The sequence below is a fragment of the Thamnophis sirtalis genome, unplaced genomic scaffold, assembly GCF_051295495.1.
Source record: "Thamnophis sirtalis isolate CommonGarterSnake01/CBP01778 unplaced genomic scaffold, rThaSir2_p1.2 scaffold_1, whole genome shotgun sequence".
Taxonomy (NCBI): domain Eukaryota; kingdom Metazoa; phylum Chordata; class Lepidosauria; order Squamata; family Natricidae; genus Thamnophis; species Thamnophis sirtalis.
Window position 1 is genome coordinate 163,371,572 of NW_028261381.1, and position 127,313 is coordinate 163,498,884.

The 127,313-nt window shown below is 43.1% G+C and overlaps 3 protein-coding genes across 4 annotated transcripts; 2 read left to right on the forward strand and 1 right to left on the reverse strand.

The window, feature by feature from the left end:
* Nucleotides 1-211: 211 nt before the first annotated feature.
* Nucleotides 212-39,151, forward strand: PTBP1 (polypyrimidine tract binding protein 1). Of its 2 annotated transcripts, XM_014072766.2 has the most exons (15): nucleotides 212-331; nucleotides 6,434-6,464; nucleotides 13,571-13,646; nucleotides 15,990-16,162; nucleotides 16,364-16,510; nucleotides 17,599-17,769; nucleotides 18,959-19,069; nucleotides 19,769-19,943; nucleotides 23,237-23,311; nucleotides 24,783-24,931; nucleotides 28,407-28,440; nucleotides 28,889-28,981; nucleotides 32,387-32,603; nucleotides 34,722-34,799; nucleotides 35,759-39,151. In XM_014072766.2, exons 1-15 carry the CDS (start codon nucleotides 324-326, stop codon nucleotides 35,889-35,891), a joined length of 1,671 nt encoding a protein of 556 aa, XP_013928241.1. In that variant the 5' UTR covers nucleotides 212-323; the 3' UTR covers nucleotides 35,892-39,151. The 2 variants fall into 2 exon arrangements, with proteins under 2 accessions (XP_013928241.1, XP_087558520.1); XM_087702394.1 differs by lacking the exon at nucleotides 13,571-13,646 and having other exon boundaries at nucleotides 273-331.
* Nucleotides 39,152-58,442: 19,291 nt separating this feature from the next.
* PLPPR3 (phospholipid phosphatase related 3) lies at nucleotides 58,443-79,582 on the reverse strand. Its single transcript, XM_087702402.1, has 8 exons — nucleotides 79,444-79,582; nucleotides 72,736-72,877; nucleotides 71,400-71,585; nucleotides 67,706-67,835; nucleotides 66,896-67,091; nucleotides 64,877-64,934; nucleotides 62,313-62,486; nucleotides 58,443-60,031 (listed from the first exon to the last, which is right to left on the reverse strand). The coding sequence occupies exons 2-8, from the start codon at nucleotides 72,808-72,810 to the stop codon at nucleotides 58,724-58,726; spliced, it is 2,127 nt and encodes a 708-aa protein (XP_087558528.1). The 5' UTR covers nucleotides 72,811-72,877; nucleotides 79,444-79,582; the 3' UTR covers nucleotides 58,443-58,723.
* Nucleotides 79,583-110,560: 30,978 nt separating this feature from the next.
* CFD (complement factor D) lies at nucleotides 110,561-122,254 on the forward strand. The gene is made up of 5 exons (XM_087702414.1): nucleotides 110,561-110,701; nucleotides 115,296-115,452; nucleotides 119,571-119,715; nucleotides 120,331-120,588; nucleotides 121,692-122,254. Exons 1-5 carry the CDS (start codon nucleotides 110,650-110,652, stop codon nucleotides 121,845-121,847), a joined length of 768 nt encoding a protein of 255 aa, XP_087558540.1. The 5' UTR covers nucleotides 110,561-110,649; the 3' UTR covers nucleotides 121,848-122,254.
* The last annotated feature ends 5,059 nt before the right edge of the window (nucleotides 122,255-127,313 follow it).

Sequence of the window (127,313 nt, forward strand, 5' to 3'; positions counted from 1 at the left end):
ATCGCCAGAGCTCAAGAGGGCCCCGTGAATCGCACGGCGGACAATCCAGCCGAGAGCCGGAGTCCAACTTCGCCTCCGTCGCTTAGTTTCCACCAATGAGAAATCCCAGTCGGCTCGCGCTGGGCCGAAACGGCGAGATTCCGTTGCCTGCCACGTCCAAGCGACAGGCCAAGCAGCCAATCAGTGTTCAGCGTCGGGAAGGAGTCGAGGGCGGACCCTTTCCGAGCCGCCATTTTGTGAGTCTATATAACACGTAGCCGTTGGATCCGCTCCTGCTACTCCAGCGCCTGCACTCGCTTCCCTTCGGGTTGCCTTCGTGTGCCATGGACGGGTAAGCGATAACGAGGAGGGGGGGGGGAGGACGGCGTAACTTGTGAGGTGATATTGTTTCCCGAAGGGCTCACAGCTCGCCTGCCCGTGTCGCATAAACTGAGGCGAGGGAGCGGCCGCTCTCCGTCCGGCGTGAGAGAAATCGCCGGACGCGAGTATAGGGCGTGCAGGGGAGGCGGAAACTAGGCCACTCGCACCATGGCAAAAAGTTTGGCCAAGTTCTGGGAAGAGAATTGAAGAGACCCGGGGGATTCGCGTACAGCCGTCCCAGGATAGCCCCCCTCCCCGTCTCTTCCCTCTACCGGAATTTGCCCTCCTCCCCCCCCCTTAAAGTTATGCGCCGCCATCGTTTCCCCCCCACACCTTTTTTCCGCTCTCGCGGGCTGCGCGCGCACGCTCCCTGGACTTTCTACAAATCCTCCAACCCCCCGCGCCCCTCTTCCCGCGCGCGTCCCCTAAATCCGGCTGCCCCATATTCTGCGCCTCGAGTTCTTGTCTTGCTGCAGCCCTTTTCCGCCTACCATTTCCGGCACATGGTTCGTGGTTTCCCCCCCCAACCTGGTCTCCCCTCCTCCCCACTCCGGTTGCTCTATAATTCAGGAATGTGCTCGGTTGGGGAGGAAACTCGTGTAGTTTTCGACGTGGGATGCGCCGGGTTGGAGTAATAATACAAGAGCAAACAACAGATAACAAACTAAAGGTGAACCGCTCCAATCCAAGATTGCAGAGTTCAGCAGAGACTTCAGCAACAGAGTGGTCAATGCCTGGAATGCACTGCCTAACTCTGTTGTTACATCCTCAAACCCCCATAACTGTAATCTTAAACTGTCTAGCATGGACCTCACCCCCTTCATAAGAGGTCTGTAAGACGCGTGCATAAGCGCACCGGCGTGCCTGTCCTACTGTCCCCATTTATTGTTACCCATTTCATTCATACTCACGTTTATTCTTATACCTATTATCTTGTAAACGATTGGTAAATATTTTTTTAATATTTTTTGCTCCCATCTCCTGCGTTTTTTACTCAAAAGTCCCCTAATGCGTGTCTTGCTCAACATTCCGGATATGAACGCGCCCGGGCGTCCTCGCCCCTTTTCCTCGCTTCTCCATTTTTTTTAAAAAAAATAACTCAAGGTAGTTCCTGCTGGGTTTGGCTGCCTCGTGTTCGTTTCTGGCCACGCCCCCTTTCCACATTTGGCCTCCTTCCGTCGCCCGGATATTAATTAGCCTAAAGGGCTTTTCTTTTCTGCCTCGCCCTAATCCCACTCTTGCTTCTCTGCGTCTTAAAAAGACAAAATAATTTCGGAGAGGGGAAGAGACTTAAACACGTGCACTAAAGAAAATAAAAGGTATAGTCTTTTTTACGCGGTTTATATAGTGACCGATGACCCAGAAAAAGTTGGAGGCATCTAAGAAGAGTTAAAATACGTTTGAGTGGGAATTTTTTTAAAGAAATGGTGGAATGGTTTGAGATGGATTTAGTTGGGATATCCATTTAGCCTAAAGGAGTAAGAGTTGTGGAGAAGATAAATGATGGAGAGATAGAGAAATTTAATAAGCCTTTCTAGTTACCTCTGAATGTTCAGTTGTAATGCAATTCCTGATGATGTGATGTTCTGTATTCAGAGTAGGTTCTTTCATCTAATTGGTTTTAATTCCATGACACCCATCTTTTAAAAGTCAAAGTTACACTAGAATCCTAGGTCCCTTGCTTTCATTTGTCATGTTTCAAATATTTTCTAATCTGAGTGAAACCTAGTAGTGTCCTTTTCCCATCAATGCAGTTGCCTATTCAAAGAATTTAATTTTGCTCATTAAGACAAAAGGCTTAAGAGCAATTAATGATAGTTTGTAATATGACAGATCTGCAGTGCAAATCTTCAAGTTTATAGTTCATTTTAAAAATGAAACTCTTGTAAGTAAGAAAAGCAGGAAAGCAAGTTCACATATACCGGTAGTTTGTACTATTAAGACAAGCTCAGGTATAAATAACTAATGAATCATTATCCACCAGGTAACAGCTGCAGAAAACCAAAAGCAAATTGTATGAGCAAATACTGGATTTTTAAAAAAACTCAAATATGAAATTTCTGACCCCATAACCAATTATTTTAAAGAGGCCTGTAGGACACCTGGAAAACTAAGTTCGGTAGCTCTAAGGCTAAGTAAGCTGTTAGTAATGAAAAATATAACTAAACACATGGTGAACAAACATTTCTAAAAGAATTATTAATTCCATAAGGATAAATTTTGTTCCATTATTTGAATGTCACAAATTGTTTTCAATATGCTGTACTTGGATTTTCACAAAGTCTTTGATGAAGTTCTTCATTAAGGGCTCTTGAGTAAACAGTAGTCATGAGATAAAGGAGCCTGTTGTGTGTGTTGATTGTGGCAAGCAAAAAGGGATCAGTGTTGAGACTGGTGCTTTTTAACTTGTTCATAAATTATCTTAATATAAGAGCAAGCTATCAACCCAAATTCACAAATAATTCTAAATAATGTGGATGATAAAAACCAATTTTTATTGTAAGGATCTTTTTTGGTGAATTTTCAACCAAATGGCAGAGATGATTTAAGTATTTAAGGGTAAAATTTAGAGGGTAAAATAATGTGCATTGAGAAAAAAATCACATATAAATGAATTGTCTGTAAGAATTATGGTAGATAGCACAATAACTAAAACTGGCAGCTGAAATAAAAAAAATGTCAACATTGTAGTGTCTTTATAAGTTTAGTTCTCCTTTGTTTTTATTGTTAAAAAAGCAGGAAAACATAGAACACAACTACAATAATTGATCAATGGGTTTGAATATGTTTCCTATAAGGAAAAAAATACTTGCATACAGCTAAGAGGAAAAACAAGTTAGTGGAAACATGATCGAGGTTTTTAAAAGCAGGGATAGTATAGAAGTTTTTCTTTTTATTCTCTAAAATTAGAACTAATTGAAAAAAGATTTGGAATAGATAAATGATTATCACCTCAATGATGGTTGTTGCCTTGGAATGGTTGAAAGGGGATAAGATAAATTATACAGGCTTGTTCAAGGGATATTAATCTTGATACTTCAAGTTACTTTGTTACCATGTTATCTTAGATGCAACTTACTTCTAAATCAAATTTCAGGGAAACAACAATTGGATGGAAATATGTCTCATCTCCTAATGTGAATGTTTCTTTGGCTACATTGTAAAATAAAAGGACTAAAATGGACCTTGGCCTAATCCATCAAGACTATTCTGATATTCTTGCAAATACTCTGGTTCTGCTTCTGTTCTTTATTTACTCTGTACTGGTAACTGAGTTCAAAATCTAGATTTGAAATATATTTAAAAATTGTGATCATCTTTGCTGCTGATATCTTTAAACAAGGTCTTTAAAGCTATTTCATAGAATAATCATATTTCCTCCTTTCTTGATTATTATATTTTTTATACTTGAAGTTGTAGCCTTTCACCTACCTTTTTGTGGATGTGGTCAGAACTGTATCTTAAGAAATACATTTTCATGTCATCAACCTTCAGAAGAGAGGGCAAATGATAAAATGCAGATCACTGCAAAAATCCATTTACCAACTTAAGATATTGAGATGCAGTTTTAAAAGGGTGAACTTTTGTTTTGATGTCATACCATATGTTTTGTCATTTTAGTGTTATCTTCACATTGCAGAAACTGCTCTACATCCATCCCATTTTTCATATATCAGGCATTTGTTACTTTTATCTGTTCATTGTGAACCTGGTCAAGTTTTTAAATACAGTTGAATGTTTTTGTTGGTGACTGACAAGCTGGACAAAAGTTAAAACTGAATGATATTATGTGTGGATAATTGGACAAGTACTGTACTTTATTTCTTCATTTGCAAAGCATAGTTACAGGAAAAGTTCCCTATAACTTTTCTCAATTCATTTTTGGAATCAAGTCTGGCCAGTCTTCTTTCCTTAAAAAAAGTTTAGTATGGCCAGTGTATTGTAATTCTTGCTTTATGGTCCTTTTAGAATGGTTTTATTATGCCAAGAAAGGTTTTCACTTCTTTTTAGTTAATTGTAGATGTTCTTGGTGGGAACTGCATCATTTCTTCCTTCTGAAAACCTAGAAGAATAAAAATTACATTTTACATGAGAATGAAGAATTTACCTGCAGGCTTTTTTTATGGATGGGACTTTTATTATCTCGACGTGGAGATGAGAGGAAGCTTTGCTTTTTATCTAAGTTGTTTAAAGGTGATTTTGGAACAATAAAAAATATCAGGCATTATAATGTTTGCATGGACCTCAAGAAAGGCAAATGATGTCATCTTATATAATGGCATTTGTGTTATAATGTCACAGCATAAGAGTCACCATTTTGGTATCACTGCATTATTACAGATACCACTATATGTTCAAATTTGGGTCTTGTTTCAGAATAACAGAACAAAATAACAGTTGGAAGGGATCTTGGAGGTCTTCTAGTCCAAACCTTTGCTCATGCAGAGGAGACCCAATACCATTTTAGACAAATGGTTGTCCAACATGTAACACTACATATTCTTTATTTTAGATAATCTATCAGACCAATCAATATTATTGTCTCTGAAAGTATAAAAAATAATTTTTGCCATAATAAATTAGATGGTATCTACATTGCCAGATTGGCTTTTTATCTTTTGGCAGCTTCTGGAGCTAAGTTGTAAACTGATACAGTAAACATTTTGATAACTTAATACAGGGGTCCCCAACCTTGGGTCTCTGGACTGGCCCTGGGCCATGCATGCCAGAAACCAGGCCAGGCAGACAAGCAAGTTGCATCCACTGGATGCAGGCAACACACAAAACCTGCACCCCCTCAGAGTCTACGGAAAAACCTCCACGAAACCAATCCCTGGTGCCAAAAAGTTGAGGGCCGCTACCTTGTTTTTTACATTATTACACCATATCTCACTTTACACTTTATTTTTCAAGAAAAGCTGTAGAAAAATGCACCGATGATATGCAGTAGCTTGCAGGTTTTGGTGGTTTTTCTGATGTGATTCATCAGTCATGAAAAGACTACATTTGTCGGACACCATTGAATAATGGCTGACGGTGGTTTATGTCCTGGTTTATTGGACATTCCCATCATCCATCTAACCTAAATAAGAGCAACAACTGTGGGAGATGAAAATCAAACATCTGTCAGATTATACAGAGGGATAACAATTGTGTAGCATATATTACTGAGTTTAGTATCAAGCTGATTAAAGCAAATAAACAGAGCAGTAAGAACAATCAACATTTCTTGAAAGAACTTAAACCCTTTTATGCAGCCTTTGTTCTTTTCCCATGCATTTCTTTGTCCTTGTGACTACTACTTCAGCTTTATTCACGGAAATTCTTATATGCAGTGCTAATGCTGGGAAAGGGGTGTGTAATATGTGCATGCAGGGGCAGTGTCCTCTCCCTTAGGGCTGCCTTAGCTGCTGAGAGAACATAGGATGTGTTGAAACTGTTGTAGGCTCCAGAGTGAGGGCTGATGAATTCATTAAATCCAGGATTAAAAAAAACCTTACTTGATGCATAAAATTTAAAACAAAGGGTGCAACCTTGTTATTTAGTCTTGACAGTCAGGTTTTAGATGTAGTTATAAGTCTGCAGGAACAATTAAACTTGTACTGTCATAAAACTTAATTTGATGTGGGAGGTATTATCATATTCAAAAGCCTACTTGCTCTAAACTATATAGAGTTGGGTGGAGTGCCTTTTTTCAAGTTTAATATATTTTGTTTCATTCGGTTTCTCCTCTAACTTGTTTTAAGCATATGGAGATAAATGTCATGTGGCTTTTACATATTGAAATGTATATGCAATAGTGTATATTTGGCTTGAATATAGTCTGAAGTCTAATTGTATTGCATTCTTAGGAAGAGCAGTTTTTGTGGTATCTGCAGTTGTCTTACTGGGAGATATATATCTTCCTATGAATTAAATTTCTGATTACTTTTTGGTTCCAGCACTATTTTAAGCATGCAGTGTCTGCTAGGAATTTCACTTTTTAACCTTCATTCTGCTTTGTTTTATTTCACATATCTTTGATGTGTAAATGTAAATCGGCTAACTATGTAATCTTTTTCTTTTTTTACAGCATTGTCCAAGATATAACAGTTGGAACAAAGGTAGGTGCTTTTATTCCTCTCATTGTTTCAGCAACTACATGTTGTAAAACCATTCTCACAAAACCAGGCTATTTTAAGACTTAGGCTTCTGAATGACTTTGTTAATGAAATGAGATTTCCATTGTAATAATCACATTGATATTGTGTGATGCTTTTTTTGGGAGGGGGTTGCTATATTCCAGGGGGACATGTTTCATGAAGACATCTTTGGAAGATTGCTAATACCACACAGACTTCTTTGGAAAGCAACTCCCCTCTCATCCAATCTTCTACTTATAGATTGAAAAATTCCAAAAGAAAATATTGCATTCTTTGCAGTTTATGCAGAGTAATAGTGAAATTGTAGAGGAACATGCCAGAATTGTGTGAACTCTAGAATGCTTCAGGGATATTTGATGATATGCAAGAGATCTTTGATAGATTAGTGCAAAGAAAGTAACTCAGTTTGATATTCTAAACAATATTAAATCAGTTCTGTTTGTGGGAAATATTTTTTTTAACTTTCAGGTTTCCTCAATGCTTATTGGGAAGTCTTTGTTGAAAGGCTGGTTCTTAATTAAAAACTAGTCAAACATCTTTGAATACAACAAAACATGACTATTCAGTCTGGATATTTTGGCCCTAGATTTATCACCATTAATTATAGAACTGACGATGAGTAAACACATATCAGCAAGCGTAATGAGAAATAGGTGTTCAGAGAATGCATCCCATCTCTTCGCTGTGAAACATCATAGTCTTAATGTGTTGCTATCTATGAAATGTGAATCTTCTAGTCAGCAAGATTTTCAGTCAATTAATTTTATCAGAATTACATTCAGACTGGTAAGCGGGAAGGGAAGGGTGGTGTGATTAAAATCTGAATTGTGCAGGAAAAGAACTAATTTTGAAAATTATGCTATACTGGTTATGTTGAAGGCTGCTTGAAATCTGAAATAGTTGAAATATTTGCTATGCCTCAGTTTTTTTGTATTTGAAACAGCTGGTTTTTTTAGCTGTTAAAAGACTTGTTTTACCAAAAAAAGGAGTATTTAAGTGCTATTGTTATTACAGTATTGCTAATCCAAGAAGTGAAATAGAAAATCCAAGAAGTGAAATAATAAACAACTTTGATTGCAGAGAAGAGCAGCAAAGATAAGCAATCTGAAGACTAAACCATATAATGATCGACTAGGATCTACATATGTTTAGCCTAATGAAGAAACTGTTTAGGGATGACATGACAGCCCTCTTCCAATACTTGGAAGAGTTGTCACAGGAAAGAGGGGCTGATTTATTCTCCAAAGCAGCTAAGGGCAGGACAAGGATCAATGGGTGGAAGCTCCTCAGAGGACGATCCAACCTGGAACTAAGGAGAAATTTCCTGATTGAACAATCATAGGCCCAGATCTCCTCCAGAGTGTTCCATTGCTGAAGATTTTCAAGAAAAGATTGGTCAACCATCTGAGATAGAATAAGGACTCCTGGCTTGGGCAAGGAGATTGGACTAAAAGACCTTCTAGTCTTATGTTTCTTTGGTTCTCACTTAAGATTTTGATAAAGTATATTATCATAACGTAGTGCCTCATATCAGCTTTAACTGTGGAAAATATAGTTTGCTGACTTGGCATGAAATTCATGCCCTCATCACATAAACAGACTTTGAATATCTGTGTATTACTACAGAAGGGGTGCAAGCTCTGTAAATATGCTTCATTATGCTCTGCCTTGACCTTGTTAGAGAGCATTCACTCTGTTAGGCTAGCTAGACCTACTGTTGTACAGAGACTAGGATCTTTGCCATGGAAACAGGAAATATAGCTTCAGGCCACAAGCCAAGAATGTCAGTGGAGACATTCCAGGCCTTAATGTGCATCTTCAGTTCTATTACAAGCTTGCTCTTGGTGGGCTTGCTGTAACAGGCTTTTATCACATATGTGAGCCACATGTGTTGACATAAAGAATTATTAACTAATGCTTCTCAGTTTGAAAATATGGAAAGCATGTGGAGTACGCAGTTTTCTGCAAACGTTAACTCTTTAATTCATGAAATTCTTGTAGGAAGTACATTATTGTCCTTGCTTAAAAATGGTTATTTAATTTTAAAATGATAAATGAGGTGATGGGGGAAAGACAATATTTTTATGTTTTAGATTCTGAAAAATGAAAATCATAACTATTCTGGCAGGAAATATTGATGGTTATCAGTGTGGAGAAGACAGTTTCTGGAAAGCTGTTCTAATAGGTTTAAATCAGCAGTATATGTTAAATCAGGTACAGGTGGTCCTCATTTCACAGTTGCCCCAGAGAGTGAATTTTTGCATTTACAGATATGATGAAAAATTACAAACTCCACATGTCTGTAAAGCAAAGGAATGATAAGTAAAGATCAAAAGAATAGTTGGGGTTTAACTTAGCAATTGCTTCACTTAACCACTGAGTTACCAGTCTCAAGGACTGCCGGTATCTTGTTTTAAATACAACAGTTAGGACCATATTTTCTGATAATTTAGCCTTCAAATCCCTGAAGATTAACAAGGATTAGAAAACAGTTTCTATTTGGAACCCTGACAGTGTCTTTGTCTCAATAAGTGGCTAGGAAGTAGATAAATAGGTATCAAGTAAAGGAATGCTGTAGTCAACAGTAGTTCTGATACTCCTGAAAAATTATTTGTTTTTAAATGGAGCAAGCTTTTTCGGGGGGGTGGGGTGCTGCCATAATTGAACCAATTTGAGGCTGAAATTAATGTTCATAGTTTAATTTGTAATTGCCAATCTTTTGATTCAAAGGTTCAGTGAGATAAGAGTTATCTCCACATCTATCTTTGTCTATTCTATATCATATCAAAACAGACATCCTGTTTGGTCCTTAGCAGCACAATGCTTCCATTTCCAACATTATCCAGTGGAACAGCTGGACATTTCCACTGAGAGACTTAACTAGACTAGATGAATTTACACACTGCTATTGCAGTTTATTTTGCCATAGTTGGTTGAATATTTTGTAGTCTGATTTGTACAAACTAAGTAAACATTTAACTGTATAAATGTGCAGGAATATGTAAGCAAATATAGGCATGGGAGTCTGTGTTCCCTGTAATGAAATAAAATCATTAAAACTTGGTTTGGATGAGAATCTTACAGTGCAATGCGCTTGTAAATGTTGGCAGCTGTAAACCTGGGTGTGGAGCTCTGTATCAGACAAGAAAGACTGCATAACTTTGATTATTCTGAGTTCAAGAACTCTGAGCCGTTTGACAGCCGCACCCTTCAGATCCATTCAGAGTAGAGGTTTATTTTGTGACTTGTTTCTATAGTAACTGGAAGTCAGAGAAGACTAAGGAGGGCAATACAGCAGAAAAGAGCTGTGCTTTTGAGCAGTCATGAGACCTTTATGAAAGATAAGACAAAAATTGATTAACGGTTTTTACAGAGGACCCAACAGGACCAACAGTTGAAGAGGTGGGGAAGGACCCCTACTGTCTTCTAAATTTGCTGAACAAAATCTGAGGAAAAAAATAGTTTTGAATAATAAAAGAGAGGTCCTTTCTGGTTTAAAAAGTGGTTAAGGCTTAAGCCCAGGATGGCGAACCTATGGCACGCGTGCCACAGGTGGCACATGGAGTCATTTGTCAGGGCACACAAGGTGTTGCCCTGTCAGCTGGCCAGCGTGCATGCATGCGCTGGCCAGCTGACTTCAGCCTTTTTTTTTTTTTGAGGCCATTTTCCGCCCTCCCCAGGCTCCAGAGGCTTTATAGGAACCTGGGGAGGGCGAAAACAGCATCCCCGCTCCCCCCAGAGGCCCTCCGGAGGCTTCAGGAACTTCTCTGAAGCCTCCGGAGCGCAAAAAAACATCCCTATTGGCAAACCAGAAGTTCAGGAATGGACTTCTGGTTTGCTTGTAGGGCCTGTTTTAGCGCACCGGAGCCTTCAGCGGCCTTCCGGAGGCTTCCCTGAAGGCTCTGGAGGGCAAAAAGCGACCATACAAGCAACCTGGAAGTCACTTCTGGTTTGTCCGTAAGGCCATTTTTTGCCCTCCAGAGCCTTCAGGGAAGCCTCTGGAAGGCCCCTGAAGGCTCCGGTGAGCCTCTGGGAAGTGGGGGAGGATATTTTTGCCCTCCCCAGGCTCCTATAAAGCCTTTGGAGCCTTGGGAGGGATAAAAAAGCATACAAAAAAGAGTGGGAGCGCTGGTCATGTGCGCTGGGGTCGTGCATTGCATTATGGGTGTGGCATGCCCGTGCATGACCCCCTGCACTCCCCCTGTTTTGGCATGCAAGCCAGAAAGGTTTCGCCATCACTGGCTTAAGCCATCTTGTTCCTCATAGCCAATGTGGCTGATTAAAAAACAGCTTCATTGGGCATAGTTAGTACTGGAATTGGGAACCAAGAAATGGCAAGGATACAGGCTTAGAGAGGAAATGGGGAGAGGGGAAACATGTGGGAAGAAGGCAGTAAATGGCTTCTGAATTTTTAACCCAGCAAACCACATGATGTGTCCATGAAGTTGGGTTAAAGGAGCTTTCTTGCGTTCTTAAGTTGAAGAGGAAAGTTGTCATAAAATTCATAATAGATTTGTTGGCATTTCTGTTATAATAGAATTCTTTTTCTTTTGATTTTTTGTTTTAAAAACAAAATTATACTAATATAAGTTTATATAAAAATAACAGCCTAGGTTTTTATTAATATGTGAAATATTTTTCTTTCTCACTGCAATATGGACTTATAATCTCAGGTCAATAAATGGTATCTACATGAACAGGTGCTCCTACTGTAGCTTATTTGTCCAGCTGTTCTGAAATGTTTTAAACTATCACAAGCATTTAATAAATGTGTAAATCAGCACTTTTCTGTAATAACTAGGGGTATTCATGGAATGGAAACATTACTTTGTTTCAAACTTGGAACAAATCACTGCATTCCATAAGTTCTGCTGGGGTCAGCCCTAGCTTGGCAGAACTGAATCCTGGATTATTTTCAGGAGTTAGATAAAACAAAATTCAGACACTGGTAGGTCAAGGCTGGCGTGCCTTGCACCCTTCCTCATCTGATTTGCTTTGTGCATAGCCCAGGCTGGTGGCTCATCTATCCCCACATTTTCCTAACACTTACTCTTTGTTTCCTTTTTTTCACCCAATGGTAGTATTTCATTGCTGCATATGCTGCTAGCCTCACCTTCAATCTTCCCAGCACCTTCCCTGCCTCTCCTCAGCTGCCACCAGCCAACAAAGATAACCCATTTTAACTGTTTTCCTTTTAGCGATATAGGTAGTCTTGACTTACAACCATTTGTTTAGTGACCATTCGAAGTTACAATAGCATTGAGAAGAGTGACTTACATTTTTTCACAAATGGCCATTGCAGCATTCCTGTGGTCATGTGATCAAAATTTGGCCGTTGGGCAGTTGGCATGTGTTTATGATAGTTGCGGTGTCCCTGGGTCATGGGATCACCTTTGCAACCTTCTGACAAGCAAAATCAGTGGGGAAGCTAGAGTCACTTTAATAAGCATGTAACTAACAACAATTGTGGCAAGAAAGGTTGTAAAATGGAGGCAAAACTCATAAGTGTCTTATGTTACAATCTGGAAACTTCATGTTTTTTTTCTTTTTGAGGCAGCAATAGAAAATACGTATTGGCAATGCCCTCTATTATTGCCATGACTAACTGCAAACTCCTGCATGTTGCAGGAGATTCCAAGCTACTTTTCTTCAGCAGCTGAAGCCACCTTTTCAATATAAATTCCAGATTTTCTGTGTGTGGGGGGGGCAGGATATTACCATGCTGGGACATGTGATGGCTGAGCAAAAGAAACTTACTTGAGCCTGCTGAATGAAAAGTGATGTGACAGACTTCACTCTGGTTTTTCACACACATCCTTCAGTTGTTGCCAAAGTCCTTGTACTTTTCACCTTCGTCAGATCATAATATTCAGCTCCCAATTTGGATAAACATCTGTTTTGATTTGTTATGGACATGGGGCAAACTGGTTGACATAAAAGACTTTCAATGTTGTTTTTTTTAAATCCAATGTTTTACAGAGCTTGGTTATGTAGGCATTACTAAATCGCTATTACTGAGAAAGCAGATGGGAATTAGTAAGGACGGACAGAATCCTGCAAATTTACTCATTCAACATGCTCATCCAAAAATGCTATGATTAGACCACTCCAATATATCTAGTAATTTGCAGATCCTATTAGTCAAGAATTTTCCCTAGTTCCCCTTATCTGTCTTCTAACTACAATGCTTTCTCAAATAAAGAAATAATACTATTTTTGCAAACTTGCAGCATGTATTCTTTAAGCTTCTGCTGCAATTTAAATATCTCACCCATCTGATTGACTTTATCAAACTTTGTCCAAATTTCTGCTAAATATTCCTCTTAAAATAAGAGGTGGGCTGTCTGCCTGAGAAAATGCTTGAACTCAAAAATGTTGCCAGACTCATTTGCACCTGAAGATTTTAACCCCCTAGCCTTCATATTGATAGAGCAAGTAGATGTGATTTGCTAATTTTATAGTGCAGCTTGAGTCACCGTGCCCCATAAATGCCTTCCCCTTTTTCTGTCACCTTTGGGGCAAAAGATGCTGCTTTTGAAAAACACATTTTGAGAACAAACTCAATTTCACATGCTTTAATTGGTTTGCTGTCCATCTAAGAATCTATTTCCTTTTTCATATGCGAGTAGTATCTCACTTTTTCACTAATGTTTCACTCAAATAAAACAAAATTGTTTCAAAGTGGATTGAAATGCAAATCTTGACTTTACCTTCATGTTGCAAAGCCAAGCTATGGCTCTTTGTTGTTCCCTTGCTTTAAGAGAGGAAGGCTGCAGCCTAAACAATCATTCAAATAAATTGTTTCTTTTCTTATATTTTCAGAATATAAATCTTACTCTTGGTTATGGGCACTGTTGGAGTTGCTCTGTTCCTTGCTTGTATGGTTCTTAACATGTCGTTGCTGATTCCATTATATCTAGGGTTGAGTAGAATATCAAGCTTTCCCTTTACTTTCTCCACCCATCTCGGTTTCTCTACCACTTTTAATTCTTGTTTTCATAGCACCTGAATAGAAATTAGCAAAGTGCTGTCAACTTACTTTTTTTCCCTTTCTGTTTCTCTTTCAGCGGGGATCTGACGAACTTTTTTCTACTTGTGTCACTAACGGACCCTTTATCATGAGCAGCAACTCTGCTTCTGCAGGTAACACTGATAGCCCCAAGAATTTAACATTTCTTTAACATTTACTTGCCAGGGGAAATTGACCTCTAAGGCAACCTGAATACTTAATATTCCAGTCACTTAGTAGCAACTGGCTCCAAAGGAGCTTTTGCTGCCATTTATTAAAGGGTTTCAGCAGTCTTAAGTTCCCTAGTGCTGATACCTGAAATTGTGTCTCAAGTTTTATATAGGTGATTAATGCAGATGAAATATTTTGCATAGCTTAGAAGAGCAAGTAACAAACATTTGCAGAAAAAAAGGAAATGATTGCAAAATGGACTTGTCTTCGTGAAAGGGTTATTTTCTGAATATGTGACACACACACTGGTAAGATCACTGTATAGAGGCTATTTTCTGATGTCTGCAACTGAATAGTATTTGTTTGAAGTGTACTGGAGGTTTTTATTTTGGTCTTGTTCTTACCTTCACTGTTGTGCCTACAGTCTTGTTTCATCAGAGTTCCCTCTTAAGACTAGCTTTTGGGCATTCTGTAGAAAATTATTGCTGAAGAATGATTTTATTCTGAATATTTAACCATGTTTTACAAAGCCAGTCAATATTTTCTGGTCTGGTGTTTGTTTGTTTATTTAAAGAGATTGCTCAACACTGGGCAGCTTAAAAGGATAGAGAACAAAAAAAACATGTCCGGACACAGCACACACCAAATAATACAAAATACAACCAATAGCAGTTCTATAACCTCCTTACCCCAAGACCAAGTTTTGAAAGACATTTGAAAAAATAGGGAGATGGTTACAGAAATTTTGGGAAGGGATATTGTTCCAGAAGGCAGGTTTCATGACAGAACACCCTTTCCAGATCCTGATGGATGGCATCAAGCTCACCAACTCTGCCTGATATTGCTAGTTAGGCAGAAACTATGGGAGTAGATGGTCTTTCAAGTAATCCAATGCCTGTATCCTGAAGGGCTTTAAAAGTGATAACCAGACCTTGAACTGTACTTGGAAACCACCTGATAACCAGTGACGTAGTGGTGCAACATGGACATACTGGGGCATGCCATCACTATTGGCATGATTGCATTCTGGATCAGCTTATTAAGTTATAAATTGCTTATTTTTGCTTGTTTGCTTGCCTTGTACTTTATATTGCTGGTATTAGTCTCTAGAACTAGGCGACTGAATTAAAAGTAAAATGAAATTGTAAAGTTGCTCTCACTGTCTCTAGATCATGATATCTTTGTATTGAAACATATGCTTAAGTGCCTCATGCCCAACTCTGTTGGAGTATAAAAATGCTATTGTATTGATCAACTGTGATTATGGAAGCATTATGAAATTGCTGTTATTAGGGCTAGGTGATTAGCTAGTGAACATGTTCTTAAGCTGTATGTAATAGTTTTAAAGCACCATTGGTTGCCAATCTTAAATTGCTACTGTTGGTTGCAAGTTGCCCTACAGCAAACAGACATGGAAGTAAATCTATGTAGGAGTTGAAATTCCCATCTGGGTTTAAATTATGAGTAAGGTAAGGTAATTTTATGATTATCGGTATATAGGTTATTACAGTGTACAAACTACTACAGTGACTGCTGGTAGCAAAACCTGAAGTAGAAGTTTACTGGATTACTTTTTTATATACTGTACTTATATGGCCATGTCAATATAATTATACTAAGCAATCTTATTAGAATAAATTAGTCTGTTCCATAAGTAACAGTTTTGCTGATGTGGATATTGGGAAATTTGAAATTGTGTCATACAAATTTTCATCGCATAGGTATTATGAGTTGATGTATACATTTACAAAATGGCTGCACTGGGGAGAATAACCTAAATAGTGTGCAAGATTAATATCCATGAATCCATTAGACTCCAGGATATCCTGTAGCACTGTAATTTGACTTTGTTTTTTATGGCAAAGTCAAACAATTACCTGCCATTTTATTTTCTAAAAAGATGCCTGTAAATCTTATGAATAATGAAGCCCTGGGGAACTTTTGGAAATAGTGGTTTTGGAGAGATGTTATTTACTGTATTGGTTAATTTGATGTTCCATACCAGTTTTTAAATAGGGTATAGGCTTTTAAAAATGAAAAATTGATGGGAGCTCTATGCAGATACACTGGTGGGCATCAGATTGTTCATTACTGCTAAAATCTAACAAACTGAAGAGTGTTTGGAGTCGATTAAATTTATAATATGATCAGGCTTGCTAGGACTCCTTAAAAAGGAAGTTGTCATATAGTAGTTTTGAACAGAAGCAGTGAAGTGACTGCAACTTTTTTTCATCTTGTGTGTGATAAATGCACTATTTGTCTTGATTGTAGCAGAAACTACCTATTATTGTGTAATCTTTTTGTAGCCAATGGAAATGATAGCAAAAAATTCAAAGGTGACAGCAGAAGTGCAGGAGTTCCATCAAGAGTAATCCATATCCGTAAATTACCTAGTGACGTGACAGAAGCTGAGGTTATTTCCTTGGGATTGCCTTTTGGGAAGGTCACAAACCTATTAATGTTAAAAGGAAAAAATCAGGTAAGCCATTTTCAGATGTATTTATTTTTTAAAGAAAATTTAGTTTAGCTATGCCAAAACTTTGGCTCTATTTTGATTTAAAGGCTTATCTGCCTATAGGAGAATAGAGACAGCTTTTTAAAAATTGATTCGCAGGTTGTGGTTAGAAATCTTTGTGAAAATGCAATATAATTTGTTTTGTTCCTTATAATCCTTTACCAGGCTTTTATAGAAATGAACACAGAAGAAGCAGCTAATACTATGGTTAGCTACTACACCACAATTGCTCCTGTCCTCCGGAGTCAGCAGATCTACATCCAATTTTCTAATCACAAAGAATTGAAGACAGATAACTCTCCAAACCAGGCAGTGAGTCAAAATTTAGAATAGTACAGATATTCTATTAGAAATATTATTTTCAAACATGTTATACCACAATTTGTATTTGTAAGGACAGGGAATCAAATGATAGAGCCCATTGGAGTTGGGCAGCTATAACAAATTTGAAGGAATAATTAAGTAAAATAATAGTCAAGAGCCCAAGTGTCAAACTCTATCACGACATTTTGTTTTTGTGGAGCATGGGTGGGCGTGGCCTGCACATGATGCATGTGGCCCACGGGCCGCCAGTTTGACAGGCCTGGTCAAGTAGGATGTCCTTAGTTAACAACCACTCGTTCAATGGCAGCACTGAATGAATAGTACTTAAAGTTGTTGACAGTAGTCCTGTCGAGTAGTCCTTTAAACAGCCGGCACACTTATGATGATTGCAGCATCCCGTGGCTGTGTGATTACCATCTATGACCTTCTCTGCTGACTTCCCACAAGCAAAATCAATGGGGAAGCTAGCAGGTAAGATTGCTCCCTCTCCCATAGGTTTTTCTTCCAAGGGGCCCTGCTATACAAACTAAGACTCCAGGGATCTTGTACTCGCCCGTTTACAAGCCACCTAAGAAAAGGTTTGTTGTGACTGGGTCTTGCTGGCTTCTCTGTTAGCTTTGCTTGTTGGAAGGCACCTGGCAGGAAGTTGCAATATGAGGTTCTTCTCTTAATGACCTGCCACATTCACTGATGGGTATTTGATTGCTGTCACAGAGCATCATACAGTTGCATTGCTTAGTGATGGAAATTCTGGTCCTAATGAACATTGTTAAATGAGGACTACTGTTGCTGTATTCCAGTTTCTTTTTATGTTTGCATATCTGCACATTGAAAAACACAAAACATATATGAAGAGCAGATAGCCAGGCTTCTTCGTAATAATTTGTTGTGCATCATCCCTTCATAAAGGGCAGAATCCCAAGACAACGTCTCTAGAATTTCTTTCTTCATAAAATAGCAACTGTCATATTTGAGAGAGAGTGAAAGAAAATAATTTTGCTAGTATAGGATAATGGATATGTGATTTTCCCCCTATTTTCTATTTTATTGACACATTATAACTTTTGTTTCCATAGCGTGCTCAAGCAGCCTTGCAAGCAGTAAATTCTGTCCAGTCAGGGAATCTGGCACTGTCTGCTTCTGCTGCAGCTGTGGATGCTGGTATGGCCATGGCTGGTCAGAGCCCAGTCCTGAGGATCATTGTGGAAAACCTCTTCTATCCTGTTACTCTAGATGTTCTCCATCAGGTGAGATGTGACTTCCAGCTTTCAATGGCCAGCATGTGGCAGAGAATTAGCTGTGATAACTTGTGATAACAAGTGGCCTGACTATTTATGGTTTCTTTCATAATCTTCACACTGTTTTTTTCTTGACATTTGCTTAGATTAAGAGCATATACAATATATTCTTACTTACATGGCATGATTTTTATTTCCATCCTTACAAAATAGATTGGATTCTTGAGGTCCAAGCTGCTTTTGTGTTAGATCCTCTAACCTTTCTTTCTCCCACCTAATAATTGACTCTAGCTTCTGTTTTTACTGTTTATTGTGCTTATTGGGGCTAGTGGGAATTGCACTACAAACACCTTCAGATTAAGGAACATTGTTCTAGTTACCATGTGTAATTAGCTTTTATTCACAATGGGTGCATTAGGGAAAATTCTGATATGCCTTTTGGATAAAACTGGCATGTGCCCATGTAAATAAGAGTACCTATGTCCTTATCAGTTAATATGGTACACATTGCTATATATATTAGATATTGTTTCACAAGGGCTGTGTAACACTTTGGATTTAATCCTTGGAAAATGTTTTTGAAAATAAATGTTCTCAAATATGGCACCTCTTTGTAATACCTTAAAGAAGCTGAGGTGTTTTGCTTAGATGATATAAAAAAACAATCTTCAGATGTATTGATGTATCTTTTGTGGATTGAATCCAAACCACGGTGTGGCCATAATGCTTACATGTTAAAAAAAAATTATCCAGTCTTTCTAAAATATTAGCAGAAAGAAAAGCACGGGGGATCATGTTTCTGTCTGTAACTGTTTACAGGCAGGCTTTGCTCTGGAAGAAGTGATCGGTTCACTGCATGCAAAATGAAGGAAATGTTGGGGAAGAGACCTACAAGGTTTCTTTTTACTGTACCTCTAGTGCCACCTAGAGTTGCTAAATTCAAGATGGAATTGCAAAAAATGGGATCTGCCCCTTGAGACTGGGCAAAGATGTCTTATGTAATGTAACTTCTTCCTCACAAGGAATTTGTCAGTAGCTCCTCATATGTTTGAATCTTTTGGCTTTTTCCTCTGGAAGGGGAAGTTTGTGGTGCAATTCTGTTGTGTTAAGTTGTCATCATTCCCAAACCTATTTCACACTTGCAGAGAAGGCTTGGAAGCGATTGCTTTATGATGTCTTGTGTTTTGTGCAAACACAGATTTTCTCCAAATTTGGGACAGTGCTGAAAATAATCACATTTACCAAGAATAACCAGTTTCAAGCACTCTTGCAATATGCAGACCCTGTCAGTGCCCAGCATGCCAAATTGGTGAGTTCTTTCCTAGTTTCTGTTTCTATAATGTCTTCAACGTATTACAAGAAGCAAGCCTATGCAGCAGAACCAAACTAAAACCATTGTGACTAGTACTGACTGGGATATTTTAGGTGACTTAGAAGAGAACCTCTAAGTCACCCAAAACCATTGTGAATTTTAGAAAATTAAGAGATCCGTGCAAGTTTTAAACATAGAGTTTTAAGTTGTTAATTGGGATGGGAATTTTGAAAGTGCTTAAATCTGAAAAATATAATTACATTGACCAGGTAAGGTCAATGTAATTGACCTTATAATACCTATCCCTTAACACAAGTATCTTTAGGAAGATGGGAATCTTGCTAAAACTACATAGTAGAGAAAGGCATTGGTGGAAAAGCAGAACAAGTGCTACTGATTTCTATCCTCTGAGACATTGCCTACTCCTGTGTACTCTTTCCAGAGCAATAAAGGATTGTTCTGGATTAGCTTTTAGCTACAGCATTGTATCACGTTATAATGTACATTACTCAGAGATTTAATCTCATGTTCATCTAAATGTAACCTTCAAGTCTTTGCAAACAATTGTATGGTCACTCTCTTAAAAGTTCATCTCTTAAGATTATTTCTCAGTTTTATACATTGGATGGATGTGGAGTCTAGAATGTTTTTCCTGAAGTAACTTCCTTGACTTAGATATACTCTGGTTTCCTATAGTCTCTTGATGGGCAGAACATCTACAATGCTTGCTGCACCCTCCGCATTGACTTTTCCAAACTCACAAGCCTCAATGTAAAATACAACAATGATAAGAGCAGAGATTACACCAGGCCAGACTTGCCTTCTGGAGACAACCAACCTTCCCTTGATCAGACCATGGCAGCCGCTTTTGGTAAGGGATTAAGAAGATTTTAACTGGGAAATCTGGGATAATATTTCTTATTCTTAGCAATAATTAATTCGCAAAGGACTAAGGACATACAGCATGACAAACACAAATTGCTAATGTAGCTACAAGCTTCCTTTCTGCTACCTTGTGGCAAATCCCAAACAACTAGGTACAGATAGTCCACAACTTATGATTGTTTGTTTCCCAACAGTTCCAAGTTGCAATGACCTCAGGAAAAGTAAATTACAACCGTTGCAGACTCATTGGGCATGTGTTTGGGTGTTTTGCAACTGGCTTGCATTTATAATAATTGCAACATCTTACAGTCAATTTGTGACCTTCTCAACCCGCTTCAAACAGGCTGCTTGGTGACCATGATGACCCCCGTAAAAAGAAGTCATAAAATTGGGGTCCAGTCACACAATAACTTGCTTAATGACCATTACTTACCGACTAAAATTCCGGGTTGTGGCTGTTAAATAAAGGGCTGTATTTTTTTTCAATTGTTAATAGGTGACAATATTAATATCCAAATCCAACAATTAGATAGTTCAATCTCTAAGAACAGTAAACAACAAATGAAATAAGATGTTTTAAGTTATATTATCATTTATAAATAGATTCCCAGTACAGTTAAGCCTTTCATATGTCTTTCTCCTTCACATACATAAAAATCCCTTGATGTAAAAGATACAGGCGAAACTCGAAAAATTAGAATATCGTGCAAAAGTTCATTTGTTTCAGTAATGCAACATAAAAGGTGAAACTAATATATGAGATAAGACTCATTTCATGCAAAGCAAGATAGTTCAAGCCATGATTTGTCATAATTGTGATGATTATGGCGTACAGCTCATGAAAACCCCAAATCCACCATCTCAGAAAATTAGAATATTACATGCAATCAATAAAACAAGGATTGGACATAGAACAATATTAGACCTCTGAAAAGTATAAGCATGCATATGTACTCAATACTTGGTTTGGGCCCCTTTTGCAGCAATTACTGCCTCAATGCGGCGTGGCATGGAAGCTATCAGCCTGTGGCACTGCTGAGGTGTTATGGAAGATCAAGATGCTTCAATAGCGGCCTTTAGCTCTTCTGCATTGTTTGGTCTCATGTCTCATGTTTCTCTTGGCAACGCCCCATAGATTCTCTATAGGGTTCAGATCAGGCGAGTTTGCTGGCCAATCAAGCACAGTAATCCAACAGTCATAGAACCAGGTTTTGGTGCTTTTGGCAGTGTGGGCAGCTGGAAAATGAAGCCAGCATCCCCATAAATCTCGTCTGCAGAAGGAAGCATGAAGTGCTCCAAAATCTCCTTGTAGACGGCTGCGTTTATCCTGATCTTAATGAAGCACAGTGGTCCAAAGTCCTGTTGCTCAGTGGTCCAAAGTCCTATTTTCTGATGAGAGCAACTTTTGCCAAAAGCACCAAAACCTGGTTCAATGACTGTGGGATTACTGTGCTTGATTGGCCAGCAAACTCGTCTGACCTGAACCCCATAGAGAATCTATGGGGCGTTGCCAAGAGAAACATGAGAGACATGAGACCGAACAATGCAGAAGAGCTGAAGGCCGCTATTGAAGCATCCTGATCTTGCATAATACCTCAGCAGTACCACAGGCTGATAGCTTCCATGACACACCGCATTGAGGCAGTAATTGCTGCAAAAGGGGCCCAAACCAAGTACGGAGTACATATGCATGCTTATACTTTTCAGACGTCCAATATTGTTCTATGTTCAATCCTTGTTTTATTGATTGCATGTAATATTTTAATTTTCTGAGATGGTGGATTTGGGGTTTTCATGAGCAATTATGACAAATCACGGCTTGAACTATCTTGCTTTGCATGTAATGAGTCTTATCTCATATATTAGTTTCACCTTTTAAACTGCATTACTGAAATAAATGAACTTTTGCACGATATTCTAATTTTTCGCATTTCACCTGTATATCATGTATTTGTATTTGTATTTATTATGCATTTATAGGCCGCCCTTTTCCCTGAGGGGACTTAGGGCGGCTTACAATAAAAGGGGAAAGGGAGTGTAGGACAAATACAAAAAGAAATGTGAGCGAGAATAAATTAAACAATAAAACACAACATTCACTCGACATTCGGGAGGGGCTAAAGTAAAAACTTATCCCCAGGCCTGACGGGCTAGCCAGATCTTGAGGGCTGTGCGGAAGGCCTGGACGGTGGTGAGGGTGCGGATCTCCACGGGGAGATTGTTCCATAGCGTGTTCCATGTGTTGAGTGGTGTTCTAGAGGCACCTGAGGCTTTATTGATCAGGAAAGAAAAGACTTTGGGGAATTTCCTTCATTTCCTGTGAGACAACTGTTTATGAAGAGTAAAACATGTGGCACATTTATGGTAAAGTGAGTGGGCCAACGTCTTTACTGGAAATAATTGGCAGAGTGAACTCTGTATTGTGGAAATTTACTTTACAGATTTAAAATGTCAAAAGTTGTTTAAGCATTTTATTTTGCTCTAAAAAAGATTACAGAGATTTCTGATTTTCTTTCCTTCCGAGGGAAATTTACTTGTCAAATGTACCTCTTTATAATACAGCTTTCCAGGCATTCCCCACAGAAATTTTTGCATTTCTAGTTTTACAAATACCTGTGAAGAAAAATGTAATTAAGCTTTATTTATAGTTTATATCAACTGTTACCAGAATACCCAATCCAAAAGGAAACTATGAACAGATTGAACAATTAAAACAGTTAAATTAGTTCAGTTGCCTCTAAGAACATTTGTAAATCTTACACAATGCAGAGAAGTAACAATCCTGCCAATTAACATATATTGGAAACCAGTTGTCCTGATGGCAATGACAGTTTATTAAACTTCCTACACCTTCCTGTGAAGGGACAAGTCTGAAATATTGATCCAAAAGAGGATAACAATAGCACTTGGACTTATATACCACTTCATAGCATTTTACAGTTCTCACTGTAAAACAGTGGTGTTACAGAGTCGGCATGTTGCTCCCAACAATCTAGGTCCTCATTTTTCTGACCTCAGAAGGATGGAAGGTTGAGTTGGTAAGGATCAAATTCCTGGCAGTGAGCTGAATTAGCCTACTCTATGCTAACCACTGCACCCCTACGGTTCCTAGGATGTTAGTTAAGGGGAATGAGACTAGTATGCTTTTCAAAATAGGGATTGTGTGTGTGGGAGAGATGGAGAGAGATGCAGTGAGATACCTTGGTTAAAATGTGCCCTAGTATGGATAACTGGAGTTTGTCATGTCTAATGAACTAACCAATCTTTTCTATTTTGTAGGTGCTCCAGGGATCATTTCAGCCTCTCCTTACTCAGGAGCTGGCTTCCCTCCTGCTTTTGCAATTCCTCAAGCAGGTACTGTTTCTTTAAACATTGCTCATGCTTTTGTTGTACCATTGCCCTTCCTCCTCCCTCTTATTTTGGACTCCTAAATGTTAGTAGCAGATTGGGAATAGTAATCAGCACCATTTGAAAAATCTATGACCACGGGCTTATAAGGTTCCTATATTCTGTGATGATCCTTTTCACTATGGAAATTGCATTAACATGTCCTTAGTTCCAGTAGTGGGTTTTCAATGTGCCCAAAGTCCTCTTACATGTAGTGGCTTAGATCCTAATGAGAATGTGCATTACATACCCTTTTTGTTTCAACATTTGCTTGGAACATTTTGTCCTAGTAAGAAAAACCATTCAGGTTGATTTACAGTATGGACGCCATAAAGGCAATAAATTAAAAAGAGTTTGCGTAGATAGCTAGGCCGTGGCAACATCTCAGTCTATCTGAACAAAATGTATTTTACCTTGAGGAAAGCACATGGGCATGTTGACTTTATAGTTGATAGGAAGGGAAGAGGCTGAAAAGTCTTAGATTTGAGATTTAGCCCTTTAGCAATAGCACTTAGACTTGTATATACCGCTTCACAGTGCTTTATAGTCCTCTCCAAGTGGTTTACAAAGTCAGCATATTCCCCCCAACAAACTGGGTCCTCATTTTACTGACCTTGGAAGGATGAGTCAACTTTGAGCAAGTGTAGAAATTCTAATAAATTTCTGTTAATAACTAGGTGGATTTTTTTATTATTAAATTTTGCTGGATATAGTGCTTGGAAGGGAATATTTGAAGCAGACAGTGATAATCCTTGCAAGATATACATATTTTCCTCCCATTGGTCCTATAAAAGATAAATAAGGCAGAACTATTCATATTCCCAAACAATAATCCCTGTTCTGATGGACTAAGGAGGTAAACGACTTTTATGTGCCCTTCAGGATTATGTGCTTTTGATACAATGGAATAAACTCGTGTTTGGATGCTTGTATTGGGATGATGTCATTTGTCAGTGACTGGAATGTACATAGTTATGGTTTTAATATCTGCATGATAAAAAAGAATGAGGCACTTCCAGCATGCCTTGGTGGAAAAAACGTACAAATGCACTGCTTTGTGTGTCATCTCCTTCCTGCTTCCCCTTCCCCCCCAGTGACTTTGCTTAAATAAGTCTATGAAATTTTGCAGAACTTGTTTAAAAGCAGATGTCTGAGTCGCACATCACCCAAGGAGAGCCAAATGCAGCCCAAGCACAAGGCTTATTCCCTCTGTCGGAAGCTGAGAGCAGAGTCCTGAGCAATGCCAGACCTGGAGATGCTTCAGCCCATTAATGTTTAAGCGTATCTGGTTTCTGGGTCCTTGAATGAAAGAAAATGCATACACTAAAGTACTTATTTTAAGAAACATGTTGGTCAAAGGTCCTTATTTCCACTGCAAGTCGTAGCAGGGAATGTGCTGTGGACTTCTCTACTGGTTAATACTTTTTAATTTTTTCAGGCCTCTCAGTTCCAAATGTACATGGAGCACTTGCTCCTTTGGCTATCCCATCAGCCGCAGCAGCCGCAGCTGCCGCAGGACGGCTTGCTATTCCCGGCTTTGCCGGGGCAGGGAACTCCGTTCTGCTGGTTAGCAATTTGAACGCAGAGGTTAGTGGAAGCCTTGTAATCTTTTCTCTCCAACTTATCTCATTTATTTTTTGCTTCCTTCCAATTTCTGACCTTGCTTCTTTCTGAACTATTCCTTCCCCCAAAAATCTTGTGCTGAAGCTTCAAATGCTGAATTTTTTTCTCTCTCCCCGAAATGGAGTGTCTAAAATCAAAGTCCAGCAGCTGATTCAAAAACAAATAAGGGGCATGGACTACTTGCCCTCAACCAATTAGTATGCCTTAGAAGTTGTCGTCCAGAATAGCTGTAGGCACACTCACCTGGGTTTGGATATTGGGTGGGCTGTGGGTAGAAGGCTTGACATTGTTGCTCCTCCCTTGATGTGAGCCAAAGGGTTTGCTGGCCTGCTCTCACTCCCCAAAGCAAAATTTTAAGACCATTGTGAAATTTTCCGCCGTACTTTTTACCCTATTGGTTTTGTCTCTACTTGGGTCTTCCTCACCACAGCAAAAATCCTGTAGTCCTCCCCGTCCTCCCCCCTGGCATGTTGTAACTTTCAAACCCTGCAGTTGGAGTGACAGTGTTCATTCTGTCCTCTTTATGGGTGCCTTGATCTTTGCCTCCCCTGCCAGCTTAGCTTCATTTTATCTTTTGCCAAGTATGTATTTCCTTTGACGTGCATTGATACATTTTCCTTTACCAAAATTCTTTAAAGTTGTGTGCCTTATTCTGTTCCTTAACTTCTTAAATAATTTTACATTTTCAGTTCCATTTAACTTTCTCCCCTTTTTGATTGAACCATTTGGCTGCCTTAAAATGGACCTTGAAGGCATGTTAAGCGATCCTCTGCACAAAGGATGTAATTCAATAGATCCACTTGGACTTTGAAGTGGGTTACTGAAGAAGTAGAAATTGCATTCGGTTTTGCCTCTGCAGTGAGCTTATTGCTTGGAACCCAGTGCTTAAAGCTATGCTTAAAAGTTAAATTTCTGCTTACATTACTTATGTAAGAAGCTCTACTGCAGAGGGATGGATGAAAGAATTATCCATTTGAAAATTAATAGGAAATTAACCATTTGTAATCCATTTTGTTGTTTTTACCTATCCACTGTAACTATTCTTTTCAGGACATGAGATTTTGCCAGCAATACTCAGCTCATTCCAGGACCCTCTGGAATCCTATGAACTGCTAGAATTCTGACAGCAGATCTCTCTTTTTCACTAGGAAAAAATTGGCATGAATGATCAGTTATAGAACAAATGCCCTAATTTGAGATCCCAGAGGAGGCTTGGATAATTGCAGTAGTAAAAGGAGGATGCAGTAATAAAATGTTTCAATTCTCCCTGAGCATTTTCTTATTCTTTCTAAAATAAAAATTAAGCATTCAAGCACCTGATTAATGGCTACAGTGTCTCCTGAAGTGAGTGAGCAATTAATGAATTAAGCAGTGTAGCATCAGGCGCACTATTTGTTCAATCCTTTTTCATGTTCAGTTACATAATAGGAGGAAATTCCTAATAAACTTACTATGGATTTAACTGGAATTGCGACAGAGTGGAAGCATATTCTATCTTAAATTATCCTAGCAATCAGGTATATCTACATTTTTAATGAAAAACACCTTTTGTAGAGATCAGAAAATAAGTAAGTAAATTCTTTAAAATTAGAAAAGACTATTTGAACCAAGTGCTTCTGAAAATAGAGGGAAAATGTCTGGAACTGAATACTGGACGAGCATACCGAAAATACAAGTTACTATAAAATTGATTGGCTCTCTTTTTGCATCTTAAATTTAGCACCGCAAATCTGTATGAAAAATACTCTGTAGCGCTTTTTAGTTAGTATATCTTTGAGAAATATTACAACCAAAATTCAGAGTCTATTTTACTCAGTAGATATGCCCAAGTGAGTATTGCTGAGCAACTGATTTCATGCCTCTTTGTGTGTTTATTTTACTCATTCATCCAGCTTCTCTCTTGGGCTAGAAGCTACGATATCTCTAGTGAAGCTGAACTAACGACTTCAACTTTTTATTTTTCATTGCTTGTATAATCAGTGTTATAGAAACTTAATCTGTGCATACAGTTAAGAGGCAGTATTCTCCAGAGGGACTCTCCATCTCCTCCGCCCTTCGCCAGCATTGTAAACTATAGGAGACAGGAGACTGGCAAACAATTGTGGCTAAGGAGATGTAAACTAGTATGGATTCTCAGACTTTTGACGGGTTTTGTTTTGATTACTCTTGATTTATAAATGTTGCCTGCAGTCTCAAGCTAAAGTGCTACCAAAGTGTGCCTGTCAGTTGTTGGTATACAGACATTTTAGGGTATCAACGTTGTATCTCATTTGCAGTGTGGACAATGCTGCTTCACACTTTGGGTATTAGAAAGACCACTCGAGACACCTTTGTGCCACAAATTTACTTTATTATGTACATAGGGTGTTCTACAAGGGGAAATTAGGTTAGATTTAGTTTGGCATCAACGTCATCATAGCTGGAGCTTTAACCTAAATATCCAGTGGGGAAAGAAGAATCCAGCCCTCACCCAGATTAAAGTTGGATTTTTCTTCGGTTTGGTGTAAATTTGATGCCAGATTAGTCTGAATTTAAAGCCAGATTGTTTTTAACTTCCAGCAGGTGATAAATTATCTTAATGATATAGATTTAAAACTGATGACTCCATGAGGCCTGACATTTCTCACAATCATCAGTTCCCATCAGATTTTGGAGAGAAATTTAAAAATTTTGAGATTGAAGAGAACCTTTTCACCTGTTGCTTGAAAACCTCTCCAGGGTTGTTTAAAAGTAGAACTAAGTAAACACTTCCGCTTTAGAAAGCTGATGGGAGTCCTTGGCAGGTTTTTCTATGGAGCTTTAAATGGCCTCTGCCTCCGTTTCTTGGCACTGTCCTTGAACCTTGCCATCATGCCCTTTAGTCACTCTGTTGCAATACTGCCTCTTCTTCTTAGTTATATCTTACTTAAGTAAAGTGCTCTTCTTTTATTGTTGTGTTCCACTAGGTTAAAAAAAACCTATTAACTAGTTTTTTTCTGTTGGAAGTGTTGTATGTTTTAGAAATCTATAAATCTTTACTGATGGAACACGGCATATTTCTTTTATGTATTTACTGACCTGTTTTTTGCTACTTTTTTCTTTTCTCTCCACCCCATCCCTCAATATTTTTTTTCCCCTCCCCTTCTCCTTGATCCGGAATTTCTTTGCCAACTGACTGCACGGTACTTCTGCTTCCTGTTGTTGCTTGAAACAAATATATATACATATATATAAAAATGCCCCCCTCAAAAAAAAAAAAACCTTCCTGCTCTTCGGAAACCAACTTGCCCTTCAATATTAACCATCTTGAAAACTTCATCATCCATCAACCAATTTCGCCATTTCCTGCGGGGACTCTACCTTTCCTTCGTTGTCGACGATTTGCGCAACCTTCACTCTCCCCTCCGATTCCTTACCTCTTCCCTGTCCCTCCGCTGCCTTGCTCTGCTGTTCTCTAAAGAGAGTTACACCCCAATGCCTCTTTATTCTTTTCGGTATGTTATCATTCACACTTTTTTTATTACCTTTTTTCATTTTGAGATTTTACTTTGGGGATAGCAAGTGTGATTGAGGGAGGGTTTGCAGTTGGTTGAATGCTCCAGTTACAAAAGTTGTGCTGTTTTAGTTGCATTTTACCTGTTGTGCATGGTTTTGATTGCATTGCATGTTGGTTGGGCAGGTCAGAAAGAGATAGCATGTGAAATGGTTCGTCTCAGCTCTGCTGGCGGCAGTTGGCATTTCGTTGGGTGCTCCCTAGTATGCTTATAAATACAGTACTCCAAGGAATTGCTCCAGTTTTCTGATCAGATTTATCCTCAGCAGAATAAAGCAACTTTTAAGTGAAGTGAAAACAGACTGGGGTTTGAATGGGTCTTGGATGAATTTGAGATAAGTAAAGTTTCTTTCTGAATACCTGCTTTTTTCTTTGCTGACTTCCCTAAGGGGTATATGGTGATGTACAAAGAGTGAAGATTTTGTTCAATAAAAAGGAGAATGCCTTGGTTCAAATGGCAGATGGCAATCAATCTCAACTGGGTAAATATACATTTCTTAATTATTTTGTGTGGCGAATAAAGTGGATCTATTGTTTTTTGCTGAAACTCATTTTATTAAAAGCAAATTATCATATATTTTATATATAATACATAGAAATCTTTATGCTTCTCCAACTAAATGTTGTGTTTCCTTAATCATCCTGCTTTCTGTAAGCTATTTCAGAAGTAAAATGCTGTTTTGTTCATACTTTTTCCAGAGAGGATACATTTGTACGCATATTTTTCTTTAATGCATTATGCTCTTGGTTGGGGGGGGGGTTCTTAGTTGACCAAAAAATTCTGAAGTCTTCTTATGTTTTGGCATGCATATGTTTTTGAGGTTGGCATAATCTTGTGCATCAGGCATCTTTAAGGAGGTGCAAGTATTCAGGACCAAAGTGGGAAAGTGCTTTGAATCTTACATTTCAATCCCCCACTCTGTTTGTCCGGTGCATCTGTAAAATGCCATGCCTTTTCTTTGTCTTGCACTGGCAGCACCAAGGCTTTGAGCTGGGTCCAAAGGGGGTGTGTTACTTTGGACCGCCTTAAACATTAGAACACCTCAGTGAGGAAATGCAGTAATAGCACAGAAAATTAATTTCGATTAAATCTAGTGTACTGATATCATCTGTCTGGAAACAGTCTTGCATATCAATCATATTAAAAGCACAACATAATCCTGAGAGGTTTCCCTTTTGAAACTTTTCAGGGTTTTTCTGTGCCTTTTATATCATTAAACCTTGTGGCAATACATAGCTGTAACATACATTTTTTTGGTCGTGCAGAGCATTATGGAAGCTGTTACCTGTCCACATCAGAAATTAGTTTTGTTAACATACATTTGCAAACTCACTTTTTTCAATTGCCTGATGGAAATGTAGGAACCGATTCTCTGGATTCTTCCACAAATAGGTTTTTGTGCTAGAAATCAAATTCTATTGATTATTCCACCCCAAGAATCAGGTTAACACTGCAAATAACAGCATATGAAGCATGTCATCCTTTTAGCCTACAGCAGTGTACAACGTAAGCTATGTTCCATCCATACCAATTTGTCCTCTTGTCTTGATGGCAGAAAACTAGAGTTAGCTCTGAATTTAACAATGAACCTTATTGCTTATCCTTGAGAGAATACCACTTAGAATTTTTTCATTACCTAAAGCATTTTTATTCTTCTCCTCTTCAACCATATGCTCTCAGGATGGCTTAATCATTTTTAAGGTTACTGCCTATATATATATATTTGAAGAGGAAAAAAGGTGCAGCATGTTCTATTTTCTTGGTCTGAGGAAGCAGAAGGACCCCAAATCATGTTAAAGCCACAGAAAAGAAAGATGGCATTCCTTATTGCTATTTTTTAAAACTAATTTCTTTCTCCAAGGGGCATTTATAGTGGATAGAATACAGTAGTCTTTAACTTATAACCAGAATTGGGACCAGAATTTATGTTACTAAGCAAGTTGGTTGTTAAATGAGTCACATTCAATTTTATGACCTTTTGCCACAGTTGCTAAGCAAATCACTCGTTAAGTGAATTGTACAGTTATTAAACGAATCTGGCTTCCCCTATTGATTTTGCTTGCCAGAAGCTGGCCAAGAAGATCACAAAGGGCAGTCACATGACCCTGGGACATTGCAGCTGATTTAAATACATGGCTATTTGCCAAAGGCTAAATTTTGATCATGTGACTAGGGAAGCTGCAAAAATCGATCACCGTTGTAGTTTTGGATGTTCAGTTAATGGTTATAAGTCAAGGACAATTTGTATTTTCTTATTAAACCCATTCCTCACATTTTGTATCTATATATGACTCTCAGGAGCCCATTGACTGTCCTATGAGAATAGAACAGCTAAGGGATTTTGGCATTGTCTGAAGCAATGGCTTTAGCAATGAGGTTTAAGTCAGCACAGTTTATTTCTTGACAAAATAAGTGCTATGCCATATTGAAAGTGGAACTTTTCTACCTATGGCTATGCGTCCATCCTGGTTCTCCTGGACCTCTCAGCGGCTTTCGATACCATCGACCATGGTATCCTTCTGCGACGACTGCGGGAGGTGGGAGTGGGAGGCACTGTTCTGCGGTGGTTCTCCTCCTACCTCTCGGACAGGTCGCAGTCGGTGTTAGTTGGGGGGCAGAGATCGTCCCTGAGGCCCCTAACATGTGGGGTACCCCAGGGTTCGGTCCTATCACCCCTACTATTTAACATATACATGAAACCGCTGGGCGAGATCATTCGGAGGCACGGGATAAAATACCACCAATATGCGGACGATACACAATTGTATTTGTCCGCCCCGTGCCAACTCAATGAAGCGGTGGACGTGATGAACCAGGGTCTGGAGGCCGTTAAGAACTGGATGAGTGCTAACAAACTGGTACTCAACCCGGATAAGACCGAGTGGCTGTTGTGTTTCCCCCCCAATAATTTGGCTAATATACCAACGCTTAGGCTGGGGGGTCAAATTTTATACCCCTCAGATAGGGTCCGCAACTTAGGAGTCCTCCTGGATCCACAGCTGACTTTTGATCACCAGCTGTCGGCTGTGACCAGGGGGGCATTTGCCCAGGTTCGCCTGGTCCGCCAGTTGCGGCCCTACTTAGATCGGGGGGCTCTCACGGCAGTCACTCGAGCCCTTGTGATCTCTAGACTGGAATACTGCAACGGGCTCTACATGGGGTTGCCCCTGAAGTGCATCCGGCGACTACAGTTAGTCCAAAATGCAGCCGCGCGAGTGATAGTGGGCGCACCACGGTTCGCCCACGTTACACCTGTCCTCCGCGAGCTGCACTGGCTGCCTGTTGGCCTCCGGGTGCGCTTCAGGATACTGATGACCATCTTTAAAGCACTCCATGGTAGTGGATCTGGGTACTTGAGAGACCGCCTTCTGCCGATTACCTCCCTAAATCGACCAATTAGATCGCACAGACTGGGCCTCCTCCGAATCCCATCTGCCAGTCAATGCCGACTGGCGACCACGCGGAGGAGAGCCTTTTCTGTTGCTGCCCCGACCCTGTGGAACGAGCTCCCCATGGAGATCCGCACCCTCACCACTATCCAGACCTTCCGCGCAGCCCTCAAGATCTGGCTCTCTCAGCAGGCCTGGGGATAGGCTCTTAATTACCCGCCCGAGTGTTTGATTGTTGAATGAAAGTTGGGTTTTATTATTTTTCTGTTGTTCACATATTGTTTGTTTTGACCTTGCACCTCCCTTTCCTTGTGGTTGTAAGCCGCCCTGAGTCCCCTCAGGGAAAAGGGCGGCATATAAATCCCAATAAATACCTAAATACCTAAAAATACCTGGTGGTGGAGAGGTTTGTACAATTCCATTAAATAAATGCATTTGAATCTGCGCTGGAAGCCAAACTACTATAGGTTATTTTCCTTTTTCTCAATTTTTGGCAGCCATGAGCCACCTCAATGGTCAAAAGCTTCATGGGAAGCCCATCCGCATCGCTCTGTCAAAACATCAAACAGTGCAGTTGCCCCGTGAAGGACAAGAAGACCAAGGGCTGACCAAGGATTATGGAAACTCCCCTCTTCATCGTTTTAAGAAGCCGGGTTCCAAGAACTTTCAAAACATCTTTCCCCCTTCTGCCACTCTTCACCTCTCCAATATTCCGTAAGTAGTCCACTTGTGTTCAAAGAGAGCAGTCCTAAGGTAACAGAAGTTTGGCTAATTTTTTGCTTGCTTTCAGATCTAACCGCAATTCATATCAGCAGTACTCACAGTTATGTCATGACTTTATCATATAATATCGTTTTTTAGGGCTTCAAGCATATCAACTTGGTACATGGATTTGTATCAGCAGAGAAAATCCTATATCTCCATTTAGCAATAGCAGTTAGACTTATGTACAGCTTCATAGGGCTTTCAGCCCTCTAAGCGGTTTACAGAGTCAGCATATCGCCCCCACAGTCTGGGTCCTCATTTCACCCACCTCGGAAGGATGGAAGGCTGAATCAACCTTGAGCCAGTGAGATTAGAACCACTGAACTGCATATAACAGTCAGCTGAAGTGGCCTGCAGTACTGCACCCTAACCACTGTGCCACCTCAGCTATTTATTCAGCTTCTCCCTTGTCTACTCTCCCATTGATCTCAGATATACTGAGTCTCAGATGAGGTTTTGTGCTCAGTGGTGGCTGATAAGAGGCAAGAGCAACAATTTCAGGTGCAGCGTATAAGTAATCAGTTCAGTCCCCAACAAGGATTATCTAATCTTTCTATGATAGTTGCTGTTTGGGAGAAAGATGTCCGCTTCAGAGACAAGGAGAGAAGAAATGAGCTGTTAATACTTCATATTCTAGCTTTGCCCGGTGCTGTAGCCTTCACACACATTATCTGGGGGAAAAGTGATTCCTTAATTAAAACAGGCTCTTAAACTTAATTTTGAGCGTAGTATCTAAATACCTTAAGTAACAAGTAGCCCTGCATTTTTTGTTTTTGGGAATCCTTATTATGTGAGCTTGTCATGTACCTCAAATGCAATGTGAATTAAGTTCAGGATAGCTCAGAAATTCATGGCCTCCATGATGCCTGTGAGCTTCTCCCACTTGGAACAGGCTCAACACATCCAGGTGATGGCACTCTGAATTTGCCTTGGAGCATTTGGCATATGACTGGAAGGTGGATGATACCTCCTCCTTGGTCATGGTAACTTGTAAATTGCCTTGTTTGTATGTAGCTTGCCGATACCATTGGTCTATATTAGAATGGGAAAATTAATTAGATGTCTTTTTCTGTTAATGACTGATGATTCTATAAGTCATAGAATTGTGATTAGAAATAAATGACATTGAACAAATGATAAAATGGGCACAGAACTTTGGCTATAATATTGAATTAGACAAATGGGAAAAATTTTGGGGAATAAATTTAAAAATGACACTATCAGTGGCATACAAGGAAAACCAATACAAAATGTTTTACAGATGGCACCTGGCACCAGCAAGGTTAGCTAAAATCTTAACAAATACCTCCCCAAAATGCTGGAAATGCGAATCAATACACAGAACATATTACCATTTATGGTGGACCTGTGAGGAGGCTAAAAATTTTTGGAAAAGGATCAAAAATTGGCAATAACGGGTTAAAATAGAATGGAAGTTTTTTTTATTAGGAATTATGTCTGTGATATACAAAAAAGAAATCCAGTATTTAACACTACATATAATTACGGCAGCAAGGATTGCCTTTGCCCAGAAATGGAAAAACAAATTAATCCCAAGCGAAGATGAAATAATAAGAAAGGTTATGGACTGTGCTGAAATGGATAAACTAACTAAAAAATCCAGGGAAAGGAAGAATCAGAATTCTACCAGATATGGGATAAATGGTATAGGTGGATGGAGGAAAGAAACAAAAATCAATGAAGGAATATAACGAAACTCAAAAATAATAGTTATGAGTAAAATAAGAGGGTTAAGAATGGTGAAATCCAAATGAAATACAATAGAAGGCGAAATAATATAAGGTGAGCAGTATCAATTGATGATTGCTATTATAAAGAACAGGAAATTCCTGTTCTTATTGTATAAATGTGGTGTACGTCTAATTTGTGTGTGTGTGTATTTTACATGTTTGTAATAAAAATCTTTTTTTTTTTAAAAATGATGTTGGAATGATACTTGTTGATGTTTGCTGAAACGAAGCAAGGATTCTACATTTTGGGGAGGGGAAAATCTGAAATCCCAGTCTCCGTTGTTCAATTTGTGCCCAATTGTTCCTCCTACTCCAGGCCTTCAATAATAGAAGATGATCTCAAGCTGCTCTTCTCAAGCAACGGTGGGATGGTGAAAGGCTTCAAATTCTTCCAGTAAGTGGCCCTTAGTTTTCCTGGAGGAAGGGAGGAGGAGAGTCAGTGGTTTCCTTGAATGCTTCTCTGTTTCATGCTTGAAGAGTCCGTTTCTCTGAAGGTTTCTGTTTGCTACGTGGGAACGTCTAGCTTTCCATAGGCAATAGGTGGAGCAGTCTGTCTTAAACTGGGAATACGTTGGGTATATCCTGTGAATAATTGCTTATTTGTGAGTTGATAACAGTTTGAGGCTGCTGCCACCACTACCAAAATATTTGTGCCGAACAACAGAGTCCCTCCCCCTTCGCAGCCTTTTATTTTTGGGGGTCAGGATAATATTCAAAGCTGGGAAACCGAATACTTAGATCGAACTATTCAAGAATGACTGGTTCTATATAAATTAGTACAGGTAGTCTCAACTTACGACTGTTTAACATTGGTCCTAAGTTACAGCTTTGGTCTCCCCTGTGGTCATGTGATTGCAATTTGGGCCCTTGGCAGCTGGCTCACATTTATAACCAGTCACAGTTTCCTGCGGTCACGTGATTGCAATTTACTACAATTTGTCAAATTTTCAGTTTTTTCTTAAAAAAGCCCATTGGGGAAAGCTGTATTTGCTTTAATAACCACAGTGATTTCCTGCTGTAAAAATTCTCACAAAATCAGGTCTGACTCAACTTATGTCTGCAAGGATTTACAACAGTCGTTCCAGTCCCAATTATTGTCATCGGTCGGGGGTTATCTTTTGGATTTTGTATCCGGCTTTTAGCATTTCTCTAATTTAAAGCCTTTAAAAAGAAGTGTTGGTTTATTTTTTCATAAGAAATTGTCCATGAAATCACCTCGCTTCGGAATGTAAGGGATTACTATCCATGATAGTGGGCTGATGCTAGACTCTAATGTTTGAAATGAACTGAATTTTGTCTAGGATGCATATTGCTTTTTCCTCTTTCTCCTCTGACCGGAGTTGTTTTTGGCAGGAGAGACCGCAAGATGGCTCTCATTCAGATGGGATCCGTGGAAGAAGCCATTCAGTCACTCATCGACCTCCATAACCACGACCTTGGTGAGAACCACCACTTGCGTGTGTCCTTTTCAAAATCCACAATTTAAGTGCTTTGGAAAAGCATGCAGCAAGATGGACCTAACTGAAAAACAAAACACCACTCTTCTTAATAGGCTCAGCCTTGCTTTTTTTTTTCCAACGGCTGGACCACCAGCAAGGGGTGGGACAACTTCCATCATTCCAGAAACAAAAAGAAGCCACTTTATAAGAGAGAGAGAGAGAGAGAATGCAACTGAAGTGACCTTAAACAGATTTTATTTTTTTAAGGAAGAAAACAGTTTACTGTTTTTTTAAAAAAAAACAATGAGTAAATCTTAATTCACATTGCTATAATCTTTCTTGCAGAGAATGAGATAACAATCTTTGACCAGGAAAAAAAAATCACAAGCTTAAACGTTTACATTCTTTGGAAGCCTCTCTGGGAGTCTTTTACCTTTTCTCCCATACTTCAACAAAAGAGTCCCTCCCCTTCCCCAAACAGCTTATCAACTTCACAGTGATGCCTTTATCCATGAGCTCTGGAAGAGACCCCCAAACTGTGCAGTTAGCTTTAGCATCTTTTTTTTTATTATTCCCCAAACACAGTTGCCTTGGGAAGGGGAGAGGGAGCAGAAATTTTGCCTTTTCCCTCAGCCTTTCATTGATTATCCTCTGGTGCCTTAGACATTTTCTTTACCTGAGGTAGAAGAAACAGTAGATACTGGGGAAAGTTGAAGGTTGCTGCCTTCCACAGAGGAGGGGACAAGACAGATACCTTTCTCAGTTAAGCAGTCTAGACATTCTGCCTAAAATGTCTTAACTTGCAGATGGTGTTAATTTCTATGCCCCCCCCCCCATGTTTCTCACCATGAAGGCTGATTAAAAATAAATCCTTCATTAATAGTCTATTGAAGCTCAGATTAATGAGGGGATGGAGGAAAAGGGAAGTTTCCTTATCCTGCTCGTCAACATTTCATTGTCTGCAATAAGTTTCATCGGGGTCTGTTCAATACAAGGAATCCCAGTTCAGTTCATAAATTGAAATCCAAGAACAGATCTGTTTGGAGTATCAAACTCCATGAACTTGAGTTTGAGATTAATATATTTTGGGCTCTTACTTAAAGGGTTAAGATGCAGTTTAAACTCCATTCCTAGATTCACCCCTTACAGCAAGACCTCTTATAGTAGTAGCTTCAACTTTTTATTTTAATTTCTTTTATTATATTTTTTTTTTACATACAATCCTGTTTTTGCCTAGCAATACTTTCCAGTTGACCAAATATTCTAATTCATATATAAAAAGGCAATAGTATATTTTCTTTTATAGATAAGATGGTATGAATATATCTGACTTGCTTTTCTATTACCTTTGTATCCTGTACTCTTGTATTTTTGTTTGTAAGCTGGAAAACTAGTGCAGGAATTTAGTTTATCAAGGTGATTTCATGGCTGAAAATTAATGTTATACTTTGAACAATATTTAAAGTAGCGACCGTCACTCGTTTTTAAAAAGGAGATCCATGTTTAAAGGGTCATCTTAGTTTAATAACCATGCTTTCATTTAAAGAATATAAACTTAACAACTTTTTCAGAGTAGCACCTAAAATGCCATCCTTAGTGGCCTCCAACTTTTCCATGCTGATCTACCTTCTTTGTATTCCAGTGTTGCCTTACATTGCGTTCCAACTCATGTAAGATTTTTAAAGACAAACCAGAATCTTATACTTAATATCAGGGTTACTTACTCAAATTGTGGACCAAAGTTATTTTTTCAATGTATGTGATGTTGTCTCTCAAGTCACTGTGTTCCCTGCTGTTTCACATGAGCTGTTGATGTGCTTTTGTCATTGCTTTTGGGAAAGTCTTAACTTTTTTAAAAAAAAATCCTCCCCAATATTATGGGGAACCAAACTATGCTGGAGGAATGTGTGATATTTTGAGTGAGGTTCTGCTTGGATTGCCAGCATATAATACCGATTTGAGCTATTAAACAACTGTTCTCTTGGCCAAATAGTACCACCTCAGAAAGCTTCTGTTAAACAATTCCCCTATTAAGAGTTTTTCATCACAAATATTGATTCACATAATAAGAGGGTGCTAACTTTGGGGTAAAGGGCAGCATGGCAGAACTTGGAGGAGTGTCTGACCACATGCACAGGGCAGCTCCATTCCAAACCTCTGCAGTCACAGATAGAGATAGCCAGAGGCTGGTCCAGAGCAAGAAGTTTGCCACTAAGACGTCTTTATGCAGTGCTGTTGGAGAATATTACGTCTGTGTAAAAAGTTGAATGTGTTCTTGGCCAACTTGCCCCAATTAAGCCATAGTTTCAAATGGGTTGTTGGGAATGGAGCGTAAAAGCCTCTGTTTCCCTTACTTACTCTGCAGTACTGGGCTGGCAGGCAAGATTGGCAGTAGCCATTCTTAGAGGATTTAGAGCCCCGTGCAGGCAGTAGAGGAATAGAGTCCTCCCTACATACCTAGCTCTGTTCTAAATGCCCAGAACAAGGACGAGGGGCATTAGAAGGAGGTGGAGGGAGGACAGAAAATAATTTCCCAATGGCTGCAAGCTCACAGCCAATACTTTTTGACATTCACAATATTAAATTTTAATATTAAAAGTTAAAGGGACAAGTGCTAAAGAAGATCCTTTCGGACTTAGGCCTTCACAATGATTCAGCCACCAGTGGCACTCAGAAATAACACTAGATCCTAGCAGAACCTTGGTTAGAATTGTCTGAAGTTTAACTTTCTAAGTGTTCCATAAGCCTCTCTTGTCCTCGGAATGCAACCTACTTGCTGACCTCTTCGATAACGTGAATCAGTCAGCAAAACATTAAGATTTTTCTTTATGTGTTTTTTCAAGAAGCACACAAATCTTATTGCAGTTAATTGGGAAGAGGGGCTTCATCTTTTTTTTTCTGATCCTGTGTTTTGTTCTGTTTTCTTTTTTTTTTTGCATGTAAATGTGAGTAATGAGAAAAAAGGTGTAAATATTTATAATTTTTTATACCTGTTGTAAGACATGAGGGGATGGCAGAACTCGAGTTTTTACAGCAAAACAAATGTATTGTATATTTTGATAACCAACTATTAAAGGTTCAGTATTGGGGTTGGGATGGGAGGGCTACCAAACACACCACAAATTTGATTGCCTGGCTTAAAAAATGTAATGCAAAAAAATTGAAATTAAAAGTATTTTATAACAAAACGTAGTACCCTTTTCTGTAGTGTTTAGCTATTTGCTTGTTTGGATTGTAGAAAGCAGTCAATGGCCTATCTGTACTACTTTTTATTTTGGCTTTCAATAAATGTCTTCTGTATTCTTTGCTTCTGTTTATTTTCCTACCTGTATTATTGTGCTATTTTTGTTTTGGCTTAACACCCCTTCCTCCTGTAATGTGACTCTAGCTGCCTCCTATTTTATGCAATCTTTTTTCTCCCATGTTTCTCTTGGAACTGGTATGCATTGTCTACATCTAATGATGTAGGGATCTGTACTCAACACACAGGTCCTCCTTTGGAGTACAAAAACAAAAATGCCAATAAGATGATTTGAACTAAGCCTCTGTAACAAGTATGGCTTTTGCGACCTGTAGCAAACTATTGTGTCCTTTCTAATGATGACGTGTACTGGTAGTCCTCAACTTACAACTTGTCACTTAGGACCTCCTGAAAGCCATTTACTGCCCAGTTTCCGTATTCACACAACACATCACATGACTGAATTTTGGGTGCTATGACCATCATAGCTTAACTGAAATTGTAGGGTCAATTATGGTTAGTCAAGGACTGCCTGCAATGAGCTCTTTTAGACCCAAATCATCTCACTGAATTTCTTACACTCGAACTTGATTTATGAAATGACATCATCCTATTAAAAATGCAGCTTCCTCTGGGTATTCCATAAGGTGGAATTTTGGCTACACATGTAGGTTTCTGAATATGTGTGTGGAATTTGAGATGAGCCTGCTCAGAAGGGAAGGCAGTCTAGGTCTTAGTGGGAAAACTGACCAGTTGCCTGACACAACAACACAGAAAAACAACATTTCTGGAAGAATTGGAGGGGGGGGATCCCATTGCATTTACCGCTGCTTGCCTGGTATAAATCTTTCAAAACCCTTCAGCCAGCCTCATTTCTCTGAACAGAATAAGATTAAAAATTAATAATCTGCCCCTTTTAGTTTTGATTGTTTTCTGGTGTATCTTTTTTAATTGAGAAACTTAATGGAGAAATTGAAAGTGTGGGATACTCTATAATATGTCTAATCCTGATTACTTTTTGTTATTTAGGGTTTTGCTGGAAAATAAATGCCACAAGATAAATTTGCTTGAAAATAAATTTTGTTACACAAAGAAATAAATATGTGGGTAATATTTACCAAAATTAGGAAACACAGTAGTAAAGAAAGCTTCAGAAGATATTAAGATATTTGTCTGAAAAGTCTTACTACATTGTTACTTTGCAGTTCTATCTAAAAATGTACGCACCCCTGATCAAACTGCACATTTTTAAAAAAATACACCATTCCAAACTCGATACAAATCTGATTCACCATTCACCAATAGTTGGAGTTGCAGAATTGAGATCAGCTGAACCTTAGGTGGGCACGAGAGAGCAGGCATAGCTACAGAAAAGGTGTATTACCTGACAGTCCCATTCTTCCCTACCTCTTTTGGCATCTTCCAGGTGTTTGGTTACTTGGCATTCTGGAAACGATAGTCCCAAAGCATCTCAAGGTGCATTAAATTAAGGAAGACTTAAGTTAAAAGCTTCACTTGGGCCCGTATCAGCACTGCTCAGTGATTTTGTTCCTGTTTCTGCCTACCTATTAATAACTATGTGTCAGCTAAAATTTAAGCAAGAAGCTCTTTTGGTCTGGTGATGGCTATCTTGCCTTTGTTGTTCAGATTATATAGCAATAGCAATAGCAGTAGACTTATATACCGCTTCATAGGGCTTTCAGCCTTCTCTAAGCGGTTTACAGAGTCAGCATATCGCCCCCAACAACAATCCGGGTCCTCATTTTACCCACCTCAAGGATGGAAGGCTGAGTCAACCCTGAGCCGGTGAGATTTGAACCGCTGAACTGCTGATCTAGCAGTCACCTGAAGTAGCCTGCAGTGCTGCATTTAACCACCGCGCCACCTCGGCTCTTCCGAGATTACCATGTATGGTGATGAGATGTTAATTATTGGCTATCGATAGGATTCTATTCCTTCAATTTTATTACAGAGAAGTGACATCTTTATATTAAATAGTGGTAAGGGACAAACAGGATGGCTATTTTCCATTCTTGGCTCCCCTCATTCCACAAGCTGAACTCCAAATGTACCTTATTTGACAATAATTTGAATGGTTCTTTCTAGAAATTCTGTTGAATGGGAAGATGTTATTTTTATTTTGATGGTCTCCTGCTTTCCGTTGTCATGCACAGCTTATGTGTCTCAACAGAATCCAAGATCTGCAACCTTTTCATAATCATTGTTTTTTTTAAATTCCTGTGTCATTTATTAACTCATTTTTAAGTCTTACATGGCTATTTTCTGTTACCTGTTATCTTAAACAACAGGTTGTATTGTTTAGTTAATCTAAATCTTAATCTTAAATAATTAGATTAAGGTTACCAATCGGTGTGAAAAACACAGGATCTTTATTTTTGGGTGGTTTACTATTATGCATTCATCAACTTTCAGTGTTGACTGAGCTGCATCCAGGCCTTTTCAGAGTTTTATCTAGAACAGTGTTTCTCAACCTTGGCAACTTGAAGATGTCCGGACTTCAACTCCCAGAATTCCCCAGCCAGCATCTGCTGGCTGGGGAATTCTGGGAGTTGAAGTCCGGACATCTTCAAGTTGCCAAGGTTGAGAAACACTGATCTAGAAGAAGAGGCGGGAGAATTCAAAACACCCTAAAAAAGGGAATCCTGATATATATGGGAAAATTTTAAAGGAGTGTGTCCCATCTGGGTAATGAAACTGCCTGTTAGTAGATTCTGAAGACACAGTTAAAACAATTTACAAGGCACTTGTTCATTATTTTGGGCTTTTCCCTGGCGAACCATCAAGATCAGAGGTGGGCAAGTATAGCAATTTTGCAACTTGTATATAGATTGGTAAACAGATCATACAAGCTGTCATAGTTGCCCATCCCTGATCAAGATGGCAGTACAATAGTGAGATTTTTGTAGATCCACCAAAGTATTTCTGAGAATGGTGTGTTGGTTCAAGTAGAGAAACTGCAGTTGGCCCCCATATTTATCTGTAACATGTTGATTAAGAACAGACAGACAAGCTGTATATACCCTACCATATGGAATACAGAGATCATCATATTACAAAAGTTTGGAGATTTATTATAAAAGCTTCACAGAAGTAGGTGTGTTAAACTCCGCGCACCTACATGCCTGCCACAACAGTTGGCAATTTATTAATATTGGGGGTAAAATTCTGCTCCTGCCTCGTGATGATGCTTCCTGCAAGCTTCGATAGGCTAGGAAAAAAATAGGTTGGCTTTTCCCCCTGCTACATAGCAACAACCCCTGAGGCAAATGCTCTGTTGTAGAATTGGGGGTCCTCTTCCCCCTGTGCACTGCACCTTTTACCAAACACCGATCAGGTTTGCAGTTGTAAAATGGCTTTGACTTCTCAGGCCTTGAAAATCACTGGAAAACAAAGAGGAGTTGGCATTTAATGTGATTTTTCCCTACCAGAATGGACCACCAGGAAAACGTTTCCCTTGGGAAAATGCGGAGCATGTCTGGCTATTATCGACGGGCGGTGGGAAGAGATGCCCAGAACTGGGGATTTGGGGGGAGGGGAGATGTTGCTATGGTGACAGCAAGGTCAGTAAGGGAGCTAGGGCAGCCCCATAAATCATCCCAATGAGCTGTGAGAATCATCCGCAGTGTCAAACGGGGCATGTGACCTGAGATCGTGTGCCCCTTGGAATAAACCCTCCCTTTCTATTTCCCTCCCCCTCCCTTAGGAGTCCTCAACAGGTGGCATCCGTCACACTCAAGCAAAAGAGGAACATCAAGTTTCACAACTGGCTTGTTTTTTGACCTGTGGGCAGCCAGGCTGCTTCCCCTATTTGGCTTAACTCCCCCCCACCCCTAACTTTTCCATGACAACCTGGTCCCTCCACCCAGCCTTTCTGGATTCCCACACTGAGCAGTTCCAGGGAGACCCCCCTCCCCTATCTCGCCCTGGGCATGTTTTGTAACAGATGAGGCCCCCTTCGCTGACTCTGTCCCACCAGCGCCGCACTGGCTCATCTTGGATAAATAGAGCAATTATGGCTTTGTCAAATTCTTCTACATCTTGGGGGCAGGGTGGGGATGTCTCATTTCTTTGCAGAAAGTTCCTCTCGCAAGAATATCCAGGAAAAGAAAATGTCTCCGCAAATTAATAAGCCAGGCACGGGCTTTTTGTGCACTAAAAGGTGTCACATTATGTGAATATCCTTTGGGTGTCTTTGAAATGAAAGGGGATTTGCCTCCCTGCATATTTTATGCTTCCCTCTGCCTTTCCCTGCCAGAATATTTTTGTGATCTACTTTAGCAGGTTAGACTTTGAAGCTTTCTGCTTCAATTGGAGGAGGGCTAAGTTCTCTCGTGTCACAGAGGATGGGCACCCAATATGGAAAGGCATCGCAAGCCTACCTGTCCTCTCCTAATATGACACCATGTTTGAAACGCGCGCAAAGCCCCTTCAAAGACAGGTATGGCTTGGAGAGCTTGATTACATGATACATCTAATTCTTAGGGTCCATAGAAAAATTAATTGCAGTTAGACTTATATACCGCTTCATAGGGCTTTCAGCCCTCTCTAAGCGGTTTACAGAGTCAGCATATCGCCCCCACAGTCTGGGTCCTCATTTCACCCACCTCGGAAGGATGGAAGGCTGAGTCAACCCTGAGCCGGTGAGATTTGAACAGCTGAACTGCAGAACTGCCCAAAATGCTGCCCAAAAGATATTACACAAACTGTAGTTCATTATTAGTGGTAGTACTGTAGGACAGCAGTCACCAACTGGTGGTCTGTGAGAAAATTTTGGTGGTCCACAGAAAAATTATTTGCATTTTTTATATTGCACTAAACCAGGGGTCCTTCAACTACGGCCCCTGGGCTGGATATGTGCAATGAATGTCTGTGTTGCTGCAGAGAGTGTTTCCCTTTTGGGTCTTTTTGTGTAAATTGGAGGGGGGCAGAAATTCCAACTTGGGGTCTGCTTCAGCCTCCTGGTGCGGGGTTTTGGGTGAAGGCTGAAGGGAAGTACTGCTGATGGCGAAGAACTGGAGGGCCTTGTTCCAGTGGGACTGCATCATGGCCTGGAACTGGCCTGTTGCACCTCCTCCAGGCGCCAGTACCTAACCTTGCACTCCCGTAGGTCTTCCCTCTGCTTGGAAAGCCTATGCTTGTAGTCCTCCGTGAGGTGCTTCTGAGCCTCCTCAGTCAGAATTTGAACTGAGCCAGCTGTTTTGCCAACTCTTTCTTGTGGCTGCTTAGCTCCAACAACTGCTTCCTGTTGGGGCCCTAAGGAGCCCAGGCGGGCAGGGGAGGAGTGGCTGGGAGGGGAGGGGGGCATAGAGGCTGGTGAGGCACCCTTTGACGTGCGTGACATCAAGTTGGCCACACCCACCCAGTCACAGGACCACCTAGCCATGCCCACCCAGCCGGTCATTAGGCAGGTCATATTAGTGGTCCCTGATGTCCAGAAGATTGGTGACCCCTGCTGTAGGAGATGACCAGACTCTGCCACAGGGAGGGGTAAAACGTGTCATTAGTCATGAGTCCCTGCGCACCGCCAAGAGATCTAGAATTCCTTTCTATTCTTAACTCCCACAAGAGATCTAGAATTCCTTTCTATTCTTAACTCCCACAAGAGATCTAGAATTCCTTTCTATTCTTAACTCCCACTAATTGCCCTTGACCATTAATAATTCAGATTATTGTAGAGATCTTAAGCTTGCAATAAATCTTTATACTCTTTTGAAAGGTCTGAATTTCCTGATTTCCCCAGCACTTGTCAAGTGCCTTGTGATAAGAGTATGTGGGCTACCCACTTGTGCACTAGGTAATGTCATAAGAGGGAGTAACCTGTCCAGAAGGCCCCACATTTCCTCATTCGAAAGAGGTTCAATTAGGGTGCTCTTCAAGACAAAAATATTTGTTCCACATATGCTACGAATTGGCCATTGCCTCTGTTTGCATCCTTTTTATCTCTTGCCCATTCTAAAGAGTTGAGTCTTTAAGACTGTCCTTTAATTTTTTCCCAAGAGAAACGTAAATGAAATATGAATGACCTGGTGGGGAATCGAACCAAAGTAATTCTGCATCATCTCTAGAGCTTCTTTCTTCTTGCTTCTGGTGCCCTGTTTTTGCCTTGCTTCTGTGTGCCATTCTCCACCCACCGTTCAGATTCAAATGTTTCCTTCCCCTCGGAGAAGCTGGATCAAGATTCTTTTTCCCCCCATGCTGTCTCACTCACCAATCCACAATGTCCCTTGTCTCAAGTACAAGAAAACCTAAATACTAATACAGTGCAACGGCAGAGTACTTTTTAAAACCTAAAAAAAGAGTGGAAGAGACTTTATATTCTGGGCTTCTGTTCAAGATCGTTTCGCTACAGTGGTTCCGTCTCATAAAAGTCAGCCGAGCTTGTTAAGCCATAGCATATTCCTGACACAATTGGTTTGGTTTGGGGGGGTGGGGGGATTGTCCAGAGAGGTACCGTGTTTTCCCGAAAATAAGACAGGGACTTACCCTGGGACATATTTTTCGGACTATAAGAAGCACCAAGATTTCAAAGAGGTAAGTAAGAAAAAAAAAAGGTTTTGTCCTTCCCGGCGCCTAGGAGCACTCTGCAGGCTTCAGCAGGGCTGGGGGAAGGCAAAAATGCCCCCATTTTTCACCACAACAGGCATTTTTCCCTTCCTCCCCCAGCCCTGCTGAAGCCAGCAGAGTGCTTCTGGGGGGTGGGGGAAGGCAAAAAAAATACCGTTTGGGTGGAAAATGGCCCGTTTTTCACCAAAACGGGGACATTTCTCCCTTCCCCTAGCCCTGATGAAGCCTACAGAGTACTTCTGGGGGGTGGAGGAAGGCAAAAACACACCCGTTTTTGCAAAAAATGGCCCGCTTTTCACCCATTTTTCACAATCCACGGGATTGGGCGGCATACAAATGTTATTAAACTTCAACTTCAAAAATAGGATGTGGAGGTGGGGCTTTGGGAGGCCAAAATGGCTGTATTTGTTGTATAAGATACACCAACATTTCCACGCTCTTTGGGGGGGAAGCGCGTCTTATACTCCAAAAAATACGGTATTTTATTTTGACCCCTCGAAATAAGCACTTGGCCTTATTTTTGGGGAGATCTTATTATTTTTGAGGTGCAGGAGGCAGCGAGCGTGGTCACCTCATGGCTGCTGCTTGCAATATTTTTGCAATATTTTCAGGGAGGGCTTATTTTTTGGGGAGGGCTTATTTTAGCGCATGCACTCAAAAGCCCGATTGGGCTTATTACCGGGGAGTTCTTATTTTCGGGGAAACCGGGTAAGAATATGTGATTTAATCAGCAAACGGCAGCTTTGCAAACTTGAAGCTTTGAAATGGAGACCAGCCTCATGTTGCAAGCCATTTTTGCCCTGCCTGTGCAGTCTCAGTCTGAGAACAATCAATGCTCACAGCCATGTTCAACCGTGGTACAAACATTTGCAGGACCTTAAAAAGTATTCAAATTATGTTATAAAGATGTATTGTGATTGGATGATCTTAGGATGATTTAATGGAATGTTATCATATAATCCTATTCTAGATTTTGAATATTATATATAAAAGGATGTAAAAACAATTATAGTCAAATTAAGGTTGAGATGTAATAATTGTTATATACATGAATATAGGTGAATTTAAAATATGCAATTGGATGTGAAAAGCAGGTGGTGACTATGGAAGAGATGCATGGAAATACTGTAGCCAACCGACACACTTTCTACAATTTGTAATGGAAGATGGTATTTTTTTATTTTTATGTTTTATTTCTCCTTGTTCAAAAACAAATAAAAATTGTTTTTTTAAAGTATTCAAATATATCCCAGGTGCTAGGAGGTGATGTACTTGGTCATCATTCATGCCACGAATTGTGTGCTGTCCTTTTAACTAACCTTGTCTGCGGATATTAATGGCCCAATCCTATGTGCACTTGAAACTTAAGAGGTAATTGTAGTGCATTCAGTAATAGTTGCTCCTGGCTTAGTGCAGATAGTCCTCGGCTTACAACAATTCATTTTGAGACCGTTCAAAGTTACAACAGCACTGAAAAAAAGCTACATGACTGTTTTTCACGTGTGAATGACCTTTGCAGCATCTCCATGGTCACGTGATCAAACTTCAGATGTTTGGCAACTGGCTCATGTTTATGACGGTCGTAGTGTCCCGGGGTCATGTGATTACCTTTTACGACCTTCTGACCAGCAAAGTCGATGGGGAGACCAGGTTCAGTTAACGATGTTAGTAACTGTTAAGTTAGTAACATGGTTGTTAAGTGAATCTGGCTTCCACATTGACTTTGCTAATTAGAAGGTCCCAAAAGCAGATCACGTAACCTCGGGACACTGCGACCGTCATAAACATGAGCCAGTTTGCCAAGCATCCAAATTTTTTTTAATAATATTTTTATCATACGTTTTCCTTTGTTCTACATCACATTTTCAATTTTGCAACAGCAGTATACTAGTTATATCCTTTTTAAATATACATGAAGTTATACACCCTAATCACGGCCATTTTTCTCTTAATCATATAGTATAGTCTCTTTATATAATAGTGTACATCATAATTATATCCGTTGATGATTAGGGGACTGGAGACTAAAACATATGAAGAACAGTTGCAGGAACTGGGTATGTCTAGTTTAATGGAAAGAAGAACTAGGGAGACATGATAGCAGTCTTCCAATATCTCAGGGGTTGCCACAAAGAAGAGGGAGTCAAGCTATTCTGCAAAGCACCTGAGTGTAGAACAAGAAGCAATGGGTGGAAACTAATCAAGGAGAGAAGCAACTTAGAACTGAGGAGAAATTTCCTGACAGTTAGAAGAATTAATCAGTGGAACAGCTTGCCTCCAGAAGTTGTGAATGCCCCAACAATGGAAGTCTTTAAGAAGATGTTGGATAGCCATTTGTCTGAAACGGTATAGGGTTTCCTGCCTAGGCAGGGACTAGAAGACCTCCAAGATCCCTGCCAACTCTGCTATTGTACTGTATTGTATTGTTTCCATGGTTATAACGTAACATTCTCTATATTTATCACTCGATACATTTTGATTTACAGTTGTGTTCAATCCGATATTACTTGCGATATATATTCTTCTTTATAACTTTATACCTGTATTTGTTTCTAGTTTGTTAAACTTCTTTCATTATTAATTTTCTAAGCTCTGCATCTGCTGTCTAGCCAATTGTGAGATAAGTCCCATATTGAGTAGTATTCTGTTTCTCCTTTATCTTTAAGTTCCATCATTAGCCTGTCCATTTTGACACATTCTAATATTTTCTTTATTACCATTTCATCTGTGGGTGTACTTCCGTTTTTCCAATTTTGTCCATATGTGATTCTAACCGCTGTTATTATGTGTAACATTAAATACATTGTTCCTTTATTGTATTTCCCCGGAAGTTTGCCTAATAAGAATAATTCTGATAGTAGGTCTATTTGACCAAAATTTTGATCCAAATTTTGATCACATGATGATGGGGATGCTGCAACTGTCATGTAAAAAACAGCCATATCAGTTGTTTCAGTGTCATTGTAACTTAAAAACGGTCGCTAAACAAATAGTAAATCGAGGACTACCTGCATATAAACTCAACCACAATCCAACTTTTGATCTGCCATGTACAATATTGGTGAATATGTAGGCTGGAAGAAGATGTACAGATGGTTTTAACTCATCACTTTCCAAAGGATTGCTACGATTTCTCACTTCTAAACAAAACAGGTAACAACAAAATTTCTGGACTCATATATGTTGTAGCATGCAAATGAATTATCTGCCCTTTGCAGATTTTAGTTTTAAAATATCTTAATAACATGAACCATGTAACATTTGCCTTGGGTTTCTACTGTAAATGTGTACATATGTATTCATGCGTGCACACGCACAGAAACCCAGCCGTGTTTTGTCACATTAAAATTTTTGAAATATCAGACATTAGATGTTGAGGAGAACAATGGAATGCTTCCGATTTAAGGGGGGAAAGATGCTTTGAAATGTGCACACTACACCTGTTTCCAACAGCTTAAATCAAACGCTTCAAGGTGCTAGTCGTAACTTATAAAGCCCTTCATGGTATTGGATCTGGGTACTTGAGAGACCGCCTGCTGCCAATTACCTCCCACAGACCCATTAGATCTCACAGGGTTGGCCTCCTCCGGGTGCCATCTACCAGCCAATGCCATCTGGCTATTACCCGGGGGAGGGCCTTCTCTGTGGCTTCTCCGGCCCTCTGGAACGAACTCCCCGCAGGGATTCGGACCCTCACCTCTCTCCAGGCCTTTCGAAAAGCCGTCAAAACCTGGCTTTGTCGGCAGGCCTGGGGGTGATGAGTTCCCTCCCCTCTCAACATGTATGGTTGTGCGACTGTTGTCTACTTTTATTATTTGTATTCGTTTTTATGTTCCCCTTTTTCCCCCTTGAATTGTTCGCCGCCCTGAGTCCTCCCGGAGAAGGGCGGCATACAAATAATAAAATTCTATTCTATTCTATTCTAAATGCACCTTTTCTCACCTCATCCCAGCCTGCTTTATTAGAAGCTCATTCTTGGTTTTGCAGAGATGCACAATCCAAAAAGACCAACTGCTAGTCCAAATCAAGATGTAAAAATGGTAGAGGGCCCCTGCAGATTTTACTCCGCTAGTTGTTGCCAACTGTAGTGGAGACGTGCGCATCTCCGTTTCAAGGCCATTGAGCCAGCATTGTGCAAAGACATTTCCACAGCCATGTGGCCAGCATGACATCACAGAGGGCTGTTACCTTACCACCAAAGTGGTACCTATTTATTTACTTGCACTTACACATTTTTGAACTGCTAGGTTAGCAGGAGCCGAGGCGAGGACGGGAGCTGATCCTGGGTCTCGAACCTGGGCTACTAGCTTTCCGGTTGACAAGCACAGTGACTTAGCCATGCGCCACCCCAAAACTAGATGTACCCTGTCACAAAGTTGTAAAACTAAGGACAAGATAAATGGGGAAGGATGCATTAGTGTAAGAAGAAGTTACACTAATACTCCATCTACTGAATGCCTAAGAAACAATCGTGCTCTTTAGGGCTGGGCTGGAAGTAGCTTTTGTGGTCTGTGTGTGTAGGGAGAAAGCATTGCCGAGTACATATTTATGTCTCTGCAACTCTGCTTGTTAGTCACTACGGAAACAGGAAAGGGAAGGTTAGAAGAACATATAATTATCCACCAAAGTGATGTAACTTAGCTTGTGAGTTGCCTAGTATACAGGCAGTCTTCAACTTACGACCATAATGGGGACCATAATTTCCATTGTTAAGCAGGGTAGTTGTTAAGTAAGTAGTGCCTGATTTTACAACCTTTTTGCGGTGCTTGTTGATGCAAATCACAGTAGTTGTTAAGTATATCATTCAGTTGTGAGTGAATGCAGCTTCACAGGTCACAGGTGTTAACAAAACTCCAGTTTTCATCTATTTGGATACGAAACAATTAATCCGAAGCATTTGCCTTGCGAAATAATTTGACAAATAATTACGGAATAGTTAAAAGACATTCCTCCTGAGAGACAACCAAACAAGAGACAGGTGGCACTATTTCCGATTAACATTTTATTAAAAGGCATAAGCTCTTGTGAGCTGCAGACCTCAACATTAGAGACTTGGTGTGAGCCTTTTAATAAAATGTGTTAGTTCGAAAAGATGCTAGTGCAGTGTTTCTCAACCTTGGCAACTTGAAGATGTCTGGACTTCAAATCCCAGAATTCCCCAGCCAGCGAATTCTGGGAGAAGTCCAGACATCTTCAAGTTGCCAAGGTTGAGAAACACTGTGCTAGTGGCTTCTTGACATTTTCTGTCACCCTACACCAGTGATGGCAAACCTTTTTCACCTTAGGTGCCCACCGCCATAATTTAATTCTCCACACCGTGTCCCCGGCGCATGTGCATGTGATTCCCCTCCCTGGCTGCCCCACACATGCTCGCACTGCTTTCTTGGAGCCTGGGGAGGGTGAAAACTGCCTCCCCCCATCCTCCGGATGCCAGAAACTGCCCGTTTTCCAACTTCCAGTCTGTTTTTCACCCTCCCCAGGCTCCAGAGGCTTCCTATAAGCTTGGAAGAGCAAAAAACAGCCCAACATGCAAATTGGAAGTTCGGGAACGGCTTTCTGGGTTGCCCATTGGGCCATTTTTCTCCCTCCGGAAGCTTCAGGTGGTTTTTCGGAGGGCAAAAAATGGCCAAAAATTAAGGCCGAAAACCAGCTAGTCAGCACACACATGCGTGCTGGAGCTGACGAGGCAACGGTTCGCGTGCCCTCAGAAATGGCTCCATGTGCCACCTGTGGCACGCGTGCTATAGATTCACGATCACGACCCTACATCAACATGATTCTTCACATTTGAGGAGGTGTACTTGAAGCATCTCTGTGTGATTTACATGAGGCAGTTTGGTCCAGTGGTTAAAGCACCAGGATAGAAACCAAGAGACTGTGAATTCTAGTTCTGCTTTAGTCATGGAAGCCGGCCGGGTGTCTTGGGCCTATCACCAGGAGTTCTAGTCCCACTTTTGCCTTAGGCATGAAAACTGGCTAGGTGACTTTAGGCCAATCACTAGGGGACTGTGAGTTCTAGTCCCACCTTAGGCACGAAAGTTGATCTTAGGCCAGTCACTCGCTCTCAGCTTAACCCATCTCACAGGGTTGATGGTGTGGGGGAAATAGGAGGAGAAAAGTGTATTATGAATGTTCATCACCTTAAGTTATTTATAAAAATAAAGACAGGATAAAAATAAATCTAATTTTCTGTGCAATAGGATTTTTCAATTGAGTTATCTTGAGGTAAGAGGGGCATCTTATACATTTTATAAAGAAGTAAGATACTGCGGAACACCGGACAAGCTTTCCTGTTGCGTCAAAATAGGAACAGCTGCAACCAGATCTGCTCCATCTATTGCAGAATTCCTGCAGAATTTGACTGGGTTCATCAGGATGAATGCAAGCCTTTTTCTACAATTAGAACTTTGCCTCTTGAGCAGAAGTTTTGGGCACTTTTTAAACTTGGAAGTTTGGGGGGGGGGGAAACCCATCTCTGCATTATGCTATCCGAAAAGATCACTTGGCCTTGTTTCCTTAATTGTTTTATTATGGATACCGGGCCCCCGTTTCAAGTCTCAAAGCCTGACATCTCTCATAAAGAAAACCCCGCCAGAGACAGAAATAGCAGATGCCAAGATTGGTGATGGCGGGAACCAGCTGCAGTGTCAGTGCTGACATTGTCTGTCAGATCCAGTGGGACTACATAGCATCCTTCTCTCTTCCCCCCCAACTAATGTTTAGTCAGGTGGGTATAACTGCACAGCAGTGCATCCTACTAGGCTCCAGCTAAGTCTTAACATTTTCACTTCTGATGATATTTCCAAAGGGGGGGGGAATGTATTCCATCACCATCTGGCAAGTCAAGTGGACTGCCAAGAAGCCACCAATAATGGGTTGGTAATAGCAGCAACACAGCCTGGAGCAAGGAACAGAAAATAAGATGCTACAGAGCAGTGATTTTCAACCTTGGGCAACTTTAACAGGGATGGACTTCAACTCCCTGAATTCCCCAGCCAGAATAGCATCTTATTTTCTATTCCTTTTGCTAAGGTTGAGAAAGGTTACAATAGAGCTGGGGGTGGATTGATTTTTTTTCCCAGCTGAAGAGTTGGAAGGGAGGTCTTAAGAGGTCTTCTAGTCCAACCCTCTGGCCCAAGCAGGAGACCCTGTATCATTTCAGACAAATGGTTGTCCAATCTCTTCTTAAAAATTTCCAGTGTTGGAGCAACAGCAACTCGTGGTGGCAAATCGTTCCACTGATTAATTATTCTGATTAATTATTCAGGAAATCTCTCCTTAGCTCTAGGTTTGTTCTCACTTTGATACAATAAAATACAATACAATACAATAGCAGAGTTGGAAGGGACCTTGGAGGTCTTCTAGTCCAACCCCTGGCTAGGCTATCCAACATCTTCTTAAAGACTTCCAATGTTGGGGCATTCACAACTTCTGGAGGCAAGCTGTTCCACAGATTAATTGTTCTGTCAGGAAATTTCTCCTCCGTTCTAAGTTGCTTCTCTCCTTGATTAGTTCCCCCCATTGCTTCTTGTTCTGCCCTCAGGTGCTTTGGAGAATAGTTTGACTCCCTCTTCTTTGTGGCAACCCCTGAGATATTGGATCACTGTTATCATGTCTCCCCTAGTCCTTCTTTTCATTAAACTAGACATACCCAGTTCCTGCAACCGTTCTTCATATGTTTTAGCCTCCAGTCCCCTAATCCTCTTTGTTGCTCTTCTCTGCACTCTTTCTAGAGTCTCCATATATTTTGTGATGCGCAGGACTTTTGTCCTGATCTGACCTGATATCTACAGGGAGTCCTCGAATTACGACCATCCATTCAGCAACTGTTCAAAGTTATGGTGGCACTGAAAGGACTTACAACTGGCCCTCAAACTTCCAGCTGTTGCCACATCTGCATTGGCGAGATCCTTCTTAATCCAGGATCAACAGACGCTGCTACATAGCTTCTTTATTCTGTTTTCCAGTGCCCAAGCACACACGTACAACTTTGGAGGGGAATCATAGTTACAAATTTTAATTGAAATAACAGGGTTCCAAACATATTTAAATCATTGACAGCTTTTAGGTATCTGGTTTACAACTGGCTTTTGTAATATCTTAATACATCCCCGGCATGGAGAAAGCAAGGATTTGTATTGGTGAAACCCGAAAACACCACGAATTTCTAACTCAACCTTGTTTCCTCATGCTTCCCCTTTCACTAACGAACACCACTATCTAAGCATTCTTATGTCCTCAACGGAAGGCTTATTTCTCCCCCAAACCCACCCACCAAACCATACAATTATATGGTCATATATATGCCCTCCTTCTAGATAAACCCTTTGATTCATGCCAACATTCCCTTAAAAGAACCTTCCCCTGTCACAGTTGCGATGGAGATAAACGGAATTCCCTCAAGGCATCATCACACACATGGAAAACGTGAACAAAATCCTCAGGAAGATAGAAGCGGCCATCTTGGATCTTGGTTTGGGTCGACTCTTCTAGGGTGCCTCATGAAAAACAGAAGACCCATATCTGAAAGGGGGTGATTAGGCAGGGGAAACCCCTCTGAATCCCACTAGCACTCCTTCAGTATAGATTAATCCTGCTAGGTGTATCTAGATATCAGGGCACCATCTTTCCGCATCCAGTTGTGGTTCTGGGATTGCAAGCCACTCTCAAAAGTGGTCTTTGTGAGAGACTGTTTCAACCTCTTGCTAAGACTGCAATAAGCCCTCGTCTCGCATATGGCTTGAATGTGGTTAGATCCTTAAAATGCATTAAATACAGAAAGCGGGGACTCAAAATTCTATGCAGTGTTTTGCATGAATAAATTCATTTCGCTCTAACAAGGGGCCCTTTCCATGAAATACTTCCTGCAAGAAAACTGTCCTCACCTTGTAAATACGGGCAGTTCTGCTGCTGAGCATTCCCTACTGTTAGAAAGTTTCTCTTAATATTTTAACTGATATCCACTTACTAGTTTTCATCCTGCCCTCAAAACAATGGAATAAAGGGTTGCCCCACAGCAGTGATGGCGAACCTTTTAGGCACAGAGTGCCCAAACTGGAAGGCGTGCACGCCAGAGCCCTGGAAACCCAATGACCAGCTAGCCGGCAGGCTTGCATGTCTTGGAAACCCAATGATCAGCTGGCTGACGCAAATGCGTGCCTTGGAAACCCAATGATCAGCAGGCTGACACACATGCGTGCCTTGGAAACCCAATGATCAGCTGGCTGACGCAAATGTGTGCCTTGGAAACCCAATGATCAGCTGGCGGACAAACATGCGTGCCTTGGAAACCCAATGATCAGTTGGCTGCTGCACATGCGTGCCTTGGAAACCCAATGATCAGCCGGCTGACACACATGCATGCTTCGGAAACCCAATGATCAGCTGCTGATGGAAATGCATGCCTCGGAAACCCAATGATCAGCTGGCTGACGCAAATGCGTGCCTTGGAAACCCAATGATCAGCAGGCTGACACACATGCGTGCCTTGGAAACCCAATGATCAGCTGGCTGACGCAAATGTGTGCCTTGGAAACCCAATGATCAGCTGGCGGACAAACATGCGTGCCTTGGAAACCCAATGATCAGTTGGCTGCTGCACATGCGTGCCTTGGAAACCCAATGATCAGCCGGCTGACACACATGCATGCTTCGGAAACCCAATGATCAGCTGCTGATGGAAATGCATGCCTCGGAAACCCAATGATCAGCTGGCTGACGCAAATGCGTGCCTTGGAAACCCAATGATCAGCCGGCTGACACACATGCATGCTTCGGAAACCCAATGATCAGCTGCTGATGGAAATGCATGCCTCGGAAACCCAATGATCAGCCGGCTGACGCACATGTTTGCCTCGGAAACCCAATGATCAGCCGGCTGACGCACATGTTTGCCTCGGAAACCCAATGATCAGTTGGCTGCTGCACATGCGTGCCTCGGAAACCCAATGATCAGCCGGCTGATGCACATGCATGCCTCGGAAACCCAATGATCAGCTGGCTGACGCACGTGTGCCTCGGAAACCCAATGATCAGCTGGCTGATGCACATGCTTGCCTCGGAAACCCAATGATCAGCTGGTTGAGCTGGGGTGATGGCACACTTGCCCACAGAGAGGGCTCTGCGTGCTACCTCTGGCATGCCTGCCATAGGCTCACCATCACGGCCCTACTGTCTAGGGGACAGATTTTTAGGTATTGGACAATTGCTGCTTTATATTGTTTCCGCCCCTTTGAAGAAACTCTGCTCATGTTCCGCACTCCATCCTCAAAATGATGCAGGAAGATCCAAACTTCCTCCACTAAATTCTGTGAAATAACTATCATTTTTGAGAAACGCTTCTTCAAGGATATAGAGGCCTTTCACGGCTGTCCAACACAGTTTATATTTCTAACTTGATTGACATCAGGGGCATTGAATCCTTCAGTTTAAGTGCCAGTCAGGCTTTGTGAAAAGAATCCAGCCTCTTGACCAGTGTCGCTCAAACTTTTCAACATGAGGATAAGTGGACTTTAACTCCCAGAATTCTCCAGCCAGCATGGAGAATTCTGGGAGTTGAAGTCCTCCTATCTTCAGGTTGCCAAGGTTGAGAAACGTTGCTCTTGACAGTTATACTTCAAGTTAAATATGTAAACTCTATGACTATATTTAACATCTCTTGAAAACTCAGGTGCTATGGGATGGAGGAATGATCCTAAAATGGATACTGAATCTTGTGAATATTTCCTTCTGTCCCAAAAGGTTTTACACATTTCTCTGTGGTTCTTTGAAGTTAAGCAGATATTGTATTGTAAGCTCAGTAGGCTTCAGAAAATACTTTTGATAGTGATGGGCGATATTCTTTAACTCACTCTCTAAGAGTTGTCTATTTCCACTGCCTGGTATATATCCTATTCTTGTGTACATGGCATAAGGACAAATACAGTCAAATTACATTCTCCAAAATGCTTGCAACAACTTTCTGTTTTACTTCCATCCTCTTCTCTCTTCACTTTCAAGCACTTTGATATTTACAGATTTCCAGTTTAGTCTGAAATGGGGAAAAAAATCTCTCTGTCTAAAGCAGTGTTTCTCAAACTTGGCAAGATGCGTAGACTTTGACTTCTGAGTGAGGAATGGTCAGCTTGCATGTCTCCAAGCAAGTGGAGATGACATTGCAGCCATGATTGAGAGAATAGTGATAATAGACTGGTCTCATAGAACCTCTGTAGACATGGAAAGGACAGGAGATTGTTCACTTAAACTCCAGATGGCTCCTCCTCCTAAGAAGACTGCAGGATATCAAGGCTGATTTCCATCCTTCTGAGGTTGGTAAAATGAGAACGCAGATGGTTGGGGCAATATGCTGACTCTGTAAACTGCTTAGAGAGGGCTATAAAGCACTGTGAAACGGTATATAAGTCTAAGTGCTACTGCTATTGTTATAGCAGTTTCCTCCAGGTTTGAGGCCTCGGAGACAGGCATAGGTCGACACTAAGACAAATGGCAGAAAATTTTATGACATTTGAATTACTCCAGGAAATATTGGATATGGATTATAAGATGGAGATGACAGTAAAAGTGAAAATATAGGTCTTATTTTAATCCTGGTCAAAGAAACCAACTTTTTACTTCTAGCAATCCTGAATTCATTCAGATATTGCATAAATAAATACAAATGATACGCCAAAAGGTCCTTCCTGGTTTTACAAGAGAGGTTTGCTAAAGCTTCAAAGGAGCCTTTGAGATGGGAAAACTTAAGAGAGATGACACCCTACGACAACATCTGAATGGATTCAAGACTGCTGCAAGCAAAGGAATACAAAGTTGGTTTGTTTGACCAAGGTTAAAGTAAGACATTTTTCTATAAAATTATGGGAACCCTTTATGAACTTTTGGTTGTTGCTAGGACTGAAATGTTAATAATTTATGAATTTGAATATGAGCAAGGGGTCGGCTATGGAAAGAAGAGATACTTGCATATACCTTATAAGAGGTGAAGAATTACTAAATTTGTACATGTGATGAACAATCAAAAATCACTCTTTTAAATATTTTCTCTTTTTCTTATTTTTTTCCCTCTTTCCTTTTTTTTCCTTCTTTTCTACTTCTTATTCTGTTTGTTATTATTTTTTTCCTTTCTGGGTTTAGTCTGTATTGTCCTTTATTATTGTTCCTTTTTAAAAAAAAATCAATATACGTATTTATTGTTTAAAAAGGTATGACTTCAACTCCCAGAATTCATGGGGATTGAAATCCACCTATGTTCCCCATCTATTCAAAGATGGGGATTTCTGGAAATTGAAGTCCATCTATCTCAAGCTTTGAGAAACACTGCTGCAAAACACCTCAGAAGATTGAACTTTTAGAGGTACCTTCTCCCCACCTCTTTGTAACACTTCACCCCATCTTTAGTACTACAACCTCCCCACACACACATACAGATTCCTGGGGGTGGGGGAGCAGGGGGAATTTGACCTCAGGCTTCCCAAGCAACCAAAGGCTGAACCAAAGGATAGGTTTGGAAATCCAACTATTCTGAAAGGCATCAGGTTGGGAAAGGCTGGGTTATATCCAACCGGCACTGCTCAAGAGGATACCCCAAATAAATCCAGACTGGATTGTTCCATTCTCACCTTCTCACTCTTGTTCTCGTTACAATCACTAGTTATGAATAAGCTGTGATTATTTTAATACCACCCACATTTTGTGTTCGTTTGTTTAAGTCCTCTGGAAAATCCAGCCAAGAATTCTTCAACAGTATCCATTCCTAGCCCAGTAGAAGGTAAAAGGCTGACTTGATCCAAACCTTCTCTGTTTATAAATGTCTTCCATGGGAATCCTAGACGTTTGAGCCATTTGGAAGACTGTCTACTTTACCGTTATTGTTAGTGTATATTCATTCAGTCCTTTGAATTACTGTGGTACCAGGTAAAACAGATGGTTTGACCTTGGTTTTTGAATATAATCATGATGGAGTCCCACCATTTGAAATTCAACGCTTGTTTGAAAAAAAGTCACAATTGTAATCATAGTTTGCTCCAAGGTAGCAGGGACCAGAGGTAGGTGATGGGATTATTCCTTATATCCCCGGTTGGCTTGCATCTTCTTATAATAGTTTTCCGTCTCTTCTGCTTGCCCGTCTTTGTCCCCCATCGTTAAGCTAGGTGGTTTTCTCCGCAGCGTGGATTCCCGGCTGGAGGCCCCTAGAAGGCTTTCCCCGGGGCTGGTTTCTGCTGAAATCAAGGATGCACTCCCTCCCAGACCCACTGACACATTGATGGTGGCCACGCTGCCGTAACGGGCCTCCTCCTGTTCAATGTCGCTGACAGAGGAACCTGGTGAGACTCCGGCGCTTTTGGCAGGCCGGAACCCATGGTAATCTTTGCTCATCTCATTGAGCTCATAAGCATCTTGGCTATCCAGAGCTTTCTGGGTAGCCTTCCATTCCCAAGGGCCATTTCCAGAAGACAGATGTACGACTGGGTGGTGAGGGGCATGAGCATCAATGGTAACCACGCTGGAGCTGTCTCTTTCTGATGGAGAGCAGTACTGGGAGGAGTCAGAACTGGTGGAGGATGAAGATGTCTCTGAATGCTTGGGTGTCACCGATACCATCCCGGGCTGTTTGGACATGGCAATCACCTGCATGAGGCGCGGTGGATTGGCCACCCGTTGGGCGGCCCCCTTCTCAGCCATCATCATCCACTTGGCCCTCACAGCCGAGCTGCTTTTGGGTGAAATATTAGCACCGGCGTTCGCTTGACTTTCCTCAGGGATGTGGACCAGTTGAGTGGCCCTGGGTCTTGGCTGGATGAGGACCCGAGGACCCATAGAGGCACGCTCAGCCGTCCGAGCCTGGACGGTGGGGTACAAGGAAGGCGGGATATGATCCTCCTCTTCTCCAGCCAAGGAATCGGAGGCAACCCGCCTCGCCACCTCTTCTGCCAAGGTCATTCCACGGCCTTCCACTGATTTCTGTTTCCATTCAGTGATCAGCTGTTTAGATCGGGAGGCGTCCACCGGGACGTGAATGGTCATATGGCGGCGAGCAGGGTCATCCATTGAGGGGGTGCTGACCCGTGGTAACGTGTTGCTGAAGGTCACCATGTTTTCTTTGCCCATAGGGCTCCGGGGTGCCAAAAGGTCCACGTCAACACTCGCCCGTTTCAAGCTCCCCAGCGAGTTCTTCTCACGTGGGACTTGCCGGTTCATCCCTTCCAGCCGGGTCTGGGGGTTGAGCTCATCGGTGCTGACCGACTTATTCTGGTGATAAACAGAGTCATGCCCACGTTGCGTCAGGGCTCGGAGAGCATCCTTGGCAGGAGGGTGAGAGGGAGCCTTTTCTATTGGTGCCCGGAAGTTGCCCACTGCGTGATAGGCCTGTGTGTAGCAAGGAACATGGGGTAAAGATCTGAAAAAGCTCAGAGATGGATGGAAATAGACATTGTCCTGTTCCCTATTTTACATAAATAAAACTTATTTGGTATAGCTCTCTGGGACTATATGTTCTGACCCAGCCTTTACAAGTAGTGATAAGACCTTCACTCTTGAATAAAACATTGAATAAAACATTTTATAACCGGGCAATAACAGCCTTTTATTCACATGGATAAACAAAAAAAAAATCAAATGTACCGTATTTTTTGAAGTATAAGACGCACTTCCCCCGCTAAAAGAGGGTAGAAATGTGGGTGTGTTTTATACTTTGGAACATCTTATACTTCGGAACATCTTATACTCCGAAAAATACAGTAATTAGTCCGAACAAGCCTGGGTTTAGCCAAGAAATCTGAATTGCTTGCTGTATACTAGAAACGGTTGTCTGCAACAACCGGCCACTCCCAAACCCCTCCTATTTATTTCCCAGCCAGGGAAGGGCTGGCTATCGCCTACGTCTGCCTCTCCCTGAGAGCCGGCTTATTGTTTTCCTTTGCTCTCCTCTCTTTTTCTCTCTGCAATATGCACATCTGGAATGGGCCCCATCTGTTCCTCCCCTTAACTCAGCTCAGGCCCCGAAGACAGCGGCCTCTCCACCTGGGGGGAGGATGGAAGGCCCCAGCTCTCCTTCTGTCTCTGATGCTGTTTCCTTATCAGGGCCTTCCAAAGGCTCCGAAGCTGGCCCAGGCTATTCCTTGGCTTCCTCCTTGTTTGACTCTGCAGCTAGCTCTACTGGCAACCAATGGGCTGCAACATGGTATATAGGAGGAGAGTCTAGGGGAGAGTTAAAAGGGGGATCAACCTAGACTCCCTAAGCAGCCTAACTCTCCTTGAACTCCATGGACCCTTATCTAACTCCAAGCAGGTGCTAACCATTAGTTGAGAAGATTCCTGTGCTTTTTAGCAATACATCAGTTGAATTGGACCTTCACTTATGGACCCTGGTCTTTCCCGCCTCACATTATATCACTTAATGATATGGGGCAAAAGAAATGGCTGGATTCAGATAGTCCTCTGGTAACCTAAAGTTATAACAGATTCAGAAAAAGCTACTTATGACCTGGTTTTGAAGTTTTAAAATCCTCCCATTTTGGGCACTTGGCTCTCATTTACTACCCTTTGAAGCACCCTGAAGTCACGTGACTGCAATTTATGAAAAGACAGGTACGAGTCGAGAGCATTTTAAGAAACTGCATTGCTGTTTGGTGGCAGCAGAGCCTCAGATAGAAAGTCCATACAGAGAGGAGTAAGGACAGCCAAGATTATAGGAAGCTCGCTTCCTGTCATTCAGGATACTGCTTATAAGCGCGATGTGCTTAAGAGCTCAAATCATTGTTAGAGACACACACCTGTCATGGTCTATTTCTGTTACCCCCCCCTCTGGGAGGAGGTTTCGAAGTATTTCTACCAGATTCGGTAACAGCCTTCTTTCCTATGCCATCCATCTGGTAAACTCACAAGATCTGCTTTTCTCACCATGTAAATGTATACATCCTAACTAGACTGTGTTGTTTCTGTGTCATATAACATATGTGGGTATATGCATAATTTTGCATCGTTAATTTATTTATTTGTCATGTTTGTGTAGTGTATATTGGAGGTGGTGACCCTTTGAGAGCTGTATGCACCAACATTTCATTTGAATGTAGGCCAATTAATGCACATTCGAAGTGGTAATATAGTTATTATTCTGTTCTATTCTGTTGTTCTGTTCTGTTCTTTTCTTTGCGTACTACTTTTACAGTGGTGGGTTTCAAAAATTTTTCGAACCTACTCTGTGGGTGTGGCCTCCTTTGTGGGAGTGGCTTGTTGGCCATGTGACCTGGTGGGAGTGGCTTGCCGGCCATGTGTTTTTCTCTCTCTCTCTCTCTCTCTCCTTCCTTTTGTCTCTCTGTCCCTTTTTCCTTTTTTTCTTTCATCTCTCACTCTTTCTTTCTTTCTTTCTTTCTTTCTTTCTTCCTTCCTTCCTTCCTTCCTTCCTTCCTTCCTTCCTTTCTCTTTCTCTTTCTCTTTCTCTTTCTCTCTCTGTGTGAGTCTGTGTCAGTGTGGCCTGCTTTCCGGGTCCACTGGTGGAATCTCTTCTAACCGGTTGGGTAGATTTGACGAACCGGTTCTACCGAACTGGTGCAAACTGGTAGGAACCCACCTCTGTACTTTTAGTAAACAGGTGCCCTTCTGCTCCCTGCCCCTTCTTCCCTTGGCGCTTGGAAAGACAGGCACTTACCAAGTAAGCAGCAATGCCAGAACCAATCAGGAAGCCCACGTAAACATCAATAGGGTGGCTGCGGTACTGGGTGATCTGCGTCAAGCCACAGATCCCAGCTGCGATGGCGAAACCAAACACCAAGATTGGCTTGAGGAGCTTTGTGCTGTCTGAGATGATGGAGTTGAAATACATCTGTGGATGGTAACGGAGACGGTCAGCTTTCCAGGGTAAACCAGACAGGAAACACTCCTAGATGAGCTACTTCTACTTTATTGTAAGGCTACACGAACAGATTCTTGAAAGTCTGAAAATACAAATTTCCCACCTGCCACGTTTAAATGATAGACCCAATTTGGGGAGGGGAGGTTTCTTCCTAAGTTACTTTCTTTGAACAATTTGTGGGCTCCTGCATTTCTTGTCTAATTGTCTCCTAGGCAGCACCTCTTTCCTTCTTTCCCTAACGGCATCTCGTGGCACGACAAAACTGCGCTCGGCTAAGCTGCGCCCGATTAAACCGCATCGCTGACGTCATCAACAGGGCGACAACAGCGAGCGCGGAGAAAGAAGGGCACTTTAAATAGCGCTTTGAAAGCAAGCCGATTCAACTTAAGGTAAGGGTTAGGTTTAGGGTTAGCTTTAGGGTTAGGTTTAGGGTTAGGTTAAGGGTTAGGGTTAGGTTTAGGGTTAGGTTAAGGGTTAGGATTAGGGTTAGGGTTAGGTTAAGGGTTAGGTTTAGGGTTAGGTTAAGGGTTAGGTTTAGGGTTAGGTTAAGGGTTAGGTTTAGGGTTAGGTTTAGGATTAGGTTTAGGGGGGTTAGGTTTAGGTTTAGGGGTTAATTTTAGGTTTAGCGTTTACAGCGTGCTTCTGTCTCTGCGCTGTTGTCGCGCTGTTGATGATGTCAGCTACGCGGTTTCGTCGAGCGCGGTTTAGTCGAACGCGGTTTTGTGGTGGAACCACGGCATCTATGTATTCCGTTGTAGACACATTATATAGCAACCCAATCGCTTATTATCTGAAACTTTCTGCTGGGTTGTGATTGAGACGTTACAGCTTTTCTGAGTACAGCCCAATCACACAGGGACACTGAGCAGCATATAATCAATTATGATCTTTTCACAGCAATATGAAGTCACAGCTACCAATACTTCAGCTGGTGTTGGCCTTCATTTGCATCACGTTCTTCCTGAGAATCAAGGATGTCGCAGGATGGATGGATAGACGAAAAAAACCCAAACAACCCTAGGCTAATCTTTTCTGGACCGAGTGAGGTTTTTTTCAAAAGGCAACTGGACTTCCTTCGTTTTTCCTTGAATGTACAGGTTATACAATGTTATACAGACATGCGCAGCAAACTGCCATGCCTTAGTAACCGATTACCTCAAGTGTCTATGAGCTCACCTAATTAGCAGAGCCAGGCACTACCAGGAACTGTTGGGTTATGTGAGATTCAACCCTGGCTGGGATGGTCTTAAGATTGACAAGGAGAATGTACCAATAAGATGCTGTTGCTACCTCTGCTCTTGCTTTGCTTGTTGAAACTGTATAAAAGCCAAATAAACTCTGCGTAAGGCAGACAGACATTTTGGACACCTGCTGTGATGGGTTTCTGAGACCTACGCTTGAAGTCGTTTCGCTTCTCATCCAAGAAGCTCCTTCAGTTCTGACTAAATGGCAGAGAATGGAAGGATTTATGTTCCATAGCAATAGCAGTTAGACTTATATACTGCTTCATAGGGCTTTCAGCCCTCTCTAAGCGGTTTACAGAGTCAGCATATTGCCCCCAACAACAATCCGGGTCCTCATTTTACCCACCTCGGAAGGATGGAAGGCTGAGTCAACCCTGAGCCGGTGAGATTTGAACAGCCGAACTGCAGAACTGCAATCAGCTGAAGTAGCCTGCAGTGCTGCATTTAACCACTGCGCCACCTCGGCTCTTTCCAGTCATCTGGCCGTTAGCACTCTTTCTGAGAGTCATTGAGGCCATTTGGAGGTTTATCTGTGCTCTCAGGATCACCTGAATATTGATTTGGGGGTGATTCTGATTTTGTTTTCAGTGACATGCAGGGGCAGGGACAAAGGGAAGCCGAGGTGGCGCAGTGGTTAAATGCAGCACCGCAGGCTACTTCAGCTGACTGCAGTTCTGCAGTTCGGCTGTTCAAATCTCACCGGCTCAGGGTTGACTCAGCCTTCCATCCTTCCGAGGTGGGTAAAATGAGGACCCGGATTGTTGTTGGGGGCGATATGCTGACTCTGTAAACCACTTAGAGAGGGCTGAAAGCCCTATGAAGCGGTATATAAGTCTAACTGCTATTGCTATTGCTATTCTGTTTGCAGTATCAAAGGGGAAAAAATGAAATTTCATTTCATTTAGGTTTAAATGTAATTACAGTTCATTGCAGTTAATATGATTAAGCCCCAGTATGTCTTTAATAATCTTCTCTTTCTGTTGCATTAAAAACATAATTGCATCTTGGCTATCGGAGGCTTTGTTGATCTTAAATAGCACTTCTCTATTCTACGACACGCAGGATTCTTAATGAGGCTGGTTTTTCCCGGTATTGACATTAACAAGTAAAACTCACGGATACATAGACGGCAGCAAATGCAGACAGGGTGGCATGCTGAGAAGGGAACGTTTTCCTGGAAGGGAGAAAGAAATGATACAAACATCCATGATCCCCCTGCAGTCAGGAGACCTTAATTTCACAACACATTGACGAGTTCAACCAGAACTGCACTTAGGAAGAAGCACTTAGGCATTTCTTAAAACTTTCTGCTCTCCAGACCCCTTCCCAATTTCAAAAATTACGGTGGACTCTTAAAAAGCCTTTGTTGGGTTATATTTAATGACTCTTATCGTGTTAAAAATTACAACTGACCCATTCACAGAATATATACGGGCTCATGTAAAAATTAGCAATGTTAAACCCATTCAGGTAGTCCTTGAGTTATGATGGCAATCGGGACTGGGATCGTCCCTAAGTGATGCAGTCATCTTTATACAATGTCATATGACTGCATCACTTTGCAACAGAAATTCAGGCAGTTCCTGTTGTTGTCATAAGCCCAAGACATAGCAATAGCACTTAGACTTATATACCGCTTCACAGTGCTTTACAGCCCTCTCTAAGCGGTTTTACAGAGTCAGCCTATTGCCCCAAACAATCTGGGTCCTCATTTTACCCACCTGGGAAGGGTGGAAGGCTGAGTCAACCTTGAGGCTGGTGAGATTGGAACTGCCAAATTGCAGGCAGCCAGCAGAAGTAGCCTGCAGTACTGCACTCTAACCACTGAGCCACCATGGCTATTAATGCCAGTCATTAAGCCAGGGGTGGGTTTCTTGCCCCGTTCCAACCGGTTCGGTTGGAACGGGGCCGGCGGCGTCCTCGTGCACGCGCGCAGTGCACGCATGCGCACTAGCGCCTGTGCGATGCTCCAGCTGCTCCTGGAGGATCGCGCAGGCGCTGTATGCGTTCTCTGCATGCATGGAAGCACAGAACTCGTCAAAACCGGGTAAGAAACGCGGGCGGGCGGGTGGATCCTTCGGCGTTCCCGGAAGTTACTTACTTCCGGGTTCGCCGACCAACCGGTTCGCGGGGACCGCCGCAAACCGCCTGAAACCCACTCCTGCATTAAGCAGGAAGTTAAAAGCAAAGGGGAAAACAAGAACATCCTACCTATATGTCCCAACTTTATAAGTACAGCAGAATGAGACAGTAAATCTATAGGTAGCAACATAGATTATTATTGTGCTACTGGTGCTCAATCATCATAATAATTATCAACTATGGAAGCAGAAACTAGTATGTCCTCAACTTACAACAGTTCGTTTAAAGTTACAACAGCATTGAAAAAAGTGACTTATGACTGTTTTCACAGTTACGACCTTTGCAGCATCCCCATGAACATGCGATCAAAATTCAGATGCTTGGCAACTGATTTATATTTATGACAATTGCAGGGGTCATGTGCTTATTTTTTGCAACCTTCTGGCTAGCAAAGTGAAGGAGGAAGCCAGTCACTTAGCAACTGGGTTACTAACTTGTCAACTGCAGTGCTTCACTTAACAACTAAGGCAAAAAGGTTATAAAATGGGGCAAATCTCACTTAACAAATGTCTCACTTAACAACATAATTTTGGGGCTCTATTAGGGTTGTACGTTGAGCACTACCTGTACAAGGGACTATATACGCTAGTGGCCTGCTGCAAAAATGTTTATTTAAGAAAGAAATCCTAACTAGAGGCATTAACATCTATTTTTAATATCTTAGTACCTAAGATAATGACAAGAAATGACAAGAAAGAAGCGCAATACAATTCTAACAGTAAATTTTCAAATAGCTGTCAAATTCTCCCCAAAAATTGACGCAAATTTTCTAAGAAACTGTGGTTGACAATATTGTTGTGATAGTAAGTGATCAACTGAGGTAAGCTTGAACGACTGACATGTATTTATTTATTAAATGTATATGCTGCCCACCATGCTATCCAGAGTGACTCTGGGTGGAATATAAACAGAAGTTATAACAACTTTTAATTAGAAATAACCTGCAAAAGCTGGTTTCCATAGCAGTTGTAAAACAAAGGTAGGTGGACTCACCTGGCTGAGAGAATAGCATGCTGGTCTTGACCTGAGCAGATATCTTGAGTGATGTAAGGGTTGGACTCACAGGAGATAGCCAGAAGAGTATAGTTGGGCTTACAGACGGTCAAAAAGAAAGGGGCGTGGTATCCTGTGGCTAATTGGATGACATCGGTCACCAGGGCTGTGGCACAGAGGCCAAACACGTGAACACCTGAAGCGGGGGAGCAAATTCAGGTCAGGTTAGGGCCTGGGAGTTGTAGAATGAATGAAAGGACAAGAGTAAGGACAGGTCCTTGGTACATAATGTGCAAAAGAGACAATCCACAAGCCAAAGAATGGGAACAAAAAGACCAACGTATCTCCTCCACCAGCAATCAGCATCAAGATAAGCTTAGAGTAACACCAAAATTAATACCAAACTAGAGATCAAGAAATAAACAATACCCCAATCAAGGGTTAGGGTTAGGGTTAGGGTCCCGAGTTCCATTTTCGATGGCAGACAGTTGCAGGCCGCCATTGCAGCTGAAAACGGAGTTCACCAGCCCGTTTTTGCTGGCAGAGTACTTGGGCCACCATAGGCGTCCCTGACACAAGTGACATCGAGTTAGCCACGCCCCCGGCCACGCCCCCCCCCCAAGGTCAAATCCAACCCTGATGTGGCCCTCAATGAAATTGAGTTTGAACCCCCCTGTCCTAGGTTTAAGTTTTATTAAACTAGAGACCCTGGGGTGGTGAAAAAAAGCCAAGATGCCAGCTTCAACGGTGTGGTTGTGGCACCATTAGGACATTTGATTGCAAAAAGAGGAAGGGTGGAAACAGGCTTACCCACAAACCGGACCGTCCTGCGGAGAAAAGAGTTGAAATTGCAACCGCCGGCATTTATGCTGCCTTCAGTATTGCTACGGCCCTTCATCTTTGACTGCAAGCAATACACGATGCCTTCGCCCACCATGATCTGCCAAGCAAAGCAGCAGCGTCAGACGTCAGGTCCTTCCTTCCACCCTGCCTGCCTTGGACTCTCTGTCTCTCTATTTGAGGATGGACTTTAACTCCCAGAATTCCCCAGTCAGCAATCAGGAATTCGATGGTCCCATGGATGCTTTCAATCCCATTAACTGTTTAACTGCCGCACAACCAGTGGTGGGTTGCAGGCGGTACGCCCCGGTATGGGTGTACCGGAGTCTGTCCGGAGCACCCGGGTACTGTTCTGGTATGGTGCTCCAGAGGACCCACCTGCCCGCCCGAGCTCCTTATCTGTCCTTATCTATCTGAGCCGAGGTGGCGCAGTGGGTAGAGTGCAGTACTGCAGGCCACTTCATCTGACTGCTATCTGCAGTTCAGCGGTTCAAATCTCACCGGCTCAGGGTTGACTCAGCCTTCCATTCTTCCGAGGTGGGTAAAATGAGGAGCCAGATTGTGGGGGCGATATGCTGACTCTGTAAACCGCTAGAGAGGGCTGAAAGCCCTATGAAGCGGTATATGTCTAACTGCTATTGCTAACTGCTATTGCTTTAAGCCTTTGGCACTTCTGCGCAAGCGCATGGTGCGTACAGCGCCTGCGCAATACTCCGCCGAGCAGCTGGAGCATCGCAGAGGCTTGCGGAGGTGTTGCAGGCAGGCACGATGCATGCGCGCGCCACACGCGTCCATGTGGGCAACGCCGGGCCTGTTCCAACCATACCGGTTGGAATGGGATCCAGAACCCACCACTGTGCACAATCCTCATTTCTGGTCTTTAGGATCTTCCTCGGAGCTTCTCCTGGTGGACCAAATGCACTTTCTGACCAGCAATCCAATTCAGGAAGGCCGAATAAGACAGAAGAACTAAGCAGAGGACTCTTGCTTTCAAGCTCATACAGTGAGCATTTGCCAGTCACTGTTGGAAACGGTGGGATTAATGGGGTTTGGGAATCTATCCAGCAGAATCCGTATGTCACCTTCCTCCAGCCAGCCCTCTACCAGATGCCTTGGGGCTTTAACTCCCAGATGGTGACTAGGAATTGTAGTCCCAAACCATGTGGATGGTCCCTGTTGAAGAAGGTTGCTTTGTGTTCCTGAGGGAACTATATTGGAGGGACATGGGGAGAAAGACAGCTGTTAATGATTTGGTGAGAGAGTGAGACTTCGATCACAAAGGATCAGATGCCATTTTGAACCCCTTCCTCTTCTGTAGTCACTCCAGAGAACTTGCCATTTTGGATATGAGTTTTCCGATCAGCAAACAGGATGAAATGTCTGAACCGAGAGCCAATGTGGAGTACCGGTTAAGGTGCCTAGACTAGTGTTTCTCAATCTTGGCAACTTTAAGTTGTGTGGATTTCAGCTCCCAGAGTTCTCCAGTCAACATGCTTACTGGAGAATTCTGGGAATTCTCAGGATTCTTAAAGTTCTCCCCACAATACAATACAATAGCAGAGTTGGAAGGAACCTTGGAGGTCTTCTAGTCCAACCCCCTGCCTAGGCAGGAAACCCTATACTGTTTCAGACAAACGGCTATCCAACATCTTCTTAAAGACTTCCAGTGTTGGGGCATTCACAACTTCTGGAGGCAAGCCATTCCACTGATTAATTATTCTAACTGTCAGGAAATTTCTCCTCAGTTCTAAGTTGCTTCTCTCCTTGATTAGTTTCCACCCATTGCTTCTTGTTCTACCCTCAGGTGCTTTGGAGAATAGTTTGACTCCCTCTTCTTTGTGGCAGCCCCTGAGATATTGGAAGACTGCTATCATGTTTCCCCTAGTCCTCCTTTTCATTAAACTAGACATACCCAGTTCCTGCAACCGTTCTTCATATGTTTTAGCCTCCAGTCCCCTAATCATCTTTGTTGCTCTTCTCTGCACTCTGTCAGCCCCTGCTTCGCTACCGCTTTTCGGCTGCCATTGAAACGGGGAGGGGGGCATGGTATTTGGGTGGGGAATCATAATGTACTGGAGGAGTGTTGTTAGGAGTTATTCTGTCCATCTCTCTGCGCATATGGAAGAAGAGAGTTTCCCGCCAAGGCCAACTGTCGGCCTTCCAACCTGATGATGCTTTTTGAAGACATCTCCCACCTGACGGATGGCTGAATTGTTATTGGACTATGAACCGGGGTGCCAAGGGGAGGGGATTGAATTATACATGATATCTATTGCTTTCGCGCTTTTTTACTCAGACTCAGCTTTGCTTTGCTTCTCATCGTTTGTAATTAGTAAAAGTACACTTAATTCTAAAGCATGGAGTTGAGTGGTTTCTTTCTTGATGATTAAACGAAGGAGCACCTGACACACTCTTTCTAGAGCCTCCACATCTTTTCTACATCGTGGCGACCAAAACTGAATGCAGGAGTCCAAGTGTGGTCTTACCAAGGCATTATGAAGTGGTATTAACACTTCATGTGATCTTGATTCTATCCCCTTTACACATCTTAAAATTGACAAGGTTGGGCAATACTGTGCTACACTAAAAGCAAGATACTATGAGTTCTACTCCTCCCTGAGCAGAGGTGTCCCTAGGGAGTGGGCGGCATACAAATCTTATTAAAGTTGCAAAGTTGGTATTCAGCCAGTTCAGACAGGTTCACCTGAACCGGTAGTGGAAATTGTGGGTGGGCCCGCCCTGGCTCTGCCACCCTGGCTCTATGCCACCCTATTTAGGCACGTGTTTGAGGCCAGGCGCATGCGTGGAAAATGCGCACAGGGCAAACTGGTGGTAAGGAAATGTGCAGCCCATCGCTGACTCCCTGAGGCATGGAAGTCTCACCCTCTCAACCTAACCCACCCTGCATTGTAGTTGTTGAAAAAAACAAGAAGAGACAGCATTATGCATACTATCTTGAGTTGTACAAGATAAAACCAGGTTACAAATCCAATGCATAAAAGAGGAGGAGAGAAATGTACCATGGCACAAGAATCAGTTTGGTGTAATGGCTAAGGTGCTAGCTAGAAGCCAGGAGATTGCGAGTTCTAGATTTAGACGTGAAAACTGGCTGCGTGACTTTGAGCCAATCCTCAGGAGATTGTGAGCTCTACAGAGTTTATGCTTCAAAGCTGGCTGGGTAACCTTGGACCACTCACCCTTACAGATTATTCCAGATTAACAAAGTTTGAAGGGACCTTGTAGGTCATTTAATCCCTCTCCCCCTCAAGCAGGAGACTCTACACCATTTCTGACAGATGGCAGTCCAGTCTTTTTTCGCAAGCCTCCAGTGATGAAGGCAACTTTCAAAGGCAACTTCTGTTCCATTGGATGATTGTTCTCACTGTCAGAAAGTTCCTCTTTGTTTCTAGGTTGAATCTCTCCTTGTTCAGTTTCCATCCATTATTCCTTGTCTGGCCTTTGGGTGCCTTGGAAAATAGCTTGACCCTCCCCTCCTCTCTGTGGCAGCCCCTCAAATATTATAACACTCACTCACTCCAACCCACCTCACAGGGCTGTTGCTGTTGTTGAGAAAATATGAGGAGGGGGTATTAGGCAGGTTCACCACCTTGAGTTATTGATACAAATAATAAAGGCAGGATATAAACAAACAAATGATACTCACAGACGCAGCGGGGGCTGCAAACGCCAAGCTTAGCAGCATCAGCAAAGGAATCATTTCTTCATTGCTTTCCACGTAGGGCATGGAAAGGGCTCGGTCGTAACACTGGAAGCCCACCTTGGCTGGCCTGAAGAGGTCTGTCAGCTCCAGGAAGTAGAGAGTCACGATGGAGGAAGCGACGATGGGCAACTGGAGGCCGGAAGTAAGCAAAGAGATTGAGCCAGGGCAAAGAGTAGAAGAATAAAGTCTGTGCTAATGAGCCACCACATCTGGGAGCCGAAAGGAAATGGGGTGAGGGGGGTTCAACATTCACCCTTAAACTAGGATGCCCAGCTTAAACCTTTGAGCCACCTGATCCTCCATCTTCCTCCAGTTCTTGAGGCAGGGGGTAATGGGTAATAGCACTAGCATTTATTTATTTATTTATTTATTTATTTATTTATTTATTTATTTATTTATTTATTTATTTATTTATTTATTTATTTATTTATTTATTTATTTATTTATTATTTATTATTTATTTATTTATTTATTTATTTATTTATTTATTTAGACTTATATACCGCTTCACAGTGCTTCACAGCCAGTGGTGGGTTTCAAAAAAAATTCGAACCTACTCTGTGGGTGTGGCCTCCTTTGTGGGAGTGGCTTGCCGGCCATGTGACCTGGTGGGAGCGGCTTGCCAGCCATGTGTTCTCTCTCTCTCTCTCTCTCTCTCTCTCTCTCTCTCTCTCTCTCTCTCTCTCTCTCTCTCTCTCTCTCTCCTTCCTTTTGTCTCTCTGTCCCTTTTTCCTTTTTTCTTTCATCTCTCTCTCTCACTTTTTCTTTCTTTCTTTCTTTCTTTCTTTCTTTCTTTCTTTCTTTCTTTCTTCCTTTCTTCCTTCCTTCCTTCCTTCCTTCCTTCCTTCCTTCCTCTTTCTCTCTCTGTGTGAATCTGTGTGTGTGTGTGTGTGTTTGTGTGTGTGTCAGTGGTTGGGTTTCCAAAAAATTTGGGACCTCTTCTGTAGGAGTGGCCTGCTTTCTGGTGGAACCTCTTCTAACCGGTTCAGTAGATTTGACGAACCAGTTCTACCAAACTGGTGCGAACTAGTAGGAACTCACCTCTGTTCACAGCCGTCTCTAAGCAGTTTATAGAATCAGCCTATTGCCCCCAACAATCTGGGTCCTCATTTTACCCACCTCGGAAGGATGGAAGGCTGAGTCAACTTTGAGCCTGGTGAGATTTGAACTGCCAAACTGCAGCTAGCAGTCAGCTGAAGTCGCTTGCAGTACTGCACTCTAAACACTGCGCCACCGCGGCTAATAGTAAGGAAACCATTAATATTTGGGGGGTCCTTACCTCGACAAAGTAGAAGCAGGGAAGAAGCGTCATGCTGTCCTTGGGAGGTTTTGCTTTGTCCTTAGCAGAGATCATGGTGTCAGCAGTGGGATTTATAGGAAGAGGTGGGCAGGGCGTGGGAACGAAAGCCCCAGCTCAGCTTCTGTTGGGAGACAAGATAAATAGCTATAGATAGGAAGGAACTGCTACAATGGCAGATGACAGAACCAGAAGTAGGATTCTACAAAGGCCCAAACAAACATACTATATTATCCTCCTGTCCTACAACGCCTTCCTACAGAGCCTCCATTTTTATCCTCAAGAGACTGTGTCCGCACACTTGTTGCAGTTTGCAAAGTAGGGAGAGGAAGGGGAAATATCTTTGAAGTTTCTAAGGAGCAGGGATAAGCATTTATGGGAGGGGGGAATGTCCATAAAGTTAAGATAATGCGTGGCACGACATAAGCGCGAACGTCAAAATCGCAGCGATAAAATCGTGGCGCTAAAGCCGCGACATCATCACCGCGCATGATCACCCCCGCGACAACAGCGCGGCAACAGAAGGACGCTTTAAAACGGCGCCGCGGCAGAAAGCCGACTTCATTTAAGGTAAGCGTTAGGATTAGGTTTAGGGGTTTGTTTTAGGGTTAGGTTTAGGGTTAGGTTTAGGGTTAGGGTTAGGTTTAGGGTTAGGTTTAAAGTTAGGTTTAGCGTTAGGGTTAGGTTTAGGGTTAGGTTTAGGGTACTGAGTGCTTGGGAATGCGCGATTTTGCCCTCCGCGATTATGTCATCACGGTAGGGTCGCGTTTTTCCTTAGCGCTTAGAATGGCGCGAATTAGTCTTCGCGCTTATGTCTCCGCGCAGAAGGGCTTCGCGGATTTGTGGTGGAACCAAGATAATGTCTTTCCCCTGAAAGCCTGCTCTTTTTTACAGGTGCTGTTCGAAGGATGCACACATACACGTAGATGAGTTATGGTCATAATTAAGCCCCATGTTTGTAAGTAATGGTTGGAAAGAGTGGCCTAGTGGTGAAAGTGCTCACCTCCCACTTGGAAGATTGAGAGTTCAATCCTAGATTGTGGCAAATGTTTCTCTCTCAGGGAACAAAGAAAAAAAAATCTGCTGTGAACTTCACGTGGCATCAGGAAGGGCAACTGGCCAGTAAATTCTCAGCATCATCCTGTCACCCCAACTCTACCCTGAATTAAGGAATACAGGGTTGTCCAAAGGAAGTTGTTTTGTTATGGTTGTAAAGCAGGTCATCATGGCAAATCTAGACAGTATCACCCTGCCTAGCAGAGAGACCACCCTGCCAACCAAAGTACATATAGTCAAGGCTATGGTTTTCCCAGCTGCAATGTATGGCTGTGAAAGTTGGACCACAAGAAAAGCTGAGCACCAAATAATTGAGGCCTTTGGATGCTGGAGAAAACTCCTGCGAGTCCCTTGGACTGCAAGGCAATCAAGCCAGTCAGTCCTAGAAGAGATCAACCCTGACTGCTCTTTAGAAGACCAGATCCTGAAGATGCAACTTAAAATACTTTGGCCACCTAATGAAAGGACTCACTGGAGAAGAACCTAATGCTGGAAACAATTGAGGGCAAAAGAAGAAGGGATGGCAGAGAATGAGGTGGCTGGATAGAGGCACCGAAGCAGTCGGCGTGAGCTTAAATGGACTCCAGAGGATGGTAGAGGCCAGGAAGGACTGGAGGAACGTTGTCCATGGGGTTGCAATAGGTCGGACACAACTTCACAACTAACAACAACAAGCAATGTGACCAGATCCGATTTTATGAACTTTTTTCCAGTGGTCATTAAGCAAATACCACAGTCATAAAGCAAACACCACATAAAGCAAATGCTGTGGTCGTTAAGCAAACCCATTGTTCACCATGTGGCAGTTTTTGCCAGAATCTGGAAATAAACCCTGGTTTCCAGCAAAACGTAAATCACACTCTGTGACAATGGAGCTCAGTTCCTGACCACACAAAGTGCCGTCAGATGACGGCAGGAGAAGAGGTATGAGCGTAGAACTCTGAAACTGGGTCACACGTCCCCTTTTTTTGGAGTCTTGTCGTAAGTCAAGTACTGCCCATAAAAGGAACAAGGAAGAAGAGGTTCTATCATTTGGCTGTCATCTTGACTTTAACACAGTGTTTCTCAACCTTGTCAACTTGAAGATGTCTGGACTTCAACATTTGCTGGCTGGAGAATTCTGGGAGTTGAAGTCCAGACATCTTCAAGTTGACAAGGTTGAGAAACACTGCTTTAACAGAATAACAAAGTTGGAAGGGACCTTGGAGGTCTTCTAGTCCAACCTCCTGCTCAAGTAGGAAACTCTATGCCATTTCAGAAAAATGGATGTCCAATGTCTTCTTAAAAACCTCTAGAGTATCCACAACTTCTGGAGGCAAGTCATTCCACTGATTAATTGTTCACACTGTTATGAAATGTATCCTTAATTCTGGATGGTTCTCTCTTTGATTAATTTCCATCCATTGCTTCTTGTCCTACCTTCAAGAGGTTGACTCCCTCTTCTTTGTGGCAGCCCCTCAAATATTGGAACAGTACAATCATAGCACCTCTAGTCCTCCTTTTCATTAAACTAGACATTTCCAATAGCTCAAACTGCTCTGTGTATGTTTTATCCTCCAGCCCCCTAATCATCTTTGTTGCTCTTCTCTGCTCGTTTTTGATTCCCTCTGCTCTAGACATTCTTGTGGGCGGTTCCACCACAAAACCGTGTTCGACTAAATCGCGCTCGACGAAACCGCATAGCTGACGTCATCAACAGCGTGACAACAGCGCGGAGACAGAAGCACGCTGTAAACACTAAACCTAAAATTAACCCCTAAGCCTAAACCTAACCTCCCTAAACCTAATCCTAAACCTAACCCTAAACCTAACCCTTAACCTAACCCTAACCCTAAACCTAATCCTAACCCTTAACCTAACCCTAACCCTTAACCTAACCCTAACCCTTAACCTAACCCTAACCCTTGACCTAACCCTAAACCTAACCCTAAACCTAACCCTAAACCTAACCCTTACCTTAAGTTGAATCGGCTTGCTTTCAAAGCGCTATTTAAAGCGCCCTTCTTTCTCCGCGCTCGCTGTTGTCGCCCTGTTGATGACGTCAGCGACGCGGTTTAATCGGGCGCGGCTTAGTCGAGCACGGTTTTGTCGTGCCACGCTTGTGGGCAGGCACCTTTGGAAATGGGTTTTCCAAACACCAACCATGCTGGTTTCAAATCCTGGCACCCATAGATTGCATCTACAAGCCATGTGGTTTTCATGTGTTGTTTTGCCATTGGCAGATTGGACAAGAAACATAAACACTGGACAACACCCAAATGTTGATTTCCAAGCACATTCCATAAACAATCTTACATATTAGAAGACCCCTTGCTCCTGTTAAGATGTGGCATGAAGATATGGTATTAGTGGGTAAGGGAGTGTGCATTATCGTACACAGATCCTTTCCGCCATCCTGATCCCCAAGAAGCAAGAAGTCCAACCGACCAGCAAAGCTGGCTGCATGCCAAAACTGATCACTAGTGTCCTATTTGATTGGGATTGTTATTCCAACTTTAACAATAGCAATAGCAATAGCAGTTAGACTTATACACCGCTTCATAGGGCTTTCAGCCCTCTCTAAGCGGTTTACAGAGTCAGCATATCGCCCCCAACAATCCGGGTCCTCATTTTACCCACCTCGGAAGGATGGAAGGCTGAGTCAACCTTGAGCTGGTGAGATTAGAACTGCTGAACTGCAGATAACAGTCAGCTGAAGTGGTCTGCAGTACTGCACCCTAACCACTGCGCCACTTCGGCTCTTACCTTCTATAGCAGGGGTGTCAAACTCAAGGTCCAGGGACTGGATCTGGGCTGCCCTGGAAACAGGAAAGGGCTGGCCCGCAGTACTTCTGCCAATGAAAACAGAGCTCGGGAGGGCTGCACATGGGTCCTCCCGAGCTCCGTTTCGACTGGCAGAGGGTTTCAAGAGGCTGTCGCAGCCGAAAACGGAGCTCAGGAGCCTGCTTTCTCTGGCAGAGCTCTCAGGCAGCCACAGGTGCCCCCAACACGAGTGTTGTCAAGCTGGCCATACCCAACGGGCCACACCCACTCCTCCCCCCCCCCGAGGTCAAACACAACTCCGATACGGCCCTTAACGAAATCGAGTTTGACACCCCTTTTCTACAGGTACTCCTCAACTTACAAACATTCATTTAGCCAGCATACGAAGTTATAACGGCACTGGAAAAAAAGTGATTTATGACCAGTTCTTGCATATCGCAGCATCTCCATCATCCTGCCACTTGTTAACCAGCATTTATGCATGACATTGCAGCATCCCCCAGCCCACGCGATTGCCATTGGCTACCTTCCCAGCCCACTTTTGATAAAAGAAGTCCAGTCGGGAAGCTGGATTCGCTTAACCACCGCATGATTCACTTAACAACCCTGGCAGAAAAAGTCACAAACACGGGTGCGAGTCACTCAACAACCCCCTTGCTTAGCAACAGAAATTCTGCACCCAATTGTGGTCGTAATCAAGGACTTCCCATACATTTAATGTCCTCCAGAACAGGGGTCTCCAACTTTGGCAACTTTAAGACTTGCGGACTTTAACTTCCAGAATTCTCAGCCAGCAAAGCTGGCTGAGGATTCTGGAAGTTAAAGTTCGCAAGTCTTAAAGTTGCCAAGGTTGGAAACCTTTGCCCTAGATTGTTGTAATATAATTCCTTGTGTAGGCGTAGCGGTCACCCATGGCCCAGTTCATACCAGGGCATGCAGAGCCACGCTGAACCACACAGGAGAAAACAAACTCCTAAAACTCCATAACATCCTGATAGTTCATAACATAACATCCTGAGATGTGCCCTACCAATGACGCCCAGGATTTGACCATATATAGACTGAGCAGTAGATTAGAAATTGGCTGTTTTTAATCACATGCTATTGCTCCTCCTGCCTTTGTCCTATCTCAATAAAAGGGGCTCTCAGACCCCCAATCTGGGTCGCTCCATCCCGAGAAAGATCGTGTCCTGTCTTTTCTCCACATTGGCCTCATGGACGAACCACGGGAACGTTACACTAGATCAGTTGAACTACAGTTCCTATCACACACTATGCCACTTGTCTGGAATGATGATGGTAGTTTGACAGTGGAACAGGTGGGCCGACAGTAGCAATTCTAGCAATCCTCCAAGAGAGAATCTTTCTGATCCTCCAATCTGACACCTTGCTTAGCTGGAGGACCTTTTAAGCATCTGGTGCAGCCAAACCATGTGCCTGAGTCCCAAGCTGCAATCTCGCCAAAGCTTTAGGAAGAAATCTTCATTTGAATTCGTCCCTTTTAAAGTTAAGTTTGGTTACAGCATCACAGGAAGAATGCGCTTCATATACATAGAATGCGAACGATACAGATGTTGTCATGTCTCGTTCTCTACAGAAATGAACGTTGAATCATCAGTGAAAATTTGAAGGCTCTGAATACATATTCTTGTTTTAAGAAAAAAATAAAACCCAGTTTCGACCCATCCCGGATCTCAGTTGAAACTTGGCGAGACAAGAAAGCAGTCCACCAATGTCTTGATTTCCTTTTTAATTATTTATGTTAGAGTTTCAATTAATGTTTAGTTATGGGGTACACGAGACAGTAGACATGATTCAGCCTTCCATGCTCAGCTCTGAAAAATATTACCAATTTCCCGCTATGGTCAAAGCAAAGACAAGTTAAGCATGCTAAAAAAAATGATCCATAACAGCGTTTTTTTTTTTTTTGCAGGAAGAGAACGATGTGGGGAGAATCTCTAATTTTAGTCATTTCTCTCTAATATCAACATCTTGTTTGCAACAGACAAAGAAAGGCTGAGCCATGTGCACCGTTCCTACCACCTGTACTCCCCGATATATTGCTTCTATACACGCAGGATCCATTTAACCATGACAGCTGATGGATGACACTGGATTACTTTGCATTTGCTCTGTCCGGTGCCTTTTGGAAAACTTTAACAACAACAACAAAAAAGAGCCAGCAAAAGCATCCCGGTCATGTAATAGTTCCAAGGCACAGAATTTCCAAATCCATCTCTGTGTGTGTGTGTGTGTGTGTGTGTGTTTGTATGTTGGCAGCTGCTTTAAAGTGGTCAAGACAGAGCAAAGATGTTTCCCCCACATCCGTTAAATGCCCTTCCTTCTCTTCCTGCCTCCCTCCACCCACCCCCCTCGTCTCTCCTTTGAGTGGCAACTGTTGAGAGGATCAATGAATGATTGATGGCATTCCATCACGCTGAAATAAGAGGGTGCTTTTTCAAATCATTTCTCTCTTTCCCTCCCCCCACCCCCAAAATTAACCCGAATGCTGGATGGGGCCAGATAGAACAGGCATGAAAAAAATGGAAGCGTGTTCCCTTCTGGCATCTCCCCGATGAATTCTCCAAAAAGGCTCCGAGCCTCCAGAAACATGGCTGTTGCTAGGGGTTAATGGAACGGTGAAGTGGGGGTGCATGCCTCGTTGGTTTGTGTTTCTGGGGTGCTCCCAGCCACCAAGAAGCATCACCAAATCAAGTCCAGCCCTTTGTCTGGAAGTGAGCCGCCGAACCCCAAGAGCACCCAGGGTGGGAAACGATGTGCAATGGATAAAAGGAAAAGAGAGAGAGAGAGGGGAGGGGAAAGGTAGAATGAATGAAAGAAAGAAAGAAGGCATGAATGAATGAAACATACCTGCCCGACATCTGCGATGCACCCCAACTGGGAAACAGGAGGAAGGGGGTGTTTCCCCAGCTTGGACCCCTTCCCCAATCGTCTCACCTTTCTGGCTGCTGGAGGGGGCAGAGTAGCATTTTCCCCATGCCCTTCTCGGCTCAAATTATTGGGGAGGGGGCGTTCATTAAAAGAGGAGCGGGCTGCTTTTTTTCCCCTTGCCTTAAAGGTTAGTTCGCCCACCACACTTCTCTCTTCGGAGAAGAGCAAATCCAGCAGTTTTAACACACACACACAGAACCCAAGGGAGAGAGAGGGGGGGAGCGTGTGAAAGGGAGGGGAGGGGAGATCTCCACTTGGGAGTCCAAGAATGGCCACCTGCACCCCACCCACCCACCCACCCTTCACCAGAAGGAGCTTGGAAAGCTCTCTCTCTCCCGCGCCCTTCCCTCTGCCGAGCAAAATGGCTTGTGTGTGCGTCTGTGTGTGTGCATGTCGGTCTTTCATCCAGCTGCTGCAGGGTTCAGCACAAAGGGGCGAAGGGGAGGGGGCTCGGATTGATTTGTGGGGGGCGCAGAGGGGGAGGAGGTAGTAGGGATGGTGGAGAGCTACGACTCTGTTGTGTGTGCGTGTGTGCGTGCGCGTTGCATGCCTTTGCCCGTATGACTTTGCTTCGGTTTCCATAGAGAAGGAGCCTCGCGTAGGATGGCGAGCTCTCGTAGAAAAATAACACACACGCAGGATTATGAGCCCGTGGAGAGGGAGAGGAGGGGAAGAACAGACGGGAAATCCCAGACTTAAAATAGGAAATAATAGTAAGGCCGGTAGTAACAGCCACAACGACGATCGATGATACAAATAATAATTCTGAGACAGGAATGGCATCATCTATGTATGACTGGGAGGAGTGTGTGTGTGTGGTGGGGGGAGATGGTGAGGGTAGTATCTGAGCATACCCAGAGTGCCTCCTTCCACGCGGACCAGTCCGGATGCTGTTTTGTAGTGGGCGCCATGCACCTGCTGCTCCCTCAATCCGGAGGGTGGGGAGATTGGAAAAGAGGGGAGGAGTCGGGTTGCCGCCCCAACACCTGTACACCACAGGGAGGGGCTTGGATTTGGGGCGGGGCTCTTGCGGCGCCCCGCCCACTCCTGGCGCCAGCAGGTGAAGGTTGAGAGACGCTCGCCCGGCTTCTTCTCCAACTGAGCGCCCGCCGGAGTTGCTGGATTCCAACGCTTCCCTCCGCCAGCCAGCAATCCTTACCAATCCCCAAGTAGCACAGCTGTGAGGGGAGTTGAGCTCCCAAATATCTAAATCAGGGGTGTCCAAACTTGGGAACTTTAAGACTTGTGGACTTCAACTCCCAGAATTCTTCTAGGAGTTGAAGTCCACAAGTCTTAAAGTCCCCAAGTTTGGACACCCCTGGTCTAGAGGCTTTCCAAAGTGAGCAAAGCTCTCCTCCTGAAACTTCATCACCTAATCCTACAGCTGTTAGCAAAGCTAGAAGAGAGGAATGGAAACGATCCTGCCTTTTATCAGGGCTCTGAGCCTGAGACCTTTTCATTTCTGACATTGCAAAACAACAACAACAACAACAACAACAACAACAACAACCCAATCAGTGTGTAGAAAGTTAGCACCCGCCCCTCTCCTAGAAAAATGAAATATTTTGAGAAATATTTTTAAAAAGGCAGAATATTATATTTCCCTGGATGAGAAATGGAGAAAGATGCTCTTGGAAAGCAGTCCCTACCTTTCTTAATAGCTCTCAGCAGATGTCAGCAATTAAGAGATAAAGAGATAGGTGGCTCTATTCATAAACAAATACCCTCACCCAAGATCCAACAAAGGTAGGATTAGCCCTCAGCCACAATAGGAATTGCTCAATGCCCCTTCATTGCATCACCCTCAGAAACTTCAACCAAACTTAGCGCAGACGAAGGATTTGTACATGGCCCCGTGGGAGTCTGAAAACAGCTAATAGGATACATGTTCTTGCACAGGAACAGGAAGCTGAAGTGCAAAGCCCAAGAGGAGGTATAAAAAAACAAACCCACTTTCAACTCCATGTGGTCAGCTGCACCAGAGAACCATGTACTTTGATGATTCTGCTTCATCATTAAACCATCTTTCCAACCAGCCTCCAAGTTTCTCCCGGCTTGGAACTGAACCAGATAGGTATTTCTTCCAACAAGTGCATGAGTGATTGGTAAATCTAGCCATGGACCAGAAATAGTTGAAAACACTAGGGGACACTTGCAGCTCTCTGGGAAGCCTGTTTGACTCCCAGAGAGCTGCAAGTGTCCCCTAATATTTTTCAAGTATTTCTGGCCCACAGCTAGATATACCAGTCCCTGGCCAGTACTCATGCACTGATGGGGGTTTTGCAACATCACAAATAGAAAGGTCTCTTCTTAAACCGCCCAGGTTCAGTCCTTTGTCTGGAAGTGAGTGCAGAAACCCCAGAGCCCAGGAGGTGACAAATGTATAACAGATTAACAGAGTTGGAAGGGGCCTTGTAGGTCATCTAGTCCAACCCCCTGCTCAAGCAGGAGATCCTGCACCATTTCTGACAAATGGCAATCCAATCTCTTCTTGAAAGCCTCCAGTGATGAAGCTGTCACAACTTCTGATCTGTTCCATTGGTTGATTGTTCTCACTGTCAGAAAGTTCCTCATTTCTAGGTTGAATCTTTCCTGGATCAGTTTCCATCCATTATTCCTTGTCTGGCCTTTGGGTGCTTTGGAAAATAGCTTGACCCCTTCCTCTCTGTGGCAGCCCCTCAAATATTGGAACACTGTTATCCTCTCTCCCCTGGTCCTTCTCTTTACTAAACTAGCCATGGCCACTTCCTGCAACCGTTCTTCATATGTTTTAGTCTCCAGTCCCCTAATCATCCTGGTTGCTCTTCTCTGCACTTTTTCTAGAGTCTCAACATCTTTTTTATAGTGTGGTGCAGTGGTGGGATTCAATTTTTTTTACTCCCACTTCTGTGGGCGTGGCTTGGTGGGCATGGCAGGGGAAGGATACTGTAAAATCTCCAGCCAGAGGTGGTATTTACTGGTTCTCTGAACTACTCAAAATTTCTGCTACCGGTTCTCCAGAAATGGTCAGAACCTGCTGGTTTGGTGACCAAAACTGAATGCAGTACCACGGGTGAAATCCTCCCGGTTCGGCTGAACCGGTAGGGATGATTGTTGTTGGTTCTGTGAACTGGTAGTAAAAAAAAAAAAAAAATCCAAGAATCGCGGCTCAGCTGTAAACTGCGGGATTGTCGGAAGCTTCCCCCCTTTTTTTGAAACATTTTTTTCCTGCTGGTTCGGGTGAATAGGCAGGGAAAAAAATGCTTTAAAAAGTGAAATAAAGTTGGCCACACCCACCTAGCCACACGACCTCCCCCACCAAGCCACTCCCATGGAACCGGTGGTAAAAAAAATGTAGATTTCACCACTGTGCAGTAGTCAAAGGAGCCGAGGTGGCGCAGTGGGTAGAGTGCAGTACTGCAGGCCACTAGCTGACTGCTAGTTCAGCAGTTCAGTGGTTCAAATCTCACCGGCTCAGGGTTGACTCAGCCTTCCATCCTTCCGAGGTGGGTAAAATGAGGACCCAGATTGTTGTTGGGGGCAATATGCTGACTCTGTAAACCGCTTAGAGAGGCCTGAAAGGCCTATGAAGCGGTATATAAGTCCACTGCTATTGCTATTGTCTCGGTGTGGTCTTACTAGGGCTTTATAGAGTGGTATTAGTACCTCACTTGATCTTGATTGTATCCTTCTGTTATATAATGCGGAGGAGACGGGGGCCAGGAAAGAGCCAGGTTAGTGGCACCAGTCCCTGCGGTAGACTAACCACCCACCCCAGAGCTTTGTGAGACTTCTGAAACAATAGTGGGTTGCACTTACCATCACTACCGCTTTGCTTATCACGCACGTGTGCACGTTCCATTCACACATGCGCCTGACTCGTGTTGCGCACGCCTATGCAATCCACCCTCAAAAAACCAGCTGATTGTCGGGGCTCATGCAGGCGCCGCACATTGTGCGCATGTGCGCAATTTGCCTTTTGTCATAAAAACAGATATAGAGCGCGAGCGGGCAGGCCAAAAGAGCCACCGTACCGGTTCACCCTCAACTGCTCCAGGCCACTACCGGTTCGGTTGAACTGGGCCGAACCAGCAGCAACCCATCTCTGGAAGATTTCTCTGAACAGAAATTCAAGCCATGGTGTTCTACTGATAGGCTTTAAAACAGAAGCAAAGGGACATCAAGTGTCATTTTGGGCCTCAATCCTGCCTAGGGTTCAGAAAGATTTTGTTCCATCTGCAGCTCAGCCCTCAAAGATCGAGTGTGCCCCCCCCCCTCCTTCATCTGAAAAAAGCTCCCAGAGACCTGAAAGAAAGAATTCATTTCATTTCATTCTGTAAATTTAAAAAAAAAGGTTAATTCAGTAACCAGGTTAAGGTGTGGATAAAGCCATTAAAAGGACAGCTTCTTATTAATCCTATCCGAGTGGTGGCATGCAAAGCTGCTAGTAATTCAGAAAAGTTTAATAAATAGCACACCAGTATTGTGTTTGATTTTTGGGACATTTTTGTACTCATATCACAACATTGTGTTAGATTAAGAGTTCAATTACCATACGAATTTAGACTGCAAATTGGGAGCCTGATAGCAACTTTACATGGTAACATATCTTATTAAAAGGTATAAACCTTCATGAATTACAGTTTAGGTTGCTAATCTCCCTGCAACTCAGTCTGATCAAATCTGAATTTTGTTATTCATTTATTAGTTACATCTGAGAGAATAGAAGAGAAGAGAAGAGAAGAGTTGAGTTGGAAGGGACCTTGGAGGTCTTCTAGTCCAACCCCCTGCTTAGGCAGGGAACCCTATACCATTTCAAACAAATGGTTGTCCAAACTCTTCTTTAAAACTTCCAGAGTTGGAGCTTTTACAACTTCTGGAGGCAAGTTGTTCCACTGATTAATTGTTCTAACTGTCAGGAAATTTCTTCTTAGTTCTAATTCTAGACTACTAAAACATGTTTCTATGGGACAGCTCTGAAAGAGCCCCTGGCACAAAGTTTTGCCATTTTCACACTGCTTCCTGGTCCCTATAACAGAATAGCAGAGTTGGAAGGGAACTTGGAGATCTTCTAGTTCACAGGTGTCAAACTTGCAGTCTCACAATATATTGTGAGGTTGTTTTCCCTTCAAGGAGCTGGGGCGGGCGTGGCCTGCATCCGGCCCACGGGCTGCCAGTTTGACACCCTGGTAAATCTAGTCTAACCCCTTGCTCAAGCAGGAGACCCTATATTATTCCAGACAAATGACTGTCCAATTCCTTCTTAAAAACCTCTGCGGATGGAGCAGCCACAACTTCCAAAGGCAAGCTGTTCCACTGATTAATTGTTGTCACTGTCAAGAAATTTCTCCTTAGTTCTAGGCTAGATCTCTCTCTGATCATTTTCCATCCGTTACTTCTTGTTCTGCCCTCAAGTGCTTTGGAGAATAGGTCAAACCCCAGCCCGCTTTCTCTGTGACAGCCCCTCAAATATTGGAAGACTGCTATCATGTCATTCCCAGTCCTTCTCTTCATTAGATTAGTTCCCACAACCATTCGTCGTATGCCTTAGCCTCCAGCTCCCTAATAATCTTTCTTGATTCGCTCCAAAGTGTATGGTGTGTGTGTGTTAATTTCTTCTCTTCAAAATGCTGTGCTGTCAGGTCACATAGAGGACCATTTTTATTTGTGCAATATTGCCCCAACATATTTTGGAGATCCTGCTGATAAGCTTGCTAATACAACTAATGAGGTGGGTGTGCGGGACAGGGGTGGGTACCAGCAGTCACTACTACTGGTTTGTTCATGGGTGCCTGCTTGATGCGCAGTGTGTGCACATGCACAGTACAATAAAAAATTGTTCATAGAAGCAAAAAACAAGATGGCGGAGCCTATGGCGCCGCCCAGAGAACCGGTTCAGGAGCATGGCAGGCCTGGGTCTCTGCCAGTTCCAGCGACCCAGGCCGCCAAACTGCTACCAGTTCGGCTGAACCGATAGGAACCCACCACTGGTGTGGGGGTGATGTGAGGCAAAGGTTTCTCAAGGATGTTCCTCTGGAGCTCTTTAAGTCTTCACGCTAGCTTAAACATTTCTTCTAATAAAGTTTTCACACTTCCTCTCTTGAAAGGGCTATTTTAATGTCATAATGTCATATTTAATGTCATCTTGTTCAAGTGACTTGAGTATTGGGCACTATCTAACAAAATGAAATTTGATTGTGAAAAGAGTAAGGTTCTACATTTAGGTAAGCAAAACGAAATGCACAGGTACAGTATAGGTGGTACCTTCCTCAATAGTAGTAACTGTGAAAGAGATCTTGGAGTCCTAGTGGACAACCATTTAAATATGAGCCAGCCGTGTGCAGCAGCTGCCAAAAAAGCCAACACAGTTCTAGGCTGCATAAACAGAGGGATAGAATCAAGATCACATGAAGTGTTAATACCACTTTATAATGCTTTGGTAAGGCCACACTTGGAATACTGCATCCAGTTTTGGTCACTACGTATAAAAAAGATGTGGAGACTCTAGAAAGAGTGCAGAGAAGAGCAACAAAGATGATTAGGGGATTGGAGGCTAAATCATATGAAGAACAGTTGCAGGAACTGGGTATGTCTAATTTAATGAAAAGAAGGACTAGGGGAAACATTATAGCAGTGTTCCAATATCTCAGGGGTTGCCACAAAGAAGAGGGAGTCAAGCGATTCTCCAAAGCACCTCAGGGTAGAACAAGAAGCAATGGATGAAAACTAATCAAGGAGAGAAGCAACTTAGAACTGAAGAGAAATTTCCTGACAGTTAGAACAATTAATCAGTGGAACAACTTGCCTCCAGAAGTTGTGAATGCTCCATCACTGGAAAATGTTGTATAACCATTTGTCTGGTTTAGGGTTTTCTGACAAGCAGGAGGGTTGGACTAGAAGACCTCCAAGGTCCCTTCCAACTCTGTTATTCTATTCTATTCTATTCATATGCAAGTGTGCAGTATATTCTTTTTTTTAAAGTATACTATTTTAACCAGCTGTTTTCTCATAATGTACCGTGAATCAATGATTTTGATGATGTTTAAGCTGTCATTCAAAGGTCCTGGGGCAGCACCCAGGAGCCATAGATTGTCACATTATTGCCTGTGATGGCAGGAAGAGGGCTCTGACCTTGGGAGGAGACATGTGAGATTGTGTTTCTCCTCTAACCTTCCTTCTAAGCCCTGACAGGCTTTTTCCATGTCAAAAAGCATCAAAAGAACCCACAAGTGTAACTGGGTGAAAGGAGGGATTTTGGATTTGCAGGATCAGTAATTTCATTTCTTTACGATGTCCTCCAAATCATGTGGAAATGTAAAATAGTTCACTAGGAAATTAAATTTAACAAGAAAAAGAAAACCCTTTAAAGACGGATGCAGTAAAATATTAGCTTTGGTGGCATATTCCAAAACATTCCATATTTTCTGTACAATAGACCACCCAGTATTTTTTCTGAATATTGCCTTGCAGGAGTTATATATCTGTGGATACCTAAATAATTAAATGATGCTTTTCAGGGTAGATCCTATTTTCGGGGAAACATGGAATTTGTGATCCCAGTTGTGGTCACAAATTGAGAATTACCTGTATCATCTGTCATGATTGCCATGATTGGTAATGTTTTCTTAGGGGAAGAGATTATATATATTTTTACATGCTCAGAAAAAGAAAAAGCTAGGCGAATGGGTGGAGAAAAGAGAACATAAGAGAAGTGAAGTTCCTGAGAGACTAAGAGAAAATGGTTGAAAGGAGGATAGAAGGAAAAGGATTTACTAGTAGAATAGAATGAAATACGGTAAATATAGCCAATGGTATATAGCGAACATGAGGTGAGGGATATAGATTAATACTATTAATTGTGGATAATTAACTAAGTGAAATGTTTACTATATAAAATTAAATTTGAGTATATATGTTATTGATAGACTTGGAGAGGCAAATAATGATATTGTTTATATATTAAGAAAGTTAAACTGGAAAATATGGAAAGAAAATAAGGTGACCGAAATGTGAAATGAAAATATGATGTAACATGAACTATGCATAACAGAAGATATAAAGGGGAAAAACCTGGATAACACTTTGTTTATAAAAGAAGTTAAAATATGTAATAAAAAAAGAAATATTATTGTTCTTCTTGCTACCGTGTTTCCCCGAAATATGACATGTCCTGATAATAAGGCCATGCCACATTTTTCTGGTGGGCAAAAACATAAGCCCTCCCCAACAAATCATCACCCTGGAAAACCCCTCCCCACCAGGCAGAGCACCGCTCACCAACCTAACCAACCTAGGTGCCAAGCCGTGGGAACCGGGGGGGGCAAAGGTGATCGCGTTGCTTGGCGCCTTCGGGATACCGCTAGGTTGGTGAGCGGCATTATGCCCAGCTGGAGAGGGGAGTTGCCAGATGGCTGCTCTCTTGCGAGCGGGCTCCCAAAGAGCCGGGCACAGCCTCAGGGGTGAACGGTTGGGTTGTGCTACCGCAACAGCGCAATACAGCAGCCATGAAGCAACCATGCTCACGAGCAGCCACCCGGCAAACCCCCTTTCCAGCCAGGCACAGTGCTATTCACTGGCATTTCGAAGGCGCCAAGCCACGGGAGCTGGGCAGCGGTGAACAGGCGCTCACGCGGCTTGGCGATACCCCTAGGTCAGTGAACGGCGCTGCACCAGGCTGGAAAGGGGGTTTGCCGGGTGGCTGCTCGTGAGCGTGGTCACTTCATGGCTGCTGTGTTGCGCTGCTGCGACAGCGCAACCCAGCCGTTCGCCCGAAGCTGTGCCCAGCTTTTTGGGAGCCCGCTCGCAAGAGAGCAGCCGCCTGGCAACCCCAAAACAATAAGCCCTCCCCTGATAATAAGGCCCAAGCCATATTTTGTGAGCCAAAAGAAAATATGACCCTGTCTTATTTTCGGGGAAACACGGTACATTTCAACTTTTAAACAACTTTCCAAGATCAAATAGCTGATGTTACATATCCCTGCCTTTTGTTAAGACAATTATTTGCTGGGTGGAAATACTAAGACTTGAAAAAAGAGGAAGCAAATAGGAGGGGAAAACACCATCATATTCAAATGCTGATAAATTTTCATTGAATCACAGGGTGGAAAGGAACTTGGAGATCTAGTCCAACCTTCTTCCCATGGCAGGAGTTCTTTTACTAACCCAGACAAATGGTCCAGTCTTTTCTTGGAAACCTCCAGCAATGGAGCCCCCAGGATTCCAGGAAGCAAGTGCTTCCATTGATTAATTGCTCTCACTGTCAGGAAATTCCTCTAAATATTTCCTCCCATGATTGGGTGCAAATATCATGTTTCTCAATTAGTTGATGGTTCAGACAGCTTTTAATTAGGGAAAGCACAAATCGAGAGCACATTTGAAAGAAATTAAAATCTGTTTTACGTTACATCACTGAGAATGAAAACAACCGCAGAAACGAAGGCAACATTATTCAGCCTATGATATCGGTTCTGATTTTGAAAAAAAGCTTTTATACCTTTTTTTTTTAATGCTGTGCTTTTATCTCAATCTTTTAAAATATATCTGTGATGGTAAATGGGGAGAGAAGCAGCAGGTCAGAAAGCCTTTAAAAGAGAACAGTTTGGAATTTTATTTATTTAATTTATATGCCGCCTATCTCACTATCAGGTGATTCTGGACAGAAGGCTGCAGATCTTGGAACCACATGCAGCCTTCCAAAAGGTGCACCCTTCTCAAAAGTTGTCTCTGCATTGTAACTTTTTAGGTGACAAAGAAGAAAGAACAGCATGGTAACCTTGTGATAAAGACACTTGCCTCCCACTTTGCGAAGTTGAGAATTCAATCCTAGATAGCGGCAGCTGTTTCTCTCTCAGGGCGCAAAGAAAAATATCTGCTGTGAACTCCATGTGGTGTCAGGAAGGGCATCTGGCCAGTAAATGCTCAACTCATTCCAATCACCCCAACTCTACCGCAAACCAAGGGATTACAGGGTCATAAAAAGGGAAATAGGTGATATAGAAGAATGTTATTAAATGCTTGGGAAGTAGTCACATTAACTGTATTTAACAGACAAGATAAAAATAAAGAAAGATAGTGATATCTTTGGGGCATTTTAGTCTAGAAAACAGGCAATTGAGAGGCATCAATATTAAAGTGTACAGAATTCTGCATGGGGTAAATTAAATGGAGAAACTATTTTCTTCTATTAGAAACAAAGAATACAGAATGAAACTGACTCCCTGAAAAACCAGGGCCGACAAAAGGAAATATCTTTTTACATGACACATACAGGTAGTCCTCATCTTATGACCACAATTGGGACTAGAATTTCAACCTTTTTGGCCACAATTGTTGAGCAATTTGTTAAGATTGTAGTAATAGCAATGGCATTTAGACTTTTACACCTCTCCATAGTGCTTTACACCACTCTTTTGAGGTTTACAAATGTCAGCATCTTGCCCCCAACAATCTGGGTCCTCATTTTATCAACCTCTGAAGGATGGAAGGCTTGGTCAACCTTGAGCCTGTCAGGATCAAACTCCAGGCTGTGGGCAAGAGTTAGCCTGCAATACTTCACTTTAACCACTGCGCCACTAGGGCTTAAGATTGCTAAGATTGTAACCCACCCACGGTTACCCTGTGGTAAGATGGGCAGCCAATGAATTTTACAAATCAATCAATCAATCACTGCAGTTGTTAAATGAACAATACAGTTGTTGTTTAAGTTTAAGTTTTATTTTATTTATATGCTGCCCTATTCCCTAAAAGGGACTCAGGGCGGTGAACAACTTAAACGGGAAGGGGAAACATACAAGTACAAAATAAACATATTAAAATGACCAACAACCACACCTGTCGAGAGGGGAGGGGAGCTCATCAACCCCAGGCCTGCCGACACAGCCAGGTTTTAATGGCTTTTCGGAAAGCAGGGAGAGAGGTGAGGGTCCGAATCTCCGCGGGGAGTTCGTTCCAAAGGGCCGGAGCTTCAACAGAGAAGGCCCTCCCCCGGGTCGTAGCCAGATGGCATTGGCTGGTGGATGGAACCCGGAGGAGGCCGGCCCTGTGCGATCTAATGGGTCTTTGGGAGGTAATTGGCAGCAGGCGGTCTCTCAAGTACCCAGGTCCAATACCATGAAGGGCTTTATAAGTAATAACTAGCGCCTTGAAGCGTATCCGGAGACCGATTGGAAGCCAGTGCAGCTCGTGGAGGATAGGTGTAACGTGGGTGTATCGAGGTACACCCACAATCGCTCGCGCGGCCGCATTCTGGACCAGTTGAAATCTCCGAATGCTCTTCAAGGGCTGCCCCATGTAGAGCGCATTGCAGTAGTCCGTTGAGCAATTTGTTGAGCAAATCTGGCTTCTCCTATTGATTTTGCTCGTCAGAAGTCCGCTGGGAAAGTCGCAAACGGCAACCACTTGATCCCAGGATGCTGCAACCATTGTAAATACATGTTGGTTGCTAAGTACCCGAATTTTGATCACATGACTGTGCAGATGCCGTGATGGTCATAGGGGCAAGGATCAATTGTAAATCACTTTTTTCAATGCTACTGCAATGTGGAATGGTTGCTAAATGAATGGTCAAGGACTACCTGCCATTGAATTTTGAAATTCCCTACCAGGTTGGCTGGTTTTAAAAAAGGTCAAAGCACTACATGGAAGTTCTGGGGATCAGTGGTTATTGATAGTAGTGTGATTACTGGGCTTCATTGTGCGGTTGCTGTGTGAGATCAGACTACTGGACTAGTTGGGCCAAAGGTCCAGTAGGGCACTGCTTATTTTTTTACATTTTGATGTCCTCAAGTCAAGTTCAAGATTACAGAGCCCATCTATTTTGTTTTCTTGACGATAGTGTTAAATAGTTCCCTTCTTCCAGATTTTTTTTTTTTTGCTTGCAGTCTAACCAACTTCCCTCAGATTTCCTCGTGGTCTCCTATCCAGTTTTCACCACTCCAATCCTGCTTAGACTCTGTGAGGCAGATGGGCAGTTTCTAAATGTGATAAACAAATCAGCAAATGTTCATGAGTGTACCCCCCCTGCCATATTAATTGTATTCAAATAAATGACTTTTAATTACACAATATAATTAACATTAGTTTTTTCTTGGTCTGATCCAGTTTCTTGCCTCTTACACACATATTTTTGGGATATGGCCTTTGCCCTGCCACTCAAAAAGCTAATACATTCCTCATTCTCCTCCTTTCAAAAAAAAATTCCATTCTATTGACAGAATCATTAAAATATTTCTAAAATATAAGCTTAAACTTTGGTTTTAAAATTGATTTTAAGTATTGGACTAACAGTAATTACCCTGCAGGAATCCTTAAATCCATTTTGCTTTTTTATTGATTTCAGTAAAAAAAACCCACCAATCAAATACAAACATTAAAGAGTTAAAGGAAACAAAGACAGTATTTCCTAAACATTTCTCATAATGACAAAACAGTTTTTCTGAGTCCATCTGCTGATCATTGCTTTTCTATCAAGCCATCTGGCAGATTGTCAGAAGGCGTGGAGGTCTGCTACTGTAGAAGCTACAATTCCATCATACTTATCCAATTTCCTAAATATTATTTAGGTGAATACTACATATTGTTTATAAAATGTTGGGTTCATATCAAGGGTGAAATTCAGCAGGTTCTGACAGGTTCTGGAGAACCAGTAGCGGAAATTTTGAGTAGTTCAGAGAACCGGCAAATACCACTTCTGGCTTGCCCCAGAGTGGGGTAGGAATGGAGATTTTGCAATATCCTTTCCCTGGAGTGGGGTGGGAATGGAGATTTTGCAGTATCCTTCCCCTGCCACGCCTACCAAGCCACGCCCACAGAACCAGTAGTTTAAAAAATGAATTTCACCACTAGTTCATGTTGAAAATTCATTGTTTAGCACCAAAGTTTAAACACATAACTTTCACCTTATAGAACAATGTTTTCAAAGTTAGCAACTTTAAGAGGCGTAGACTTCAACTCTCAGAATTCTCCAACCAGTTCCACATAGTTAAACTTGCCAGGTTTAAAAAACAAATTGGTTTATAGAAGCTGTATGTTGAATTTTATCTAATGCTGCAATTTCTAACTGAACATGTACATTTCAATTGGAATTAAAGTTGAATTACACTTCTAACCATGAAATATAAACCTCCATTAATAAATTATTCTGGATATATCTATCAGTACTTGGTTTTCTCTGTGTCAAACCCTCTAAAGTTTACAATATTACACAACAACTTATTTCATTTTAATTTATCTTTGTTCTATCTACAAGCATTGCCTTGGTTATTGTCAGGTTTCAACACCCAGGCAGGAATGAATCATTTGGACAAGCTCCCACACAACCAAAGAATTTCAGATAAGTAAAATTTATGGAGAAGTCTTTTTCTGTAGGCTGGAAAGGAGAAGGGTACGTAAATTAAAACCCCTATGTGTAGAAGCAATCTACAAAACCTCTTACCTTTTTCCTCCAACCTTTACCGACAGACTTCTTGGTTTCTCTTTGATTTTCTGTTGTTTTTACAATTCTTAGATTTGTTATCATGTTCAGGTTTTTTTTAAAAAACTGATTGTCGGAGAACTCCCACTGATAGTTTCCATTATTATTAAATAATCTCTCTCCACGGGGAGGTTCTGCAGTGGCATCCATCAAGTTGTGAAAGGCTGTTTTTGAGACCACAAAATTCATTTTCATCTCAAGTTTGGCTCCTGGTGATTTAATAGACAGATGTGTGTAGCTTTCTTGTCAACAATGTGGAATTGGCTTGCCATCATCTTCTTCTGGTGGTGTATTGACCTACCAGGCTAGGTCTCCCATACAATTACCAACAAGCCCCAATCCTGCTTAGCTTCAGGATCAAGACATTTTCCAAGAGGCATTGCCTTTATAATCAAGGTGTTTTTGCATATCCAGGTATATTCAGTCACCATGGCAACTGAATATGGGGATCAGAACAGCAAAATACCACTGGCTATTTCTAGAAGTGGCACCCTAGATTTTGAAGGTACCAACAACCCCATAGATTCTGAATTGTGTATATGTGTGGGTGGGTGATTTGGGGTGAGCATGAAATTTTCTATCCACACATCTCCATATAGTAATGAGAAGTTTCAACCTAAACTTTGTTTGATAACCTCACAGGATATCAAACAGAGTCTTGGGTTTAAATATAGAACATAGAACATAGAATTATAGGCAGGGGTGGGTTCCTGCCAGTTCTAACCTCTTCTATAGAAGAGGTTCCACAAATCTACCGTGCCATTTAGAACCGGTTCCAGCTCCCTCCCCCCGCCAGTCCGCACCACGCTTGCCCTGCCCGCCGCTCACTGATTGGCTGGCTCACCAATCGCCCTGCCTGCCTCTAAGAGTCCTATCTAAACCTTAAAGTCTTAAAGCTGTCAAGTTTGAACACCCCTGGTTTTTTTTTTCTAAAGGGTTAGGGGTGCAAGGGTCTTGTAACTTGACAGCTTTAAGACTTGTGTGCTTCAAATGCCAGAGTTTCTGAGCCAACATTTTGGTTGCTAAGCAAGAGCGTTAAGTGAGTTTCACCACATTTTACAAGTTGGCCACGCCCACCCAGTCACATGACTGCCAAGGCACTCTCACCCGGTCACATGGCCGGCAAGCCACTCCCACAAAGCAGGCCACACCTATAAAATTCTAAAAAAATTTGAAACCCGCCACCACTGATTATAGGGCTGGAAAGGACCTTGGAGGTCTTCTATAATCCCCTTTTCAAGGCAAGAGACATACTATACCAGTCAAATGGTAGTCCTGTCTATTTTTTAAAAAAATCTCCAGTGATGGAGCACTCACAACCTCAAGAGGCAAGTATTCTACTCATTAATTGTCAGAAAACTTCTCCTTACTTCGAGGCTGGAACAAACTTCCACCCATTAGTTCTTGTCCTGCCCTCTGGTGCTTTAGAGAATAGGTTAATCCGCTCTTCTCTGAGACAGCACCTCAATATTGGAAGACAGTTATAATATCCCCTCAATCCCTATCTTCATTAGGCTCCCTCAACCATGCCTATCTCCCTCAACAGCGATGGTATTCAGCCGGTTCTTACTGGTTCTCATGAACAAGGAGCAGAAATTTTGAGTAGTTTGGAGAACCGGCAATTACCACCTCTGAATGGCCCCGCCCCCATCTATTCACTGCCTCCTGAGTCCCAGCTGATCGGAGACCCAGCTGATCTTCTTTTGTTGCCCTGCAAAGAACGGAAGTTAGTGGAGTGGGGAGGGAACGGGGACTTTATGGTATCCTTCCCCCAGGAGTGGGGTGAAATGGAAATTTTGCAGTACTCTTCCCCTGGAGTGGGGAGGGAATGAAGATTTTACAGTATCCTTCCCCTCAGGAGTGGGGAGGGCATGGGGATTTTGCAGTATCCTTCCCTTGGAGTGGGGTGGAAATGGAAATTTTACAGTATCCTTCCCCCAGGAGTGGAGAGGGAATGGAGATTTTTCAGTATCCTTCCCTTGGAGTGGGGTGGAAATGGAAATTTTGCAGTATCCTTCCCCTGGAGTGGAGAAGGAATGAAGATTTTACAGTATCCTTCCCTCAGGAGTGGAGAGGGAATGGGGATTTTGCAATATCCTTCCCCCAGGAGTGGCGTGGAAATGGAAATTTTACAGTATCCTTCCCCCAGGAGTGGAGAGGGAATGGGGATTTTGCAGTATCCTTCCCCTGGAGTGGAGAGGGAATGAAGATTTCACAGTATCCTTCCCCCAGGAGTGGAGAGGGAATGGGGATTTTGCTAAGGTGACCAGATTTTCAGATTGGAAAAGAGGGACGCCCTTGACCGGGGGGGGGGGGGGGGCTTGATTAAAAAAAATTTTTTTTGTCAAAAGGTCACCCCAGGACACTGAAACCAGCATAAATACGAATCTGTTGCCAAACAAAATTTTGATCACGTGACCATGAGGATGCTGCAACGGTCGCTAAGTGTGAAAAATGGTCATCAGTCACTTTTTTCAATGCCATTGTAACTTTGGTCACTAAATGTTTTCCCCCTCCTCGAGACTCCTCACTTCTTCCTTCATTCCTCTTGCTTATCTACCTTCACCTTATCTGTCTTCTGCTCTTTCCCTCTCTTCCTTCCTTTCTCCTTCCATCCTCTCTTCTTTCCTCACTCACTCCCTTCCTCCTTTTTTCTCTTCCTTCCTCCTTCCATTCTTTCAGCTTCATTTCTTTTGCCTATCTACCTTCTCTGTCTTTCTGCTCTTTCCATTTCTTCGCTTCTGTTCCTTCCTCCTTCCCTCCTTTCCTATTTCTTCCTTCTTCCTTCCTTCTGCCTATCTACCTTCACCTTCTCTGTCTTTCTGCTCTTTCCCTGTCTTCCCCTTTCCTCCCTCCCTCCCTTCTTTCCTTTGTAGTTCCATCTTTTCTTCTTTCCTCTCTCCCTCTTTTTCTTTTTTCCTTCCTTCCTCCTTCCTCTTGCCTATCAACTTTTTTTATTATTTTTTTTGTTACATAGACGACACATACCCACAACAATAAAAACAAAACAAAACAAAAAGAAAAAAACCCATCATCACATATAGCATGTCATTTGGTTACAAGTGTTTTAACATTTATCATTCTTATACATTTATTATTTCATTTAATAGGTTATAATATACAGTTTGGGTTGCTTTGTTTACCATCCCTTCCTCCTGTTATAACACCACCTTATTTTCCCTTTCTTTTCTCCCTTCCTCCCTTCTCTACTTTCTTCCTTCCTGCTCTCCTTTCCCTTCCTTCTTCCCTTACCTTTCTCCTACTCCTGCTCTTCCTCTTCCCCTTTCTACCCTCTCTCCCCCTCTTTCTCTCCTTTCCATCCTCCTCTCCTTACCTCTTTCTTCTTTCCATCTTCCTTTCATTCTCTCCTCCTTTCTCCCTTTCTCCCAACTCCCTTTCTGGGAGTTGAAGTCCACACACTTTCAAGTCTCCAAGGTGGAGAAAGACTGATCTATCTAATTAATATAATTATTTCTCCCTCTCTTTTTCACTCTCTCTCCAGTGCACACACGCAAATGCATAGGGCAGCCCACCTCACACACAGGTAACTCCGGGCGGCTTACGGGAAGAGGACAGCCGACCACTCAACCACGCGGGGGGGGGGGGCAGGATTTCGCCAAGAAAAGTTAACTTTCCTGCGAAAGGGGCCGGCAGCCTCTCAGCTGTTCCCGGCCGAGGAGACCTCCCCCCACTTCCACTCCTGCGACCCTCCTCCCGCCTCCTCGGAGCTTCAAGCAAGCTAACTGGGAAGGCCGGGGAAGAAGAAAAAGCGGCGGCGCGGGGGCGTGGCGGAAGCCCGGCTGCCGTTTCTCTTGCTGAGGGCGGAAGGGGAGGGAGGAGGAGGAGAAAGTTAAAGTGGCGGCCCGATCCCTTCAGCAGCCGAGGCGGGAAACGTGCGTTTTGACAGGGCTTCCACAGCGCTGTGCAACCCCTGCCAAAGTGTCCATTCCCCGGGCGGGCTGCCGTTTCTCTTGCTGAGGGCGGAAGGGGAGGAGGAGGAGGAGAAAGTTTTTTTTTTTTTTTAAATATATTTTATTCATTTTTTCACATTCCATCCCGATCCCTTCAGCAGCCGAGGCGGGAAACGTGCGTTTTGACAGGGCTTCCACAGCGCTGTGCAACCCCTGCCAAAGTGTCCGTTCCCCGGGCGGGCTGCCGTTTCTCTTGCTGAGGGCGGAAGGGGAGGAGGAGGAGGAGAAAGTTTTTTTTTTTTTTTAAATATATTTTATTCATTTTTTCACATTCCATCCCGATCCCTTCAGCAGCCGAGGCGGGAAACGTGCGTTTTGACAGGGCTTCCACAGCGCTGTGCAACCCCTGCCAAAGTGTCCGTTCCCCGGGCGGGCTGCCGTTTCTCTTGCTGAGGGCGGAAGGGGAGGAGGAGGAGGAGAAAGTTAAAGTGGCGGCCCGATCCCTTCAGCAGCCGAGGCGGGAAACGTGCGTTTTGACAGGGCTTCCACAGCGCTGTGCAACCCCTGCCAAAGTGTCCGTTCCCCGGGCGGGCTGCCGTTTCTCTTGCTGAGGGCGGAAGGGGAGGAGGAGGAGGAGAAAGTTAAAGTGGCGGCCCGATCCCTTCAGCAGCCGAGGCGGGAAACGTGTGTTTTGACAGGGCTTCCACAGCGCTGTGCAAGCCCTGCCAAAGTGTCCATTTCCCGGCCCGGCTGCCGTTTCTCTTGCTGAGGGCGGAAGGGGAGGGAGGAGGAGGAGAAAGTTAAAGTGGCGGCCCGATCCCTTCAGCAGCCGAGGTGGGAAATGTGCGTTTTGACAGGGCTTCCACAGCGCTGTGCAAGCCCTGCCAAAGTGTCCGTTCCCCGGGCAGGCTGCCGTTTCTCTTGCTGAGGGCGGAAGGGGAGGAGGAGGAGGAGAAAGTTAAAGTGGCGGCCCGATCCCTTCAGCAGCCGAGGCGGGAAACGTGCGTTTTGACAGGGCTTCCACAGCGCTGTGCAAGCCCTGCCAAAGTGTCCGTTCCCCGGGCAGGCTGCCGTTTCTCTTGCTGAGGGCGGAAGGGGAGGGAGGAGGAGGAGAAAGTTAAAGTGGCGGCCCGATCCCTTCAGCAGCCGAGGCGGGAAACGTGCGTTTTGACAGGGCTTCCACAGCGCTGTGCAAGCCCTGCCAAAGTGTCCGTTCCCCGGGCGGGCTGCCGTTTCTCTTGCTGAGGGCGGAAGGGGAGGAGGAGGAGGAGAAAGTTAAAGTGGCGGCCCAATCCCTTCAGCAGCCGAGGCGGGAAACGTGCGTTTTGACAGGGCTTCCACAGCGCTGTGCAAGCCCTGCCAAAGTGTCCGTTCCCTGGGCGGGCTGCCGTTTCTCTTGCTGAGGGCGGAAGGGGAGGAGGAGAAGGAGAAAGTTAAAGTGGCGGCCCAATCCCTTCAGCAGCCGAGGTGGGAAACGTGCGTTTTGACAGGGCTTCCACAGCGCTGTGCAAGCCCTGCCAAAGTGTCCGTTCCCTGGGCGGGCTGCCGTTTCTCTTGCTGAAAATTTTCCATCCCAGCCAGCTCACTGATTGGCTGGAGTCCTGGCCAATTAAATCAGTGAGCGGCAGGCTGGGCTGGCTTAAATTTGTAGGTAGCAGATAGAACAGAACGATGAGCCAGCCCAGCAAGCTAGCAGCTAATGGGCGGGAGTTGTGAGCGCCAAAAAAAGCGTGCTTTTTTAAAAAGTGTGCGGGATGCGGGAAAATGCATTAAAAAGCGGGGGTGTCCCACCAAAAGCGGGACGTCTGGTCACCTTAGATTTTGCATATCCTTCCCCCAGGAGTGGGGTGGAAATGGAAATTTTACAGTATCCTTCCCCCAGGAGTGGAGAGGGAATGGGGATTTTGCAGTAGCGTTCCCCAGCCATGCCCACTAAACCACATCCACCAAACCACACCACGCCCACCAAGCCATGCCCACAGAACCAGTAAAAAAAATTTAATCACACGACTGTAATCCTCAACCATTCATCATACGATTTAGCCTTCAGACAAAATCATTTTTGTTGCTCTTCTCTGCATTCTTTCTAGGGTCTTTTCTGTATTGTGTTAACCAGAAGTGGATGCAATGTTCCAAGTGTGGTGTCTTCTTGCTTCAGATAAGTCCCCCCTCCCAAAACTGCATTCCAAGGAGTCTGATTTTCAACATCCAGGGTTAATTTTGGATTCCACCTAAGACCTTCTCAGCAAATCCACCCTTTATTCTAGTGATCTCAATTGTTTCTGGATGACCATGTAGGCTGACAGCCCAGCTGCAAATCATCCTACATTTTTGCAGCTCTAGGCTGGTTGTGCTGAGGCTCAATCAATGGAGCAGGCTGGCATTTTTATCTGTGATCACACACCATTTTTTCCCCAGAGGCATCTTCTCAACAATGTGCTTGATCACTTGCCCTATGAAGCATTTGAGAGGAAACCCAGGGGGAAAAGGTTTATATTAAAACCAAGATCAACCCCCGGTCGCCGGGTGGAAGCGAAGGGGGCGTGTCTTGTGTGGCAGGCCGCTTTCCCTGGAAGATGGCCAGCCTGGTTGCTTAGCAACAGCGGGATTGATTAAAAAGATGGAGCCAGCATTCTGGGGCATTTCAAAAGAAGCCAGGATGGCTGGGTGGGGAGAGCCACTGTTTGCCTTGCTTCATTTGCAAGGGGAAGAATGGGGTCATTTCTATGGGTGCAAATTCCAAACTCCCACTCCTTGCTCTATCAAATATATTTGACTACAGAGCACCAGTCTTTGACAATCCTTTTTAAATCTGGATTTTTGGATTTGCAACCCTCCCCAAGTTAGTTAGTTAGTTAGTTTGACCTAAGTTAGTTGGTAAAATTATCAGTAGTCCTTATTTAAGGTAAAGGTTCCCCTCGCACATATGTGCTAGTCGTTCCCGACTCTAGGGGGCGGTGGTCATCTCCATTTCAAAGCCGAAGAGCCAGCGCTGTCCGAAGACATCTCCGTGGTCATGTGGCCGGCATGACTAAATGTAGAAGGCACATGGAACATTGCACCTTCAGCATTTAGTAGAACAGGGGATTCCTATTTTTCTACTTGCATTTTTTACGTGCTTTCGAACTGCTAGGTTGGCAGAAGCTTGGACAAGTAACGGGAGCTCACTCCGTTACACGGTGCTAGGGATTTGAACTGCCGACCTTTCTGATTCAGCAACTCCCTAATTTAGCAACTCCCTAATTTAGGGACTATTCACAGTTACGACAGTGATGGGGAAAAAAAACACCTTTTGAACCAGTCCTGAGATTAACAATCTTTACAGGCCTGTAAATCAAAGGAACACAAAAGTAAGATGATGGCCACAGTTGAGGTCTCACTTACCATCCGCTTTGTTTAATGACGGAGTTGCTGATCCCAATTGTGGTTACTCAAAGAGGACTCCGTGTAAAGGAGCCACTCACCCAAATTGATAGCAAATGGATTGGATCGAACCCAGTAAAATAAATCAATGCATATTCAACAATGTTTTTCCTCTACTCTTAGTCCCTAACTTGTCTGACTCAGGTAGAATGCTTTTGTACATGGAAGTTCCATTTCCCTATAATGACCAAGGGGTATCACAGGAACCTAAAACAATAAATCAGTCTGAGAAATTATTCTACATATGAGATCTTCCCAGTAATTCAGTAACTCAGAAGTCAAGAGGTGATGATCCCACACGGAATCTTGTTTTCTTTACAATTTTCTTCAGAAATTTGTAGTCAGATCTGGCTGACAAAGAATTAGCACCATCTAGTGACACAGAGTAGAATAAATCAGGAGGAGTCTAGTAGCACCTTTTTTTCAACTCACAAATGTTATTAAAAGGCAGAAGCTTTTAACGTAGAACACAGAATAACAAGGTTGGAAGGACTTTGGAGGTCTTCTAATCCAAACCCCTGCTCAAGTTGGAGACCCTATACTATTCTGGACAAATTGTTGTCTAATCTCTTCTTTAAACCTCCAGCATCCACAACTTCTGAAGGCAAGCCGTTCTACTGTTAAATTGTTCTCACTGCCAGGAAATTTCTCCTAAGTTCTAAGTTGGATCGCTCATTAATGATCTTCCACCTGCTTTCATGAGCAGCTTTTTAATAGAATTTGTCAGTTGGACAAGATGCCTCCAAACTTTTGATTTTATGTCAGTATAAACCAATGTTTCTCAATCCTGGGAACTTTAGAATTCCCCAGTCAACAGGGAACCATAGACTAACCCAAGAGCCAAGGTGGCGCAGTGGTTAAATGCAGCACTGCAGGCTACTGCTAGATCAGCAGTTCAGCGGTTCAAATCTCACCGGCTCAGGGTTGACTCAGCCTTCCATCCTTCCGAGGTGGGTAAAATGAGGACCCAGATTGTTGGGGGCAATATGCTGACTCTCTGTAAACCGCTTAGAGAGGGCTGAAAGCCCTATGAAGCGGTATATAAGTCTACTGCTATTGCTATAACCCAACTTTCCTCCTACAATGTCTACTCAGTGTAGTAGTAGTAGTAGTAGTAGTAGTAACTGATTGGGTTAACTTGGGTCTCTTTTGCTTTTCAAGTCACCTATGGATAGGTAGCAAAGCTCAAAAGAGATTTTTCATTGTGGTGAGATTTTTCTTAAATCCTTGTTCGAAGAAAATACATTTGAGTAAATCTCTGTCATGGAAAATGCAAGGCTGGGATCAACCCTGGGGAAGTCACAATGGGTTTCTTCCATTGCCAATCCAGCTTAAAATACAATGTCTTCCCGTGCCAATTCAGAAAGCTCCGACTGCCCCAGGAGCTGCTGACAGAGATCTACAGTGGAATGATCAAATCTGTTATTCGTACTTCTATAATTGTCTGGTTTGGTACAGCAATCAAACAGGACAGATACGGACTTCAACAGATAGTTAGGACTGCAGAAGAAACAATTGCTACCAATCTGCCTTCCATTGAGGACCTGTATACTGCACGAGCCAGAAAGAGGGCTGTGAAAATATCTACAGACCCCTCACATCCTGAACATAAACTGTTTCAACGTCTTCCCTCCGGACAGGACACCGCTATAGAGCATTGCCAAAACAACTAGACACAAAGACAGTTTTTACATCTACCAGTAATTCCTATAGCACTGTCTTATGCCTAAGATATTTACCCATGTAGTAGGGCTGTATTGCAATTATCCTGTTCATCTTTCCTATTACCTACCCCTATTAGTATCTTAGACAGCATATTAAAAAGCAGAGACTTCACCTTGCCAACAAAAGTGTGTATAGTCAAGGCTATGGTTATCCAAGCTGCAATGTATGGCTGTGGATTCTGTGAAAGAACATTTCCGTCTCTGTGGATCACGGCTGACATCAAGACAACTTTATCATCTGTTAGCATCTCTGAGTCTTTATAGCTCAGCAACTTTTGAGTCTCACAGTACTGTTCTTTAGGCAAGATAAGGCAGTAATTCTAGGGGCGAGGTTTATTTCTTTAGAAATGGAAGTCCAATAAATATTTGTTCTGACTTTAATCTTCAATCTTGGGTGGTGTTCATCCTTGTCAAAAACTTTGGGTGAGAATTCTCAATTCAGCCACACACACACCCAAAAGGAAATGAAACTTGATCTAGGAATCGGAAGAGTGTTTAGACTTCAGAGTTGTGCAAACAAAAATATCCCCAAGAAATGGTTGATGAGCCAAATAAATGGGAGTAACTTGTCCCACCACTAAAACGCTTTGATTCTGTACATTTATTCTGATTCCAGGAAGTGCTAACCATATCTCCTTTCAAACCAATCTTTATCAAGAACATTCCAGAACAGAATAGAATAACAGAGTTGGAAGGGACCTTGGAGGTCTTCTAGTCCAACCCCCTACTTAGGCAGGAAACCCTATACCATTTCAGACAAATGGTTATCCAACATCTTCTTAAAAACTTCCAGTGTTGGAGCATTCCGTTGTTTCAGTTTGTCTTGGTTTTTATTTATTTTTTATTTTATATTCTGTGTTTATATTAATTTAAAGAACTCCAGGCAGCAAAATACCTAATTCTTCTTCTTCCTGTTTCTCAATAATAACAACCCAATGAGGTGGGTTGGGCTGAGAAAGAGTGAGTGGCCTAGCCTCGCCCAACTGGCTTTCATGCCAAAGTTGGCACTCGAACTCATAGTCCCCTGGTTTCAGGTCCTTGAGCCTTTAACATTAGATGAAATGATCTCTATGATCTGGCTTGCTTTCTAGACCAGTGACGGCTAACCTTTTTGTCCTCACATGCCGATAAAGCGTGCATGTGTGCAACAGTGTGACCATGTGTGCCCACACCCATAATGCAATGTGCCCAGTGTCCCTGCGCATGCACGCAACCACCCCCCGGTGTCCCGCTTTGGGCCTAGCAGGCCTCCCTGAAGCCTCCTGGGACAGCAAACGGGGCACAGGGGACCTCTAGAGGACAAAAACTGGGGGTGGGTGGCCCAGCCCCCCTGCGCTCCCCCTCCCCCTATGCATGCATGCACATACCCCATGAATGCACATGCGTCTCCTGCCTGCGCATGCACAGTGGAACTGAGCTGGGTGACAGTTTGCGTACCTGCAGAGAGGGCTCCGCGTGTCACCTGTGGCATGCGTGCCATAGGTTCCCATCACGGTTCAAGACTCCTGATCAGGGATAACCATGGGGGATAATAAAAAAAAATCAAGATAGCTCTATCTGTTTTTATGGGCATCAACCATAACATTAAAAAAAAAAAAAGAATTCTGACCAGATCCTGTGGACAACTTTCTCCCAATCATCTTTATGGTCCTTCCCTGATGCTCTTTGTGCATCTCAAGCCTTTTAAAATTATAGTGTTCAGAACGGGATACCATCCCTGTCTTGAGGACTAATCACTGTGAAATAAAATGCAAGGATTAGTTCCTGAGATTTGGAACCTTTTTTCAGTTGACACGGCCCAAGATTGCTTTTGTCTTTATGCCAACCGCATTTCACAATTGGTTCACATTTTGTTGGTAACCAAGAATCGTTCCAAGATTGTTTTCGCAAGTGATCACTCCAAACCAGTTTCCTTCACCCAACCTCTTTTGTAAGTTTTGAAGGGCTGGATGTCCTCCAGACCTTGAGAGTCAGCAAGGTTTCTGTCTGTTTTTTAGGGGGGGGGGTGTAATCTTAAGTGGGGGAACCATTGTTACACTGTCACTCTTTCCTTATTGATATTTAGTATTTCTCTAGAATGTAAGGCATCAGACTACAAACCAGGAGACTAGGAGTTCTAGTTCCAGCTTAGACATGAAGGCTGGTTGGGTAACTTTGGGCCAATCACCAAGGGACTGTGAGTTCTGGTCCCGCCTTAGACATGAAAGCCGTTTGGGTAACTTTGGACCAGTCGCTCACTCTCGATCCAGCCCACCTCACAGGATTGTTGTGGGGAAAAAGAGGAGGACAGATTTTTAGATATATTCACTGGCTTGAGTTATTTATAAAAATAATGAAGGCACGATATCAGGGCATACCTGCATATATTGTTTTTACATGTTAGTTGCCTGGAGTTGTTTTTGCCAGACAAGCAATCAGAAAAATCAAATAAATAAATAGATAGACTGCACATTTTTGTTTCCGTTTCCTAGTGGAAGAACTTTGTACTTGATAAGTTTTATTCCAGTTACATGGATCCGTGGCACGACAAAACCGCGCTTGTCAAAATCGCGGTGATAAAATCGCGGCACTAAAGCCGCGACGTCATCACCGCGCATCATCACCGCCGCGACAATAGCGCAGCAACAGAAGGGCGCTTTAAAACGGCGCCGCGGCAGAAAGCCGACTTCAATTAAGGTAAGGGTTAGGATTAGGTTTAGGGGTTTGTTTTAGGGTTAGGTTTAGGGTTAGGTTTAGGGGTTAGGTTTAGGGTTAGGTTTAGGGTTAGCGTTAGGTTTAGCGTTAGGTTTAGCGTTAGGTTTAGCGTTAGGTTTAGCATTAGGTTTAGCGTTAGGTTTAGGGTTAGGTTTAGGGTTAGGTTTAGGGTACTGAGTGCTTGGGAATGCGCGAATTTGCCCTCCGCGATTATGTCATCGTGGTAGGGTCGCGTTTTTCCTTAGCGCTTAGAACGGCGCAAATTAGTCTTCACGCTTATGTCTCCGCGGATAAGGGCTTCGCGGATTTGTGGTGGAACCACATGGATCAATCTGTTCCTAGGGCTGATTCCAAGTAACACACCCAACAAAGGAAGACTCTGAGGCTTAAGTTTCCTCTTTATTAGAGATGTCGTATTGGCACATCTGGGAAAACCCGAATCTGAAAGTTTCCAGGTTTTCCCCACCCAAGTGAATACTCAAGTCCCTGCCCAGCACCCACATGTCCATCACATGGTCCAATCAAGCAGTGTCCCAACTGGAGATGCCTCCCAGTCATACAACTCCAGGTGCAGGGCAAGATGTCCTTGACTCTCTGAGAAAGAATGCTATTTAGACTATCTATCTCCCATGCTCCATATAATCCCCCCTCCCATTATCCCACAATAGAAAATGTGGCAGGCCTGAAGGCCCAATGAAAAGATGGCTTCCAGGCCTGACAAGGGCCAAGCAAGCAAGACATTTATTTGATACATATAACACATTTTAGAAGAATCTGCATTGTCTCATCCGAGTCTCCATCTAAAACAGGGGTGTCCAACCTTGGCAACTTTAAGACTTGTGGACTTCAACTCCCAGAATTCCCTAGCCAGTATTGTGGGAATTCTGGGAGAATTCTGGGAGTTGAAGTCTTAAAGTTGCCAAGGTTGAACTAAAAGGCTTCATTGGACGTGCTGGGAGAAATAGCCATCTGATTCAGTTCCAAGTGAGGAGAAAGACACTGGAAACATGGAGGCTGATTGGAAAGATGATTTAATGGTGAACAGGACCTCATGGGTTTGTGGTCCTGGGCAGCTGAACACCTGGAGTGGAGAGTGAGAGATATTTATACCCTCTCTTGGGCCTTACCCTTAAGCTTCCTGTTCCTGAAGAACTATGAAATATGTTCTAGAAATATGTTCTATTTGTTGTCAGACTCCCAGGGGGCTATGCAGGGCTCATAGCTAACTTTTTCGGTCCCCTGAATTAAGCTTGGTTGAACCTTGCTGGGTGATGCAATGAAAGGACTTGGTTTTGCCATGTGGTGAGCTCTGATTGTCTTGTAGATAGGCTGCCCCAGTCCTTCTCAATGGGCACCAAATATCTGCTGGGGGTAGGGAGCTGCAGGGAGCTGCTCTTTGTCTTTAAAAACAAGTTTCTCCTTTTCTCATCTAGGGAAATATGATATTTGGCCTTTTAAAATATTTCCTAAAACCGGGATGGCTAAGGTGACCAGACGTCCCGATTTTGGCAGGACAGTCACGATTTTGCACAATTTGTCCTGCGTCCCGCAGCGTTCTTAAAAAGTCCCGATTTTTTTAAAGAATGCATGACGTAGTATCTCAGTTTCACTCCAAAGATTTTGAGAAATCCACTGGTGACTTCTCACTATGCTAGCTGAGAGTTAGAGGCCGCCTGAGCTGCTCCCTCCCATTGGCTGGTTGCTCGGGGCCACGCCCCTCCCCTTTTGCATCCCTATTGGCTGGCGGGCCTCTCCAAAACCAGAGATCCAACCCCGGTCCCGGGCTTTCCTCTTTGACCTTGCCGGCGTCCTGTGCTGGCTCAGAAATGTGCAATCCCCGAAGTGATTGTGCCCTAGCCCGCCCTGCCAGATCCCTGATCACTCCGGTTCCTGGGCCGGACAGATCCAGAGGCTGCCTCCTCCTTCTCAGCGCAAAAGCCTCCACCTCTTCGGGTGGCGCCTCTCCCAATCTGGTCGGGCCAGAAAAGCCAAACAAGGAGGGGAGCTCGCCTCCCTCTCTGCGTCGAGGGCTGGGCCGCTTCTCCCGCTTTCTTTCCTTTCGTTCTCTCCCTCCCTCCCTCTCTCTCTTTCTCTTCTTCTCTCCGGGTTTGGCGGGTCCAAAGATTTTCCCCAGGACAGGCTCCCCTCCGTTTTTTCTCCCCTTTACCTTTTTGCTGGCGCTGTTGTTGGAAGCGCCAAGAAAGAGGCGAAATTGCAAATGAAATCTTCCTCCCGTTCCCACCGCCGCCCCACGTTGAGAAGCAGAGCGGTCCCGGCGCGTCGAGAACACGCATTTTCCTAAAGGAAAAAAGTTGCTCCGGAGACCTTCGCGCGCAGTTGCGCGCTCCCGCCCCGATTGTGCGTTTGTCGATCAGGTGGGTCACAATACCGTGCGGCCTCTTCTAGCTGCTGTTATGGATAGGGAGGAGGGGTCTGCCTATTTGGGGGTGGGGGTTGGTGATTGGGGGGGTTAAAGCTTCGTGGGTATCGATCTTTTGATTTGATGAGCAGACGAGGAAAGGGAGGCTGTTCCTTCCAGGTTTGAATTGTGGGGGAGGGGGTTGGATTGGAGAAGGGAGGGGGACTAACATCGGCCCCTCCACCGAAGCTTGCTCGGGATGGCCGATTCAGGCCTGAAAAGGCAGTTCCAGCAAGCGCAGGATGCTATAAATAGATCATATAATATCAGTCCGCCAGCACCACCACCCCCCAACTCCATTTTTCATTCATTGCTGAGCTTAAAACATTTTCTCCACTTGAAGTTGATTGTGCAAATTCCAGGTAGGGGTGTTTATTTGTTTTTTTAAATCTAGTGCTTTGCAGAAACCTGCATATCCAACACAGACATATATATAAACAATGGCTGCAGATTAGATTTTGATTTCCCTTCTTTTTGAAAGGCCCCCGATAGGAATTGGGGTGTTTTGGCACAGGTCTCATTACGCACCTTCAGGTAATGTTAAAATGGTAAGGTAAGCCTTGTACCTCTGGTTTATTTATTTTAATTTATATAACTGCCCTCCCTTTCTCCAATTCGGCCTCTTCGAAAATTCCTTTCTATGTGAGGTGGCTCTCAAAAAATCCCTTTCTATGTGAGGTGGCTCTTAAAAAATTCCTTTTTATGTGAGGTTGCTCTAGCAAACCTCTTCTCTGTTGCTAAGGAAGTGGAAAAGCTGGAATTAAACAGCTGGAATAGGCCAAAAGAGCTGGCGTGGAAGAGAGCAAAGTTCAGTTATTTTTACTAGGTATATGTACTGACTTTACAGTGGTAGAGACTAACTTGATTCTGCACCTAATAACGGCAGCAAGACTGTTGGTGGCGCAATACTGGAAGAAGGAAGACTTGCCTACAATTCAAGAATGGACATTGAAAGTTACAAACTTAGCCAAGATGGCTAAAATATCGGCATATCTTAAAGATCACTCAAATGAGAGATATAAACGAGACTGGAAAAAATGGATGGACTATATACAAAATAAATACGGGACCAAGAAATTCCAGTTAGCCTATGCTTAAGATCAGAAATGATTTAAATTGTTTAAAGTTAGCTCAGCAAGAAGAAGCTAAGATCAATGTAGAAATGTCATTAATTTCTTTATTTCTTTTTTCTCAATAGATTTTAGACTGTGTTTGTTAAAAATCCATACCGTGTACGAGTTCTGGGAAGTCGGGGGGGGGGAGGAGGAGGTGGGTTGGGGGGAGGGGGAGGGAGGGAGGGGTATACATTAGGCTAGACAAGAATTTGGTGGTAAACTAGAACTATTTTGACACACACACAAAAAATTGTACTCCGATGTCTCACTGATTGAGGAATGATGAAATGTTTGTTTTAAAAGAAAATAAAACTTTTGAAACCCTAAAAAAAAAAAAAAAGAGCTGGCGTGGAAGAGAGCCATCACTCTTGATGGCTTGGCTCTCAAAACATGTTGGTGCTATCTGATAAGCGAATGTTTTGAGATGGTTGTTTGCAGAGGTATAGGTATGAAAAACTGTAAACCAGTGAGCCGAAAACTTAGTGAAAGGGCTCAAGGTGTACAGGGAGTTCCATGAATAGGTGAGATGTCCCTTCGGATAAATGTCTGAGGTATTTATCACTACAACGTTGGCAACTTTAAAATGTGGATTTCAACTCCCAGAATTCCCTAGCCACTGGCCACTTCAACCCCAGGAATTCTGTAGTCGGCATGCATTACAATGCAAGCTAGCCTTAGCTTTCAAACAGTTCATTTAGTGACCAAAGTTACAATGCCATTGAAAAAAGTGACTGATGACCATTTTTCACACTTAGCGGCCATTTTTCACACTTAGCGACCATTGCAGCATCCTCATGGTCACGCAATCAAAATTTTGATGTTTGGCAACAGATTCGTATTTATGATGGTTTCAGTGTCCTGGGGTCATGTTGGTGTCCTGGGGTCATGTTGCCTGGTGTGACCTTTTGACAAAGTCAAAATGGGGAAAACAACGATCTCCCTGTGGAGATCCGGACCCTCACTACCCTCCCGGCCTTCCGCAAAGCCGTGAAGTCCTGGCTGCTCCAGCAGGCCGGTGGGATTTCGAAATATCCAACCCCTCGGAAATTGTGACTGTTGTATATTTTAATATGTAGTCTTGTGTATTATCCCCCTCCCTTGTTTTATTGTAAGCCGCCTGGAGTCCTTCGGGAGTGGGCGGCATACAAGCTCAATAAAACGAAACGAAACGAAAACAGATTCACTTATGTTGCTAACTTATCAGCTGCAGTTATTCACTTAGGAACTGTGGCAAGAAAGGTGGTATAATGGGTTTAGTGACCAAAGTTACAATGGCATTGAAAAAAGTGACTGATGACCATTTTTTACACTTAGCGACCGTTGCGACCATTTTTCACACTTAGCGACCGTTGCAGCATCCTCATGGTTACGCGATCAAAATTTTGATGTTTGGCAACGGATTCGTATTTATGATGGTTTCAGTGTCCTGGGGTCATGTGTGACCTTTTGACAAAATATAAAAATTTTAATCAAGCCCCCCACCACCTCCCCGGTCAATGGTGTCCCTCTTTACCAATCTGAAAATCTGGTCACCTTAGGGATGGCGAACCTCTGGCATGCGTGCTACAGGTGGCACGTGAAGCCCTCTCTGCAGGCACGTGAGCCGTCGCCCGGCTAAGTTCCACCGCACAGGCGTGCGCGCCTCCCACCAGGCCAGCTGATTTTGGGGTCTCTGGCGTGCATGTGGGAGATGCGCGCGCATGCGTGGGTGGAATGCAAGGCGGCATGTCTCCCCGCACCCCAATTTTGGTTTCAGGAGGCTTCAGGGTGGCCTGTTAGGCCCAAAATGTGGCGTGTGGGGCGCCCCCCCCCATGGCCCATTTTTTGTCCCAAGAGGCTTCAGAGAGGCCTGCTAGGCCCAAAACGGGCCACAAGGGGGTCACGAGCATGCAGGGGGTGAGCACAGGGGGCTGCGCATTGTGGGTGTGGGCACGCGCATGCACACTGTCGCACACACATGCTCAATTTCGGCCCACAGGGACAAAAAAGTTAGCCATCACTGTCCTAGAATATTTCTTTTTTTCTAGAAGAGGGGTGGTTGGTGCTAACTTTCTACCCAGGGAAAGAAAAGATAATTTGAGTCCCTGTTTCCCCTCCCCATCCTGGGACCTCTCTGCAGGAGTGCCTTTAAGGGGGCAGAGTTCAAATTGAAAGCAAACAACTTTCTCAAAGTTCACTGTCAGGGATATTTCAAGTGGTTCCTATCCAAAGGTTTCCAGGCCAAAACAAATAACAAAGAGTATCATTTCTCTCTTTGTTTTGCTGCAACAATGCTGACGTCAAGGACATCTCTGGGTCTGATTAAATAAAGCCCTTCCCGGAAATCTGATGTTGAGTCCTGCTGGTAGGGCAAAAAAAGATCATTAGATCCGAAGAAAGGGAGCTAAAGATGGCTGGTTTTTCCATCTGCTTCTTAATTTTTAGCATCTTCTCCGTATCGGGTGAGTTGATTAATACACTTTTATTCTTTCCTCTCGGCTCGCTGTAGCTCTTTTTGCTGCAGTTCAAAAGTTGTGCTTATCTTACCTTTTTTTCTCCTTCCTAGCATTTTTCCTGCAAGCACAGGATCTGCTCCTTTCGGGTGTATCTTTCTTACCTGTGGTTAACCCACGGTTAGCTGAATTATGCTGGTTTATGCAATTCGCCTACTTTTCTGAACCAACGATGAATTGTGGGGGACTATTTTTGCAACCGCAAGCTAGTCTAAAATCTCGGTAGTTATTTCATGACTTAATTTGTTGGATGGTTTAAGTATTTTGTTTTTAAACAATTATGAGCAAGAGTAGGTTTCTTTTGTATTCCTCAAATAATGGATTTTTAGAAGCGGCATTGACCAGGTCATCTTTTTCATATTTGTGGATTTGAAAAGAACAGAGATTTTAAGCAAGTACCAGTGATAGGAGATGCAAAGGAAAGTTAACCCTTGAAATATGCAACAGTTGTGCATTCACTGGAGGGAAAAAAATATTGGAACCACAAATCACACAGGAAGCTACAAAGGAACTTCCAGGGAAATAGGAATAACAGCCAGGTCAGTTTTTAAAAAGAAATGGCAAGAAAAACTTTCTAAAATACAAGTAGTCCTTGAATTATAACCACAATTTCTCTTGCTAAGCGAGACAATCGTTAAGTGAATTTTACTCCATTTTACAACCTTTCTTGCCAAAGTTGTTAAGTGAATCATTCCCCATTGACTGGGGTTGATGAGCTCCCTTCCCCTCTCAACAGGTGTGGTTGTTGGTCATTTTAAACGTTTATTTTGTATTTGCATGTTCCCCTTCCCGTTGGAGTTGTTCGCCGCCCTGAGTCCCTTTCAGGGAATAGGGCGGCATATAAATAAAATGAAACTTCAAACTTTGCTTGTCATAAAATCGCAAAGGTGATCAGATGATCCTTCAACTGTCATAAATATGAACCAGTTGCCAAGCATCCGAATTTTGATCATCTGACCATGCTGCAAAAGCCCTAAGTGTGAAAAATGGTCATGTCACATTTTTCAGTGCTCTTGTCACTTTGAATGGTCACTAAATGAATTGTTATAAGTCGAGGACTACCTGTAGTGTAACTCTGCTCACATGCTTCCTCCAGTTCTTTCATCCTATGGAGGTGCTGATATTGAGACCTAAAGATTGGACATTGAAAACTTTAAATATTCTTCCCTTGCCCATCATTTGATTATCCAAGCTATAATATAGCTGTACAAAATTTGCCAAATTCATGGAGGAATTTCTCTAACAATGCGTATCAGCCAAGAAGTAAATGGAACCTCCATGGATGGAGGTATTCTATCTCTAAACAGAGTTGGTGGCATTTATTTAGCAAAAACTGATACAGACTCTTTTATTTTCATCAAAATATGGGGGTTATTGTTGTTGGTTGCAAAGTTGTGTCCGGCCCATTGCGACCCCATGGACAACATTCCTCCAGGCCTTCCTGTCCTCTACCATCCCCCAGAGTCCATTTAAGCTCACACCAACTACTTCGGTGACTCCATCCAGCCATCTCATTCTCTGTCCTCCCATTCTTCTTTTGCCCTCAATCTTTCCCAGCATTGGGCTCTTCTCCAGTGAGTCCTCCCTTCTCATTAGGTGGCCAGTTTCTGGCATTTACTTCCTGTTTTCAGCACACACAAAAATGCCCATGGGTTTAATGGATTCACTTAACGTCTTCTATACTCAAGCTATAGTCATAAGTCAAGGACCACCTGAAATATGTGTACGGAAAAACTGGCTCGTGAACGGTTCAGTGTAAATTATATGACCTGAGAAAATGGGCTGATTTGTTACGTATGTCAGTACAGAAACCTGGAGCCAATCGTCTTTTGAGCTTAACCTACTCCGCAAAATAGTCATGGGGATAAAACTGGAGGTTGATATGCTTGAACCCCAGGAGGACAGGCCAGATCTGAATCTAATAGTGAAATAATTAATAAACAAGCTTCACACACTGGATTCAAGCTATGTAAGCAAAAAAAAAAAGGGAGCTGGCAGAAGTTGCTGGAAGAATGGAAGAGCAACTCCTTATATCTTCAATCATCATTGATCAAGAGAGAACACTATACCTTCTGCCATCTTAGGAAGAGCTTTCAAGCCATTTGAGTTTAGGTATTTATTTGGATCTTAATAGAGTCCATTTAAGCTCACACTATCTGCTTCAGTGACTCCATCCAGCCATCTCATTCTCTGTCGTCCCCTTCTTCTTTTGCCCTCAATCTTTCCCAGAATTGGGCTCTTCTCCAGTGAGTCCTTCCTTCTCTTTAGGTGGCCAAACTATTTGAGTTTCCTCTTTAGGATCTGGCCTTCTAAAGAGCAGTCAGGGTTGATCTCCTCTAGGACTGACCGGTTTGATCGCCTTGCAGTCCAAGGGACTCGCAGGAGTCTTTTCTAGCACCATAGTTCAAAGAATATGGAGGTAGTGACTCTTTTACATATGCATATACATACATAAAAGGGATGTAGTGACTCAGTGGCTAAGACGCTGAGTTTGTCGATCAGAAAGGTCGGCAGTTCAGTGGTTCGAATCCCTAGCGCCGCCTAACGGAATGAACTCCTGTTACTTGTCCCAGCTTCTGCCAACCTAGCAGTTCGAAAGCATGTAAAAAATGCAGGTAGAAAAATAGGAATCACCATTGGTTAGAAGGTGACAGCATTCCATGTGCCTTTGGTGTTTAGTCATGCCGGCCACATGACTGCAGAAACGTCTTCAGACAGCGCTAGCTCTTTGGCTTTGAAACGGAGATGAGCACCACCCCCTAGAGTTGGGAACGACCTAGCACATATGTGTGAGGGGAACCTTTACCTTTACCTTTATAAATACATATACACATATATTATACATATACATGAAAGTGAAGGCCAGAATAAATGGGGCATACTGCAAAACTGATGGGTCTTTGTCATGCAACTAAAAATGTCATTTTTCCCTAGACGAATGGGCTTTTTAAAAACTACTTTTCAGCCTATTTTAGGGACTGCATTGCTGTTTTCATGTGTTTAAGGCAGGGGAAAAAATGTTTTTCCAACACAGTGCTGGGAGAGTTCTCTGGGGCCTGCAAAACAAGGCCATCTCTGCATTAGGCCGATGGATGGGACTTTTTAAAAAGCCAAGGTGAATTTTGTTCTAACTTGGTGGCTTTTTTTCATACTCCAAAAGATAGACAATTATCTCCCCCCCACCTCCCGCTTTAATTCGGGGGGAGGGAACTGTCAGTTAAGTGTAGATGGACCAATTGCAGTTCTAATCGGGCCAGCATAAGGGGCAAAAAAGGGGGTATTTGATCCAATCCTGCATAAGGTGACCAGACGTCCCGATTTTCGCGGGACAGTCACAATTTTGCACAATTTGTCCCGCGTCCCGTGACGTTCTTAAAAACTCCTGATTTTTTTTTTTAATTTTTATCTTTACCAATGTAAAGAGGCTGCAAGGCCGTGGCAGATACAGGCTGCCAGTGGGTCTTACTGATTTTCTTTTTGGGGGGGGAAGGAGGAGAAAGGACAAAAAGGAGAAAGAGGGAGAAAGAGGAGGTTGGGGATAGTGGGATATTAAAAATTGTCCAAAACAACTGACAATTTCCATACTACTGCTAAGAAAATGACGACACATCAATAAAATTATAGGAGCTGAGTTTAACTCAAGAGAAACTTTTCTAAAGGTAGACAGTTATATAACAATTCCACAATTCTGAAAGAACAAGCTTGTTCTGTATGAAATTTAATGCTACAGCAGAATGAAGTAACACTGAAGATAAGTACAGGTAGTCCTCAATGCACGACCACAATTGAGCCCAAAATTTATGTTGTTAAGTGGGAAATTTATTGAGTTTTGCCCCATTTTACAATTTTTCTTGCCACATTTGATTTTTTGATTTTGATTGATTGCTTTTATTTATAGGCCGCCCTTTTCCCTGAGGGGACTCAGGGCGGCTTACAACCTATAGGGAGGGGATACACGTAATGACATATACAGACAGTACATAATTAAAAAATAGAAGCAACATTCATTCATCATTCGGGTGGGGACGGATCCTAATCTTTAACCCCAGGCCTGGCAGGATAGCCAGATCTTAAGGGCTGTGCGGAAGGTCTGGAGGGTGGTGAGGGTACGAATCTCCACGGGGAGGTCGTTCCAAAGGGTCGGAGCTACTACTGAAAAGGCTCTCCTCCGCGTAGTTGCCAGTCGGCACTGGCTGGCAGATGGAACTCGGAGGAGGCCTAATCTGTGTGATCTAATCGGTCGTGAGGAGGTATTTGTTAAGTGAAAAAACATTTTTTTAATCAACACCCCCCCCCCGGTCAATGGTGTCCCTCTTTACCAATGTTAAAATCTGGTCACCTTAATCCCGCAGCATTTTCACGTCCTCCTCCACCACAGATTGGCGGCCACTGGGATTTTGAACTCCACATGCCTTTCCCACCACCAGCCTGTTCAATTATATATTGAAATGCGATCCTATGCATGTTCCAGCCTGACTCTAGGGCAGCAGTAAAGTGGCTTTCCAGGATGCAGGCTAAAACATAGCATTTTTCTCCCTCCCAGCGAACCGTCCCAGGGGCCGTATCCTGGGGGGGTCAGAGAGCGACCCCCACTACAGGCCCTACATGGCGTCTCTGCAGGAGGACCGGAAGCATCTCTGCGGTGGGTTCCTAATCACTGCTCAGTGGGTGCTGAGCGCAGCCCACTGCTTGGAAGAAACGTGAGTGTGGGATTTCTTCTCCGGTGACCGGAGATGCAAAGCTCATTTTCCACACAGATAAGCCTCTCTTCCCCATTCTGCGTAACAGCAGGGAATCGGTCCACCAGCCAGGGATATAACCAGGCCTGCCTCTTCTTGTGCCTCTGACCAGCTTGAATGTTTAGAAATTAGCAGTCAGACGGATCTATAACCCTCCACCGAAATTCACTCCTTTGCTTAAAAGAAGGCAGCCATTTGGTTGTATCTGCTGCTTAATTACTGGCAGTTGTTCAAGGAAGAGGAAACTCTGGTCCATAAAAAGAAAAAAAAAGAAAAAGAGCAAGCATGTTGGCAAATGCAAACATATCCAAATCCATTATTATGTAATATCTTACTAGTTTGTAGACATGGACACAGTCCCTTCCCACTCCCTCCCTCCTCTCCTTCCTTTCCTCCCTCCCTTCTGAGGTGATGTTTAAAGTTTGAATAGCTATATTCTTATAACAAGCAGGAGATACTATAAATTCAATTTCATTGAGGGCCACATCAGGCCGGTGGTTGACCTTGGGGGCGGGGGGAGTCAGGTGGATGTGGCCGACTGGGTGGGGCATGGCCAGTGTGACGCCACTCACTGGGCATGGCCATCTGGGTGGGCGTGGCCAGCTTGACACCACTACCCAAACTGCTGCCATGTTTCCTCTTCGCATTGGGTAGACCAGGCCGAAGCGATGTGGGTAGACAGGGAGAGCCCCGCAGGCCGGATCCAACCATATTGTAGGCTGAATCTGGCTCGTGGGCTTAGAGTTTCACATCCCTGCCCTACACCATTCCAGCCAACTGACTGTCCAAATCTCTTCTTAAAAATCTCCAGTGATGGAGCATTCACAACTATCTAGAGCAGTAGTTCCCAACCCTTTTTTGGCCATGCCCCACCTAAGCTTCTTTAAAATCCTGACACCACCACCACCACCACCCCCGTTGACATATAATTCTTACTTTACTCAAAAAGTGAACTCTACTCATGCAGAGGAAGTCCAAGAGGTTATTAACTTGGTTTAAACAAGGTTCAAATTGCCCCCATTAAAAATTAAATCCCCCCCCCCCGTGGGGCCTCAGCCCAGCAATGGGATTAAAATAATTGAAGAACCGGTTCTCTGCGCTAATGATTTCTTCCAACAACCAGTTCACAAAACTGCTCAGAAAGTTAACAACTGGTTCTCCCGAAGTGGTGCGAACTGGCTGAATCCCACCACTGCCTCAGCCCCATGTTGGGAACCACTGATCTAGAGGCAAGTTGTTCCACTGATTAATTGTTCTCATTGTTAGGAAATTTCTCCTAAGTTTTAGATTGGATCTCTCTTTGAGAAGTTTCCTCCCATTATTTCTTGTCTGAGCCTCAGGTGCTTTGGAAAATAGGTCGCCCCACTTCTCTGTGTGGCAGCCCCTCAAACATTGTAAGACTGCTATCAAGTCACCCCTTATAGCAGACTTCCAACTGATTGTTTCAGAGGACAAACATAAAGATACAGAAGGATCTTGACAAACTTGAACATTGGGCACTATCTAACAAAATGAAATTCAATGGTGAAAAGACTAAGGTTCTACATTTAGGCAAGAAAAACGAAATGCACAGGTACAGTATAGGTGGTACCTTGCTCAATAGTAGTAACTGTGAGAGGGATCTTGGAGTCCTAGTGGACAACCATTTAAATATGAGCCAGCCAAGTGCAGCAGCTGCCAAAAAAGCCAACACAGTTCTAGGCTGCATAAACAGAGGGAGAGAATCAAGATCACGTGAAGTGTTAATACCACTTGGAATACGGCATTCAGTTTTGGTCACCATGATGTAGAAAAGATGTGGAGACTCTAGAAAGAGTGCAGAGAAGAGCAACAAAGATGATTAGGGGACTGGAGACTAACACATGTGAAGAACAGTTGCAGGAACTGGGTATGTCTAGTTTAATGAAAAGAAGGACTAGGGGAGACATGATAGCAGTGTTCCAATATCTCAGGAGTTGCCACAAAGAAGAGGGAGTCAAACTATTCTCCCAGGCACCTGAGGGTAGAACAAGAAGCAATGGGTGGAAACTAATCAAGGAGAGAAGCAACTTAGAACTGAGGAGAAATTTCCAGACAGTTACAACAATTAATCAGTGGAACAGCTTGACTCCAGAGGTTGTGAATGCCCCAACACTGGAAGTCTTTAACAAGATGTTGGATAGCCATTTGTCTGGAATGGTATAGGGTTTCCTGCCTAGGCAGGGGGTTGGACTAGAAGACCTCCAAGGTCCCTTCCAACTCTGCTATTGTATTGCATTGCATTGCATTGTATTGTATTGTATTGTATTGCATTGCATTTCATTGCATTGTATTGTATTGTATTGTATTGTATTTATACAGTTATGCAAACACAGCCACTCTGTATGTAGTGTATTCAGCAAAAGTGTTTATTTAAAACAAGCCACACTTTAGCTACAGTGCGAACTCAACCACCTCGATATGTAGTTTGGTTGGTCCCTTTGATTAACTTTTTAGATCATTAACAAGCTATATCATATGCTGATATGAAAACTAGTTTCAAGAAGTTGTCATACTTAGTTTGACTCCATGTACTCGGATCTCTGGCTTTTTTTTTATCCATTTACTAACCTGGGGCTGCCCAGGTGTTTATTTATCCCAACCCTCCTTCTATGAACGTCGCTGCAATTTCTAGTTTGGATAATGAAATGTCTGTAAGAAAACAACCAAGCTCAGAGAGCACCAAGCCCTTCAACTGTAATTGTCACTCTCCTGCAGCTCCCTCCGTGGGTTTCTTGTCTTCTTCCATCTTCTCTGAGTCTTTGCGCCAGGTTGACGCTTGGGGCTCAGGATCCCAGAGAGCACCCTGGAGTTTGGGGGAGCTGGTAGAGTTCTTTAAAGAAGATATGGGTTAAATTCAGGGTTCCAAGTAACACCCCCAATGAAAGAAGACTCCGAGGGTTGAGTTTCCTCAAAGTTCCATTTTATTAGAGATGTCATATTGGCACATTTGGGAAAACCCGAATCTGAACGTTTCCAGGTTTTCCCCACCCAAACAAAAGTCCAAGCCCCTGCCCCAGCACCCTCATGTCCATCACATGGCCCAATCAGGCCCCATCCAAAACTGGAAATGCCTCCCAGTCACCTCATCGCAGCTGTAGGGCAAGACGTCCTTGACTTTCTAAGAAAGGAATGTTACTTCGACTATATATCACCCATACTCCATATCAGTGGTCCCCAGTGGTGGGTTTCAAAAATTGTTCGAACCTACTCTGTGGGTGTGGCCTCTTTTGTGGGAGTGGCTTGCCACCCATGTGACCGGGTGGGAGTGGCTTGCCACCCATGTGACCGGATATGAAGATGCCGACGACACTTGTCAGAACCACCTTAAATTACCTCACACACAGCACTGGCATGCATAAGAATATGATGTAAACTTGTTTTTTAAAAGGCATCTTTGGTTTGCGTTAAAACAACTTCAACACACGCAATGTTCTGATTGCACCACAAACGCAGCAGTCATCCTTACCTTTCACAGAGGCACTGAGTTTTATAAATATGAGCATGACAGTGCAGAATAATCATATCCAAGGACCAGTGGTGGGTTTCAAAAAATTTTGGAACCTCTTCTGTAGGTGTGGCCTGCTTTCCGGGTCCACTGGTGGAACCTCTTCTAATTGGTTTGGTAGATTTGACGAACCGGTTCTACCGAATAGGTGCGAACTGGTAGGAACCCACCTCTGGTGGTCTCCAACCTTGACAACTTTACGACTTGTGGACTTCAACTCCCAGGATTCCTCAGCCAGCAAAGCTCCCCCCTCCCATTTTCCCACCATAAAAAAAATGTGACAGGCCTGAAGGTCCAAATGTAAAAAGATGGCTTCCATCTCTGACAGTAATTTTATTACGTTTAGGATCACAAGCAAACCAAGAACAGAGCCGAACAGATTCCATTGTGGTTGTAACTCTTGACATTTCCACATTTATTTTGAAACATGGATCGATTTAAAAATGACAGAAGGCATCATTCTCCAAAGGGTTGTATGGGAAGGATGCATGATAAAGACCTGTTAACATAGAGGGGGGCTGGTTGTTCATACTAACCACAATCTCCGGTGCAGGAATAACGGGACGTTTGAGGTCCTCTTGGGAGCCCATTCGCTCTCAGAAACAGAACCGAACAAGCGTCTGTATGGAGTCCGTCGACTCATTCCTCACCCAGGGAGCAGTCAAGACACCATTCTCCATGATCTCTTACTTATCCAGGTGGGTATTCAAAATATGAGACAGGCAGGCATGTAAATGCTGCAAATGAGCACATAAATAAATACACTGAACCTCATCCTTGTTTTTAGATGCATCCTGTACGTATTTCTGTCCTTTTAATTCTATATTTTCCACATACAGGACCCACATGATTAAAAGCAACTGCAGAAAGCGCCCTCAGATTGATAATTCTCTTTTTTTCTGTTGTTTTCCTTGTGTTGTAATGTTGTACGTCATCATACATTGTGCTATTTCAGTGCAATAAAATCTGTATAACATGGTTTTAAATAGCTAAAACTCCATTATTTAAAAAGCTGAATAGTGTTGGAAATAAAAGGAGAAAAGCAAAGTTCTTTTCAATGTTAATTGCCATTTAGGAGGTCATTATTCCAAGCATAAGATTATTTAATTTGTCATCCAAAGCTGAGTATAGTATAAGGTTAAAAAAAAAGATGTAATTCATATCAAAGTATTGGTTATATAATTACACTACCGGTTCGCCAGAACCAGTCAGAACCAGCTGAATACCACCTCTGCTTCCAACCCTGTTAATCTGAAGGAACTGATATCCTGGATGCAATCTGCTTCCTTCCTCTCCGGTTCTCTCAAAATTAGCTTGCGGAGCCCGCAGTCCTTGGGCCACATGTGCAGATCCTGCCGTATCAGACTGTAAACAATGATGTCCCCGAACACACTCAATGTGAAGTGGCTGGCTGGGGCATTATTAGCAATACGGGAAAGAAGCCGGACAAGCTGCAGTTCGTGCATCTCAGAATCATCAATCGAAATCAATGCAATTCGAGGCGACACCATGACGGCAGCGTGACGGAGAACATGATATGCGCTGAATCCAGAAAGAAAGACTCCTGCAAGGTGAGCACAGGGCTGGTGGGAGGAGGGAAGGGAAGAAAGTGTGGCTCTCGATACAGAATGAAGCCGTGGACCAGTGGTGGGATTCAATTTTTTTTTTACTGCCGGTTCGGTGGGCGTGTCTTGGTGGGTGTGTGGCATGGCTTGGTGGGTGTGTCTTGGTGGGCGTGGCAGGGGAAGGATACTTTAAAATCCCCATTCCCTCCCTACCCCACTAACCTGCTTTCCAGCTCCGTTCTCCTGTTCAGAGCAACAAAAGAAGACCCAGCCGATCAATTGGGACTCGGGAGGCAGAGAATAGATGGGGCGGGGCCAGCCAGAGGTGATATTTGCCGGTTCTCCGAACTACTCAAAATTTCACTACCGGTTCATCAGAACTGGTCAGAACTGGTTGAATACCACCTCTGCACTGAACAGATTATCATATGAACAGCCCAAGCGAAGAGAAATCTGGGAAGCAACATTCCAGATCATTCAATGAGACTTAGCCTCTACTGGGAAATTCCTCTTCCACTTTCCAACATTTTGTATGAATCCCAGGCAGGCCTTCAAGATACATGTTGGCTGGGGGAATTCTGGGAGTTGAAGTCCGTGCATCTTAAAGTTGCCGAAGTTAAAAAAAAACACAACACTGCTCCAAGTCAAAATTCACACATGTAGCTGGAGGCAGAGTGTTGGAAGAAATGTCCTTCTGGGTTCGGCTCCAAGTGGGGAGAAAGACACTGGAAACATGGAGGCTGCTTGGAAAGATGGTTTAATGGTGGACAGGATCACATGGTTTGAGGTCCTGGGCAAAGTGAGCACATAGGTATGAGAGGGAGAGAGATTTATATCCTCTGTTGGCCTTTGAACTTGCTTCCTAGTCCCATCGCAAGAAATATATCCTGATTGGTTGTCAGACTCCCATGGGGCCATGCAGGGGTAACTTTGTAGGTTGCCTTGAGTCCCAGGTTTGGTTGAATCTTGCTGGGTGATGGTAATGAAGGGGCTTTGAGCAATTCCTATTAGGGCTTAATCAGGGGTGGGTTGCTGCCAGCATTACTGCTGGTTTGGTGCGCGTGCAATAGTAATATTAAAACTGGGACTGACCCTGATTTGCTTCGCAGGGCGATTCCGGTGGACCTATTGTTTGCAACGGCATCGCTGAAGGCGTCGTGACCACTGGCTCCACTGTTTGCGGCAATTGGCGGAAACCCGGGATTTACACTCGGACTGCTCCCTACGTCTCATGGATCAACAGCACCATCGAGTCCAACAATTAAGTCATAAGAGGGATTGCTTGGTAGCTCTCAATGCTGAGGCTTCAAGATGCAAAGGGGGATGAGATTGAACAATCCATTTGTCTGAAATGATGTAAGGTTTCCTGCCTGAGCAAGTGGTTGGACTAGAACAGGGGTCTCCAATTTTGACAATCTTAAGCCTGGAGGACTTCAACTCCCAGAATTCCCCAGTCCTCCAGGCTTAAGGTTGGGCATCCCTGGACTAGCAGACTTCCATCTCTGTTATTCTGTTCTCCCAAGAGGTTCAGAAAGAAATCTCCTTCGCTTATGGAGATGGGCTCTGCTTTTCTTTTCTTTTTATTTTCATCAAAGGGGACCTGTACATCAACCAGCAATGCTTACCAAGAATTATTGTCAACTTGCAAAAATAAAGAAATAAATGGAATGCAGGTGACTGCTGTTTTGGTCATTATTTAAGATTTAAGATTTGGTCATTATTTAAGATTCAGAGAGACTGGAATCCTGCTCCTCATGATATCCCTCTTCCCAATCTCTTATGTCATGCCCCCCCCCCCCCCGTCGGAATCTGAATCTGAGATGGAGGGCGAACAGCTGACAGAGCGGGAGAGTGACTCGTTGGTTGTGGAGGAAAGTGGGGAAGGACAAAGTCAGGCTGGGCAGAGCAGGGGAGAGGTAGAACAAGGGAGAGGGGGTTCAGACGAAGACCAAGGGCCATCCCCTCCTCATCCTAGGGCGCGCAGGAAAAAACAGAAGAGAGCAACATGGGTTGTGTGGCTTACGAGGAAGGAAAGGCCCCCCTGATTCCCTTCACATGGCACACCTGGGGATGGAGTTTAAAGGAGAGGCAGTTGGGAGGGTTGTTTGTCAGGAACAAACACTGAATTCATCTAGTGTTGAGAGTTGTGGCCTGCATTCCCGGGCATTCCTCTTGACTGTTTGAATTATTGCTGTCCTTCTGTGTGCTTATCTTATCTTGCTGGAATTATTGCCATGATTCTTCCTTCTGGGACTCATTGTCTTGCCCTGCTGGAGTGATTGATTGCAGTCATTCTGCTTACAGTGTTTGGACTGGAGTATCTGCAGCCAGAAGCTCTTGCAATTGTCTCCAGGCCGGAAAGTAAACAGGATGTTGGGAGCAAGGTTGGTGCCAATAAAGGGACTTATACCAGTTCTCTGGCTGTGTTGCCTTCGTGCCACACCCCGGGTAATCACATCTTATTTGAGTGGTGACTAATTTCAAAACATAGCAATAGCAATAGCAGTTAGACTTATATACCGCTTCATAGGGCTTTCAGCCCTCTCTAAGCGGTTTACAGAGTGGCTGAGAAATCGGCCCCAATAATGTTTTGGGAAGGGCCAGGTGTGTTTCAGGACAGGGCTCTATAAGACCCCTGTTTTAGGAGGCCTGTTGCTTTAAGTTACACGTGGTCTTTGACTTTCAACTATTTAATGACTCTGGGACTTGAGGATGCTCCATTGCTGGAGGTTTACAAAAATAGACAGGACAATTGTTTGACTAGGATGGAATAAAGCAGGGCTGCAGTGGGATTCACTTACGTTCCCTACCGGTCAGGGGTGGGTTTCTCGCCCCGTTCCAACCGGATCGGTTGGAACGAGGCCGGCGGCGTCCTCGCGCACGCACGCGGCATCCTCGCGCACGCACGCGGCACGCGCATGCGTACTAGCATCTGCGCGATGCTCCAGCTGCTCCTGGAGGATCGCGCAGGCATTCTGCGCATGCGTGGAAAGCACAAAATTCGAAAAAACCGGGTAAGGAGCGGGCGCGGGTGTGCGGGCGCGCGCGGGCGCGGGGGGGGCTTCGCCGTTCCCGGAAGTTACTTACTTCCGGGTTCGGCGACCAACCGGATCGCAGGGACCGGTGCGAACCGATCGAAACCCACCCCTGCTACCGGTTCACAAATGTGAGTTCACGAGCCGCATCTGCACATGCACACCGCCTTCTGCGCATGCGCAGTGCTCACACGTTGCATCGGGGCGGGTGGCCAGAGCCTACAGCAGCTGCTGCCACCAGTTCACCCGAACGGGAGAGAACTCTCTGAATACCACCACTGAACCAGGGGTTCTTAAATCTGGTCTGCAGGGCCAGCCTGGAAATAGCAAAGGAACGGCCTGCGGTATCTCTGACAGCCAAAACAGGGCATGGGAGGGTCACCTCAGAGGTGGGTTCCTACTGGTTTGGCCCAGTTCGGCTGAACTGGTAGTAACTTGGTGGTTCCAGCAACCCAGGCCTGCCACGCCCCCCTCCAAACAGGTTCTCCTACGGCGGCGCCATCTTTATTTCCAGTTCTGACATGTGCAGAACAATTTTCGTTGCAGAAATGTAATCCCCCCCCTTTTTTAGCGTTTTGCACATGCGCAAACCTTTTTATGTGCAAAATGTTTTGTGCGCCAAACCAGCAACAATGCTGGCAGAAACCCACCTCTGTCGCACCCCCTTTTTTGGCCTGGACGGCCTCCTGTAGTACTCTGCCAGCCAAAATAGGGTGTGGGGGGGCTGCACACGGGCACCCTGTACCCTGTTCTCAGCCAGCAAGGTGCTGCAGGAGGCATTGGTCCCATTTCTCCCCCTCTCCCCAGCCGGCCCGTGGAGGAGAATGACAATGCTGATCCAGCCCTGGAAGAAATCCAGTTTGACACCCCTGGTATAAGGTCTCCTGTCTTGAACAGGAGGTTGGATTAAAAGACCTCTTCCAGCTCTATGATTCTATGTTCTATCACGGTACAAAGTCACAACAGCCTTGGGAAAAAGTGACAACTGTTCTTGCACTTATGACAGTTGCACCATCCCTGTGGTCACATGATCACAATTGAGGCCCTTGGCAACCTGCTCACATTTACAACCTGTTGCAGCATCCTCCAGTTACATCATTATGATTTGTCACCCCTTTTTTGCCAATTTCTGGCAAAAAAAAACACCATCACCCAATGAGGAAGCTGGATTTCCTTAATGTGATTCACTTAACAACCACCGTATAAATTGTTATAAGCTCTGGTCCAGCTTGACTTACAACTACAATGACTTAGCAATGGAAATTCCAGGTCCAATTGTGGTCATAAATTGAGGACTATATGAATGTAAATGAAACCCAGTTTGTCAAGCAGGATTACAGTATGTAGTTTTCTAGAGGTAAGCAATGGCTTCTATTTTCCACTAGAGGGCGACCAAGTATTCTGGAATCCAAAAATCTTTCTCTTTTTCATATATACCTACTATATCTCAAAAGGAAATCACTTTACAATAAAAATGTAGGAGAGATTTCTCTTTCCTTTAAAAATTGGGACAAACTTTTGCCACAGTTCCAGCCCGGGTTGGTTGCTGGCCTGACTTCCAACTGGAAATGGTAATGCAATTCATTTAGTTTACATTTAGATGTGAACTTACTTAAGGTTGCAAACAAATACCCAAACTGGAAATTAGACATTATTAAAATGCAGTGCTTTCCAAATATTACAATTGTCCTCTTGGAAGGAAGAGGGACAGAAGAGACCATAGTGTTTGTATGTGTGCATGTGTGTTAGAGAATGGTTGCTGGAATGAAATATGCACCAGGGTTAGGGATAGTGCAGTGTAATGGAGTGAGCTCCCATTACTTGTCCCAGCTTCTGCCAACCGAGCAGTTCGAAAGTATGTAAAAATGCAAGTAGAAAAATAGGAACCACCTTTGGTGGGAAGGTAACAGCATTCTGTGTGCCTTCAGTGTTTGGTCATGCCAGCCACATGACCACGGAGATGTCTTGGGACAGCGCTGACTCTTTGGCTTTGAAACGGAGATGAGCACTGCCCCCTAGAGTTGGCAACGACCTAACACATATGTGCGAGGGGAACCTTTAGCTTATTTTACAGACCATTAATTCGATTTTTAATTTGGATGTGACCCTTTCTTTTGTAAATGTGTTTTTATTTTTCCATTTCATTTTCGTACAGTCACATGTACACTGTGCATAAAGAATACAATCATTCTATTTTTGGCATGATCTGTTTTTGACAAACCCAAGTTAGCTTCTATTCAAATCTTTGCATGTTTCTTGATGTTCACATTATTGCTTGATTGTCTTTTCCAGGATTTGTCCAGTATTGAACTTTAACTTCAATCCCCAGAATTCACAGAAATAGTCACGCTGGCTTCAACTCTGGGAGTTGAAGTCCACACATCTTAAAGTTGCCAAGTCTGAGTTACATGGATTTAAAACACACCAACTAAACATCCAGTAGCACCAGCCAATTGCAAATCAGTGGTGAAGAATGATGGGAAACGTAGTTGTACAATATCAGGAGAGCTGTGGGCTCCCTGAGTTAAGTGTACTGAAGTTAAGTTGAGGAAGAGAGGCAGGAAACAGAACTATGGGGAATGAAAATAACACAAAATACTAGTGATGTGTGACAGTTGAGAATACCCTGAATATACAGGGTTTAAATTTCCATTCAAATCAACCTTCCTTGGAGTAAAAAATGGGAGGGGGGTTGTAAGTGAGGAGTATATGCAGATAAATAGACAAACTTCAACTTATGCATCATATTAATGGTTTTGTTCATTTGTTTTGATTAAATCACAAAACTCAGTGGATAGAGTCAGACAAAATATTAAAGGAACATTAAACTATCCCACTAGGCTGACGGTGTTAATATAAAATATATTTACACTTTGGCTGAGGTTGAGGACTAGGAACCTGGGTGAGGAAGCTAAGATTTGATTTAGATGGAAGAAAACGGATACTCTGCAGCTGGCGTGAGTTCCAGGCATAAAAATAAAGGATAAGAACTTTGCCTAACACTAGATTTACCTTTGAGATTTCCACTGCGTGAACATTTACAGATGTTTTTACTTAAGCCTATTCTGATGTTTTTGCTCAAAATACCAATTACCAATAATTTGAAGAAGCAATGTTTCTTTCCTTTCCATGAGCACTAATTAGAATGGTTGTGACAAACACATATTTTCTTCCTTTTATTCATTTTTTCATTTTTCTGATAAAAGCTCTTCGATCCTAAGGAGCGGTGGTTTTGAAGTGCACTTGGGCTGACAGAGATTTTGCATAGGAGTGAAAGAGATAATGTGTTTACTGAAAACACTGACTCACAAATGCGTCAACCTTATGTACAAAAAAGCTTCATGGTTTGTGCACATCCCGCCTGTGTGATTATGCCACAGTTCAGAGTCCATCAATTTTTTTTAAAAAATTGAATTATATGGAACCATGGTTCTGAAACTGAACTTAAAACTCAGAAATTAAAGAGAAAGAATTATCATATTTTTTGGACTATAAGAAGCACCTTCCCCCCCCCCTCTAAAAGTTGGTGAAAATTTAGGTGCGTCTTATAGACTGTATGCAGGAGCTTTTGGCCTCCTGAACCCTTTGTGTGTTGCGTTTTCGCCCTCCCTGGCCTCCAGAAGCACGGCGCATTTTCACCAAAATCGGGCTCGTTTTTGGGCTCTCAAGCCCTCCGTGCATCGTGTTTTCGCCCTC

Excerpts from the sequence above, each read along its gene's own strand:
- PLPPR3 (XM_087702402.1), bottom strand. The coding sequence starts at position 72,810 with ATGATCTCTGCTAAGGACAAAGCAAAACCTCCCAAGGACAGCATGACG. Across the intron at positions 71,586-72,735 it reads CCTGCTTCTACTTTGTCGAG|TTGCCCATCGTCGCTTCCTC; the intron begins GTAAGGACCCCC and ends TCCGGCCTCCAG. Across the intron at positions 60,032-62,312 it reads CTGGCATTGCTGCTTACTTG|GCCTATCACGCAGTGGGCAA; the intron begins GTAAGTGCCTGT and ends TGCTACACACAG.
- CFD (XM_087702414.1), top strand. The coding sequence starts at position 110,650 with ATGGCTGGTTTTTCCATCTGCTTCTTAATTTTTAGCATCTTCTCCGTA. Across the intron at positions 115,453-119,570 it reads GCCCACTGCTTGGAAGAAAC|GAATAACGGGACGTTTGAGG; the intron begins GTGAGTGTGGGA and ends TCTCCGGTGCAG. Across the intron at positions 120,589-121,691 it reads GAAAGAAAGACTCCTGCAAG|GGCGATTCCGGTGGACCTAT; the intron begins GTGAGCACAGGG and ends TTTGCTTCGCAG.
- PTBP1 (XM_014072766.2), top strand. Across the intron at positions 16,511-17,598 it reads ATAACTCTCCAAACCAGGCA|CGTGCTCAAGCAGCCTTGCA; the intron begins GTGAGTCAAAAT and ends TTGTTTCCATAG. Across the intron at positions 34,800-35,758 it reads AAAGGCTTCAAATTCTTCCA|GAGAGACCGCAAGATGGCTC; the intron begins GTAAGTGGCCCT and ends TGTTTTTGGCAG.